Below are 144,179 nucleotides of genomic sequence, written 5' to 3'. Positions count from 1 at the left end.
ATCTACCTGTGCTGCCACTTTCAATAAATTATGGACCTGTATTCCCAGACCTCTTGTTCTACCATACTCCTCAGTGCCTTGCCACTGACTCTGTAAGACCTACCTTGGTTCCTTGGTTGGTCCTACTGAAGTGCAGCGTGTTGCACTTGTCTGCATGAAATTCTCCTGCCATTTTTCAGCCCATTTTCCCAACTGGGCCAGATTCTTCTGCAAGCTTTGATAGTCTGCCTCACTGTTTACTACAGCCCCAATCTTGTTGACATCCTCTAATCTGCTGATTCCATTAACCCACATTATGATCCAGATTATTGATATGAGTAACAAACAACAACAGACCCAGCACTGATTCCTGTGGTACTCCACTAGTCACAGGTCTCCATTCAGAGAGACATCCTTCTCTCTGGCTTCTCCCACAAAGCTGATGTTTAATCCAATTTACTACCTCATCTTGAACACAGAGCAAATGAACCTTCTTTACCAATCTCCCATGTGGGACATGTCAACTGCCTTGCTAAAGTCCATGTAGACCACATCCGCTGCCTTGTCTTCATCAACTTTCCTGGTAACTTCCTTGAAAAACTCAATAAGATTGGTTAGGCATGACTTACCATGCACAAGGTCAGGCTCACTATCCCTTATCAGTCCATGTCTATCCAAATATTCATATATCTGGTCCCTTGGAATACCTTCCAATAAATTTCTCACTACTGATGTCAGGCTTAACAGCCTATAATTTCCTGGTTTATTATTAGAGCTTTTCTTAATCGACGGAATGTTAGCTATCCTCCAAACTTCCAGTGCCTCACCTGTCGCTAAGCATGATTTAAATATCTCTGTTAGGGTCCCTGCAATTTCTGTATTTGCCTCCCACAGGGTCAGAGTGAACGTCTTATCAGTTCCTGGGGATTTATCCACTCTAATTTTCCTCAGGACCTCCTCTTCGGTAATCGGTACAGGGATTATGACATTGCTGTGGCTTTGCCTCACTTTATAGACGCTGTGTCCATCTCCTGAGTAAATACAGGTGCAAGGATACCATTTAAGATCCCTCCCATCTCTTTTGGCTCCACGAATGGACTACCATTCTCATCTTTCAGAAGAACAATTTTGTCCCTTGCAATCTTTTTGCTCTTAACATATCTGTAGAATCCCTTAGGATTCTCCTTTAACTTGTTTGCTAGGGCAGCCTTATGCCTTTTTAGAACTGATTTCTTTCTTAAGTGTTCTCTTTCATTTCTTACACTCCTTAAGTATCATATTTGTTCCTACCTGCCTATACCTGCTATGCATCTTTTTTTCTTAACCAGGACCTCAATATCTCCTGGAAACCAAGGTTCCCTACACTTGTTATCTTTATCTTTTATTCTGACAGGTAGATACAAGCTTTGTCATCATCATCATCAGGTGCCGTGTCCAGTTTGAGCTTTGACTGCCATGGCCCACACACTCCTGTTTCGGGTCAAGTGGATCAATTCATTGGTATTCATTTCCAGTTCTCTGGCTGCTGTCTCCATCATCATTTGTCTTTACCTTCCTTTTGCTTTCTTCCCTTCAATCTTTCCCATAATTACCGTGCATTCTAACTCCTCTTTCCTAATCACATGTCCAATGCAGTTACGTTGCCTTTTCATGATCTCGTACATTATTTCTCTTTTTGTGTTTGTTCTGTTCATGACATCCTCGTTAGATATTCGTTTCATCCATGATATTCTTTGCATCCTCCTCAAAAAGCACATTTTTGCTGCTACAATTCATTTCCTTATGTTACTAGATATTGTCCAACATTCTGAGCCATATAACATAACTAGATAAACATAACATTTCAGTACTCTGAGGCGGGTTGCCATGCCTAGTTTAGTATTGGTCAGTATACTCTTCATTCTCGTAAAGGTGTCTTTTGCCTTCCCTATTCTTCTTGTGATGTCCAAGTCACACCTGCCATCTGATGTCACCCAGCTTCCTAAGTAGCAAAAGTTCTGTACTTGTTTTATGTCTTCCCCGTTTATTTTCAGCCTGCAGATAGGATTCTCCTTCTTTTTGGATATCACCATACATTGTCTTTTTGCAATTGATAGCTAGACCCATTTTTGCACTTTCTTCAACAATTATATCAATTAAGTTTTGTAGTTCTTCCTCCATACTTGTAATTAACACAGTGTCATCTGCATGTCTGAAATTATTAATGTTTTCACGGCCAACTTTGATTCCCAAGATGCCTCTTATTTTTTGTAATATTATTTCACTGTACACATTAAATAAATCAGGGGAGAAAACACACCCTTTTCTAACGCCTCTCTTGATTTTCGTAAACTGACTCACTTCTCCATCTATTCTTACAGCGACAGTTTGTTCCCAGTATAGATTTCTGATTAGGCGGAGGTCTTTCGAATCTAGATCTAGAGTTTTCTGTAATATTTCAAATAACTAATTGTGCCTCACTTCATCAAATGCTTTTGTGTAGTCGATAAAACAAACAAACGAATCTTTTGCACTTGAATAGCTCGTTCTGATAGTATCCTTAACATCAATATTGTGTTTCTTGTACCTTTGTCTTTCACAAAACCACATTGTTCTTTCCCTATTTCAGCTTGAATCTCACTTTTAGTTCCTGTCATCAAAATTCTTAGAAGTATCTTGGTGATATGACTCATTAAACTTATGGTCCTATGTAATTCACAATCTATTGCTCCAGCTTTCTTAGGAAGAGTGGTACATACTGATTTTTTCACCTCTTCTGGTATTATTCCAGTCTCATAAATGTCATTGATTAAATCAGTAAGTTTTTCAATTCCATAATCTTCAAGGGCGATAATTTGTTCTATTACTAATTCATCAGGACCTGCTGCCTTTCCTTTCTTCATCTTATTTATCGCATTACGAGCTTCAGATTTTAAAATACTTGGACCTTCAATGTTTTTCTTAATTTCTGGTATTTCGCCTCAATCATCTTCAAACAATTCCTGAATATACTCAGTCCATCTGTTCATAATCTCATCTTTTTTCATGATAATGGTACCGCCCTTTGCTTTCAAACATCCATCTGAAGAACAGAGGAGCTTTTTACCAGTGATATTCTTGATCTGTTGATATAAACTTTTTGGATCAGTAATAGGGATTCTTTCTATTTGTTCACATTCCTGGTTTAACCATTATTCTTTGGCTTTTTGACATAAGCTTTTAACTTTTTTATCTAAGGACTTATATTCTATTGGATTTGCTTTCTTCCATTAGATTTTTGATTTCATCTGTCATCCATTCATTCCTTGTGCTTTTTTCTTTTTTAGGAATCACTGACTTTGCTGATTCTACCAAGGCATCCTTTAGAGATTTAAATTTCATTTCTACATGATTGCTATCATCTTCAACAGACTTTATTTCTAGACTTTGAAATCTATTCCTTACTTCAATTGTAATTTTTTGTCTTAAGTTTTCTTCTTTAATTAATTGCAAGTATTCAAGGGATTGTTCAGGTATTTGCTTCTTTTTTTTTATGTCTTAATTTTACATGACATACTACTGGGTTATGGTCACCATTACAGTCTGCACTTGGATATGTTTTGCATTGAGTCACTGAGTTTCTAAATCTTTGGTTTATAGTAATAAAGTCAATTTGATTTCTAGTTTATCACCTGGACTTTTCCAGGTCCACAAGTGTCTTGGATGGTTTTTAAAGTAGGTATTCATAATGACCTGATTATTCATCTTGCACCATTCTACCCATTTCTCACCTCTTTCATTTCTTTTCCCTAGTCCAAATTTTCCTATGGTATTTCCATCAGCACCTTGTCCTACTTCAGCATTTAGATCTCCCATGACAATAACAATATCTTGACATTTGCATCCATTCTTTGCTTGTTCAAGCTCTTCATAGAATTTATCTATATTTTCATTTGTTCCATCTGTTGTTGGTGCATATACCCGTATAATTGTTAAATTAAATGGTTGTCCTTTGAATCTAACAAGGAGCATTCTTTCTGATATTGCCCAATGTCCTAAAACATTTTTTGCCATGTTTTCATCGAAAAGAATTCCTACTTCATTAGTATGGGATGTTCCACAAGAATAAACTAGTGTTTTATTTCTAATCTAACATGTTCCAGCACCTATCCAACAAACTTCGCTAATTCCCGTGATGTTAATCTTTAGTCTTTCCATTTCATTTATCACATTGTCCAATTTTCCTGCTTGATATAGTGTTCTTACATTCCAAGTGGCAATAATTTTCTTTTACGTTACTTTAATTTTATGAGCAGTAGCTTGATGATGGTTGGGGATCCCCTGCAGGCCAGAATCAACCCTACCGAGGGAAACATCTTCAGAGTTGTCTTGAAGATCCTCTTTGACGCTGTTGTTGTGTGATACATTTTGTGAGTTTGACCATGGTCTTCTGAGCAAATTGCAATGGTGGTTTGCTATTGCCTACCGTTGGGCAAACTAAAGAAGTCGCCATTTCCCTTCCCAAATGTTCATCCGCCTCTACTATAGCGTTGACAATTGAGGTCGTAGCTCATCCGCCTTCTCCATCATAAATTCAGTTACTGAACCTGCCAGATCTGCTGTTGGCCTTCGCTCGTATCCTGAGCAGGAACCCTTGCAGGTACTACTGTTCCGGGTCAGAGCGGCCCTGGGAGCAATGAATGACTAATGGGTAACGCCACTTTCCCCAATGCTCTGAAAATCCCCAATCAGAGCCTCATCACCAGTTGCAGTTTAGAGTCATACCCAGGACTTTGTACCCTCAAGATTTTGAAGGCCTCCCACTTACCAAGTACACCTTTGCCAAAAAACAGCCTGTAATACTCCACAGTTGTCAGATCCTTTCTGATACCATCAAAATTGACCTTTCTCCAATTTATACTCTCAACTCGCAGACCAGACCTAGTTCTTTGTATGCTGATTTTGAAGCTAATGACATTATGATAGCTAGAAGCAATGTGTTCCTCTACACAAATTTCTGTCACCTGCCCTGTTTCCTTCCCTAAGAGGATATCCAGTATCTCGTTGGAACTTTTACATACTGATGAAGGAAACTTTCTTGAACACATTTGACGAACTCTATCCCATCTAGTCCTTTTAAAGTATGGGAGTTCCAATCAATTTATAACAACCTTATGTTTCTTGCTGCAGTCTGCGATCTCTCTACAAATTTGTTTCTCTAAGTCCCGCAGATGGTTGGGTGGTCTGTAATATAGACTCACTAATATGGCTATACATTTCTTATTCCTCAGCTCCACCCATAACGCCTCAATAGACAATTCTCCAGTCTGTCCCGACTGAGCACTGCTGTGATATTTTCCCTGTAACGCCATCCCTTCTCCTTTGATCCTTCATGCTCTAATACAACAGAACCCCAGAAAACTGAGCTGCCAGTCCTGTTCCTCCCACAGCCAAGTCTCACTAATGGCCACAATTCCATGTGCGGATCCGTGCACTGAACTTATCTGCCTTTCCTACGATACTTCTGGCATTGAAATATACACAGCTCAAGACATTAGTTGCACCACGCTCAACCTTTTGATTCCTGATTTTGTCTGAGGTCTCCACAACCCTTCCACTAACGGTTCTGGCACTCTGGTCCCCTTCCCCCTGCAACTCTAGTTTAAACCAACCACCCGATAGGATATTAGTCCCACTCCAGATCAGGGACAAACTGTCTCTTCTGCACAGGTCCCAACTTTGCTGGAAGAGAGACCTATGATCGAAAAATCTGAAGCCCTCCTTCCTACACTAATTCTTTAGCCACATGTTAAACTGTCTGATCTTCTTACTAGCAGATGGCATGGGTAGTGATTCTGAGATCACAACCCTGGAGGTCCTGCCTTTAACTTAGCACCTAACTCCCTGAAACAACACACACAAAATATTGGAGGAACTCCGCCGGCCAGGCAGCATCTAGGAAGAGAGTACACTCGACGTTTCGGGCTGAAAAACTGCCAAGGGTCTCTGCCCGAAACGTTGATTGTACTCTTTTCCTAAATGCTGCCTGATCTGCCGAGTTCTTCCAGAATTTTCTGTGTGTTGCTTGGATTTCCAGCATCTTCAGATTTTCTCTTGTTTGTGATCGGGTTACCTAACTCCCTGAACTCACTTTGCAGCACCTTATCACTCTTCCTATCTACGTCATGAACCATGACCTCTGGATGCTCACCCTCCACCTAAAGAATGCAGAGGATTTGATCCAAGATGGCCCAAACCCTGCCATCCAGGAGGCAACATGCCGTCCGGGAACCTCATTCTCCTCCACAGAACCTCCTGTCTGTTCCCATAACTAACGAATCTCCTATCTCTACAGCACGGCTGTCCTCTCCCTTTCCCTTCTGAGTCACAGAGCCAGACTCCGTGCCAGAGGCCTGACTTTCTTCTGCTAGGTCATCCTCCCAACAGTATCCAGGTACTCTCCAATGGCAGCCTAACCCCTTTCCCCTGACTGTCACCCAGTGTCCTGCACCTTGGCTGTAACTACCTCTCCACACATCCTATCTATCAGCATTTCAGCCTCCTGCACCACCCGGAATTCATCCAACACCTTGCACTCAATTATCCTGAAATAGCACGACCTACATGGGATTCCATTCCTGACCGGCACAAGGTAACCAGATTCTGAACTGAGCTAGCACACCAGATTGCTGTAAGAGAACACCACAAATGAAGTACTTTATTGGGAAGATCCACTGTCACCCAGAATTACATAGAATGCTGGGTATTTGTCCACAAAGGCCACTTGGCCCATCATGTCAATGCCAGTGGAAAAGCCGGAATTTGCGTACTTCTAACTTCCTTGACTATTAACCTAGGCCTTCTTCAATAATTGGGCTATTCAAGTGATCACAGCAAACTCATGTGGTCAGAGAAAGTACATGCAAACTCCACACACACAGCACCGGAGGTCAGGATTGAACTAGATCAGCGGTCCCCAACCACCGGGCCACAAAGCATATGCTACCAGGCCATGAGGAAACAATATGAGTCAGTTGCACCTTTCCTCATTCCCTGTCACACACTGTTGGACTTGGATATAGGGTTGCCAACTGTCCCTATTTGCCGGGACATCCCGTATATTGGGCTAAATTCGTTTGTCCCGTACTTCCCCCGCTAAGGTTGAGCATTCCTATGAAACCTTTCGTGCCAAAATGGCGTGAAGTGAAGAAGCAATTGCCATTAATTTATATGTGAAAAATTTGTGAGCATTCTCAGACCCAAAAAATAACCAAACAAATCATACCAAATAACATTTAAAACCGAAAATAAATAACACTAACCTATAGTAAAAGCAGGAATGATATGATAAATACACAGTCTATATAAAGTAGAAATAAAGTATGTACAGTATAGTCAGGAAGATGAAGGCAAAACCGATTTGTGGGGGGAAAAGAAATTGGCATGTACGCGCACACGCACACAAGTGCCCGCGCAAGGCTTCATGATCCTGGTAGTCTTTCCTGGGGTAAAGTGTCCTAGGATTTGACTGCCACTTTTGTCCCTTATTTGGGAGTGAGAAAATTAGCAACCCTCACTGTAAAAGACATGTTGAGGTGAGTTTAACCCTACTTGAACACTGCCCCCACCCCCGGGTCGGCCGGTCCGCAAGGATATTGTCAATATTAAACCGGTCCGCAGAGCAAAAAAGGTTGGGGACCCCTGACCTAGATCACCAAGGCTTTTTCTACCAGCTGTGCCACAGGATTGCTGCACTAAAAGTATAATAAATTTCTGTTCTCCATGAAAGAATTAGGGTACTTTCCTCTCTGTTAGATGCCTGTTGTTGGTAATTTCAGTGAAAGACTAATGAGAGACATATAAGACTATAAGAAATAGGAGCAGAATGAAGCCATTCAGCCCATCATCTGCTCCTCCATTCCATCATGGTTAATCCTGGATCCCACTCAATACACCTGCCTTCTCGCCATATCCTTTGATGCCCTGACCGATCAGGTCAACCAATTTCCACCTTAAATATACCTACCGACTTGGCCTTCACCGCAATCTGTGGCAGAGCATTCCACAGATTTAATACTCTCTGGCTACCTAAGTTCCTCATTACCTCTTTTCTAAAGGGTTGCCCCTCAGTCTTGAGGTTGTGCTCACTAGTTCTCGATACCCCCACCATAGGAAACATCCTCTCCACATCCATCCTATCTAGTCCTTTCAACATTCGGTAGGTTTCAATGAAATCCCACCACATTCTTCTAAATTCCAGTGAGTACAGGCCCAAAGCTGCCAAACGGTCCTCATATGTTAACCCCTTCATTCCCGGAATCATACTTGTGAACCTCCTCTGAACTCTCTCTGATGACAACACATTCTTTCTGAGATATGAGGTCGAAAACTGTTGACAATACTCCAAGTGTGGCTTCATGAGTGTCTTTTAAAGACTCAGCATTACCTCCATGCTTTTATATTCTATTCCCCTTGAAACAGATGGCAACATTGCATTTGCCTTCTTTGCCACAGACTCAACCTGTAAATTAAACTGCTGGGAGTCTTGCACAGGGACTCCTAAGTCTCTCTACATTATGTATTGCATTCTACATTCTATATTATGTATTGCATTGAACTGCTGCTGCTAAGTTAAGGAATTCCACGACACATGCCGGTGATAATAAACCTGATTCTGATTCTGATTCTCTGCAAACCAGGATGTTTGAACCTTCTTCCCATTTAGATAATAGTCGCACTATTGCTCCTTTTACCAAAATGCATTATCACATTTCCCAACACTGTATTCCATCTGCCACTTTTTTGCCCATTCTTCTAATTTGTCTAAATCCTGCTGCAATTGCATTACTTCCTCAGCACTACCTACCCCTCCACCTACCTTCTATCATCCACAAAGCCATCAGTTCCAGTATCTAAATCATTGACAACAACGTGAAAAGCAGCGGTCCCAATACGGACCCCTGAGGAACACCATTAGTCACTGGCAGCCAACCAGAAAAGGCCCCTTTATTCCCACTCGCTGCCACCTGCCTGTCAGCCATTCCTCTATACATGCCAGTACCTTTGCTGTAACGCCATAGGATTTTATCTTGATAAGCAGTCTCATGTGTGACACCTTATCAAATGCCTTCTGAAAATCCAAGTAAATGACATCCACTGCCTCTCTTTTGTCTATCCTGCTTGTTACTTCCTCAAAGAACTCTAACAGATTTGTCAGGCAAGATTCCCCTTTACAGAAACCATGCTGATTTTTCCTTATTTTATCATTAATCTTCAAGTACCTCGAAACTTTATCCTTAATAATAGACTTGAACACTTTCCCAACCACTGAGGTTAGACTTACTGGCCTATATTTTCCCCTTTTGCCTTCCTCCCTTCTTAAAGAGTGGAGTGACATTTTCAATTTTCCAGTCCTCCAGGACCATGCCAGAATCAAGTGATTCTTGAAAGACCATAACCAATGCATCCATTATCTTTTCAGTAACCTCTCTCAGGACTCTGGATGTAGTCCATCTGATCCAGGAGACTTACCACGGCAAGACCTTTGAGTTTGCCTAGCACTTTTTCCCCTTGTAATAGCAATGCCACTCATTCCTGCTCCCTGACACTCACGGACCTCTGGCACACTGCTAGTGTCTTCCACAGTGAAGACAGATGAAAAGTACCCAATAAGTTCATCTCCCATTTCTTTGTCCCCCATTACAATCTCACCAGCATAATTTCCATTGGTCCAATATCAGCTCTCACCTCCCTTTTACTCTTTAGATAACTAAAAAAACTTCTGGTATCTTGCTGTATTGGCTAGTCAGCCCTCATATTTTATCTTCTCCCTTCTTATCGCTTTTTTAGTTGCCTTTTGTTGGATTTTAAAAGCTTCTCAATTATCCAACTTCCCACTCACTTTTGCTACCTGATATGCTCTTGCTCTTATGCAGTCCTTAACTTCCTTTGTCAGCCACAGTTGCCAACCCCTGCCGTTTGGGAACTCCTTCCTCTGTGGGACATATCTACCCTGCGCCTTGTGAACTATTCCCAGAAACTTCAGCCACCTCTGCTCCAGTTTGATTGAAGGGATTTTCTCAGACATTATTAACTGACTTTAAGTAGTGAAAATAATGAATCTTACTTCACATGGACTTCATAGGGCTTATTTCTCAGGTGTTATGATGAGGCATGGTGTAACAATGGTACACGCCACAACTTATACAGTGATCCAGAATGAAGTACGCAGTAGGTTTGTCTTGACAGCCCGTCCCTGGGTAACACATGGGTTCCATTTTACAGATGGCTGCAAGTCAGAATACACACAAAATCACTTGAAACTATTTTTAAAGATTAGTTTTATTTCTCACATGTACAGTGGCATGCAAAATTTGGGTACCCTGGTCAAAATTTCTGTTACTGTGAATAGCTAAGTGAGTAAAAGATGACCTGATTTCCAAAAGGCATAAAGTTAAAGATGACACATTTCTTTAATATTTTAAGCAAGATTACCTTTTTATTTCTATCTTTTACAGTTTCAAATTAACAAAAAAGGAAAAGGGCCCAAAGCAAAAGTTTGGGCACCCTGCATGGTCAGTACTTAGTAACACCCCCTTTGGCAAGTATCACAGCTTGTAAACGCTTTCTGTAGCTGGCTAAGAGTCTTTCAATTCTTGTTTGTGGGATTTTCGCCCATTCTTCCTTGCAAAAGGCTTCTAGTTCTGTGAATTCTTGGGCCGTCTTGCATGCACTGCTCTTTTGAGGTTTATCCACAGATTCTCGATGATGTTTAGGTCAGGGGACTGTGAGGGCCATGGCAAAAACTTCAGCTTGCGCCTCTTGAGGTAGTCCATTCTGGATTTTGAGGTGTGTTTAGGATCATTATCCTGTAGTAGAAGCCATCCTCTTTTCATCTTCAGCTTTTTTACAGACGGTGTGATGTTTGCTTCCAGAATTTGCTGGTATTTAATTGAATTCATTCTTCCCTCCACCAGTGAAATGTTCCCCGTGCCACTGACTGCAACAGAAGCCCAAAGCATGATCGATCCACCCCCGTGCTTAACAGTTGGAGAGGTGTTCTTTTCATGAAATTCTGCACCCTTTTTTTTTCCAAACATACCTTTGCTCATTGCAGCCAAAAAGTTCTATTTTAACTTCATCAGTCCTCAGGATTTGTTTCCAAAGTGCATCAGGCTTGTTTAGATATTTCTTTGCAAACTTCTGATGCTGAATTTTGTGGTGAGGATGCAGGAAAGGTTTTCTTCTGATGACTCTTCCATGAAGGTCATATTTGTGCAGGTGTCGCTGCACAGTAGAACAGTGCACCACCACTCCAGAGTCTGCTAAATCTTCCTGAAGTTCTTTTGCAGTCAAACGGGGGTTTTGATTTGCCTTTCTAGCAATCCTACAGGCATTTCTCTCAGAAAGTTTTCTTGGTCTTTCAGACCTCAACTTGACCTCCACCATTCTTGTTAATTGCCATTTCTTAATTACATTATGAACTGAGAAAATGGCTACCTGAAAATACTTTGCTATCTTCTTACAGCCTTCTCCTGCTTTTTGGGCATCATTTATTTTAATTTTCAGAGTGCTAGGCAGCTGCTTAGAGGAGCCCATGGCTGCTGATTGCTGGGACAAGGTTTGAGGAGTCAGGGTATTTATAAAGCTTTGAAATTTGCATCACCTGGCCTTTCCTAACGTTGACTGTGAACAAGCCATAGCCCTCACAAGCTAATTAAGGCCTGAGACTTTGGTAAAAGTTATCTGAGAGCTCAAATCTCTTGAGGTGTCCAAACTTTTGCATGGCGCTCCTTTACGTTTTTTCACTCTAAAATTGTACAAAACAAAAATAACACACTAATCTTGCTTAAAATGTTGAAAAGAACGTTTCATCTTTAACTTTATGACTTTTGGAGATCAGTTCATCTTCTACTCACTTAACTATTCACAGTAACAGATATTTTAACCAGGGGTGCCCAGACTTTTGCATGCCACTGTACATGGGAACATCGAAACAGACAGTGAAATGTGTCTTTTTGCATCAAATCAAATCAGTAAAAAGTAGTAATCATGCTTCTACAATATTGCATTGCATAGCACCAAAAGAACATCAAAACAATAAGAACAATTAATATAAGTGGAGAGAGAAGGGAAATTATTTCTGCCATCCAAGGTGCTCTGGACTCCAGAGGCGTATTTCGTCTTGTATGAACACTATTTCCTGTACGAAAGCTGGTTTTTTATGTCAATTCCTTTTGAATTTCAATCTGAAGCATATGCTGGAAAGACATCTATCTCCATCCCCTCTTAAACATTTGGTAGATATATTTTGAAGGAAGTATTCTGCTTATGACCTAGCATTATTAAGATATTATTGCACCTGCCACAAGTTTTCTCTGCTTACATGGTATAGTTATGGAGTATCGCATGTGTGTATTACCTTGGTTAACAATGATTGTGAGAATAATTGGCAGTATTAGTATAGTCAGGCATGAAACGATTCTGTATAATTTAATATGTATTTTACTTTCTGCAGTTTTACAAGTAAGATCTCATTAAAAACCCTGAAGGAAGCTTCTGTCTTGGGTGTTATTTTGAGAAGGTGTTTAATTCTCTGCATAGCTTTGTATATTTATTTATTTAGTGAAGAGTAAGAAGTCTTCTTCTTCTGAGTTTTAATGGCGGTTGGTAGTCCAACTTAAAGGCACATCACCGCCACCAACTGGACTGGAGTGTGGTGTAGAGAGTTGGGAAAGAAAACCCCTACTAGTTCTTTATCAAATGAAAGCTAAATTACCCCAACAGCTCTATAGATTGTAAATAATGAAAGACAATATTATGAATTAAATTAAAGTCACTTCCATAAATGAAAACAATCATCCCTCAAAGATAGTAGTGCAGCCTGCATTCGCTTTCTTTCAACCTTGTATGCTTCACATTGTGAAAGGATATGTTCAACTGTTTCATAATGACAGCAACACCCACAGTCATGTTTTCCAACAAGATTCAAGAAATAATTAAGCATACTATGCCGAATTCTAAGTCAATATAATTCCTTCCTTTCTTGTCTTATCCCCTTTTCCCATTAATCCAGCAGTTTTGTGTATTCTGTGAAGTGTCTCATCTTATGCCTATTATCCCACAAATCTTGCCATAATCCCCTAAATTCTTAGCCCCATTAGATTCTGATTTGCTAAGTGGAACGTCCACATCCACAGTTGAACTTTTAACAGCTTCTCTGGCCAAACAATCAACCCGCTCGTTCCCCTCAACACCCTCTATGTGCAGGGACCCACAAGGAGAGGACAGATAAACCAATGCTTTGAATATGAAATAGAAGAAGTCGCTCAGATTCTTTGCTGCCTGGTTTCACCCTCTACCACAATGTGTTCCTCACTACAAAGCCTACTCTCTGGGCTCGGCAGGGCCCTTCCCTTGGCAGATAAATGGTGGTAGTCTTTCCCCTTCAGCGTACCTGAGTCAGCCAGATGCATCCCCTAAGTCCACGTGAAGTATTTTCAGCTCCTTGTAGATTACAGCTGATACCATTGGTGTCTTGGAGGGTATCAGAAAGGCCACTCATCATTGTCTGAACATTTCAACATCCCTGCTTTAGAGCTGGTCTCTCTTGTTGTGATGGCTTGCCTGCTGTGGTGTTTTCAGTCTGCAGCAACCTGCCATTGTGCCTTTTTTGCATATTGGTTGTTTATCAGTCATAGGAGCAGAATTAGGCCATTCGGCCCATCGAGTCTGCTCTGCCATTCCGTCACGGCTGATTTATTACCTTCTCAACCCCATTCTCCTGTCTGCTCCCTGTAACCTTTCAAGAACCTGTCAATCTCTGCCTTAAATACACCAAGTGATTTGACCTCCACAATTGCTTGTGGCAACAAATTCCACGGATTCATTACCCTCTGGCTAAAGAAATTCCTCATCTCTGTTCTAAATGGATGTCCCTCTAGTCTGAGGCTGTGCCCTCTGGTCCAAGACTCCCCCACCATAGGAAACATCCTCTTCAAATCCACTCTATTGAGGCCTTTTAACAGTAGAGACAGTTCTGCCGGGCTTAGTAGCTAAGCCAGACGTGAAGGTCAGGAGCTGGACTTGGCTGTCAGAGGCTATTGGAGACGCACGCCATAGTGATCATTTAATAGGCAGAGGGAGCTTACCCACTACTCTACCACCTCCCCCTGCCCCCGCCACTCCCAGCTATGACAATCTTAAAGAACTGAAGATTCAGTTAATCTTGCCAGTGTGTATGCTCCCACACTGTGCTCCACATCTGAGGCAAACGATGAGTTTACAAGAACCTTCCTGCGACTATCAGGAATACTCCCAGCAAGTTTCATCTGGGTGACTTCAGAGCCAGAGCGGGTGCAGATCACGAGTTGAATGAGAGCAGACAGAGATTGCTGGGGTTCTGCACCTGTCATAATCTATGTAACACCAACTCATGCTTCCAGAGCAAGTTTCAACACCAGGTTTCCTGGAGACACCCTCACTCCAGACACTGGCGTCCGTTGGACTTGATCCTGGTCAAGAGCTCCTTCCTCGGCAATGTTCTTTCCTCACGTCTGTACCATTCTGTGATACAGGTCCTTCCACCCTTCAAGTCACACCGCCCCAGCAACTCCCAACAGCCAAAATCAACCCTAACCTAATTACGGGGCAACTTACAATGACTAATTAACCTACCCAGTACACTCTTGGACTGTGGAAACTGGAGCACCCAGAGGAAGCCTGCGCATTCCATTGGGGAACGTATGGAGACTCCTTAGAGATGGTGCCAATGTTCCTCCTGATCTCAAGCCGGCTGATCATGCCAGAAGGGGACTCCAAGCTAATCAGCTTACCCACTCCTCACGGACAACCGGCCCAGCATTTCTTGCTAATCTCCACCAGGAATGTCCAGGCTGGTATTGTCGATGTGAAGACAGTTAAAGACTCTGTCCTTAGACTGTTTTCAAGACCAGATTCTTAGACTATTCTTCATTTACCAAAGACCTAATGAGAAGATCATTTGACTTTTGTTTCAGTAGTTAAGGTTGCTTTCCTCTGGATGCCAGGTGGGGAGTGTTCTGGCCCCTATAGGTGCAGTTTATTTTGTATGAACATCAAGTCCTGCATGTAAACTCTGTTTTATATCATTTCCTGCACAGGTTCATTTGGATTTCAACTTGAAGCACGCGATGGAAAGGCATCTCTCTCCATTCCCTCTTTACTTACCCTTGAAACATCAATATCTGCGAGCCTCAAGTTTTATATTGGTAAACACCTAGTAGAAATATTTTGAAAGAAATATTATGTTTATCATTTACCGTTATTAAGATATCATTGCACCATGAGTTGGCTCTTGCTTACACAGCATTCTTATGGAGTGTTGCATGTGTGTGCTACTTTGTTTAATACCAACTGTGAGAATAATCAACAGTATTAACATGTTCAGGCATGCAATGATTCTGTGCTGAATTTACTATGTATTTTTCTTAACTTTCCACAGTTTCATAAGTAAGATCTTATTAACAACCTGGAGGAAGCTTCTGACGGGTGAATTTTGAGAAGGTGTTTAACTCACTGCTTGGCTTTTGTATATCCGCACTGTGAGGGCAGTAAATATAGGTATAATTGTATGTACATCACATTTTTTAGTATAGTAATATTACAGGAATGATTGCATGTTGGGGTGTCCATAAATAATTCTTACAGTTTTTACTCTTCCTTCATTCACCCTCATGACAGACAAAGAAAGACACACACACAGACAGTCAGACACACACACACACACACACACACACACACACACACACACACTCACACACACACACAACCAGTACCATGGAGTTCCTGCTCTGGTTTCCGTCTGATCCACGCCAAAGACTCATGCATCTTACTAGTGCCATCAACTGGGCATTTGATGTACTGCATCCCTTTCATCCAGAACCTTTTCAACACTATAAATAATAACTTAGTTAGAATCAGGTTTATAATCGCTATCTAACTTTACATTTATTTTATTGTATTGTAGCAGCAATACAGTGCAAACACATAAAATTAATTACAAATAAGTTGCAAATCAGGACTAATGACATGGTGGTCATGGGTTCATGAACCATTCAGAGATCTAATGGCAGAAGGGAAGAAGTTGTTTCTAAATTATGACTATGGGTCTTCCAACTCCTGTACCTCCCTCCCAGTATTTTCATGAGAAGATAATTATTACATTGAGATCAAAAAGAAAAAAAACAGTTCTAAAAAATATCAGTGGTCTAAGACAATTTCATAAATATGCAATGTAGAATAAACCTTTTATTTTTGCATTCCGTTGCAGTAAAATTTGAACTGTTCACATTAGAAATAATTAGAATGCAAGGTTTTTTCCCTACCTAGTGTTAGTATTAAGCACAGACATAATCATCTTGTTTCCATTAGCCTGGTTAAGTAAATCAATCTAAATGTCGCAGACACAGGCTAACTGTTGCTGTGCAACACAATGTGGAAAAAAGGAAACGCAGTGTGCTCCTTTTGTAGATGAAAACCCTGACACTAGCCTCAGGAACCTACAGCAAAAATTATCGCTTATGAATGAGAAAATGTATCAGAACTCTAAGTGTTATATATTTTAAGAACATAGAAAGCCAATAAAATTGGAGAATTAAAGCAATGTGGGACTTTTATATAATAGCAAGTTAAGAGCAGTTTATTAAATCAAATTGGGCTTCAGCTGTGAAATGGTGAAAAGTAGCTTGTATTTTGAACAACATAAGCAACGTAAGATATTAAAATGATTTTGATTTGAAATTCAGTTGCAAGTATTGCTCAGTGCAGAAATAGAATGAATAACATAAATTTTGTATTTGAAAAGGATCAATAAATGTAATATCACCAATATCAGTGTCACTGCAATCTTATATTCACATATTCACACAATAATATTAAATTATCTGTTATTTTCAGCCCTCTGTCTCTGTTCCTATGATTTCCTGAAACCAATGAGCAACTCTGAGGATATAGTTCTTTAGGGCCCAAACACCTTCTGAATATCTTGATCTTCTCTGGTCCAAGTTCACGGAACTTTGAATGGATTTAATCATAAATAACGCTGTAAGTTTGGGATTTCGGAGAGCTTGGATGGAGGCCTGCGCAGCCAAACAGAGTGCACCTCATAGATGGTGCACTCTGCTGCTAAGGTGTGTCAGTGGTGAAGGGGGTGAATGAATGAATGAATGGGTAATGTTTGCCTTGAAGGACGTTCAGCTTCTTGAGTGTTGCTAGCACGGCACTCACCCAGGCAAACAGACACCATTATTTTCCTGATTTGCCGATGGTGGTTTAATGCTCAAAGGAATGAATGCACTTTGATAAAATTTGTCTGTTGCTTCAGATCTTGCCTGATTTTGATTCCAAAATTAGAATATTTTCAAATTTTATTTTAAACTTTCAGATTTTCACAGTCATAGTCATAGTCATAGTCATACTTTACTGATCCCAGGGGAAATTGATTTTCACCACAGTTGCACCATAAATAATTAAATAGTAATAAAACAATAAATAATTAAATAGTAATATGTAAATTATGCCAGGAAATAAGTCCAGGACCAGCCTATTGGCTCAGGGTGTCTGACCCTCCAAGGCAGGAGTTGTAAAGTTTGATGGCCACAGACAGGAATGACTTCCTATGACGCTCTGTGTTGCATCTCGGTGGAATGAGTCTCTGGCTGAATGTACTCCTGTGCCCAACCAGTACGTTATGTAGTGGATGGGAGACATTGTCCAAGATGGCATGCAACTTGGACAGCATCTTCTTTTCAGACACTACTGTGAGAGGGTCCAGTTCCATCCCACAACATCACTGGCCTTACGAATGAGTTTGTTGATTCTGTTGGTGTCTGCTACCCTCAGCCTGCTGCCCCAGCACACAACAGCAAACATGATAGCACTGGCCACCACAGACTCGTAGAACATCCTCAGCATTGTCCGGCAGATGTTAAAAGACCTTAGTCTCCTCAGGAAATAGAGACGACTCTGACCCTTCTTGTAGACAGCCTCAGTGTTCTTTGACCAGTCCAGTTTATTGTCAATTCGTATCCCCAGGTATTTAAACTTACTTTTATTCTCATTTCTAATGATTCGTCTGACACTTCCACTTCATCTGTTATTCCCTATCTTCTTCCCGATTTAATTAACATTTTTCAACTGTTAATTTTAAAGGGGAAAACCATGTAGGACCAATGGTCTATCTGCACTGCTGATAAATCTTCATTTTCTAATTCTTCGATTCCTTTTCAAGATCCACCACTTGTGGTGCAATTTATAGGAGACTAGCTCAGTATTAAGCTATCCATGGTTCAGCTGGATCATTTTTGATTTCCATTTTTGCTGTACCTACCCACCCCTGATTCTTAACCAAATTAACCACCGGTGAAGTGCCAGAGGATTGGAGGATAACTAGTGTTGTTCCATTGTTTAAGAAAGATTCGAAGAATAAGCCAGGAAATTATAGACCAGTGAGCCAAACATCAATAGGGAATAAGGTATTGGAAGATATTCTAAGGGACCGGATATATAAGTATTTGGATAGACAGGGACTGATTAGGGATACCCAATATGGTTATGTGTGTGGTAGGTTGTTTCAAACCAATCTTATAGAGTTTTTCAAGCAAGTTACCAGGAAGGCTGATAAAGCAAGGCAGAGGACGTTCCCTACATGCACGTTGACAAGGTCCTGCATGGGAGGTTGGTCAAGAAGGTTCAGTTGCTTGGCATTCAAAATGAGGTAGTAAACTGGATTAGACGTTGGCTTCGTGGGAGAAGCCAGAGAGTGGTTATTCTTTGACTTGAGGCATTTGACTATTGGTGTATCACAGGGATTGGTGCTGTGTCCTTTGTTGCTTGTCGTCTACATCAGCAGTCTGGATGATAAGGTGGTAAACTGGATCAGCAAATTTTGGGATGACACCAAAACTGGGGGTGTATTGGACAGCGAGGAAGACTATTAAAGCTTGTAGTGGGATCTGGACCAGCTGGAAAAATGGCAGATGAAGCTTAATGCAGACAAGTGTGAGGTATTACACTTTAGTAGGACTCACATAGTAAACAGCAGTGCACTGAGGAGTGCGGTAGAACAGAGGGATCTGGGAATACAGATCCATAATTCCTTGAAAGTGGGTCAGAGGTAGATAGGGTCATAAATCAAAGTATTTAGTACAGGACTCAGAATGTTGTGCTGAAGTTGTATAAGATGTTGGTGACACCTAATTTGGAGTATTGTGTACAGTTTTGGTCACCTACCTACAGGAAAGATATCAATAAGATTGAAAGAGTGCAGAGAAAATTTACAAGGATGTTGAGGATCCGAGTTAAAGGGAAAGTTTGAATAGGTTAAGATGTTATCCCTAGAGCGTAAAAGAATGAGGAGAAATTTGATAGAGGTATACAAAATTATGAGAGGTATGGATAGGGTCATAACAAATAGGCTTTTTCCACTGAGACTAGGTGAAACTAGAGCTAGAGACCATGAGTTAAGGGTGAAAGGTGAAATGTTTAAGGGGAACATTAGGGGGAATTTCTTCGCTCAAAAAATGGTGTAAGTGTGGAATGAGTTGCCAGCAGAAGTGCTGGATGTGGAATCAACTTCAGCATTTAAGAGGAATTCAGGTTGGTACATAGATGGGGGGAGGTGGTATGGTCAGATATGGTCAGGGTGCAGATATGGTCAGGTGAAGATCGATGGGTCTAGGCAGTTATGGTCAGGGTGAAAGTCAATGGGTCTAGGCAGATATGGTCAGGGTGAGGGTCTATGGGTCGAGGCAGATATGGTCAGGGTGATGGTCCATGGGTCTAGGCAGATATGGTCAGGGTGAAGGTCGATGGGTCTAGGTAGTTATGGTCAGGGTGAAAGTCAATGGGTCTAGGCAGATATGGTCAGGGTGCAGGTTGATGGGTCTAGGTGGATACGGTCAAGGTGAAGGTCGATGGGTCTAGGCAGATATGGTCAGCGTGAAGGTCAATGGGTCAGGGTGCAGAACAATGGTTCCAGGCAGATATAGTCAGGGTGCAGGTTGATGGGACAAGGCAGAAGATCAGGTTGGCGGCATGGAATCTGTGTTAGATAAAATTAATCTGATTCTGAGTATCTGTGGGAGGAAAAGAATTGTCAACATTTTATCAGTCCTGCATCAGGACCAATGGACAGTTTTTAGTGAAAGTCAAGGGGTGTCAATAGAGAGCAGTAACTTGACTTACTTTACCACAAAATGCCCATTGAAGTACAAAGAGGTCTTGGGGTGCCTATACTAAGGTACTAATTAGGATTGTGCAGGTTGTTTTAAGAACAGAATGGCTGAAGGAATACAACAGTTCTTGAAACAGGTTGTGTGGGAATTCAGGCTGGCACCGTCAGGAGATGGAATGGCCTTATAGTGGGCTCTTTGATGACATTGCAACATTAAGGCAGCACCTCATGCAGATACTTTCAATGACGGGAGAGATGTGCTCGGGATGTGTTGGGCTGTGATCCGATCCAGGGTGTTGGAGGACATGTGATATTGCAGAACAACCAGCAATATGTGAAGTATAGGGATTGAATTCCATTCTCCAAGACGGTTATTACGAATGAGTGCTGCCCGCTACACACAGATCACCTGGTACATGGGAGACATCTCTCTCACACAAACATCTTCAGGACATGCAATAATCTTCATTCATTCTATCAAACAAATCAATGCTTTCACTTTCAAAATAATGGTTTTTCATCCACTTTGAAATGATTGATTGGTTGTTTCACAGAGCTTAGTCCCTTCGTATCGGGTCTTTGTATGGCCCTGGACTGTAGTCAGTCCCATGCAACCTCTTCTACTGAAGTTGTACTGAGCATTAGTGCATTCCTTGACATGTTCTCCAAAAGCCTGGAAGGCAGACATCTCCTCACTTCTCAAACATAAATATGGAGAGCTATGGAGAGATGTGGACCCAGGTCCATACAGAATGAATCAGACCATAAGATATAGGAGCAGAATCAGTTCATTCGGCCCATTGAGTCTGCTCCGCCATTTCATCATGGCTGATCCATTTCCCATTCCGCTGCCTTCCCCCTGTATCCCTTCACACCCTGACTAATTAAGAACCTATCAACCTCCGCCTTAAATAGGCCCAATCACCTGGCCTCCACAGCTGCCTGTGGCAACGAATTTCACAAATTCACCACCCCCGCCCCCTCCCCGGCTAAAGAAATGCCTCCTCATCTCTGTTCTAAAAGGATGTCCGTTTATTCTGAGGGTGTTCCCTCTGGTCCTAGACTCTCCCACCACAGGAAACATCCTCTTCACATCCACCCTATCTAGACCTTTCAATATTTCATAGGTTTCAATGAGTTCTCTCTCCTCCTAATCTTCTAATATCCAGTGAGTAAAAGCCCAGAGCCATCAGCTGCTCCTCATATAGGCCTTTTAGTCCTGCATTAAGTATCATGAACATCCTCTGAAACCTCCCCAATGTCTGCACATCCTTTCCTAAATTAGGTGCCGTTAATTTGATACAATATTTTGGGCTGAAGAGCCTGTTCCTGTGCTGTTTGATCGAAGTATGTGTTTCACTAAGTTGATAGCAGCAGTTGATATGTGTTTCACTGTGGTGGAGATGGTGGGGGGGGGGGTCGGGTTTAGTGGAAGCAAGGGAATAGAATTCAAGGGGGTATGTGTTAGAGGGTGCAGTGATGTGTGACAGGGCTCACCCCACTATAAATGCACGAGCCACATTCACCAGGGCCAAAGGTGGCAGAATCTAGTTGCTGAGACACTGATCTTCATCAAGAAGTAGCCATCCGCCAAAGGGCTGCACGTGTAAGCGAGCACAAGGAGGGTAATAATGATTACAATAAAGTGCCATTGCCCTTAATTAACATTCAGCTGCTGATCTGATATTTGCCACTGATTTAACGGCGAAGAAGCTGTTGATACAATTTCTGACAGTAATTCCAAAATGCGCAATGATAATGTCACAAGGGGGATTGACACCAAGCATTAGAGTGAATTGTGATGGAAAGAGTCTAGTTCAACTTCTTGGTGGGCAGACACTGCCAGAAACAGATGCAAATATTTCAAATGCCGTGTATGAAAAATAGTTTGCAGAAGTTGTATATTAGCAAAAATCTGATGTAAATGCTTGTTTTTGCCTGATTCATTTTCTTGGTTTGAGATTCTAGAACATGTAAATACGTTTCCTATATTCCCCTCCGGAGATCTGAAACAGAATCCTGAAGGAAGGAGACTACCAGAACTCTCAAAAACACTGAAATCAAAAAAATCCTTTAATATTGTAAATACAAATGTAATGGACACTCTTATTTCATCCTCAGCCAATTAACCTGCAAAGTTCAAAAACCATTCCAGTGGTGAGAGAACTTTTAAGGAAAATCTGATAAATGTGAGTGACAGGAAGGTTTTTCTACATTCCATTCCTCAGATTAGGAACACAAGGTTCTAAATTTTACTCCAGCAATCTTTTCTGACAGCATTTTTACATCATTCATTTATTCATTATGTGCCATGTTGTATGATATGGGTGATCATGGTCTTTCCATGACCATGATTGTTCTTGTTAATTTTTTTCTACAGAAATGGTTTGCCATTGCCTTCTTCTGAGCAGTATCTTTACATGCTCGGATGACCCCAGCCATTATCAATACCCTTCAGAGACTCTCTGCTTGGCATCACTGGTTGCATAACCAGAACTCGTGATCCGCACCAACTACTCACATGACCATCCACCACCTGCTCCCATGGCATCACATGACCCTAATCGGGGGTCTAAGCAGGTGCTACACCTTGCCCAAGGGTGACATACAGGCTAGCAAAGAAGAAGTGCCTTACACCTCCACTCCGCCATCATATATTTTTATATGATTTACATTTAATTTTCAAAGCAACCAGTTCCACCATCTTGATAAGTTAAAAATTAATAAATGAATTGGTGTGTTAGTCTACACGAGTCAAAACGACAAGAGCTGAAAGAATGATTACAATTACCAGTTTTTAAAAATTTATCTAATTAAAATCATATCAATAAGTGCTCAAAACTCCTAGATATTAATTTTTTTATAACAGTGAATACACCATCAGCCACAATTTCATAGTTCCATTCACTCTTTATAAACAGTTTTGAGTTTTAGCGCATTAAACTTTCGGCTCATGGTTATATGACCAAAATCTGAAATCAAATACTTGGATTTGGTTAATTAGAATAGCAGACACAGTCAATATATTAACTAATTAAAGCAAAATACTTAATCCTTGGTTATTTTGAAAATAAGGCTTCTTGTTTACAATGTTAACCATGGTTAATAGAAAGAACATCTATCAGTATGTAAAAGAGTCTGATTACAAGTTCCCAAATAACATGACTTCTTCCCTTAGTAGAAGTTCTCAAACTTTTCATTTTGACGTGAGTCAGGTTCATTACAAATAAATGTTATGCAGTGCAGTTATATTTATCAGAAAACTGCAACAGTGATTCATTCAATTGAATCAGAATCAGAATCAGGTTTATTATCACCGGCATGTGACGTGAAATATGTTAACTTAACAACAGCAGTTCAATGCAAAACATAATCTAGTAGAAAGAAGAAAAATAAAAAATTATAAGTAAACAAGTAAATCAATTATGTATATTGAATAGATTTTTAAAAAGGTGCAAAAACAGAAATACTGTATATTCAAAAAAGTGAGGTAGTGTCCAAAGATTCAATGTCCATTTAGGAATCAGATGGCAGAGGGGAAGAAGCTGTTCCTGAATCGCTGAGTGTGTGCCTTCAGGCTTCTGTACCTCCTACCTGATGGTAACAGTGAGAAAAGGGCATGTCCTGGGTGATGGAGGTCTTTAAATAGATGTTGCCTTTCTGAGACACCGCCCCCTAAAGAGGTTCTGGGTACTTTGTAGGCTAGTACCCAAGATGGAGCTGACTAGATTTACAACCTTCTGCAGCTTCTTTTGGTCCTAATGTTGAACAAGGATCTCCATGAAAGACCAGGAATAAGCATAATCTAGAAAATGTTACAGCTACAAGCCTGGCTGTGGTTGTTTCGTAGGTAACGCCCTGGTTAAGCTTTTATTGCTAATGTTGTAGGGTATTTCATTTTATAGTTTCCTGTAGAAGCAGTGTGTTCTTCTGATAGTGCTTGGGTTACCATTAAAGATAAGGGATTGTGATGTTCACTTAGGAATGTTGGGGCAGCCAGTCAGTATGGTAGAATTGGGAGAAGGTTCTAGAGAAAGCTGGGCGGTGAGGTTTTGTGATGGATACCAAAGGGGTCGAGGTCCTTTTCGGCAGGACATGGAGAGAGAAGACGATAAAGAGAACCAGCGGTAGGATTTGATGGAGTCCAAGGTGGAAGTTCTATCAGTGATCGGTGAATAGGTGTTGATGCCATGACGACAAGGCCACCTCCAGCTTTTGGAAAATTTGAGCTCCAACTTTGTGACTGTTTTAATTATAATGGGCCCTGTTATTTATTTTTTTATTTTTTTCTTCTTTATGAACTGTTTGATTAACTTGATATTCATAAATACACCTTTCTTATAATTGTATGCAGTGTACAATCTGTTATTTCTTGCTGACGGGTAGTTGTAAGTGGGCAACATTTACACAGAATTCGCTCAGATTTCAGTGCTGCTGATCAAAATACCCTGGCTCTCTCTGTCTGGTGGGACCCAAGGCATATTGACCCGAGACATACAGAGTTCAAGAAAGGTGGTTTTCGCACTGCTGAGTCCATTTAGCTGGCTAGCGAGGGGTTAACCCACCGTGTTTCTAGAGATGCCCTGTAAAAAGTGATTTCATATACAGTGGCATGCAAAAGTTTGGGCACCCCTGGTCAAAATTTCTGTTACTATGAATAGCTAAGCGAGTAAAGATTAACTTTATGCTTTTTGGAAATCAGTTCAAGATAACATATTTCTTTAATATTTTAAGCAAGAAAACTTTTTTTATTTCCATCTTCTACAGTTTCAAAATAACAAAAAAGGAAAAGAGCCTGAAGCAAAAGTTTGGGCATCCTGCATGGCAATACTTAGTAACACCTCCTTTGGCAAGTATCACAGCTTGTAAACGCTTTCTGTAGCCAGCTAAGAGTCTTTCAATTCTTGTTTGGGGGATTTTCGCCCATTCTTCCTTGCAAAAGGCTTCTAGTTCTGTGAGATTCTTGGGCCACCTTGCATGCACTGCTCTTTTGAGGTCTATCCACAGATTCTCGATGATGTTCAGGTCAGGGGACTGTGAGGGCCATGGCAAAACCTTCAGCTTGCGCCTCTTGAGGTAGTCCATTGTGGATTTTGAGGTGTGTTTAGGATCATTATCCTGTTGTAGAAGCCATCCTCTTTTCATCTTCGGCTTTTTTTAAAAAAAACAGATGGTGTGATATTTGCTTCCAGAATCTGCTGTCATTTAATTGAATTCATTCTTCCCTTTACCAGAGAACGTTCCCTGTGCCACTGGCTGCAAAAAGTTCTATTTTAACTTCATCAGTCCACAGGTCTTCTTTCCAAAAATGCATCATTCTTGTTTAGATGTTACTTTGAACCTTTTGATTAGAACTTTTTGGCTGCAATGAGCAGAGGTATATTTGGAGAAAAAAGGGTGCAGAATTTCATGAAAAGAACCCCTCTCCAACTGTTAAGCACGGGGGTGGATCGATCATGCTTTGGGTTTGTGTTGCAGCCAGTGGCACGGGGAACATTTCACTGGTGGAGGGAAGAATGAATTCAATTGAATACCAGCAAATTCTGGAAGCAAACATCACACCGTCTGTAAGAAAGGCAAAGATGAAAAGAGGATGGCTTCTACAACAGGATAATGATGCCAAACACACCTCAAAATCCACAATGGACTACCTCAAGAGGCGCAAACTGAAGGTTTTGCCATGGCCCTCACAGTCCCCTGCCATGCACGGTGCCCAAACTTTTGCTTCGGGCCCTTATCCTTTTTTGTTATTCTGAAACTGTAAAAGATGGAAATAAGTTTTCTTGCTTAAAATATTAAAGAAACACGTCATCTTTAACTTTATGCCTTTTGGAAATCAGTTCATCTTTTACTCACTTAGCTATTCACAGTACCAGAAATTTTGACTGGGGTGCCCAAACTTTTGCATACCACTGTATATACATTCACAAAGAGTTCAAGTTTTAACATCTTTTAGGACACACAGCCAATCCAATGTTTCTAATTTTAACACATTTCACAAAATAAAATGTAATGCAAGCCAGATAAATATAATGTAAAATTCTGTCCACGTAAACCATACATGAGGGGCACTTTAGAGGAAGTGTTATAGTCAAATGATTCATTGCACTTTCTGATTTTACATCAGAGACACAAACTTTGCTTTAATAAACATCTTTATTAAATGATGGAATGTTACAAATCTGCAAAGTTGGGTGGGTGCGGGGGTGGGGGGTGTAGATTGATCACTTTAGCCAGGGCAAGAAAGGTCATGATGTCTATGCCGGAAGAACTTGCCAATTAGCCCCAACGGCAGTATGCAGAGAGAATAAATGTTTGCCAGGTAAGTGTGAACAAGCATCAGATTCCGGTGTTAGGAAGCACAGCCTGGGCTTGACATCCCATTAAATTGCACTTACCACATTATACCAGTAAAAAAAACTGCCAGGAACTTGGATGTTAATGCATCCCCCTGCCTGATTTTTTTTTGGCACATCACCTATAAACTTTTTAATTGTCTCCATGGTTCTCCAAAATTAGACCTTTGTGTTTGTCCCTTAATTCAGAGCCCCCTTGTTGGGATTAATGATAAATTCTTAAACCTTAGGCTGACATTCTTTGCAAACACAATTATTTGTCAGGAGAAATTCCATGAACAATGATTGAACTTTTGTTCCTCTTTAGGCCCATTAAGCTGAAAACTTCTTTTTCGTTCAACCACCCCTCATTACTGATCACCATCAATCTTTGTTAATATTCATGTGTTTTTGGTCATCACTAATTAAACCAGCATTTATTAGCCAACCTTAATAGTGATTGAACTGAGTGACTTGCTAATGTACTTAAGGGGGTTATTTGTATCTGGTATCACATGCAAGCTGGCCCAGAGAATGATGGTGGATTTCCTTCCTCAAAGGGCACAAGTGAACCAGATGACTTCTTAATGATAGAGGCAGATGGAAGTTCACCGGGACAGCTGCAAGGTTAAATTAAGACAGGATTTTCACAGTAAATGGCAGGTCCTGGAGACTGTTGTCGAATGGTGTGCCCTTAAGGGTTCTGTGGTGTTACAAGTCAACAAGAGGGTGAGGATGGCATTTGGCGTGCCTGCTTTCATTGATCAAGGGACTGATGCAAGTGTTGAGGTATTAAGTTGCAATTGTATAATGTGAGACCATACTTGGGAGTATTGGGTTCAGTACTGGTCATCCAAGGATGTCATTAAACTCACAAGGGTGCAGAAGAACTTCAAAAGGATGTTACCCAGATGAAGGGGTTTGAGTTTCAAGGAAAGGCTGAGGGGGCAGATGAAAAAAAAATCATTGAGAGTGATGGTCACAGTCTTTTGTTCCAAGGGAGGAGAGTCCAAAACTTGAAAGTATAGGTTTAAGGTGAGAGGCGACAGAGGACAACTTTTTCCTCACAGGTATATGGAATGAGCTTCTGGACATAGTGGTCCAATGACTTTATACTTATACTTTATACTTTACCGTCGCCAAACAGTTGATACTAGAATGTACAATCATCACAGCGATATTTCATTCTGTGCTTCCCGCTCCCTGGATTCCAAATCGATAGTAAATATTAAAAATTTAAATTATAAATCATAAATAGAAAATCGAAAAATGGAAAGTATGGTAGTGCAAAAAAACCGAGAGGCAGGTCTGGATATTTGGAGGGTACGGCCCAGATCCGGGTCAGGATCTTTCAGCAGTCTTATCACAGTTGGAAAGAAGCTATTCCCAAATCTGGCCGTACGAGTCTTCAAGCTCCTGAGCCTTCTCCCGGAGGGAAGAGGGACAGAAAGTGTGTTGGCTGGGTGGGTCATGTCCTTGATTATCCTGGCAACACTGTTCCGACAGCGTGTGGTGTAAAGTGAGTCCAAGGACGGAAGATTGGTTTGTGTGATGTACAACATTTGAATAATATTTACTAGAGACATGGACGTGGACCAAATGCAGAGAAATGGATCTAATTCAGAAAGGCAATTTGGATTCCATAAATGAGTTGTCTGCTGGGCCTCTTTGTGTATTCTATAACCCTACGACTCTCCCACTTTGTGACTCTAACCCAACAGTAGTCCCACGGTCACAATTTCCATTGTCAGCTTTATGCTCCAGGTTTGTTTAAGTGAACATGATGGGTACTGAACCCCCCAGATCCCTGTACAAGATGGATAGGTCACACCTGAATTGGAGGTGTGAAATCATTACAGTATACTGGTTGGGAGATTTGTTAATGCCACTCGGAAGAGTTTAAATTAGTTATGCAGGGTGCTGGGAACTGGAACACCAGGTCAGTAAGGGAAGGTTTGAACCAGAGGTAGATGTCAGGGAAAGTACTGAAAGGCAAATCAAAATCAAAATAACGAGTATGATGGGTCAGATAGTTTGAAGTATGTATATTTTAATGCTCAGAGTATTATGGGTAAGGGTGATAAACTTAAGAGCATAGATCAGTACATGGGAATATGAATTTGTGGCCATTACTGAAACTTGGTTGAGAGAGGGGCAGAAATAGATGATCAATGTGCAAGGTTTTTGAAGTTTTAGAAAAGATAGAGGAGGAGGTAAAATGGGAGCAGGAGAGTTGCACTAATCAGGGATAATATCACAGCTGCACTCAGGGGTGACATAATAAGACCATAAGATAAGGGAGCAGAATTAGGCCATTCGGCCCATTGAATCTGCTCTGCCATTCAATCATGGGCTGATTCAATTCTTCCAGTCATCCCCACTCCCCTGCCTTCTCCCCATACCCTTTGATGCCTTGGCTAATCAAGAACCTATCTATCTCTGCCTTAGATGCACCCAATGAACTTGGCCTCCACAGCTGCTTGTAACAACAAATCCCACAGATTTACCACCCTCTGACTAAAGTAATTTCTTCACATCTCTGTTCTAAATGGACGTCCTTCAATCCTGAAGTTGCCCTCTTGTCCTAGATTCCCCTACCATGGGAAATAACTTTGCCATATCTAATCTGTTCAGGCCTTTTAACATTTGGAATGTTTCTTTGAGATTACCCCCTCATTCTCCTGAACTCCAGGGAATACAGTCCAAGAGCTGCCAGACATTCCTCATACGGTAACCCTTTCATTCCTGGAATCATTCTCAAATAATGGAGTCAGATACTGAGTCCATTTGGGTAGAACTCAGCAATAGGAAGGGTGCAATCACACTGATGGGATTGTACTACAGAACACTTCCCCGCCCCCCAATAGCCACTGGGACATCAAGGAATAGATTATGGTAATGTGTAAAAAAGAATAATAGGGTTGTTGTCATGGGGATTTCAACTTCCCTAATATAAACTGGGATCTTCTTAGTGCAAGGGGTTTAGAAGGGGCAGAATTTGTTAAATGCATCCAGGAAAATTTTTTAATTTAATATGTAAAGGAGGAGGAAGCGTTGGGGCTCCTAATGAGTATTAAGGTGGACATGTCCCCAGGGCTTGATGGGGTTGATCTCAGGTTATTAAAGAAGGGAAGAGACAAGATTGCTGGAGCCTTGAGCAGTATCTTCATGTCTTCTCTAGGCACAGGCAAGGTCCTGGAGGACTGGCGAGTGGCTAATGTTGTACCCCTATTTCAGAAGGGAACAAGGAAATATCCTGTGGAACTATAGATTGGTGAGTCTCATGTCAGTTGTAGGGAAATTGCTGGAGAAATTACTTGGGGATAGGAATCAGAATCAGAATTAGGTTTATTATCTCCGGCATGTGACGTGAAATTTGTTAATTTAGCAGCAGCAGTTCAATGCAATGCATAATCTAGCAGAGAAAAAAATAAAATAATAAATAAACAAGTAAATCAATTGCATTACATATATATTGAAAAGGTTTTTAAAACGTGCAAAAACAGAAAACTGTATATTCAAAAAAGTGAGGTAGTGTCCAAAGATTCAATGTCCATTTAGGAATCAGATGGCAGAGGGGAAGAAGCTGTTTCTGAATCGCTGAGTGTGTGCCTTCAGGCTTCTGTACCTCCTGCCTGATGATAACAGTGAGAAAAGGGCATACTCTGGGTGCTGGAGGTCCAGAATAATGGACGCTGCCTTTCTGAGACACCGCTCCCTGAAGATGTCCTGGGTACTTTGTAGGCTAGTACCCAAGATGGAGCTGATTAGATTTACAACCCTCTGCAGCTTCTTTCGGTCCTGTGCAGTAGCCCCGCCATACCAGACAGTGATGCAGCCTGTCAGAATGCTCTCCACGGTACATCTGTAGAAGTTTTTGAGTGTATTTGTTAACATGCCAAATCTCTTCAGACTCCAAATAAAGTACAGCTGCTGTCTTGCCTTCTTTATAACTACTTTGATATGTTGGAACCAGGTTAGATCTTCAGAGATCTTGACACCCAGGAACCCGAAACTGCTCACTCTCTAGTTGGCATTTCTCACTCCTGTACACCCTCTCGTCATCACCTAAGATTCTACAAACAATGGTTGTGCCACACATAAGGCTACTTAACAAGATAAGAGCCCATGGAATTACAGGAAAGTTACATACATGGATAGAGCTTTGGCTGATTGGCAGGAAACAGAGAGTGGGAATAAAGGGATCCTATTCTGGTTGGCTGCCGGTTACCAGTGGTGTTCCATAGGGGTCCGTGTTGGGGCCGCTTCTTTTTACATTGTACATCAACGATTTGGATTATGGAATAGATGGCTTTGTGGCTAAGTTTGCTGACGATACGAAGATAGGTGGAGGGGCTGGTAGTGCTGAGGAAACGGAGAGTCTGCAGAGAGACTTGGATAGATTGGAAGAATGGGCAAAGAAGTGGCAAATGAAATATAATCTTGGAAAGTGTATGGTTATGCACTTTGACAGAAGAAATAAACGGGCAGACTATTATTTAAATGGGGAAAGAATTCAAAGTTTTGAGATGCAACGGGACTTGGGAGTCCTCGTACAGGATACCCTTAAGGTTAACCTCCAGGTTGAGTCGGTGGTGAAGAAGGCGAATGCAATGTTGGCATTCATTTCTAGAGGAATAGAGTATAGGAGCAGGGATGTGATGTTGAGGCTCTATAAGGCGCTGGTGAGACCTCACTTGGAGTACTGTGGGCAGTTTTGGTCTCCCTATTTAAGAAAGGATGTGCTGACGTTGGAGAGGGTACAGAGAAGATTCACTAGAATGATTCCGGGAATGAGAGGGTTAACATGTGAGGAACGTTTGTCCGCTCTTGGACTGTATTCCTTGGAGTTTAGAAGAATGAGGGGAGACCTCATAGAAACGTTTTGAATGTTGAAAGGCATGAACAGAGTGGATGTGGCAAAGTTGTTTCCCATGATGGGGGAGTCTAGTACGAGAGGGCATGACTTAAGGATTGAAGGGCGCCCATTCAGAACAGAAATGCGAAGAAATTTTTTTAGCCAGAGGGTGGCGAATCCATGGAATCTGTTGCTATGGACAGCAGTGGAGGTCAAGTCATTGGGTGTATTTAAGGCAGAGATTGATAGGTATCTGAGTAGCCAGGGCATCAAAGGTTATGGTGAGAAGGCGGGGGAGTGGGACTAAATGGGAGAATGGATCAGTTCATGATAAAACGGCGGAGCAGACTCGATGGGCCAAATGGCCGACTTCTGCTCCTTTGTCTTATGGTCTTATGGTATTGTCAGCAATTTTATAGATGATATTTGAGCTATGCCTAGCCACACAGTCACGCGTATATAGAGAGTAGAGCTGTGGGCTAAGCACACACCCCTGAGGTGTAACAATGTTGATCGACAGCGGGAGGATATGTTATCACCAATACACACACAGACTGTGGTCTTTTGCTGAGGAAGTCAAGGATTCAATTGCAGAAGGAGGTACAGAGGCCCAGGTTCTGCAACTTCTCAATCAGGATTGTGGGAATGATGGTATTAAATGCTGAGCTATAGTCAATGAACAGCATCCTGATGTAGGTGATTGTGTTGTCCAGGTGGTCTAAAGCTGTGTGGAGAGCCATTGAGATTGCATCTGCCATTGACCTATTGTGGTGAGAGGCAAATTGCAATGGATCCAGTCCTTGCTGAGGCAGGAGTTCAGTCTAGTCATGACCAACGTCAAAGCATTTCATCACTGTCAATGTGAATGCTACTGGACGATAGTCATTAAGGCAGCCCACATTATTCTTCTTAGGCACTGGTATAATTGTTGCTTTTTTGAAGCAATTAGGAACTTCCCCCCATAGCAGTGAGAGGTTGAAAATGTCCTTGAACACTCCTGCTAGTTGGTTGGCACAGGATTTCACAGGTACTCCATGGGGATCTTCTGCCTTGCGAGGGTTCACTCTCTTTAAAGACAGCCTAACATTGGCCTCTGAGACAGAGATCACAGAGTTATCAGGTGCAGCAGGGATCTTCACAGCTGTAGTTGTGTTCTCCCTTTCAAAGCGGACATAGAAGGTGTTGAGTTCATCTGGTAGTGAAGCATCGCTGCCATTCATACTACATATTGGGTTTTGCTTTATAGGAAGTAATGTCTTGCAGACCCTATCAGAGTTGCCGTGCGTCCGATGTTGCCTCCAACCTTGGTCGAAATTGTCTCTTCGCCCTTAAAATAGCCCTCCACAAATCATACCTGGTTTTTTGGTACAGGCCTGGGTCGCCAGACTTGAATGCCACAGATCTAGCCTTCAGCAGACGCTGTACCTCCTGGTTCATCCATGACATTTGGTTTGGGAATGTACAGTAAATCTTTGTGGGCACACACTCATCCACACAGCTTTTAATGAGCTCGGTAACAAATGCAGCATACTCATCCAGGTTCAAAGATGAATCCCTGAATCCAGTCCACGGATTCAAAGCAGTCCTGTAGGCGCTCCTGTGCTTCCCTTGTCCATACCTTCTTGGTCCTCACTGCTGGTGCTGCAGTCTTCAGTCTCTGCCGATACTCAGGGAGTAGAAGCACAGCCAAGTGATCAGACTTCCCGAAGTGAGGGCGTGGAATAGCACAGTAGGCATTCTTGATTGTGGTGTCGCAATGGTCCAATGTGTTGTCTCCTCTGGCATTGAAAGTGATCTGTTGATGGTAGTTGCTTAGTGATTTTTTTCAGACTATGTATGAGCATTTGAAAACCCATGACCTAATTGGAGAGAGCCAGCATGGGTTTTTGCGTGGCAGCTCATACCTTTCCAACTTGAATGAGTTTTTTGACAAGATGACAAGAGATATTAATGAAGGTAAGGCAGTGGCTGTTATCTACATGGATTTTAGTAAGGTGTTTGACAAAGTCCCTCACAGGAGGCTAATCCAGAAGATTATGATGCATGGGGGTCTGTGGTGAATTAGCTGTTTGGATTCCGAATTGGCTTGCACATAGAAGAGAGAGGGTAGTGGTTAAAGGGACTTATTCAAGCTGGACGTCTGTAATTAGTGGAGTTCTGCAGGGATTTGTGCTGGGACCTCTGCTGTTTGTGATGTATATACATAACCTGGATGAAAGTACATATGGATAGCTTAGTTAGTTTGTGAATGATATGAAGATTGGTGGAGTTGTGGATACTGTAGAAGACTGGCAGAGAACACAGCACAATATAGATCAATTACAGATATGGACTGAGAAATACCAGATGGAGTTTAACCCACATAAATGTGAGGTGTTTGCAGTTGTGGAAAGATAAGGATATTGTTAAGGATGCTTGGCACACTGGTTATTCCCTTCTCTCTCTGGGTCTGGTCATCTGAGCGTAAAGGCCCAGTGACCATAAGGCGTCTTTCCCATTCTTATCAGACCTTTGAACCAATTGACTTTCACAGTCCCTTCCTGGTGGTGCTATCATATCCCCACCTCTTCATTCTACCACTTTTGTTATTGTTGCTTTAGCACTTCTTTTAGCTCTACGTCAAAATACATTGCACTATTCTATTATAAGACCATAAAGGCTGATTTATACTTCTGCGTCAACTCGACGCCATAACCTATGCAAGTGACCTATGCGTGTTGTGAGCATTTATACTTGCACGTTGGTGTGTCTGCGTCGCTCAGCAATTCACGCACGTCACACATGCGCACGCACCTGCCCATACAAGGCTTCATGGTCATGTTAGTCTTTCTCGGGGTAAACAAGAATCGAGCATGTTTTTTCTTAAAAGCAGAATGTGTTCTTCATAATTTCGGAGGTCTGTAAAGCTTTATGGGAAGCATTGCAGCCAGAGTTGCTTCCCTGCCCTTCAGTCGCCCAAAGGCAAGCTATTGCAGCGTAGGAGGAAATGCGATGCTACCAAGCAGACCAATCACAGTTGTTGCGGTCTGCATTGCCACGATGTGTAGTTACATTTTGGGAGAGGTGCATGTCAGGCTATAGCATAGGGAACCGCGTAGGCACTGCATAGGGTTCGCGGCTACGCCATACCTACGGTGTTCAGTTGACAAAGAAGTACAAATCAGCCTTAAGACTATACTCATGACTGTGTCACCACCCACAGCTCTAATCTGCTAATTAAATTTCCCAATGACACTACATTGATTGGCCTAATCTCAAACAATAACGTGGTGGCCTACAGGGAAGAAGTCATCTCACTGACACAGTGCTGTCAAGAAAACAACCTCTCCTTTAATGTCGCAAAAACAAGGGAGGGGGAGGGAACTACCGGAAGTTGGAGAATTCTATGTTCATACCAAGGGGCTGGAGACTCCCCAGACGGTATATGAGGTGTTGCTCCTCCAGCCTGAGTTTAGCCTCATCATGGCAGCAGAGGAGGCCATGTATGGACATATCTGAATGGGAATGTGAAGCAGAGTTGAAGTAGGTAGCAACCAGGAGATCCTATCTGTTGTGGCGGACTAGCGGAAGTGCTCGACGAAGCCATCCCCCAGTCTGCATTCGGTTTCACCGATACAGAGGAGGCCGCACTGGGAGCACCGGTTGCAATAGATGACCCCAACAGACTCACAAGTGAAGTGTTGCCTCACCTGGAAGGACTGTTTGGGGCCCTGAATGGTGGCAAGAGAGGAGGTGTAGGGACAGGTGTAGCACTTGCGCTTACAGGGATAAGTGCCGGGTGGGAGATCCGTGGGGAGGGACGTGTGGATAAGGGAGTCCGTGGGGAGGGACGTGTGGATAAGGGAGTCACGGAGGGACCGATCCCTGCAGAAAGCAGAGAGGGGTGGAGAGGGAAATATGTGCTTAGTGGTGGGGTCCTGTTGAAGGTGGGGGAAGTTGCGGAGGATAATGTGCTGGATCCGGAGGCTGGTGGGGTGGTAGGTGAGGACAAGGAGAACTCTGTCCCTGTTGTGGTGGCCGGAGGATGGGGTGAGGGCCGAAGTGAGGGAAATAGAGGAGATGCGGGTGAGGGCATCATTGATGATGGCGGAAGGGAAACCACGATCCTTAAAGAAAGAGGACATTTGAGATGTCCTGGAACAGAAAGCCTCATCTTGAGAGCAGATGCGGAGGAGACGGAGGAACTGGGGATAGGGAATGGCATTTTTGCATGTGGCTGGGTGGGAAGAGGTATAGTTGAGGTAGTCATGAGAGTCAGTGGGTTTATAGAAGATGTCAGTGGACAGTCTGTCTCCAGAGATGGAGACTGAGAGATCGAGAAAGGGGAGGGGAGAGAAGTGTCCGAGATGGACCAAGTGAATTTGAGGGCTGGGTGGAAGTTAGAAGTAAAGTCGATGAAATTGACGAGCTCAGCTTAGGTGCAGGATGCAGCACAAATGTAGTTGTCAATGTAGCAAAGGAAAAGTTGTGGAGCAGTACCAGTAAAGGGTTGGAGTGTAGACAGTTCCACATAACCAACGAAGAGGCAGGCATAGCTGGGGCCCATGCGAGTGCCCATAGCTACACCCTTGGGCGGAAGAAAGTGGGAAAAGCCAAAAGAGAAGATATTAAGTGTGAGTACCAGTTCCGCCAACCGGAGGAGGGTGGTGGTGATGGGGAATAGGTGAGGTCTATTGTCCAGAAAGTAGCGGAGGGCTTTGAGGCCTTCCTGATGGGGAATGGAGGTGTATAAGGATTGGACATCCGTAGTGAAAATGAAGCGGTCGGGACCGGGGAACTGGAGTCATTGAAGAGGTGGAGGGCATGGGATGTATCCCGGATGTAGGGGGAGAGGGACTGAACTATGGGTAACAAAATGGAGTCCAGGTAGGCAGATACACGCTCGGTGGGACAGGAGCAGGCAAAAACTATGGGTCTACCGGGACAGTCAGACTTGTGGATCTTGAGGAGGAGGTAAAACCGAGCAGTGCGGGGTGTGGGAATTATGAGTTTTGTGTCTGAGGATGGAAGGTTTCCGGAGTTGATAAGGGCGGTGATGGTACGGGAGACAATGGTTTGATTTCCTTCTTCACCTTTCCTGCCTATCCCCTCTCTGCTTCCCCTCCCCCACCCCTTGATCTTACCCCTTACTGGTTTTTCACCTGGCACCAACCTGCCTTCTCCTTCCCATCCTCCCCCAACCTTCTTTATAGGGCCTCTGCCCCTTCCCTCTACAGTCCTGATGAAGGGTCTCGGCCCGAAACGTTGACTGTTCGTTTCCATGGATGCGGTCCGACCTGCTGAGTTCCTCCAGTGTGTTGTGCATGTTGCTTTGACCCCAGCATCTGCAGAGAACTCTCTGTTTACAATTCGCTACTCTGCTGCGAAGTCTCTTTGAGGTATGCCTACCCTGAAGAAGTTTAAATCTTCCCTTTGACGGGAGTTCAGTGAAACCCTATCTCACTGTTCCCCCTCTGTGATCTCCGCCTCTCTCCAACTCTTCGACCAGATCCTGACCCAGACCCTCCACCACAGCAAAGTCTCCTTCCTGGGAACGTGTCTCCGCCGCCATCTGTTACTGCAGGCATTCCAGCTCCAGTTCCAGGCCTCCCAATTCAGGCCCAGCGAGGGTCACAGGTACCTCCATTTTATTGACCGCTGCTCCCGCCGGATTCTCCGCGCCATGCTCACTGCTATGCAGAGTTACCTACGGGCCCTGTCCCTCTCTCTGCCACCACTCCAAGCCTCGCTTTCCACCATCTGCCATGGACTTCTCCTACACTTCATTCTCTGTCAGATTCACGCCTCCAACCGCCGTTTCTTCTCTTTCCTCGAGTCCAAGAAGTACCACAAGCTTGCCCGTCTGGAGCCCACGACGACGACCGGCTCCAGCCCGGACCCCGACCCCACGGACCTCGACTTCTCACGCCTTCGGCAGGCCGGAGACCCATCCGCCTCTGATTCTGACCCCGACTGGAACCACCGCCTCCCGGACATGGGCACCAGCCCTCAGAGAACCATGGACTCATGATTTCCCAACCCTTCTGCAGACTGAAGACCCATCCGCCTCTGACTCTGACCCTGACTGGAACCACAGCCTCCCGGACATGGGCACCAGCCCCCTGGCGGGCCACGGACTCACTCATTTCTGACTCCGACCTCAGTTCTGACACCCTGCAGGCCACAGGCTCCGCCAGCCCCAGCTCCAAATCCAGCTCGGACCAAGGTCCCGACCGTCTCCAGACCGGAACCGCTCTTACTGTCACTGGGTCCTACCGCTCATCTTATTCCTCCACCACCCTCTATCCTCCACGCAACTCCCAACCTTCCCTCTACCCCTCAACACCCCTCCATTCCTCTGATCCCTCATCCTCCCCTAACCCCACTTTCCCTGAACATCCCAACCCCCCTCTCCCTCCTGAGACCTCCCACTCCTTATCCTCCTCTGACCCCAGCCCCAACCCTTTCCGTGTCTTCACCATCCCCTCTGACCTTCCCCTCTGAGGCAGAACGTTCTGTCCTCACAAGGGCCTTAAATGCATCCAATGACTTGGCCTCCACAGCCACTCATGGCAACAAATTCCACAGACATATCACACTTTGACTAATGTGATTTCTCCACATCTCTGTTCCTTCAATTTTGAAGTCCTGCTCTCTTTTCCTAGACCCCCCTACCATGAGGAATAACTTTGCCATATCTAATCTGTTCAAGCCTTTTAACATTTGGAATATTTCAGTGAAATCCCCCTGTCATTCTCCTGAACTCCAGGGAACACAGCCCAGGAGCTGCCAGACGTTCCTCAAACGGTAACCCTTTCATTCCTGGAATCATTCTCGTGAATCTTCTCTGATCGATGGGAGAAGGCAGCTGAAATAGTTTCGCATGGACTTAATGGGCTGAAGGGCCTGTTTCTGTGCTGTACTTTGCTCAAACTCTGTGTCACTATCCGAGAACCTGCTATTTTTACATGTATATTCAATATTGATACTTTTTCACGTGAGATTACACCAGTGAGGAAATGCATTTATCCTGAAAGTTGAAGACAGATACAAAAGGTGAAAGTATCTTTGAAAAACAAAATTCCGCTGGAAAATATCATGGCTTGTGCAACGTAGCATCCTTCTTTGATGGTGGGACGACATAAAGGATTCATTACTCATTTAAAATGCAGTGCCTGATGTATTTTGCAAACAGGGTTTCATCCACCATCAGCATTGGTTGTAAAAACAAAATATTGCATTTTTGTTGCTGATTGGAAGAATATTATATCAATAAAGTATCTCATTCAGAGCTTTAAATTAGCTTTATTTTTCATGAACACCTGTAACATTAAGTTTAGCCTATTATACCTATAACATGTTGAAACCTAAAGATTGACTATCAAACTTATACAGTACTAAAAAAAATCAGTAACTAATGGAATCTAATGAGTCTGAGGGCCTGATGGAAATGCAGGTCACATAGGGGAAACAAGCAGCAAAAACTTCTAACACGGGGAGGTGCCTTTGACCTTCTGCATGGGGTAGGGGTGGACTTGGGGGCTGCTGTTGGAGACCTCTCTCCCTGGCGCTGTGCCGTGACACACTCCTAGATGGTTGCTGGACCAGCTGCTCTCTCTCGTTCCTGCCGCAGCCTCTCTGCTTTAATTTGGAGAGGCCATGGATCCAATGCCAGGCCTCGTTGGCGTCGGAGGTCACCAGATCCAAGTTCTTCCTCGTGCCCTTAAACACGATTGTGAAACAGCGGTCGGTGGGCAGTCCTGTGGCATACCGCTGTACTCCCTCTGTCTGGTGACCTGGTCTCAATTCCTCGATTTCGTCGATCGAGACTGCAAGGGGTCGGGTGGGGGGAGAGAGTAAAACAGCAGCAGAGATCAGAACAAGAGATTCAGTCACAGATTCACAAGCACAAGAGATTTTGCGGAAGCTGGGAATTCAGAGTAACACACACACAAAGTTACTTATTCACAGCACTTTACCTATTCAGAGATAATCTGTGGGACTGGCCCTTCTGCCCCACCTATTTAACAGCAGCCTAATCACAGGAGAATTTACAATGACCAATCAGCCTTCTTTGAACAGCAGAAGGAAACCCACATGGTCACAGGGAGAATATACAAACTCCTTACACACGGCACTGGTATTCAACTTTGAATTATTACCTGCCCACTCCCTGCCCCCCATCCCTGACAGAGCAGCAACAACATCACACTAACCACTCTGCTATTGTGGTGCCCTAAAATGCTGGAGGAACTCTGCAGGTCGGGCAGCATCTATGGAGAGGAATAAAGGGTCAACACTTCAGTCCAACCCGAATAGAAATTAGGGTTGGGAGGTGTGGGGCTTCAGGTTTCTGTAGCTCCTGCTTGATGGATATGACTCATGTCATGTTTATGGGAAACCTGGATGAACAGAGAAATGGAAATGGATCAGAAGGTTGGGGACAATGGAGCTTAGGAAGAGCATATTGCAACATATGGGTCATATTGTCTGAAAGTTCTTCCCCCTGTGGAATGCTGAAGGAATTGGACGGTTGTTATCCTGAGCAAAACACACATACACACACACACACACACACTCACACACACACACACACACAATCAATGCTGGAAGAACACAGCAGGGCCGGTGAATTGTCCTGTGATGTTGTTGGCGTTAAACAGGTGGACTGCTGGGTGGTGTGGCCTATTGGGCCAGAAGAATCTGTCTGCACTCCATCTCCAAATAAAACAGAATCAATAAAAGATAGAATCCGGGTCACTGGTGCAATGAAGCAGTAACTCTACTGGCCTCAGCATGGTGCCATACCAGGAATCAAGGACTAATCCCTGCACTTGTTGGTGGCCAAGACAATTTTTAATAAACTGTTAAAACATATGTTTACTGTCACATCATCCCTCCAAGACTTGTCAACACTCACACATTTGGCTCCTGGCTGACTTCAGGATCTTTTTGGAACTGAACCACACGGTCCAACGGTCTTCTTGTAGTTTGTAAAATCGGGAATTCATCCGTGAGCTGCCTGTGATCTTTTGCATGTGACTACCCTTGAGCAAGGCTTGTATATCGTCGTCCTTGATGAGGCCTTGGGAGGAACACAGAGGACACATCAGATGGAGAGATGGCAGAAGGGAAGTGAAGGGTGGGGTGAGTGGGTAGTGAAGGGGACGTGTAAGGGAGGGAAGGAGTGATGGAACAGACAAGCGGAGAGTGAGGATCTGGTGAGGCAGGGGTAAGTAGTCAGGAGTTAGGAAGGTAGGGGAGAGCAGTGGAGGACAGAGGAACGGTGTTAATGAGTAGGAGAAGGGAAGGTATTGTAATGAGTGGGATAGAACACCAGAGCACACTACAGGCCCTTCAGCCCACAGTATTGTGTCAAACTTTTAACCTGTTCTAAGATCAATATAACCCTTTCCCCAGATAAAGCACTCCCTTTTTCTATCATTCATGTGCTCTGTACAGGTATTTCTTAAACGTTCCCAATGTACCTGCCCCTACCACCACCACTGGGGTGGTTCCCCACACACACACCACTCTCTGTGTACACTCCCTGTTATTTGCCATTCCCACCCTGGGAAAATCTCTCTGGCTATCCACTCGATCTATGTTTGTTATGGCCTCGTACACCTCTCTCAAGTCCCCTCTCACCCTCCTTCACTCCAAAGAGAAAAGCCCTCGCGTGCTCATCCTATCCTCATAAGACTACATGAAGATGGGTTAAACTAGTCCAGGCAGCAGCCTGGTGAATCTCCTCTGCACAATTGATACGAGGAAGGCTGGGGATTGGAAGCTTTCAATTGAACTTGGAGGAAATCCATGGTGTCTTGGGGAGAATGTACAAACTCCTTACAGAGAGCAGCGGAACTGCACCCCGATCGGATATCGCTAGCCCTGTGGAGCGTCACACTAACTGCTTCTCCACTGTGCCGTACCAGTGGCAAGGGGAGTGAGATAATTAATGTGGGTGGGAGACTGCAGGTAAATAAAGGATCTGTGAAGTCATGATGTGTCATCAAGAGATCGGCACAGAAACAGGCCCTTCGACCCACCATTTCAATGATGTCATCTATACTAGCCCCAGAAATCAGCACTTGATCAGTAGCTTTCTACAACTTGAATATTCCAGTGCCCCAAAGTCTTTGGAACACAGCCCCCTTTATATAAAAAACGATACAGCAATTGTGTCTATACATTTACTTTTACCTTTATCGACTTCACAAGATTGTGGATTCCAGCTTTCTCTGTTTCCTCCAGCACCAAACGATTCCTCTTTCCATTTCCCTACTTTCATTGACCCATCTTCAGGCACCAGTTCCCTACCACTCTTGACCATTTGCACATTGGTGAAGTCACCCGACCGACCCCACAGCCTCTCTTTGTTGTTCTGCTCCTGATCTCTGATGGTTGCTTTGGCCTCGCATCCAGTTTCCTCCCTCTTATCCTCTCCATTCCAGTGTTCGTCCACTGGGCTTAGCTCCAGTTCAGTCGCCTCTGTCTGGATATGCCCAACAGCCAGTTCAGGATTTAGCCCTCGATCTACCAGAGCCGGCTCAGGACTTAGTATTCGATCTGACAGTCCCTGTGATGAGATCCCCTGCTCATTTCCTCCATCCCCTGATTCTATACTCGCCTCCTCCATATTCTGGCTTCTAACCTCCAGGTATACAGTGGTGATTCTCTTGGCTGGTTGTCTAGAGTGTGCAGCAAAGCCCCCTGGCTTCAATTCCTCAGAGCTGGTCTTCACTTTGAAATTTACTGGCTGGGCTGTGCTGATTACGTGCTTGGCCTTCACAGTGTGGGGGCGCTTCTTGGTGAACTTCTGGCAGGCCCACCAGCCGATGATGGTGACAGCACTGCCCATCGACAGGCCAAGGACCACCAGCCGGAATAGTTCGCTGAATTCCATTGACTTCGTTCCTGAAAATGTTGTGGCAGCAGCCTACCGCATCAAGGAGACTAGCCTCTCCTTGAGCTCTCAGATGAACTGCCCTCAGCCGGCAGTTTCTTGTGGTCAAGCTCTGGATCATAATGACTTCACAATCTACCTCATTATGATCAAGCATGTGACTGCAGGAAAATACAGGTTGTTATGGACACAGAAACCATCCCCTCCTCCTTGGACTCTCTACATTTCTCGCTGCCTCAGTAAAACAGCTGGCAGAATCAAAAACCCCTCCCATATTCTGTTTTATCCCCTCTCCCATCGGGCAGGAGATAGCAAAGCCCAAAAACACTTTCCAACAGGCTCGAGGATAGCTTCTATCCCGTCCGTCATTGAATTTAGGACAGACACAGTAGGAACAATTAAACTTTCAGATAGGCACATGGATGAGGGAGAGTTTGAGGGCCATGTAGGAGGGAGGGTTACATAGCTCTTAGATTAGGATCAAGTATCAGCAGAATATTGTGGGTTAACTGGCCTGTATTGTGCTGTAATGTTCTATGTTCTGTTGAATGGTTCTCTACTGTGATAAGATGGACTGTTGACCTCACAATGTCAATTGTTACAATCTTGCACCTTATTGTTTACCAGCACTGCACTTTCTCTGTTGCTGTTAGACTTTATTCTGCATTCTGTTATCGTTTTTCCTTGTTCTACCCCAATGCACCGTGTGATGATGTCATCAGCATGAACAGTTTGCAAGTCAGGCTTTTCACTGTATCTCAGTACATGAGACAATAATAAACCAATACCAAACAGTGAAAGTAAAGAATGAAGCCTCTAGTGACTGGTGTTTGTTGGGAGGGGGAGAGGAGGTGTCCATTTTCATTTCAACATGGTAATTTTGTGGCCATGCTTCCTGTGAGTGCCCCTCACTCTCCCTTGACCGTGACTCTGAGCCAAAGCTGATAATGGAATTCCTTGTTCTACTGGATATCACCATACATTCTGTCTTTTTGCATTTGATAGATAGATCCATTTTTGCACTTTCTTCAACAACTATATCAATTAAGTTTTGTAGTTCTTCCTCCGTACTTGCAATTAACATAGTGTTATCTGCATATCTGAAATTATTGATGTTTTCACCACCAACTTTGGTTCCCAGGATGTCTCTTATTTTTTGTAATATTGTTTCACTGTACACATTAAACAAATCAGGGGAGAAAACACACCCTTGTCTATCTATCAATTGCAAAAAGACAGAATGCATGGTGATATCCAAAAAGAAGGAGAATCCTATCTGAAGGCTGAGAATCAACGGGGAAGACATAAAACAAGTACAGAACTTTTGCTACTTAGGAAGCTGGGTGAAATCAGATGGCAGGTGCGACATGGACATCAAAAGAAGAATAGGGATGGCAAAAGACACCTTCACGAGAATGAAGAGTATACTGACCAACACTAAACTGGGCATGACACCCCGCCTCAGAGTACTGAAATGTTATGTTTATTCAGTTATGTTATATGGCTCAGAATGTTGGACAATATCTAGTAAAATGACGAAACGAATTGAAGCAGCAGAGATGTGGTTTTTGAGGAGGATGCAAAGAATATCATGGACAAAACGAATATCTAACGAGGATGTCATGAACAGAGCAAGCACAGAAAGAGAAATAATGTATGAGATCATGAAAAGGCAATGTAACTTCATTGGAAACACAAAATTCTCTGCAGATGCTGGGCTCAAAGCAACATGCACAACACGCTGGAGGAACTCAACAGGTCGGGCAGCATCCGCGGAAACGAACAGTCAACGTTTCGGGCCGAGACCCTTCATCAGGACTGTAGAGGGAGGGGGCAGGGGCCCTATAAAGAAGGTGGGGGCGGGTGGGAAGGAGAAGGCAGGTTGGTGCCAGGAGAAAAACCAGGAAGGGGTAAGATCAAGGGGTGGGGGAGGGGAAGCAGAGAGGGGATAGGCAGGAAAGGTGAAGAAGGAAATCAAACCATTGTCTCCCGCACCATCACCGCCCTTATCAACTCCGGAGACCTTCCATCCTCAGACACAAAACTCATAATTCTCACACCCCGCACTGCTCGGTTTTACCTCCTCCCCGAGATCCACAAGTCTGACTTGTAACTGCCTACCTGGACTCCATTTTGTCACCCACTGTTCAGTCCCTCCCCGTCTACATCCGGGATACATTCCATGCCCTCCACCTCTTCAATAACTTTCAGTTCCCCAGTCCCGACGGCATCATTTTCACTATGGATGTCCAAGACTTATGCACTTCCATTCCCCATCAAGAAGGCCTTAAGGCCCTCCGTTATTTTCTGGACAATAGACCTCACCGGTTCCCCACCACCACCACCCTCCTCCAGTTGGCGGAACTGGTACTCACACATACTAGCTTCTCTTTTGGCTCTTCCCACTTTCTTCAGACCAAGGGTGTGGCTATGGGCACTCGCATGGGCCCCAGCTATGCCTGCCTCATTGTTGGTTATGTGGAACAATCTATGCTCCAAACCTATACTGGTACTGCTCCCCAATTTTTCCTTCACTACGTTGACGACTACATTGGTGCTGCTTCCTGCAGCCATGCTGAGCTCATCAATTTCAAAAATGCTATTCCCTATTCCCAGTTCCTCCGTCTCCACCACATCTGTTTGCAGTTGTGGAAAGATAATGATATTGTTAAGAATGCTTGGCACACTGATTATTCCCTTCTCTCTCTGGGTCTGGTCATCTGGGCGTGAAGGCCCAATGACCATAAGGTGCCTTTCCCATTGTTATCAGACCGTTGAACCAATTGACTTTCATAGTCCCTTCTCGGTGGTGCTATCATGTCCCCCACCTCTTCATTCTACCACTTTTGTTATTGTTGCTTTAGCACTTCTTTTTGCTCTACGTCAAAATACATTGCACTATTCTATTATAAGACCATAAAGGCTGATTTATACTTCTGCGTCAACTCGACGCCGTAACCTACGCAAGTGACCTATGCGTGTTGTGAGCATTTATACTTGTGCGTTGGTGTTTCTGCGTCACTCAGCAATTCACGCTCGTCACGTATGCGCACACACCTGCCCGTGCAAGGCTTCATGGTCATGTTAGTCTTTCTCGGGGTAAACAAGAAGCAAGCGTCTTTTTTCGTAAAAGCAGAATGTGTTCTTCATAATTTCGGAGGTCTGTAAAGATTTATGGGAAGCATTGCAGCCAGAGTTGCTTCCCTGCCCTTCAGTCGCCCAAAGGCAAGCTATTGCAGCATAGGAGGAAATGTGATGCTACCAAGCAGACCAATCACAGTTGTTGCGGTCTGCATTGCCATGACGTGTAGTTACATTTTGGGAGAGGTGCATGTCAGGCTACAGCATAGGGAACCGCGTAGGCACTGCATAGGGTTCGCGGCTACGCCGTATCTACGGTGCTCAGTTGACAAAGAAGTATAAATCAGCCTTAAAACTATACTCATGACTGTGTCACCACCCACAGCTCTAATATGCTAATTAAATTTCCCAACGACACTACATTGATTGGCCTAATCTCAAACAATAACGTGGTGGCCTACAGGGAAGAAGTCATCCCTCTGACACAGTGCTGTCAAGAAAACAACCTCTCCCTCAATGTCGCAAAAACAAAGGAGTTGGATGAGGATTACAGGAGGAATGGAGACAGGCTAGCCCCTATTAACATCAATGGATCTGGGCTTGAGAGAGTAAAGAGCCTTTAAGTTCCTCAGCATCCACATCACCAAGGACCTCACATGGTCTGTACACACCAGCTGTGTGGTGAAAAGGGCATAACAGCGCCTTTTTCATCTCAGACGGTTGAGGAAGTTTGGTGCGGGTCCCCAGATCCTAAGAACTTTCTAAAGGGGCATAATTGAGAGCATCCTGACTGGCTGCATCACTGCCTGGTATGGGAACTGTACCTCCCTTAATCGCAGGACTCTGCAGAGATTGGTGCGGACAGCCCAGCACATGGAAGTTGTGAACTTCCCATGATTCAGGACATTAAGACAGGTGTGAAAAAAGGACCCAAAAGATCATTGGGGACCCGAGTCACCCCAACCACAGTCTATTCCAGCTGCTACCATCCATGAAACGATACCACAGCATAAAAAGCAGGACCAACAGGCTCCGGGACAGCTTCTTACACCAGGCCATCAGACTGATTAATTCATGCTGATTTGAGTGTTTTTCTATGTTACATTGACTGTTCTATTTATTTATTTCTCTTTTTTTTTGCACTATCTTACTTTCTATTTTTCTATTTTCTATTTATGATTTATAATTTAAATTTTTAATATTTACTATCGATTTGTAATCCAGGGAGTGGGAAGCGCAGAATCAAATATTGCTATGATGATTGTACGTTCTAGTATCAATTGTTTAGCAACAATAAAGTATAAAGTATAAATTAATATAAATTACTTTGATTTCACATTGAGATGGAGACGTAACGTAAAGATTTTTACTCCTCAAGTATGTGAAGGATGTAAGAAATATAGTCAATTCAATTCTAAGACCATATAATTTAGGAGCAGAATTAGGCTAATTTGGTCCATCGAGTCTGACCCACTGTTTCATTATGGCTGATCCATTTTTCTTCTTAGCCCCAATCTCCTGCCTTCTCCCCATTTTTCTTCATGCTCTTACCAATCAAGAATCTAGCAACCTCTGCCTTAAATATACATATAGACTTGGTCTCCACAGCTGCCTGTGGCCAAGAATTCCAGATTTACCGCTTTCTGGCTAAAGAAATTCCTCCTCACCTCTGTTCTAAAATAATGCCCCTCTAGTCTGAGGCTGTGTCCTCTGGTCTTAGTCCCTCCCACTATAGGAAACACCCTCTCCACATTCACTCTATCAAGGCCTTTCACCATTTGATAGGTTTCAATGTTGTCACCCCTCATTCTTCTGAATTCTAGTGAAAACAACTCCAGAGCCATCAAATGCTCTTCATATGACAGGCCATTCAATCCTGGAATCAGTTTCATGAACCTCCTTTGAATCCTCTCCAGTTTCAGCACATCCTTTCTAAAATAAGGGGCATTTGTAGACCTGTCTCTCACATAATCGTACTTTCGCCTACACAATACTCCATCTGCCACTTTGTTACCCATTCTCCTAACCTGTCTAATTCCTTCTGCTGACTCATGGCTTCCTGAACACTACCTGACCCTCCACCCATCTTCACAGCACTCACAAACTTAGCCACAAAACCATAAGTTTTTGCCCTCTCTTTTGCTTTTATGTTCTCTTTAGTTTCCCTTGTCAGCCATAGTTGCCTCATTCTCCCTTATAAAATATTTCCTCTTCTATCCTGTGCCTTCTGAGTTGCTTACAGATTCTCCAGCCATTGCTGTTCTGCCATCATCCCTGCTAGTGTTCCCTTTCAATTAAGTTTAGCCATATCTTCCCTCATGCCTCTATAGTTCTCTTTACTCTACTGTATTACTGATACATTGGACCGTAGCTTCCCCCTCCCAAACTGCAGGGTGAATTCTATCATATTATGATCCTGCTTCCTAAGGTTCCTTTACCTTAAGCTCCCTAATTAAATCTGGTTCATTACACAACACACATTTCAGACCTGCTCAATCACTAGCTGTTCTAATACACCATCTTGTGGGCATTCTACAAAATCTGTCTCTGGGGATCCAGCATTTTCACAAATTACCTGCATATTGAAATCCCCCATGACTATCATAACATTGCCCTTTGTATATGTCTTTTCTATCACCCATTGTAATTTGTATCCCCTATCCTGTCTACTGTTTGAAAGCCTGTATTTCACATCCCATCAGGGTTTTTGCACCTTTGCAGTTTCTTAACTCTACCTACAAGGGTTCTACATTTTCTGGATGGACACTCCACATAAACATCCAGCAGATTGATTATACAAGTGGTATTGTGCAAAAGGATGATCAATTTCCTCACTTGTAGACCCCAATCAGTTCAGATTGGCAACGTCTCCTCCACAATCTCCATCAGTAGAGATGCACAAGTCTGTGTGCTGAGCCCCCTGCTCTACTTGCATATACTTATGTCCGTGAGGCCGAGCATAGCTCCAATGCCATATTTAAGTCTGCTGACAACACCACCATCATTGTCATAATCAAAGATGGTGACGGATCAGCATATAGGACAGCGATTGAAAATCTGGCTGTGTGGTTCCTTAACAACAACTTCTCACTCAGTGCCAAGAAGATCAAGGAGCTGATTATTGACTTCAGGACAAAACCGGAGATCCATGAGCCAGTCCTCACTGGAGGATCAGAGGTAGAGAGGGTCAGCAACTTTAAATTCCTTGGTATTACTATTTCAGAGGACCTGTCCTGGGCCCAGCACTCAAGTGCAATTACGAATAAAGCACGAAGCAGTAAAGAAGCATCCATAACCAAGGTCCACCCCACTCCCCTCCCCCCCCCACTACACAGGTTAGGCCCTCCTCCCACTGCTACATCAGGAAGACTAACCCAGAACCATCAGGCTCTTGAACCAGTGGGATAACCTCACTTGTCTCATCACTGAACTGTTCCCACAACCTGTGGACTCACTTTCAAGGACTCTTCATCTCATGTTCTTGATATTCATTGCTTATTTATTTATTATTATTATTTCCTTTTTTCTCTTTTGTATTTGCAGTTTGTTGTCTTTTGCACATTGGCTGTTTGTCTGTCCTGTTGGGTGCAGTCTTTTATTAATTCTATTATGTTTCTTGGATTTATTGAGAATGCCTGCAAGAAAATGAATCTCAGGGTTGTATCTATGTATTTTGATAATAAATTTCATTTGAATTTTTAACTGCATTGATAGCTAGGAGGGCCATTTTGTTGCAGTGGAAGGATACATCAGCTCTCACTTTGTCACAATAGTTCCCTCAAGTGATGCTATGTCTAAGTTTGGAGAAGTTGAACCTTTGAACCTTTATTTGATTTTGAGAAAAGGTGGGGCTCATTTGCTCATTATCATCATTTGAGCTAATTGATAGATTTTTTCCACGATCTAATTGTAAATTTTTTGGTATATTTTCTTTTCTTGCTGGTGGTTTGGTGTTTATTTTTAGAAGCTTTTTGTATGACATATGGCTCCGGGATTGTACACCTAATGGGGTTCTCCTCCCCCCGCCCCCCACACCTTTTCTGCTTAGTAGGTTTTTCTTGTTATCACAAATTTTTTTTCCCAATCTTTAAGATGTCTTTTTTGAGACATTGTAAGTGTTGTTACTTCAATGTACTCGTGTTATTTCTTTTGTATAATATAACAATAAAAAGATTTGAAAAGAAAGAATTTTGAACTGCAGTCTCATTACTCAGAAAAAAAGTTATTTGCTGCACCATTTACTGTTTATCTGTGCTGCACACTACATACATTTTGAATTTATATTGAATTAACTTATTTATGATAATACAGTGGATTTCAGTTAATTGGGACACATCGGGACGAGTACATTTTGTCCCAATTAAGCAGCTGCCCCAGTTAGCGAAAGGTTTATGGAAGCAGTTAAAAAGTTACAAAAACGACAAAGTACCCTTTAACTGAGTAACAAATGATGTGTTTAAATGAATTCAGAACAAATTATAACGCTGCCAATAATACCATAGTACTATAAAATTGTGCATTAGATCGTAATATTTATTGATGGAGGAATTAATCCAGTATAGGCAATGAAAAAACATCAGCACAGACACCTAGAGTAGATAATGGACTGCCTTCAGATGATTGTATCCTCCAAATCGTCATATTCATTGTAACATTCAGATGATTGTCGATACAGTCACACACTTTGTAGCTCCTAACTTGAAGGAGTGAAATAGTTTCATTTTTACTCCCAGTTGTTTCTGGCATCTCCAAACTGCAGCAAGCAGAACAGTTCTGAATTGTCTAACTGCTTATTTCTTGCCAGCTATCAGTGACAAAAAAAAATCACTGCCTTTTGATCATGAATACATGCAACAGATGCTATTTAAGAATTGTTCACTCTAAGCATAGTGTAGCCTCCAACAGCCACACAAGTGCATGCAACTGACACTACTTAGAATCTATTCAGCAACAGTCTCCTGTCCCAATAAAGCAACATAGTGTCCCAAAAAAATGAAGGGATTCCTGGCAATTTTCTCAGTTAGTTTTTGGTTTTTAAGAGATGTCTCAAATAAGCAGCTGCCCCGATTAACCAATGGACCAATTAGCCAGAATGCACTGTGTTTTGGGTTTATGTGCTGTGTGTGATCTGTTTTGTGGGTATACCATGGTCCAGAGGAATATCTATTCATTTGGTTGTATCTACGTACAGGCAGATGTCAATAAACTTGAACATGTACTTCAAACTATTGAAGAAAAATTGAATTTGAAACAATGTTACATAATGTGTTTATTGTGGGGAAAGAGTGAAGTTCCAAAATTGCAAATAAATTAAATCACCAGTTCTCTTCCTTCGATTTTATATAAAATTTTAAAAAAACAAATTCAAGCATTTCAAAGAAATTCTATTAGGAATTTATCCTTTGATCTATAATACAATATGTCAGTCTATGTGCCTGGACTCTGCTTCAGGAATATGGTTTAATGGACTGTCGAGGTTGCAGTAATGTGACCCACCAACACCGTCATGGGCAATTAAGAATGGATAACAAATGCTGGTCTTCCACCGTCTGTAAATGGATCAGGAAAATGGCGGGCAGAGAACACTACTGTATCTACATTCCTCCCAAACGAGCACAAATTCCTACCCAACATCTTTAACTGTTACAGCCACTAACATTCATTTCAATTCACACAGAAATCTTTCATTGCTCACTGACCTTTACTGATGCAAGTATAATTCCACTACATTGTGCAATTTTAAGGCCTAATTGACTTTCCCTAATTTTCTCAGTTTTCTTTCCGCTACAGTAACCTTCAAACCATACCATCCAGTCAACTGACTTGGCATTAGTATAGAAGAGTCTGGATGCACTCAGTGTTCCCTCCCATTCTACTCCCTCGCACAAGTGTTGCTAAGGTTAGGGATGCTACCCTCTTAAATACTGTTTTATCATATTATCCTGATTCGTCAGTACAAAGACATTTGTACATTTTGTTGGTAAATGGCCATTTTTATTTTCTTAAAAGAATGCGACAGAATTATAAGAATACTTAAAAGAATACAAGCAATGTCACTCACTCCCTTTATTAAATCTTTAGTACTTGTCACACCTGTTGGAGGAAATGCAAATTCACGCACTTTTTCTTAAACACAACTAATAAAAGTTTTTTTTTATAGCCGCCTAGGGACCATGAATTTGGAATATTAAAATATTGTTCATAAAGCAATGGATAATATCCAACCCTGGGTAGAGTCTGAACAGAATTTGAATCCTAAACTCAAATGTTATGGTGAAACATAGAAACAAATTCCTTTCATAACCTCTAGGATTATGCGGGACCCTGCTGTATACAAATTACATTAAAAATTCACGACTTAGGGCTTGTTGTAACACTCAGTAAAGCATGCATCAAACAAAAGTAGTAATTTGCATGAGATTGAAGGGTTTCCATTGAGGCATTGTTTAAAACAGAACACAGAATAATAGAGCACAGTTCAAGCTCTTTGGCCCACAACGTTGTACCAACTTTTTAACCTACTCCAACGTCAATCCAATACTCCCTTCTCACATAGCCCTCAATTTCTCTTTTATCCACGTGCCTACCTATTGACCCTGATATATCTGTCTCTATTACTACCCATGGCAGCATACTGCTCACCTACTACTCCCTGGGTAAAAGGAAAACCCTACTTCTGGCATCCCCCCCCCCCAACACCTTAAAATTAAGTAGTCTCCATGCATTAGTCATTTCTTCCTGGTTTGGGGGGGAGGGGGGTGGTGGGAGTCTCTGACTGTCCTCTCAATCTATGCCTGTCATCATCTTGTACACCTCTTTCATCCTTCTCTCCAAAGAAAAAAGCTCTATCTTGCTCAACCTATCCTTATAAGACATGCTTTCTATTCCAAATATCATGCTGGTAAATCTCCTTTAAAGGTTTCGCATCCTTCTTATAATGAGGCAACCAGAACTGACCGTAATATTCCAAGTGTTAACCACAGTTTTAAAGAGCCACAACATTACTTTGTAAGTCTTGAATTTAATCCCTCCCTGACTAATGAAGTCCAACACATCATATGCCTCTTAAAGATCCCATTAAATTGTGCAACAACTTCGAGGGACCTATGGACGTTGACCCCAAGAGCCCTCCTTCCCTCTACATTGCCAAGAATCCTGCCATTAACCCCGTGCTCTATAGAGTATGACTCTCTTCACAACTGCATTGCCAAATAATTCAATGACAATGCTCCTCTTCAAATGCAGGGATTTGCTGAAATACTTTGGTTTCATTTCAACGCCAGCTGTAACTGAAAAAAGACGAGATATACACGGAATGAAATGGCAGTTGCACAACATGTTGTACCTCAGGCAGTATTACAACTGTCATGGAACTGCTGATGTAAAAATTACTGTGAGGTATGTCCAGTTCACAGAGAGCAGGACAAATCTAATTTGGCTAATGAGTGCATTCTCAATCAGCCAAGGGTGACGGGAGGTACGCCAAGCAGCATCAGTAACCTGCTCAATGATGCCCAGTTTCAATTTTGCCAAATTACTCAATGTCTAGACCATGTCAAAGCTTTGGCCCAAACCAGCTGGATTTGTGAGGTGAGAGTTACAGACCTTGACATCAAGTCTGCGTTTGACAGGGTGTGACATCTAGGTGCACTTGAAAAACAGAAGCCAACAAGTGTTTCAGAAATGTACATTATTTTATTAATAATGTAGCTTTTAGCAGTGCGTCAAAAAGGGTTGCAAGAACACAAGAAACCAGGAGCAGCAGCAGTGTGTCAGATCCATAGAAAACCATAGAAACCATAGAAACTACACCACAGAAACAGGTCCTTTGGCCCTTCTTGGCTGTGCCAAACCATTTTCTGCCTAGTCCCACTGACCTGCACATGGACCATATCCCTCCATACACCTCCCATCCATGTATCTGTCCAATTTATTCTTAAATGTTAAAAAAGAACCCGCATTTATCATCTCGTCTGGCAGCTCATTCCATACTCCCACCACTCTCTGTGTGAAGAAGCCCCCCCTAATGTTCCCTTTAAACTTTTCCCCCCTCACCCTTAACCCATGTCCTCTGGTTTTTTTCTCCCCTTGCTTCAGTGGAAAAAGCCTGCTTGCATTCACTCTATCTATACCCATCATAATTTTATATACCTCTATCAAATCTCCCCTCATTTTTCTACGCTCCAGGGAATAAAGTCCTAACCTATTCAACCTTTCTCTGTAACTGAGTTTCTCAAGTCCCGGCAACATCCTTGTAAACCTTCTCTGCACTCTTTCAACCTTATTTATATCCTTCCTGTAATTTGGTGACCAAAACTGAACACAATACTCCAGATTCGGCCTCACCAATGCCTTATACAACCTCATCATAACATTCCAGTTCTTATACTCAATACTTCGATTAATAAAGGCCAATGTACCAAAAGCTCTCTTTACGACCCTATCTCCCTGTGACGACACTTTTAGGGAATTTTGTATCTGTATTCCCAGATCCCTCTGTTCCACTGCACTCCTCAGTGCCTTACCATTAACCCTGTATGTTCTACTTTGGTTTGTCCTTCCAACGTGTAATACCTCACGCTTGTCAGTATTAAACTCCATCTGCCATTTTTCAGCCCATTTTTCCAGCTGGTCCAAGTCCCTCTGCAGGCTCTGAAAACCTTCCTCACTGTCTACTACACCTCCAATCTTTGTATCATCAGCAAACTTGCTGCTCCAATTTACCACATTATCATCCAGATCATTGATAAAGATGACAAATAACAATGGACCCAGCACTGATCCATGTGGCACGCCACTAGTCACAGGCCTCCACTCAGAGAAGCAATTCTCTACCACCACTCTCTGGCTTCTTCCATCGAGCCAATGTCTAATCCAATTTACCACCTCTCCATGTATACCTAACGACTGAATTTTCCTAACTAACCTCCCATGCGGGACCTTGCCAAAGGCCTTACTGAAGTCCATGTAGACAATATCCACTGCCTTCCCTTCATCCACTTTCCTGGTAACCTCTTCGAAAAACTCCAACAGATTGGTCAAACATGACCTACCACACACAAAGCCATGTTGACTTTCCCTAATAAGCCCCTGTCTATCCAAATGCTTGTAGATTCTGTCTCTTAGTACTCCCTCCAATAACTTACCTACTACTGACGTTAAACTCAACGGCCTATAATTTCCCGGATTACTTTTCGATCCTTTTTTAAACAACGGAACAACATGAGCCACTCTCCAATCCTCCGGCACTTCACCCGTAGACAGCGACATTTTAAATATTTCTGCCAGGGCCCCCACAATTTCAACACTAGTCTCCTTCAAGGTCCGAGGGAACACTCTGTCAGGTCCCGGGGATTTATCCACTTTAATTTTCCTCAAGACAGCAAGCACCTCCTCCTTTTCAATCTGTACATTTTCCACGGTCTCACTACTTGATTCCCTCAATTCCATAGATTTCATGCCAGCTTCCTTAGTAAATACAGACGCAAAAAACCTATTTAAGATCTCCCCCATTTCCTTTGGTTCCGCACAAAGCCGACCACTCTGATCTTCAAGAGGACCAATTTTATCCCTTACAATCCTTTTGCTCTTAATATACTTGTAAAAGCTCTTTGGATTCTCCTTCACTTTGACTGCCAAGGCAACCTCATGTCTTCTTTTAGCCATCCTGATTTCTTTCTTAAGTATTTTCTTGCACGTCTTATACTCCTCAAGCACCTGATTTACCCCCTGTTTCCTATACATTTCATACAACTCCCTCTTCTTCTTTATCAGAGTTGCAATATCCCTTGAGATCCTTCAAGCCAGGCCCACTAGTTAATGTAATCATGGTCGAACTGTGCTGACCTCAGCTCCTCATCTGTGACATCCCTCCAGTCCTTTGCCTTTCAGGTATCTATCCACCACCACTTTAACTACTTCTAATGATCCAGCTTCCACCACCTGCCCGGGCGAGAATTCCAGAGGTACAGCTTCCTCACCGAGGAGAGATTTCCAAGCTTATAATTGACTGCACCCTTATCTTGCAGCTATGCTCCCTTGTTTGAGACTTTCCCACTGGTGAAAACATCCCAACATTTATCCTTAGTAGTATTTGGCCTGTCTGTAAACATTTGAAGCAGTCACTGCCAGCAATAGCTTACACACTCACTGCCCAACCAGGGTGACCCCTGCATCCCACTGATGAATGGAAAATCCTACAAAAAGTAGTGCATCCGGCCCAGTCCAACACGGGTCAAGACCTCCCCACCATTGAGTGCATCTACACGAAACACTGTCGCAGGAAAGCAGCATCCATCATCTGGGATCCCCACCACCCAGAACATGCTCTCCTCTCACTGCTGCCTTCAGGAAGGTGGTACAGGAGCCTCAGGATGAATACGACCTGGTTCTGGAACAGTTGATATCCCTCAACCATCAGGCTCTTGAACCAGAGGGGATAACTTCACTCAACTTCACTTTATGAAATGAAATTTATTTATTATTTTTTTTTGTATTTGCAGTTCATTGTCTTTTGCATACTGTTTGAACGCACAGAATGCAAAAGACAACGCACAATCTTTCATTGATTCTATTACAGTTATTGTTCTATTATGGATTTATTGAGTATGTCTGCAAGAAAATGAATTTCATTGTTGTATATGGTGACATATAGGTACTTGTATGTGGGTGTTCTTTCCCTGTGAATAAGCTTCAATGAAAGCTAAAGTTGAGGGTGGTGGAGAACAGTATCCAAACAGCCAATAGAAAGAAATATGCCCTTTCACCTAACAGATCCATGCTAACCATCAGCTGCCCAGTCACGCTCATTTTGCATTAGACCTATTCTTATTCCCTGTATTCGCTTCATCTTCACCCAAATTCTACCTCTTGAGGTTCAGACTTTATTTCCTGGAGCGTAGAAGATTGGGGGGAGATTTAATAGAGATATATATGTAACGTGTTTTAATCCCACCCACTATTGTTACTCCAGAGAAGGTGGTAATACTTGAGCTTCTGTGATTAAACCAACTTCATATAACTGAGGGGCTGGTTAGGCCATGCTAAAAGGTGGTTAAATGTCATACATGTTAGTACTATTTCAGAATTACATTGGCCAAATGTGGCAAGAATGGTGACTCAGTCCTGTTGCACATTAGTGAGCTTGTCAGATCTATAATCAAAATCAGAGAGATGTGCTCCATTATTTCCAACTAGATTCAGTTTCTCAAACTGACACAGCAGTTGTTCGGCTTGTTATCATAGGTTCATACAGCACCTCATCTCCAGTCAGTCAGTGAGCTGTTATTAAAGTTATATATCCTTCTCAATGTTTCTCACTGAGCACGGGGGCCCCCCATGGCTGTGTGCTCAGTCCACTGCTGTTCACTCTGCTGCAACACACAGCTCGAACCACATCACCAAGTTCGCCGATGACACGACCGTGGTGGGTCTCATCAGCAAGAACGATGAGTCAGCATACAGAGAGGAGGTGCAGCGGCTAACGGACTGGTGCAGAGCCAACAACCTGTCTCTGAATGTGAACAAAAGAGATGGTTGTTGACTTCAGGAGGACACGGAACGACCACTCTCTGCTGAACATTGATGACTCCTCCATAGAGATCGTTAAGAGCATCAAATTTCTTGGTGTTCACCTGGCGGAGAATCTCACCTGGTCCCTCAACACCAGCTCCATAGCAAAGAAAGCCCAGCAGCATCTCCACTTTCTGCGAAGTCTGAGAAAAGTCCATCTCCCACACTCCATCCTCACCACATTCTACAGAGGTTTTATTGAGAGCATCCTGAGCAGCTGCATCACTGCCTGGTTCAGAAATTGCACCATCTCGGATTGGAAGACCGTGCAGCGGATAGTGAGGTCAGCCGAGAAGATCATCGGGGTCTCTCTTCTCACCAGTAGAGACATTTACACCACATGCTGCATCCGTAAAGCAAACAGCATTATGAAGGACCCCACACACTCCTCAAACAAACTCTTCTTCCTCCTGCCATCTGGCAAAAGGTACTGAAGTGTTCCGGCTCTCATGACCAGACAATGTAACAGTTTCTTCCCCCAAGCCATCAGACTCTTCAATACCCAGAGCCTGGACTGACACCAACCTACTGCCCTCTACTGTGCCTATTGTCTTGTTTATTATTTATTGTAATGCCTGCACTGTTTTGTGCACTTTATGTAGTCCTGGGTAGGTCTGTAGTCTAGTGTAGTTTTGTGTTGTTTTTTTACGTAGTTCAGTGTAGTTTTTGTATTGTTCATGTAGTACCATGGTCCTGAAAAAGGTTGTTTCGTTTTTACTGTGTACTGTATCAGCAGTTATGGTCGGAATGACAATAAGAGTGACTTGACTTGACTAATGTGTAATCTGAGGAAGAACCCAAGCAATGAATTGGACCAAAATCAGTAAATTTCTAGAGAGGGGGAACAACAGACTGTCAGCTACAAATACAGTGATTGGTAAAGGGTGAATGGAGGTACAAAAAGCTAATGACAACTCTAGGTCACAGGGACATGGACCCCTACTATTAACTGGGCAGTGCAAGCACTCGCCAGGAACTCAACGGGTGGAGAACCATTTGATTGGGGAAGCAAATTGCCAATATTTTGGGTGAAAACCCTGCACAGGAAGCAAAATGGAATCACACACACAATCTCACAATCACACGCGCACACACATCTCAGACTGCTGAGTTCCTCTAGCAGATAGTTCATTGCTCCAGATTCCAACATTTGCAGTCCCTTTTGTCTCAATTGTATTAGTGCTTGGTAACGGGGACTGTAAGATAAGGCCCAAAGGGCAGAGAATTATACAGAAGTGTAATCTGAGTAACTGCAATGTTATCTTTTCAGCAAAGAGTGAGCAGAAGTGTGACTGAGCTCTGAAATAGTTTAAGTGGAAAAAATGCTGCTGGGTTATTTCTAGTAGTTGACGATTGGAAAGATAAATTTAGAATAAGCACCAACAGGGTAGACATTAGTAGAAATAATGGAATATTTCTGCAAATGCATATTGAAACAGACATTGAAATGACACAAGGATTAAAAACATTATTGATGCCAGCATATAAATTAGAGAAATGCACACTGAGTAATTATGTTGGGCTCTGTCAATGGCGCAATCAATGGGCTGATTGATCCTCTCCTGTGCTCCTCACCAGATTGATTCCTGGGATGGCAGGTCTTTCATATGAAGAAAGACTGGATGAACTGGGCTTGTACTCGTTGGAATTTAGAAGATTGAGGGGGGATCTGATTGAAACGTATAAGATCCTAAAGGGATTGGACAGGCTAGATGCAGGAAGATTGTTCCCGATGTTGGGGAGGTCTAGAACGAGGGGTCACAGTTTGAGGATAGAGGGGAAGCCTTTTAGGACCGAGGTTAGGAAAAACTTCTTCACACAGAGAGTGGTGAATCTGTGGAATTCTCTGCCACAGCAAACTGTTGAGGCCAGTTCATTAGCTATGTTTAAAAGGAAGTTAGATATGGCCCTTGTGGCTACAGGGGTCAGGGGGTATGGAGGGAAGGCTGGGTTCTGAGTTGGATGATCAGCCATGATCATAATAAATGGCGGTGCAGGCTCGAAGGGCCGAATGGCCTACTCCTGCACCTATTTTCTATGTTTCTATGTTTCTATGAAATTTGTCACACTATGAAGTCGGAGAGCAAAGAAGCGAAAGAAAGGATAAGCATGAGAAATTCTGTAGATGCTGGAAATCCAGAGCAACACAAATTGCTGGAGGAAGTCAGCAGGTCAGGCAGCATCTATAGAAATGAAAAAACAATTGACATTTCAGGCTGAGACCCTTCTTCAGGACTGGAAAGGAAGGGGGAAGAGAACAGAATAAAAAGGTGGGGAGAGGTGAAGGAGGATAGCTAGAAGGTGATAGGTAAAGCCAGGTGGGTGGGAAAGGTGAAGGGCTGGAGAAAAAGGAATCCGATAGGAGAGTGGACCATAGGAGAAAGGGAAGGAGGAGGGGACCCAGGGGGAGGTGATAGGCAAGTGAGAGGAGGTAAGAGGCCAGTTTGCATAATAGAAGAGGGGAGAAGGGAGTGAATTTTCTTTAAACCGGAAGGAGAAATCAGTATTCTTGCCATCAGGTTGGAGGCTACCCAGATGGAATTTAAGGTATTGCTCCTCTACCCTGAGGGTGACCTCATCAAAAGGAGGCCACGGACCAACATGTCGGATCAGCATGGCCACCTTTTGGCAGACAGAGCAGAGGTGCTCGATGAAGCAGTCCAGCAATTAACAACGGGTCTCACCAACGTAGAGGAGGCCGCATCAGGAGGAAAGGACAAGAGCAGGAAACAGCGCCCCATACATTTAAATGTATAGCTCTGTTTCTTATCTGTGTTATTGGGAGTGGAATACAATGACAACCATTTCAGTTGGCATTATGTCATTCCAGAAATTCATCCTGCCATTTCCATTTCCCAGGTGCTTTTCCACAACTCGCACAATAGACATTGTTAACCAAATGAAGTCATTTCTCACGGCTGTTCTTCCCCCACCCTCCTGTTTAAGAATTTGGAGTCTTTCTTTCTATCAGTTCTGGTGTGAGAGATTAGTGGGGAAAGTAAAGGTGGCTAGGATTTAGCTGTGTGGTCACATGTAGCTAATGTTTACAACTCGGTTTTACACGAAGTAATTGAGATTACATGGAGGCATCTCTGTGTACCAGCAGACATTCAGATGGCTATGATGCGAGAGGCCATTCAGGTCATCAATTTTATTGCAACCCATAGGGCAGCATCATTCCGCCACTAATTTGGCCTAGAACCTTTTCTCTTCGCATTTCTTTAGATCTAACTACTTATCTTCCTATTGGGGGCAATTTACAGTGGCCAATTTGGAAGTAACTTAAGTATCTAGGGCAGGGGTCCCCAACCCTCACAACACGCTGGAGGAACTCAGCAGGTCGGGCAGCATCCGTGGAAACAATGAGTCGACGTTTCGGGCCGGAACCCAACCTTTTTTTTTAATGCCATGGACCCCTACTGTTAACCGAGGGGTCTGTGGACCCCAAGTTGGAAACCCCTGATCTGGGGGAAACGCGGTCATGGGAAGAACATGAAAATAACAGCGTGTGTCTGGATTAAGCCTAGGTCATTGGAAAAACGAGGCAGCAGTTCCGCTGTCTGTGCCAACCTGCAAATATTTTAATATCCATAAAACCCTGGTTCGAACACGCTTGGAATATTGTGTTCAGTTCTGGTCACCTGATTTTAGGGAGCACGTGGACACAGAGGAGTTTTACCAGGGTGCTGCCTGGCCTAGAGAGCATGTCTTACGAGCACAGGCTGCATGAGTTAGGACCTTCCTCTTTGGAGTGAAGGAGGATGGGAGATCACCTGAAGGGGTACGAGATGATAAGAGGCATAGATCAAATGGACAGCCAGACTTTTCCCCCAGGGCAGAAACAGCTGATATACAAGGCATAATTTTAAGATGACCAGAGGGAAGTATAGGAGGGGGATGTCAAAGGGAAAGTTTTTTTCTCCCCCCCATAAAAATGCAGTGATGGGTGCGTGGAACAACTTGCCAGGGATGGTGGCAGATACATTAGGAGTTTTTAAAAGAAACTCTTAGATAGGCACATGGATGATAGAACAATTGAGAGTATTGCAGGAGGGACAGATAGATTGATCTCAGAGTAGGTTAAAAGGTGGGACAAACAGTGTGGGCTGAAGGGCCTGTGCTGTGCTGTAATGTTCTGTCTGAAATAGACAACTGCAGATTGCTTAACCTTGGATTATTAAGTGGAAGTACTGTCTTCATCCTTCTCAGCTGAAGCAGCAAATGGTGCTAAGGTGGTAAAGAAGGATATATCCCTATGGTTAACGCAACGGCACGTACTGGTCCGAATTCTGTTTCATCTGGAACTCATCACTCCAGGTGTAAAATCAGACAAACCGTTCCGTAAGACCACAAGATATAGGAGCAGGATTAGGCCATTTGGCCCATCCAGTCTGCTCTGCCATTTCATCATGGCTGATCCATTTTCCTTCCCGTCCCCCAATCTGCTGCCTTCTCCCTGTATCTCTTCATGTCTTGACCAATCCAGAATCTATCAACCTCTGCCTCAAATATATCCGATGATGGCATCTACAGCCACCTGTGGTAATGAATTCTACAGATTCACCACCCTCTGGCTAAAGAAATTCCTCATCTCTGTTCTGAAAGGACGCCCTTCTATTCTGAGGCTGTGCCCTCTGGTCATAGACTCTCCCACCATAGGAAACACCCTCTCCACATCCACTCTATTAAGGCCTTTCAACATTTGATAGGTTTCAATGAGGTCACCCCTCATTCTTCTGAATCCTAGTGAATACAGGCCCAGAGCCATCAAACACTCTTCATGACAAATATTTCAGACCAGGATCATTTTTTGTGAACCTCCTTTGAACCCTCTCCAATGTCAGCATAACCTTTCTTAGATAAGGGGCACAAAGCTGTTTATACTCCTCCAAGTGAAGCCTCACCAGTGCTTTACAAAGCCTCAGCATTACATCCTTGCTTTTATAATCTAGTCCTCCCTCTAATTCTACCCAATTTCCCCCAGGATCAATGAAGTATGACTATGAGTCTGCAAACTCAACCTTCTACTAAAACTGGCACTCTGGGCCTTTGTACTTTTCAGAAACAAGTCCCAGCACACATCCTTGGAGTGCCACGGTAGCATGGTCGTTTTTGCGCCCCTATTAAAGCTTGGGGTATTGGAGTTTGTAGTTCAGTTCCAGCGTCCTCTATAAGAAAGTCTGTTCATTCTTCCTGGGTACTCCAGTTTCCTCTCACGGTGCAAAGACAGACTGGGGTCATTGTAAGTTGTCCTGTGATTAAGCTAGCGTTAAATCAGTGGGTTGCTGGGCAGTGTGGGCCGGTTCTATGTTGTATATCTAAATGTAATAAATACTATGTTCACAGAATACTTGGGCTACTGTCTTCCAGCTTCTTTTCTGTTTGCACTCCACTTCCCAACCTTTAGTTAGCTCCTGATCCAACGGATAACATTCATCTTTGATAGCCTTCAGTGGAACATTTCATTGCAAGTCTTTTGTAAGGGGAAACATGATGTCTTGTGGCTCCTACCTATTAAATTTGGATGGACCCTCCACAAAAACTTCCAGCAGACTGGTTATACAAGACCTATTATGCAACAGGATAATCAATTTCCTCACTTGCAGACCCCAGTCAGTTTGGCTTGGCAACAACATCTCCTCCACAATCACCATCAGCACAAGTCTGTGTGCTGAGCCCCCTGCTCTACTCGCCCTTTACTTATGTCTGTGAGTCTAAGCACAGTTCCAATGCCATATTTAAGTTTGCTGACAACACCACCATCATTGTCCTAATCAAAGGTGGTGATGAATCAGCATACACAAGGCGACTGAAAATCTGGCTGTGTGGTTCCATAACAACAACCTCTCACTCAGTGCCAGCAAGACCAAGGAGCTGATTATTGACTTCAGGAGGAAACTAGAGATCCAGGAGCCAGTCCTCACTGGAGGATCAGAGGTGGAGAGGTTCAGCAACTTTAAATTCCTTGGTGTTACTATTTTGGAGGACTTCTACTGGGCCCAGCACGCAAGTGCAGTTACAAAGAAAGTGTGAAGATTCAGCATGACATCTAAAACTTCGACAAACTTATACAGATTTGTGGTGGAGAGTACAATGACCAGCTGCATCGCAGCCTGGTATGGAATCATCAACGTCCTTGAACAGAAAATCCCACAAAAAGTGTGGATACAGCCCAGTCCATTACGGGTAAAGCCCTCCCCACCATTAAGCACATCTACACAAAGCGTGGTCACAGAAAAGCAGCATCCATCATCAGGGACCCCCTGGCACTCAGGACATTCTCTCTTCTCACTGCTCCCATCAGGAAGGTGGTACAGGAGCCTCAGGACTCATACCACCAGAGTCAGGAACAGTTCCTCCTCCTCAACCATCAGATTGTTGAACTAAAGAGGATAACTTCACTTGCCCCACAATCAAAATGTTCCCACAACCAATGAACTCATTTTCAAGGACTCTTCATCCCATTCTCACTATTTGTTTATTATTTCTTTCATTGTGTATTTGAACAGCTTGTTGTCTTTTGAACACCCAAGCTGGTGCGGTCTTTCATTGATTCTATTATGGTTATTAATCTATTATGGATTTATTGAGTATGCCCACAGGAAATGAATCTCAGGATTATACAGGGTCACGTACATGTACTTTGATAATAAATTTTCTTTGAACTTTATATCACCTAAAGGCACACTGACTGCCATTTATAAGGCTCTCTGAATGCAGGGGTTTTCAACTTTATTTTATTTATTCCACTGACGTTAGGGCTGTTGAGAATTGTTCATGGATCAGGTAAGGCCCTTTCACCCATATTTGAATGTTTGCCCATTTCTAATCTCCTGATGTGGCTCTTAAAATAACCAATGCTTCAACAATTTTCTCCCTTGCATTGGCAGGTATCTAAGGATACAGAAAGAGGTGACAGAGTTAGCAGGTGATATCCAGAGTATAAAGCTAAAGGCTGCTGAAGGCACAGCTGTCAAAGCTGCAGTATAGAAAATCAAGTTTCAAAGTGGACCACAAGCAGAAGGCAATGATAGCACATTGGTTAAGTTACTGGATTAATATCAAACTGCAAGAAATGCAAGCAGCTGTGGAACTGAATTCAAGTAATGATCCAAAATGGGATAATAGTCTATTATAATGTGGTCACCATGTTACTCATAATGCTCTTAAATACACATCTGGTCAGTACTGTCCTCCAGAGGGCGAAGTCAGCCATCATTACTGGGCCCGGGCTGGCTGTGAGCCACAGACTTAACTGCCCTAAAATGGCCTAATACATCATTCAGCTCAGGAACAACTGGGAACAGAAAATAAATGCTGATCCAGTTAGTGGTGCCCAGATGCCAAAACACACACACATAACAAATTAACATTTTCCTGTGAACTGAACCTTGCTTTCAAGATAAAGGGATCTTTGAACACAATTATTCATACCCTCCTTTCAAATAACCACTTTTTTATAATATAGAAGTGAAAAGGACTTTTTTTGTGCAGGCTTTGAAACTCAATGTTAGAGTGAAAATTGACAATGTTGGTATTTTCAGGTCATTTCTAGTCATCTTGGAATTTCGACCAGCAACCTCTGTAGCCCAACACAATGTTTGTGCTGGTCGTCAATAGGGTGACATCATTCCCCACGTAATCTTCATCCTTGCAGTTCTGTGAGTGATGGAAATTGAATCAAAATGTCTCAACCCTGAGGCTTTAGGAACCCTGATACCTTGACTCCAAATATTCTGGCCTAGTTCACAAATTTACAGGAACTGGGACAAGAATTTGAGGATTTCTACAGCCACCAGCAAATCTAAGGGAAAACTAAAGATTAAGATCTTAAAGATTAGCTTTATTTATCATATGTACATTGAAACAGAGTGAAACGTGTTGTTGACTACAAGGAGAGATTGAGTTGCCTGGGACTGTACTCGCTGGAATTCAGAAGAATGAGAGGAGATCTTATAGATCTCATAAAACTATCAACATAAAATTATGAAAGGGATAAATAAGATAGAGGCAGGAGAGTTCTTTCCACTGGTAGGTAAGACTAGAACTAGTGGACATAGCCTCAAGATTCAGGGGAATAACTTTAGGACGGAGATGAGGAGGAACTGCTTTTCCCAGAGAGTGGTGAATCTGTGGAATTCTCTGCCCAATGAAGCAGTGGAGGCTACCTCAGTAAATATATTTAAGGCAAGGTTGGATAGATTATTGCATAGTAGGGGAATTAAGCGTTATGGGGGAAAAGGCGGGTAGGTGGAGATGAGTCCATGGTCAGATCAGCCATGATCTTATTGAATGGCACAGCAGGCTCGACAGGCCAAATGGCCGACTCCTGCTCCTATTTCTTATGTTCTTATGTTTGCGTCAATGACCAACACATTCCAAGGCTGTGCTGAGGGCAGCCTGGAAGTGTCACCCCAGTTCTTTGTCAAAACAGCATGCTTACAAGTTACTCAACACTAAGCCTAAATCTGTAAATGTTTGGCCGTGGGAGGAAACCAGAGCACCCAGAGAAAACCCATGCGGTCACAGCAAAAACGTACATACTCCTTACAGACAGCAGTGTGGACTGAAACCCAAGCATTGATCACTGCTGCTGCTGTAAATCATTGCAATAACCGCTACACTTTGCAACTGCAAGGGCGAGTGAAAAAAATAAATTGCTACAAACTTACCATTATATAATATGAATCTTTTCTTATGCAGACAGCAAAGAGTTCTGTGACAACTAGCTCGTTTATAGGCCAAAACATCTTTAAGTGCACAAATGACTTTCAACTTGACTTTGGCATACAACAAAATCATAGAGGTGTGTGAGAGATTATTTTTACACCAAGAATAAACACCTCTCTCACTGACCCTGATCCATAATGAATCTGCCTTTAATGTTTTTTTGCCATTACAGATCTTGAATCAAAATGTGATTCACAGGGAAGGCATTAAATGAGATGGTGCTTCAATGAAATGTCTTAAGTGTTAATGAGTACTTGGTTGCCTGCAAAGGCTCAAGCAATATTATGTTCAAGTGCTTTATTTAACAATCAACAGTTAGGAAAGTGACAGACAGTGATGAGGCGATAAAGGAACAGATGCCAATTCCTCGATCTTTGTGTGCATTACAAGGTCCCTATAGCTGGCTGTATGTCAATGCTTTACTGCTTAAAGGCAAAGTAAAACTTGCTTGTAAGATGCTTGTACACTCAGATCAGGACCAGTTGGGAGCAGCATGGACAACTGGTGAAGGTGGATCAAAGACATCATCCTCAATACTCTCCTCAATGGGTCTCATTTTTCCTGAAGTCTTAGAATACGGGGACCTCTCTGTTGTGCATGGAAGAAACAGAAACAAAAATTTAAAAATTTCTGCAATCAAATACTGTCAACCAAACTAACAATAATACATGCAGACACGAGGAAATCTGCAGATGCTAGAATTTCAAGCAACACATGTAAAAGTTGCTGCCTGGCCTGCTGCGTTCACCAGCAACTTTTATGTGTTGCTAATAATACATGCAGATTATTTTTTTAATCTAGTTTTTTTTTTAAAATAAAAGATCTTACAGCCTTGCTCATTATACATGATCTTTAACTGGACAATGTTTCTGTACTTCAGAGGAAGATATAACTAATTGCAAAATTTTGCCAGTTATAATTCACTTACTGTCAATCACCCTATGAGACTGAAAAACAATTTTGTAAAAGTTAGCCTTATAGATTTTAGTTACTCTTCAAGGTTAAATAATACAAATGATCCTTTCTTTTAAATTGTTATGTCCCTTTTAGTTTCTCAATCAAAACATTTTTCTACCTCAACTGGGAGTGAATTCACTATTATAATTTACACTTTTTTCCTCACTTCACAGTCCTTCAGTTAAGAAGCTCATAGTCAATTGCTCTGCTCACTGAAGAAACCAATTATCCTGTGTACCTACTGTAGAGCTACTAATTCATTCACTCACCCATAAGAGCACGCAAAACCTGAACCGAGCAGAGATACAGCAGGACGCACATCACAGGAAGTCATGGAATACATTTCCATCTGACTTCACTCCGATTCAATTTTCAAATCTTAGCCAATAACTTGCACAAAATTGTTAATCAACAATTTGAATTTTGTGTATGCTATTTGTGGTTCCTATTCATTTTTAATTACATGTTGTTCTTGCCTTGGGAAAGTGGAAGCCACTCTGTGCAACTTCATGGAACTAATACAGAAAGGAAGGTACCCATTCTGCTCATCAGGTTCAAATCAGCAAATCTCATTCTCACTTTCAAACAATCTGCTCTTTTCCCATTCTCACAAATTATTCCTTATGATCGCACTGATTGAAGCTGCTCGTACTACTCTAAGCCAGTGATTTCTACATCTTTAAATAAGTGTTATCTTCACATTTTGTATCGTCTGTGTGGTTTTCCATCTGAGGTCTTTCAACAGTGAGTATTTAAACTATCTACAAGCTTGCACATCTCTATGAAGACTCCTGTGATTCGACATGTTATCTAAAATTTTGATAAACTTCCATTGGCTGACGTGAAACCTAAGGACTTTGCAGAGTGACATGTTTTTATCCAACCATTAATACCAATCGTCTGCTGTATAAATGGAGCTGGACATATTTGATAGTAAATTACTGCTTTAAGTTATACAATGAAACTGGTATTTTGCATTAGTAAATCTTCTACAATCATTACTATTCAAAGTGAAAGCAGTACATTCAATTTTAACATTTCATGAAGAGATACACTCCAAATGCAACATGCAGTCTTGTTATGAGCAAACTTTTAAAACAATCCAAACTCAAAATATAATTTGAGAAAGAAATTCACATGCTTTAAACAACTCTAAACATTGAGGTGGCAACTCACAATGTGACATGACCAAATTCAACAAAGATCTTCACTGCTTCAAGAAACAACTTTCTGTGTGTTCCATTTTGCTAAATAGCAATACTATCACAGCAGTTATATGCATATGCCAAATATCACTGTTGATTCACCATTAGATATAGCCAGTTTATTGCAGGAAAGAGCAGGTAGGTCTGGTCTTCAGTAGTAAAAATGTTGTTTTCACATGCAAATTTCAGTCATCAAATCCAAATTTTCAGAACAACACAACTGCTCATTACTAATCTCTCAACTGGAATCTCTGACCAGTAATTAAAACAGATGGACAAAGCCACACCAGGTTTTGATGCTCATGCCTGGGTAAGTTTCTGTTAACATACCTACATATAGCACCTATAAAAAGTATTCACACCTCACCTCTCCCAGGAAGTTTTCATGTTTTATTTTTTTTAAAACGTTGAATCACAGTGGATTTAATTAGGCTTTTTGGACACTGATCAACAGAAAATACTCTTTCTTGTCAAAGTGAAAACATTTCTATAAATTGGTCTAAACATATTACAATTATTAAACACAAAATAATTGATTGCGTAATTACTCACCCCCTTCAAGTCAGTATTTAGTCGACGCACCTTTGTCAGCAATTATAGCCTTGGGTCTGGGTGGATAGGTCTCTATCAGCTTTGCACATCTAGACACTGCAATCTTTCCCATTCTTCTTTACAAAACTGCTCAAGCTCTGTCAGATTGCATGGGGATCATGAGTGAACAGCCCTTTTAAAGCCCAGCCGCAAATTCCCAATTGGATTAAGGTCTGGACTCTGACTTGGCCACTCCAGGACATTACTGTTTTTAAGCTATTCCTGTGCAGCTTTGGCTTTATGCTTGGAACCATTGTCTTGCTGGAAAACAAATCTCTACCAAGTCACAGTTTTTTTTGCAAACTGCATCAGGTTTTCCTCCAGGATTTCCCTGTATTTTGCTGCATTCATTTTATCCTCTATCTTCACAAACCTTCCAGGGCCTGCTGCAGTGAAGCATCCCCACAGCATGATGCAACCACCACCATGCTTCATGGTAGGGATGGTGTGTTTTTGATGAAGTGCAGTGTTTGGCTTATGTCAAATATAGTGTTTAGTCTGATGGCCAAAAAGCTCAATTTTCTTTTCATCAAGCCATTAAACCTTCTTCAAGCTGACTTCAGAGTCTCTCACATGTCTTCTGGCAAACTCTAGCTGAGATTTCACGTGAGTTTTTTTTCCTGCAGAGGCTTCCTCTTTGCCACTGTCCCATAAAGTTGCGTCTGGTGAATCACCCGGGCAACAGTCGTTGTATGCATAGTCTCTCCTATCTCAGCCACTGAAGCTTGTAACTCCTCCAGAGTTGTCATAGGTCTCCTGGTGTCCCCCCTCACTAGTCCCCTTCTTACACGGTCACTCAGTTTCTGAGGACGGCCTGCTCAAGGCAGATTTACAGCTGTGCCATATTATTTCAATTTCTTGATGATTGAGTTAATTGGAAATTCTCTTGTATCCATCTCCTGACTTGTGCTTTTCAATAACCTTTTCACCGAGTTGTTTGGAGTGTTCTTTTGTCTTCATGCTGTAGTTTTTACCAGGATACTGACTCACCAGCAGTTGGACCTTCCAGATACAGATGTATTTTAATTACAATCAACTGAAACACCTTGTCTTCACACAGGTGATCTCCATTAACTAATTCTGTGACTTCTAAAACCAACTGGCTGCACCAGTGATGATTTAGTGTGTCATATTAAGGGGAGGGGGGGAAGCTGGGTGAATACTTATGCAATCAATTATTTTGTGTTTTATATTTGTAATTAATTTAGATCACTTTGTAGGGATTGGTTTTCACTTTGACATGAAAGAGTTGATCTGTTGATCAGTGTCAAAAAAAAAGCCAAATTAAATTCACTGTGATTCAATGTTGTAAAATAATAAAAGATGAAAACTTCCAAGCAGGGGGGTGACTACTTTATATATGCACTGTATATATTTTACTGGCATTGTAATTCGGCGAAAGTTTCAATCTGCCCAGATGAAAACTATAACACTTGTATTGAAATCCCACAGGCCAAGGACCAAGCTCTATGGAATAGAAGCTTATCCCACAGACCATTATGATTGCAGAAATGGCTTTACTTTGCAACAAGTGATTTTGAAATGTAAGGTATTTCTACAAAAACATTTGAGGGCAGCAAAAAGGAGGCTTGCTGCAAGTTCTCCAAATACAATCATGAATGATGAAAAATTTCCTTCTTTTTTAATAGGTAAAGCATAGCTCAGTCTAGTCAAGGGGGATAAAAACACATACAGATCTAAATGATAAGCAACCACTCAAATCTGGTCAAAATTCCACTATTACAAATGTAATCTGACTTTATGCATGCGAAAGATTATAACCAGGAAATGTTTTCATTGAGAAAAATGTAACATAATCATTCAAATATGCTTCAGTTTGGGGTTACAAATTAGGCAAAATAAACAATCCTTGCTTCATTATCTTTGCAATCAGATTTACGATAAGTGGAAGGAATTTCATAAACTGCACTGTTTCCAAGGGCCAATAAGAGCCTACTGGATGTCGCTGGAACCATGGCTCGAAATTCTTCAGCAAAGAGGGGGCATAGTTTACTATTTAGTGTGAACAAAACAATATTCCCTCCCTCTTCTTCTATTAGTGTCCTGTGCAACTGCATCAGTTTTGCTCTAAAACGCTACACTAGGACATGAGCCTGTGACGGGAACGAGTATGATAGAGCTGAGGATGAGCCAGCAGGTTTACAAGTAGATGATGAGAGTAACATGAATGTAAGGAAGCAGAACCCAATGACTGGGTACAAATGCAGACAGAGCAAAGAGTTATATTGTACCGCAGCAGCAAAATTCAAAAGGGTGAAGAATGCTGGGCTGAAGGTGCTGAATTTAAATGTGCGCAGCATTCGGAATAAGGAGGACAAACTCGTGGCGCAATTAGAAATTGGTCGATGTAACGTTGAGGGCATCACTGAGTTGTGACTGTAAGGCCATAGTTGGGAGCTTAACTTCAAAGGATATGCTTTGTATTGAAAGGACAGGCAGGAAGACATAGGTGGTGGTGTGGCTCTGTTGGTAAGAGATGGAATTACATCAGTAGAAAGAGGTGGACATAGGGTTGGAGAACGTCGAATCTTTGTGAGGAGAGTTAAGAAACTGCAAGGGTAGAAATAAACATTATGGGAATCATATATAGGCCTCCAAATAGTAGCCAAGATTTGGGGTTGAGATTGCAAAGGGAGCTGGAAAAGACATGTAATAAGGGTAATGTCACAATTGTAATGGGGGATTTCAATATGCAAGGGGATTGGAAAAATCAGGTTGGTGTTGGATCGCAAAAGAGGGAATTTGTTGAATGCCTACAAGATGGCTTTTTAGAGCAGCTTGTGCTTGAGCCTACTCAGGGAAAGGTGATCTTCGACTGGGTGTTGTGTGATAACCCAGATCTTATTAGGGAGCTTAAAGTAAAGGAACTCTTAGGAGGCAGTGATCATAATATGATTGAATTCATACTGCAATTTGAGAGGGAGAAGCATAAATCACATGTATTAGTATCACAATGGAATAAAGGGAATTACAGAGTTATGAGAGAAGAGCTTGCCCAGGTGGATTGGAGGAGGATACTGGCAGGGATGCCGGCACAGTAGAGGTGGCTGGAGTTTCTGGCAATAGGTCACAAGGCGCAGGATAGATATGTCCCACAGAAGAAGTTGTTCTTAAATGGCAGGGGTAGGCAACCGTGGCTGACAAGGGAAGTTAAGTTGCCTAAAAGCCAAGGAAAGGGCAAAAAGGGTAGCAAAATTGAATGGGAAGTTGGGTGACTGGGAAGATATTAAAATCTAACAAAAAGCAACTAAAAAAGCTATAAGCAGGGAAAAGATGAAATATGAGGGGAAACCAGCCAATAATATAAAGCAGGATACTAAAAGTTTTTTTCCGGTTATATAAAGAGTAAAAGGGAGAGGAGAGTTGATATTGGATCACTGGAAAATGGTGCTGGTGAGGTAGTAATTGGGGACAAAGAAATGGCAGATGAACTTAATGAGTACTTTGCATCAGTCTTCACTGTGGAAGACACTAGCAATGTACCAGAGATCTGCGAGTGTCAGGGAACAGGAGTGAGCGCTATTGCTATTATAAAGGAAACAGTGCTAAGCAAACTGAAAGGTCTTACGATGGGTAAGTCACCTGGACCACATGGACTACTTCCCAGAGTCCTGAGAGAGGATGCTGAAGATAATGGATGCATTGGTCATGATCTTTCAAGAATCACTTGACTCTGGCATGGTCCTGGAGGACTGGAAAATTGCAAATATCACTCCACTTTTTAAGAAGGGAGGATGGCAAAAGAAAAGAATTATAGGCCAGTTAGCCTAACCTCAGCGGTTGGGGAAGTGTTGAAGTCTATTATTAAGCATGAGGTTCCATTGTTCTTGGAGACTAATGATAAAATAACTCAAAGTCGGCATGGTTTTTCTACATGGAAATCCTGCCTGACAAATCTGTGAAGAGTTCTTCGAGGAGGTAAGAAGCAGGGTGGACAAAGGAAAGGCAGTGGATATTATTTACTTTGATTTTCAGAAGGCATTTGATAAGGTGCCACACATGAAGCTGCTTAACAAAATAAAATCCCATGGCATTACAGGAAAGATACTGGCTGACAGGCAAGAGACAGCAAGTGGGAATAAAATTGGAATAAAAGGGGCCTTTTCTGGTTGGCTGCCAGTGACAAATGGTGTTCCTCAGGGGTCAGTATTGGGACCGCTGCTTTTCACATCGTTTGTTAATGATTTATATAATGGAATTGATGGCTTTCTGGCAAAGTTTGCAGATGATACGATGATAGGTGGAGGAGTAGGTAGTGTTGAGGAAGCAATGCGATTACAGCAGGACTTAGGCAGATTTGAAGAATGGGCAAAAAAATGGCAGATGGAATACAGTGTTGGGAAATATGTGATAATGCATTTTGGTAAAAGGAACAATAGCACAGACTATTATCTAAATGGAGAGAAAATTCAAACATCAGAGGTGCAAAGGGACTCATGCAAGACTCCCAGAAGGTTAATTTAAAGGTCGAGTCTGTGGTAAAGAAGGCAAATGCAATGTTGGCATTTATTTCAAGGGGAATAAAATATTGCAAAGAAATAATGCTGGGCCTTTACAAGACACTAGTCAGGCAGCACTTGGTGTGTTGTCAACAGTTTTGGGCCCCATATCTCAGAAAGGATGTGTTGTCATTGGAGGGAGTCCAGAGAAGCTTCATGAAGAAGATTCCAGGAATGAAGGGGTTAACATGGGAGGAGCGTATGGCAGCTTTGGGCCTGTACTCACTGGAATGTGAGGGGATCTCATTGAAACCTTCCGAATGATGGAAGGACTAGATAAGGTGGATGTGGAGAAGATGTTTCCTACGGTGGGGGTATCCAGAACTAGAGGGCACAGCCTCAAAACTGAGGGGTGACCTTTTAGAACAGAAGTAAGGATGAATTATTTTAGCCAGAGAACAGTGAACCTGTGGAATGCTCTGCCACAGACTGCAATGGATGCCAAGTCTGTGGGTACATTTTCCTGACCGGTCAGGGCATCAAAGAATAAGGCGAGAAGGCAGGTCTATGGGGATGAGTCAGATACGGAATCAGCCATGATGGAATGGTGGAGCAGGCTTGATGGGCTGAATGGCCTAATTCTGCTCCTATATCTTACGGACCTTGAGTAGTGGCTCACCCTGTCCTATTGATTACAAATCATTCCAAGGGCCCTTTGGTTAACGGATTGATCTTAAAAGTAATGATAAAAGACATTTTCCTCCTAAGACTTGGGATTTAATCAAAGCTTCACTTTTATTAAAACAACATAAATTGTGCATTGTATTGACTCAAAAACCTTTCACCTTCATGAAGCGGGACCATGTAGTTAGCTGCAAGTGTGCCGAGGATGAAGGAGCAGTTGTTTCCAATCAGGAAAATAAGAGTGGTCTTGTAGGTTAGTGCCTTTTTTAGAAAATGGGAACAGTAGAAAGTGTTAACTTCAGACACAAGAATTTCACAGGCACACACAAGGGAGCAGACAGTTACCATTATGACCTCGAATACGTACAGACTTGTACAGAATTAGGTCAGAAGACAGAAGCAGCTCAGCTTCATTCAGTTGGGCTAAATGAAAAAGGATGAATCTGCTTTGTAATTCTGAAATCAGATTTCAAGTTACAAGTTTGTAACTGTATGACAGGATGCAACAAATGCAGTTTATTTTTTGTTTTACTCAATTTTACAATGAAAAAGTAGGTAGAACCCTTCCTCTGAAAATTTAGTGAGGAATTCAGTCATTTCAGACACCACTGTGGAACCCTTCCTCGGGATCTAAGATCTTTAAATATAATCTATGAAAGGACTTTAACATAAACTATTGTCCTTAAAGTAATTAAGGACATCCAGTGTAGATGTGGAAAGGATGTTTCCCATGATAGGAGATTTTAGGACAAGAGGGCACAGCCTCAGGATAGAGGGACGCCTTTTCAAAACAGAGAGGCGGAGAAATTTCTTATGCCAAAGGGTGGTGAATTTGTGGAATTTGTTGCCACATGCAGCTGTGGAGGCCAAGTCGCTGGGAGTATTTAAGGCAGAGCTTGATAGGTTCTTGATTGGACATGGCATCAAAGGTTACGGGGAGAAGGCTGGGAACTGGAGTTGAGGAGGAGATTTTAAAAAAAAGAGAATCAGCCATGATTGAATAACAGAGCAGACTCAATAGGCCAGATGGCCTAATTCTGCTCCTATGTCTTATGGTCTATCTGAAATCATTTTAACAGAATGCTTTTTGAAACTCTTACAAAAGCGTATTATCTGAATGTCTGGCCGCTTGGGAACTGTGGTCAGTTGTGGCTATGAGCATAAAACGTAACTGGAATTAGAATGGAATAAATATTTAGAAAGCACTCAGTATCTGATACATCAGACTGGAAGTGAGTGGGTTCCTGAGTAGGAACTGGAGCAGCTATCATTAGTAGTTATGGTCAGCTTTAAGGACAATAACTTATGTTAAAGTCCTTTCAAAGATTTTAGATACCAGAGGAAGGGTTCTAAAATTTCTGCTTCATTATAATGGGAATGGTTTGGGCCAAAATAAGCAACCCTCTTTAAGCCGATACATACTTTGGTCATTAGTTAGTTTGACTGTGTGTGAGTTCATATCTTCAAAAAAAACAGAATTTTTTTTATAACGTGCTAGAAGAGTGAAGGAAAATGCCATTTATTTGGGGCTCACGGATTGACGATGCAGTAGAACCACCATGTAGGAAATTAGATAGTCCATCGTCGGTGTCACTCGTACTGGCCATACTGTTCCTCACTCTCATCATTGAAAGCTGCGAACATAGGCTCGGTTGTCTCTCTATCTTTTTGGCAGTCTGTAATGGAAAGGATACTGTTTTTCTAGATGCAAGGTTAACAGAACAACCCAACGCTGCTTCTCAGTGCAGGGCCATGCTCTTTCCTCACTGCTACCATCAGGAAAGAGGTACATGAGGCTTAGATCCAACAGCAGAAAGCTCAGGAACAGTTATTAACCTTCAACCATCAGGCTCCTGAGCCAGTGTGCACATCTTCACTCACCACAACACTGAACTGATCGATGAGCACAACCCAAGGACTTACTTTCAAGGATCCTGCAACTCATGTTCTCAGATTGATAGATTGATTTAGACTTGTTTCTTTTTGTATTTGCATAATTTGTCAGTCTTTGTGTGCAGTTTTTCATTGATTCTATTGTACTTCTACTTTGTACAGTGAATGTCGGCAAAATTAATTAATTTTATAGCAATTGGTGACAAATTCGGACTTAGATAATAAAACTTACTTTGATTTCACTCAATGAACAGCTGGTGAACTTTTTACCCAATCGCAAACAAGAGAAAATCCCACGTCTCCACTGTCTTCCTCCTTGTTTTATTGTCTGGAAGGAGAACCTGAAGATGGGACGAAAAGATCTGCAGATGCTGGAAATCCAGGCAACACACACAAAATGCTGGAGGAACTCAGGAGGTCAGGCAGCATCTATGGAAAAGAGTACAGTTGACATCAAGTCCCATCAAAGGGTCTTGGCCCGAAACATTGACTGTACTCTTTTCCATAGATGCTACCTGGCCTGCTGAGTTCCTCCAGCATTTTGTGTGTTGGTGAACTTGTTACCACACCTTACCCACCAATTAGTAAGAGGATACTCTTACTATTATGGAATTTGATCCATGCATCTGAAATACAGGTGGATTCAGAATTGGCTTGCCTGCAGAAGGCAGAGGGTGGTGGTGGAGGGAGTACATTCGGATTGGAGGGTTGTGACTAGTGGTGTCCCACAAGGATCGGTTCTGGGACCTCTACTTTTAGTGATTTTTATTAACGACCTGGATGTGAGGGTAGAAGGGTAGGTTGGCAAGTTTGCAGACAACACAAAGATTGGTGGTGTTGTAGATAGTGTAGAGGATTGTCGAAGATTGCAGAGAGACATTGATAGGATGCAGAAGTGGGCTGAGAAGTGGCAGATGGAGTTCAACCCGGAGAAATGTGAGGTGGTACACTTTGGAAGGACAAACTCCAAGGCAGAGTACAAAGTAAATGGCAGGATACTTGGTAGTGTGGAGGAGCAGAGGGATCTAGGGGTACATGTCCACAGATCCCTGAAAGTTGCCTCACAGGTAGATAGGGTAGTTACGAAAGCTTATGGTGTGTTAGCTTTCATAAGTCGAGGGATAGAGTTTAAGAGTCGCGAGGTAATGATGCAGCTCTATAAAACTCCAGTTAGGCCACACCTGGAGTACTGGGTCCAGTTCTGGTCACCTCACTATAGGAAGGATGTGGAAGCACTGGAAAGGGTACAGAGGAGATTTACCAGGATGCTGCCTGGTTTAGAGAGTATGGATTATGATCAGAGATTAAGGGAGCTAGGGCTTTACTCTTTGGAGAGAAGGAGGATGAGAGGAGATATGATAGAGGTGTACAAGATATTAAGAGGAATAGATAGAGTGGACGGCCAGTGCCTCTTCCCCAGGGCACCACTGCTCAATACAAGAGGACATGGCTTCAAGGTAAGGGGTGGGAAGTTCAAGGGGGAAATTAGAGGAAGGTTTTTTACTCAGAGAGTGGTTGGTGCGTGGAATACACTGCCTGAGTCAGTGGTGGAGACAGATACACTAGTGAAGTTTAAGAGACTACTAGACAGGTATATGGAGGAATTTAAGGTGGGGGGTTATATGGGAGGCAGGGTTTGAGGGTCGGCACAACATTGTGGGCCAAAGGGCCTGTACTGTGCTGTACTATTCTATGTTCTATGTAAATAGGAGGGAGACAGATTTCCAACAGCCACATGACAATAAATCAGATTTTTTATTTAATACAGAGCTACAGCACAGAATAGGCCTTCCACCCCACGCGGCCCACCGATTTAACCCCAGCCTGATCACAGGACAACTTACAATGACCAATTAACCTACTTAGCCAGTGCGTCTTTGGGCTGTGGAAGGAAATCGGAGAAAACAGCTGAAAGAACCCATGTGCACAGAGGAAGCAACGTACAGACTTGTTTACAGAGGATGCCAGAATTGAACTCTGAACTCTGACACACCGAGCTGCAGTGACACCTCGCTAGACGCTACGCTACTGTGGCGTCCCATGACTTTGAACGAGAAGAGTTCAGCATACAGCTCCATTTTAATGGACAATGAGGGGACAACTATTTACCCTTCATAGTAACCTTCAAAAGAACCCACTCCACCCAGTTTCTCCTTCTTCCACCAATAACACTAGGCAGTGCAACCTTAAGACTTCTGGGGTAAAGTGCTGACCGAGTTTACAGATAGTGTCAGGGATACAAATTTCAAATGTGTTTCATTAGGAGGTGCTGCAATATGTAGCTGGATTTTATCAGGCATACTTCACAATAAGAGAATTAACCTAGAGGCTATTGCGAACTCATCAGAAAGCCCAATCTCAAAATGTTGATTGAAGTATCACTGTAAAGAACATACTAATAGAAGCAGATATAAGTCACTTTCCTGTTACACCTGCTTCACCATTCAATAAAGCCATGGCTGATCACAACCTCAACAGAACTTTCCTGCGCCAACCTCATACCTCTTGATTCCCATAAGTCACAAAAAAATCTTTTGATCTCTGTCTCCAACACATTTGCACCGATGATGAGGCATTTTGCAAAGGTTCCTTCCTTCTTTCTGAACCATGGCTCCCCCTCTACCACAGTGGACGAAGACCTTGACCATATATCGTCAACTGCCTGCACATCTGGGCTCACTCCCTCTCTCCTCTATCAGAGCAAAAACCAAATCCCCCCCCTTAACTTTACCTTCCACCCCACCAATTGGTTGCAAAACTTTCTGGTTCTGATTAAAGGTCACTAAGCTGCAAGGTAACGTTATTTCACTACGAACACTGGCTAGCCTGCTAAGTATTCCCAGCCTTGTTTTATTTCAGATCTCCAGTGTCTCATATCTCAATGTCATGCTCTGGTTGGGAAAGGGGTAGAGCAGAAGTGGACTTGGCAGCTCTGTCAACAATGTGGACAAGCAACCAACGTTCAAGTAAAAGACTCCATGAAAACACCAACGAAAAATATATCAGCTTTAGGTGGAGAAAACGGAAAAACTGAGTCCTTACAGGGCGCTGGGGATGGTGTAGTCAAGGAAGCTGTGATAATCTATGGTCTTATAAACACTAATTACTGAACAGGAAACTAATTACTAAAAGAAGGATAACATTTAAAAATTAACTTTCTAATTGAAGAATTGCTTATTCAAATGATAAATGCAAAAACATTTGGGCAGCAAGAAATAATAAACTGCATGTGATATACAACCATCTTCACTGTTGTCAGCCAAACGCATCACAACAAAATAGTAACCTGTCAGTCCCACAATCTCCATTCATTACATAGATCCAAACTTAAGGTACATATAGAACATGGAAAAACACAGCACAGTACAGGCCTTGCCAACAACGTAGTACCGACTTTGGAACCTACTCCAATAGCAATCCAACACTTCCCTCCCACGTAACCCTCCATTTTTATTTCATCCAAGTGCTTATCTAAGAGTCTCTTAATCATCCCTGATGTATCTGCATCTACCACCACCTCCGGCAGCACGTTCCACACACCCACCATTGTAAAAAAAAGCTACCTATGACAGACCCTCTATACTTCCCTCCAATCACCTTAAAGATTTGCCCACTTGTATTAGCCATTTCCATCTTGGAAAAAAAGTCGCGGGCTATCCACTGTGCAACTGGTCGCTGGGCTTCCTAACCAACAGACCTCAGATAGTCAGGATGTACAACCGCTCCTCCCTCTCCGTCATGCTCAACACAGGCACGGCCTCAGGGCTGTGCACTGAGCCTATTGCTGTACACTCTGCTCACACACGACTGCACGGCCAAGCACACAAGTAATCACATTGCCAAGTTCGCCGATGGCTCAGCAGCAGTGGGGCTCATCACCAACCACCATGAGATGGCCTACAGAGAGTTGGAAGAGCTCAAGGCCTGGTGCCGGGCAAATGACCCCGTCCTCAATGGCAACACGATAAAGAAGATGGCTACCAACTTCAGGAGAAGCTACACCATTCACACCACTCTTTACATCAGCAGGAACCGTGAGCAGTTTCAAACACCTGGGAGTGCACATCTTGCACAATCTTTCATGGTCCCAGTACACATTTTTTGGTGTGTGCGTGTGTACGCATCCATGCGTGTGCGATGTTGATGGGACGATGTCTTTTTCATGCCTTTACAAGGCGTGGAGCGAGAGAGAGACTGAGTGGCGTGCCACTCTTCACACAGACAGACATTTTGCTATATTTTTCCCTTTATTTTACGAGGTCGAGTTGCGATCTCGACACTTAACCTAGCACGGATGGAAAGCGTACTCCGGAGCAGACCTGACTGGGTTCGAACCCGGGAACCTCCGTTCCAGAGTCTGGCGCTGATGTCATTGCGCCACCAGCCGGCCTCCCTGTACACATTCTAAACAAATTAGGAAAGCTCACCAATGCCTCTACTTTCTGAAGAGGATGGAAACTGCTGGAATATGCACATCTATACTAAAGACCTGCAGATGTGTAGTAGAGAGCAAACAAACATGCTTCATCACTGCATGGTATAGCAACTACTTTGTTATGGACAGGAAGACTCTACAATGGATATCTAGAACTGCCCAATGCATCACCAGTACCAGCCTACCCATCAGAGTCATATATACAGAAACGTGCTGGATAAAGGCCAGTAACATCATGAAGGAACCCACACATCCTGTTTGTCTCACTACCATCCGGGGGAAGGCTACTTATCTTCCACTCCAGGAACCCCCAGACACAAAAACAGTTACTTTTCCCAAGCAGTGAGACTGATCAACACCTCCGCCCACAAACCCACTCCTCCACATCCCCGAACAACCACTACTTTATCATTTCCTGTCAGAGTCACCTTATGTACAGACACTCCTGTGCCCAGTATCACTTATGGACATATAATCAATCTATGGATATAAACTAGTCTCCTTTACACTTGTGTACTGAAAATGCCATTAAACAATTTTGAATCTATCCACTCTGTCTATTCCTCTTACCATCTTGAATTCAATTGACTTTATTTCTTACATCCTTCACATACATAAGGAGTAAAAGTCTTTATGTTATGTCTCTGTCTAAACGTGAAATATGCAATCATAGTAATTTATAATAAACAGAACAGTCAATGTAGCATAGAAATACACTCAAATCAGCGTGAGCTCATCAGTCTGATGGCCTGGTGGAAGAAGCTGTCCCGGAGTCCGTTGGTCCTGGCTTCTAGGCTGTGTACCATTTCCCGGATAGTAGCAGCTGGAACAGTTTGTGGTTGGGGTGACTCGGGTCCCTAATGATCCTTCGGGACCTTTTTTCACACCTGTCTTTGTAAATGTCCTGAATCATGGGAAGTTCACAATTACAGATACGCTGGGCTGTCCACACCATTCTCTGCAGAGTCCTGCGATTGAGGGAGGTACAGTTCCCATACCAAGCAGTGATGCAGCCAGTCAGGATGCTCTCAATTGTGCCCCTGTAGAAAATTCTTAGGATCTGGGGGCCCATATCAAACTTCCTCAACCGTCTGAGGTGAAAGAGGCGCTGTTGTGCCTTTTTCACCACACAGCTGGTGTGTATAGACCATGTGAGGTCCTCAGTGATGTGGATGCCAAGGAACTTAAAGCTGTTTACCCTCTCAACCCCAGATCCATTGATGTCAATAGCAGTTAGACCGTCTCCATTCTTACTGTAGTCCACAACCAACTCCTTTGTTTTAGTGACATTGAGGGAGAGGTTGTTTTCTTGACGCCGCTGTGTCAGAGAGATGACTTCTTCCCTGTAGGCCACATCGTTATTGCTTGAGATAAGGCCAATCAATCTAATGTCATCGACAAATTTAATTAGCAGATTAGAGTTGTGGGTGGCGGCACAGTCATGGGTATACAGGGAGTAAAGGAGGGGACTTAGTACACAGCCCTGAGGGGATTCTGTGTTGAGAGTCAGAAAGGTGGAGGTGAGGGAGCCCACCCTTACCACCTGCTAGTGATCTGACAGGAAGTCCAGGATCCAGCTACACAAGGCAGGGTCAAGGCTGAGGTCTCTGAGCTTCCTGTTGAGCCTGTATGGAACTATGGTGTTGAATGCTGAACTGTGGTCCAAGAAGAGCATTTTCACATAAGCATCCTTCTTCTCCAGATGTGTAAGTATGGTATGTAGAGCAGTGGCTATTGCGTCGTCTGTCGACCGGTTGTGTTGGCAGGTGAGCTGTAGGGGGTCCAGCCTGGGTGTAGCACGCTGCAGATGTAGTCCTTGACCAGCCTCTCAAAGCACTTGTTTATTATTGAGGTGAGTGCGACAGGATACCAGTCATTCAGGCATGTTACCTTGATCTTTTTAGGTACAGGGACAATGGTGGATAATCTGAAGCAGGAGGGCACTCTACACCGGGAGAGGGAGAGATTAAAAATGTCAGTAAACACAGCTGCCAGTTGTGCTGTGCACATCCTGAGTACCTGCCCTGGGATGCCTTCCGGTCCCACAGCCTTGCGACTGTACACTCGTTGGAAATATCTGCGTACCTCCGCCTCAGAGATGACCAGGTTGCAGGTTGTAGCGGTGGCTTTCCTCAGAGGCTCAGAGTCAGCGACATTGAGCTCATCTGCGACAGAGGCCGCGATGTTGGCGGCACCACTACATTTAGCTTTGAAACCTGTGAAGGTATGCAGCCCTCGCCACAAGCCACGTGTGCTATTCGTTGGGAATCTTGACTCAGTCTTGTCCCTGTACTGTTGTTTCGCAGCCTTGATAACTTTGCACAGATTGTAGCTGCATTTCTTCAGCTCCTGCTGATTGCCGGCAATGTAAGCTCTATATCGCGCATTAAGTGCTGCTCGCATGGAACTATAGATCTATGGTTTCTGGCTCAGGAAGACCCTGACTGACTAATGGGGGACCACATTGTCCATGCACTTCTGCATGAAGCACATGACTCCATCTGTGAACTTGGAGACATCCTCATCACGGAAGACATTCCACTCGACATCATCGAAGCAGTCCTGCAGCATGGAGACCGACTGGTAGGACCAACAATGGACGGTTTTAACTACGGCCACCTCTTGTTTCAGCTTCTGCCTGTACGTCATCAAAAGCTGATCGAAAACTGTCACCTCAAGTCACCTCTCATCCTCCTTCACTTCAAAGAGAGTAGTCCTATCTCACTCAACCTCTCCTATAAGTCACGATCTCTAACCCAGCCATCATCCTGGTAAATCTCCTCTGCACCCTCTCTGAAACTTCCATGTCCTTCCGATAATGAGGAACTGACCACAATACTTCAAGTGGTTCTAACTAGATTAGCTTGCAACTTTACCTTGCAGCAGTTGAACTCAATCCCCCAACAATGAAGGCCTCTCATCTACCCCATCAACTTTTGCGGCAACTTTGAGGGATCTGTAGACTCAGTGACCCCAAGAGCCTCCCTTCCCCCACACTGCTAAGAATCCTGCCATCAACACTGTACTCTGTGAAGGCCTAGTCTCTTCACAAACTGCACTGTCAACTAATTAAATGACAATGCTCCTGTTCAAATACCAGGTTTTCATCCAGGGGGTCAGTGTGGACATGGTGGAGGATTACAAATACCTGGGGATACGAATTGACAATAAACTGGACTGGTCAAAGAACACTGAGGTTGTCTACAAGAAGGGTCAGAGCCGTCTCTATTTCCTGAGGAGACTGAGGTCCTTTAACATCTACCGGACGATGCTGAGGATGTTCTACGAGTCTGTGGTGGCCAGTGCTATCATGTTTGCTGTTGTGTGCTGGGGCAGCAGGCTGAGGGTAGCAGACACCAACAGAATCAACAAATTCATTCGTAAGGCCAGTGATGTTGTGGGGATGGAACTGGACTCTCTGACGGTGGTGTCTGAAAAGAGGATGCTGTCTAAGTTGCATGCCATCTTGGTCAATGGCTCCCATCCACTACATAATGTACTGGTTGGGCACAGGAGTACATTCAGCCAGAGACTCATTCCTCCGAGATGCAGCACTGAGCGTCATAGGAAGTCATTCCTGCCTGTGGCCACCAAACTTTACAACTCCTCCCTTGGAGGGTCAGACACCCTGAGCCAATAGGCTGGTCCTGGACTTATTTCATAAGTTACTGGCATAATTTACATATTACTATTTAACTATTTATGGTTCTATTACTATTTATTATTTATGGAGCAACTGTAACGAGAACCAATTTCCCACGGGATTAATAAAGTATGACTATGACTATTTGCTGATTATTCTGCAATATCTTGATTTCATTTCAATGCCAGCCGTAACTGAAAAGAAAGACAAGATTTTTATTGAGGGACAGCGCAGAATCAGCTCTTCAAGTCATGCTGCCCAGTAACCCCCCACCCCCCCACATTAAATCCTGGCCTAACCACGGGACAATTTACAATGACCAATTAACCTACCAACTAGTTTCAGTCATCTTCAGCTGCTACACTAATAAACTGCCTCCCATTACAAGGTCAGAAAAAAGAGCTGTTTGCCTCCGTCGCAAACGAAGCAGTCCTTGGCTTCATGTATCGAAACCAGGGCAACAGGTGTGTGCCTCGAATGTGTCAGGCAACATTCATTTCTAACAAGAAACGGCCTGTCTTTGATATTTAATGGTGCTTCCATTGTCCGTTTCCCCACCAATATCCTGGCGGTCACCAACAACCAGAAAATCAAGAGGACCTGCCACATAAAAATAGGACAAGCTCAAGAACAAGACGGTATATTCTGCCCTGAGTGAGATACCTGTTGTCATTTACAGGTCAGAAGCATGATATGATGTTCTATACAGATGACTGTAGCTCCAGCTCCACTCAGGAAGGCGTCACAGTAATGTAGCGGCTAATGTGATGCCATTACAGCTCGGGGCATCTCCGTAAGGAGTTTGTACGTCCTCCCCGTGAGATGTGTGGGTTTTCTCTGGGTGCTGCAGCTTCTTCCCACAGTCCAAAGGCATACTGGGTAGTAGGTTAATTAGTCATTGTAAATTATCCTGCCATTAGGCTAGTATTTAAATCAGGGGTTGCTGGATTGCGCGGCTCAAACGGGCAGAAGCGCCGACTGCGCGCTGTACCTCCAAACAATAATAAGTAAAATAGAAGAAGTTTAATGATCCCTAAGAGGCCTCCTTGATCAGCACCTCATCCACACACGCACACACAAAATGTACTCACAGCACGTCAGCACCTCCTAAAGCTGCAAACTGGACAGCTAAGAAGGATAAGGGTCCCAATGCACTGGGAAACAACCACCTGTACCGCACTTCCTGGCTGAAAATGTATCACCGGTCCTTCATTGACACAGGGTCTGAATCCTGGGTCTTCTTACCTAAAACCTCTGTGGGAATGCCCTCATTACCTTCATGGCAGTTCAGGAAGGCCACTCATCACCGTCTTCTCAAGTAGGAGGGGGCAATTAGCACTGGCCTTGCCAACAATCTTCTTATTCTGAACACTTTTAAAACTCTCAACTTTCACCTAATATCCTTAACCTTTCTTAAGGCCTATTTGCTCTCTGAATCCATTAAAGAGCCACCTCACTGTTGACAAGATTTCGCTCATGTAAACATTCTGCACCAGTGAAATTCTTGCTGCACCCAGCATTTTGTCCCCAAATATTCACCAGGCTAGAAAATAAGACAACAAATACTGCAACTCAACAGGAACTAAATACTGCGGCTAATTAATAATGATGTACCATTCATCAGCAAATTGAGATTTTGCAATCAATGATTCATTTTCTTTGAAGGATTATTACTCTGTAAAATGTCCAATCAGCCTGGCTAATTAATATTCATATTTTTAAAGTAGTGTTGCAACAACTTTCTCCCCGTTAGAAAATGATCACAACGCCTGTGTGTCTATTCCTTTAGGTTGTAGGACATACTCTGATCAGGACAGCAAGTAAAACTTTTATGACTAGATCTGTCTGCACAGAAATTCAGCAACAGCATTGTATCCTGGCGTTGTAAATTGCCACTGGCATTTAATGTGGCAGGTTTGGAAACATTCAATTTGGAAATAATTTGTTTTTCTACAGGCACGCTCCAGGTTTCAGCATCATTCCGTTCGGATGCCCAAAAGTCTGCAAGTCGGGAATGCGGCCATGAACCAAGTTGCCAGATGGCAGAATGTGCCTTCAGCCCTACAAACCCATTCCACTGCTCTCTCAAATGCTTACTCACAGGTACAGGCAACACAGAAGCCAGCTATAGAATCTCATGTACATCCACATGAAATGCATTACAGATCCTCATGGTGTTAAATCCATTGCAAACCAGGTATAATGAAGCACCCACCCACTGTGGCAATGGTTCACAAAGCTGATAGAACTTAAGCTCGCAAACACGAGGAAATCTGCAGATGCTGGAAATTCAAGCAACACACATAAAAAATGCTGGTGAACGCAGCAGGCCAGGCAGCATCTATAGGAAGAGGTACAGTCGACGTTTCGGGCCGAGACCCTTCGTCAGGACTAACTGAAAGAAGAGATAGTAAGAGATTTGAAAGTGGGAGGGGGAGTGGGAGATCTAGAATGATAGGAGAGTCTTCAGTTAGTCCTGACGAAGGGTCTTGGCCCGAAACGTTGACTGTACCTCTTCCTATAGATGCTGCCTGGCCTGCTGCGTTCACCAGCGTTTTTTATGGAATTTAAGCTGTACTTTGATGGAGAAACATTTTGAATATTACTATAACCCATGTTATTATAAAATAATTATTATTAGAAAAACAAAACTCAGTGTTGGTTCTTTTATCCATAGCTATCCTAACTCATGGCTGCATGGTAAACATTGAGTGAGATCTGAAACTTGCCTAACGCATTAGAAACTGTTATCACTTCATACTTAAAACTTGCGCATGATTACCAGACAAGATTCCTCAAAGCAGGGGTCCCCAACCTTTTTTGCACCGCGGACTGGTTTAATATTGATAATATTCTTGTGGACCAGCTGACCAGGGGGGTTTGTTCAAGTAGGGTTAAACTCACCTCAACATGTCTTTTACAGTTAGGGTTGCCAACTTTCTCACTCCCAAATAAAGGACAAAAGTAGCAGTCAAATACGGGACACTTGTGAAAGACTACCATGACCATGAAGCCTTGCGCTATGTGCCCATGCGCGTACATGCCGATTTTCTTCCCCACAAATCGGTTTTGGCTTAATCTTCCTGACTACACTGTACATACGTTATTTCTATTTTATATAGGCCGTGTATTTATCATATCATTCCTGCTTTTACTATATGTTAGTGTTATTTTAGGTTTTATGTGTTATTTGGTATGATTTGGTAGGTTATTTTTTGGGTCTGAGAACGCTCAAAAATTTTTCCCATATAAGTTACTGGTAATTGCTTCTTCACTTTACGCCATTTCCGCACGAAAGGTTTCATAGGAACGCTCTACCTTAGCGGGGGAAATACGGGACAAGGGTGGTCCCGTATGGGACAAACCAATTTAGCCCAATATACGGGATGTCTGGGCAAATACGGGACAGTTGGTAACCCTATGTTCAAGTTCAACAGTGCGTGACAGAGAATGAGGAAAGGTGCAGCTGACTCATATCGTTTCCTCACGGCCCGGTAGCACATGCTTAGTAGCCCGGTGGTTGGGGACCGCTGCCTCAAAGGATGTGACACACAACGGAACCTTATTACTTCATAAACTGAAATTAATAAACCTGTTATAAAGATGTTCCTTGTCAGAGAAGCCTGAGGTTTAGGAATGTTTTAGAATTCAAAGTATGGCCAAAAACTAATAACATTAGAGAACAATAAAGAGAATGTTAAATATGAAACCAAACTATTGAAGGACATAGAGTCACAGAGCACTAAATTGCAGAAACAGGCCATTCAGTCCATCTAATATGTGCCAAACTTTTATTCCCCTAGTCCTATCAACCTGCATCAGGACTATAACTCTCAATACCCCTCCCATTCATGTACTTACCTGAAATGCTCTTAAAATTTTGTCCGATTCAAATTCTGTTGAAACCAAACCCCTATCCATCATTTTCACTGGCATCATCCAGAGTGAAGTTCCGTCTCTTGTTCCCCTTAAACATTTCATTTTTCACCCTTAACGCAAGGTATCGACTTCCAGTCTCATCTAATCTTAGTGGAAAAAGCCTGTTTGTATTTACCCTCTTTATACCCCTCATAATTTTGTATACCTCTGTCAAATCTCCCCTCCCCAGGGAGTAAAGTCCTAACCTGTTCAACCTTTCCCTATAACCCCAGTACTCAAGTCCTGGCAACATTCTTGTAAATTTTCTCTGCACTCTTTCAATCTTATTGACATCTTTCCTGTTGGTGGATGACAAAAACGCCACTAAATACTCCAAGTTAGGCCTCACCAACATCCCAACTCCTGTACTCAATACTTTTGGTTACAAAGGCCAATTATACAACCGTCATTTTTAAGGAATTACGGATCCGTATTCCCTGATCACTCTTTTCTACTACACTGATCAGTGCCCTACTGTTCACTGTGAAAGTTCTACCTTGGTTGGTCCTCTCAAAGTGAAACACCTCACACTGGTCTGCATTAATTCTATCTGCCATTTCTCAGACCATTTTTCCAGCTGGTTCAAAGCCCACTGCAAACTTTGACAGTCTTCCTTGCTGTCCACTACACCTCCCCCTGCCAATCGTGGTGTCATCTGCAAATCTGCTGAATCCAGTTGACCGCATTATTATCCAGATCACTGATGTAGATGATGAACTGCAGTGGACCCATCACCAATCCCTGCGGCACTGAACTTAGTCACAGGCTTCCAGTCAGAGAGGCAACATCGAATGCAGAATGTGGTATTCTGTCAGCGATTGGCTGAAGCCGGATCATTGAGTATTTAAGATGTGACTGAATGGACGCTTAAATTGTCTAAGAGATCGAAGGCTGTAAAATGGGATTAATATAGAAAGTACCCACTGGTTAGCATGGACAGGTTGGGCTGAATGGCCTTATTTCCATGTTCTGTGATTCTATGCCTCTGTAGAAACAGAAATAACACTGAAACCTGGATTAATGAAGAGATTAAAAAGTAATTTAATAAAGTTACATAATTCATACCTTATTATCATATAATAAGCTTTAAAATGACAAAATGTGCATCATCGTTGGTGATCAATTGGCATATATTGTGATGTATTAAATATTCTGAAAAATATTTCAGAATATTTAATGTTCAATTTCAGAATAATGTTAATTTCAGAATATTTACTGTTCAATGCCTTCAGTTTCACGGCTACTTTACAGAACATTCAAGCACACACGACCAATACCTACTTTGTCACTTATTGTTGGATCATTCAGGGAATACAGCTTGTTTGTGATATCTTTGCCTATTAGGTACTTAAATACTTCCTGCAGAAAGGATTCGGTCTCCAGGAAGAAAGTCAGCCTCTCTCTGGACCAGCAAAGGAATTTGCAGTTATCTTCAGCCACGATAGTTACCTGTAGAGAAAGGACATCGACGGGAAACATCATTATGGCCCTGTATTGTCTCACATTATTCTGCTAAACATACATTAGTTTAGTCCCAGTGGTCAGTAAGGATTGAATCCACCAACTACGATGCATTGCTAATAATAATTTAAAGCTCAAGCATTTGATGCTAATCCATTAGGAAGCCCCAGGACATAACTGTTTAGAGACGGGATAACCATGAAACCTGATACAGTACTGTGAATGCTGGACTGCGGAGAGTCTGCACACTATTTACCCATTCTCTGCATGTAACTTCCAATACTGACCATGAACTATGGGATGTGAATATCGAGATCAGATTCACTCACACAGGAATTAAAGTGAAGCTTCAAGTCACCAAAGCCTCCTCCCCTCTGTGCCCAATATTAATTTCACAACAGTGGTGCCCTGGGATCATGTTGTTTGACCCTCTGAATCAGGGGTTCCCAACCTTTTTTATGCCATGGACCCCTACTATTAACCGAGGGGTCCATGAACCCTAGGTTGGGAAGCCCTGAATGAAACATACGAAGACATCGCAGAAGGTTTGCAATTCATTATTTGGGGATGCATGCAACATTTTCACTGGCCTTCAAAAGCAGAGTTGTAATTTTGTGGTAACATACTGATACTAAACCACATGGCCAATTCACCTTATTTTGTAACCATAAGGCAATGGATTAAGCATATGGATTACTTGTGTCACCTCAAGAACATGAGGAAAACAACAAAAGTTAACCCTTCAAATTGGTTGCATGTTGCACTGCATAAAAGAGCAATTGAGTCATAAGGAGGGACAAAGAGGCAGCATTATAAACCTGCACCTTTTAAATCGGGAGGCAATGTTGTTAATCCCTGGAAAGTGTGACAATAAAGTACAGTGAAACTGATTGAAAGACAAATTTGTATTTGATTTACACAGTAGGGCACTGCAGAGTGCACCAGAACAGAGGGATCTGCGAATACAGACCCATAGCTCCATGAAAGTGGAGTCACAGGTTGATATGGTCATAAAGAGAGCTTTTGGCACACTGGCCTTTGTAAATCAAAGTATTGAGTACAGGAGCCGGGATGTTATGTGGAAACTTGTAAAAGACGTTGGTGAGACCTAATTTGGGATACTGTGGTGCGGTTCTGGTCACCAACCTACAGGAAAGATAACAATAAGATTGAAAGAGTGCAGAGAACATTTACAAGGACGCTGCCAGGACTTGAGGACCTGAGTTACAGTGAAAGAGTGAATAGGCAAATGCAAGTAGGGTTGTTCCACTGAGGGTGGATGAGACTCAGACATGCACTAAGGGTGAAAGGTGAAATGTTTAAGGGGGAACATTTTCACTCAAAGGGCAGTGAGAATGTGGAACAAGCTGTCAGTGGGTTTGATCTCAACATTTAAAAAATATTTGGATGAGTTGAGCCTCAGGTCACTGCAGCACAGAAAGAGACCCTTTGCCCATCTAGTCCATTCCAAACTCTTAATTTGCCTAGTCCCACCCAAACCATAGCCGTCCATACCCCTCCCATCCATGTACCATTCCAAATTTCAAAACCATATCTGCCACTTCCGCTAGCAAACCATTCCGCACTCTTGAAACTCTGGGAAGAAATTCACCCTCATGTTCCCCACAAGGCAAAACCTAACATCGTGAATGGCTATGATGCTTCACTCCCAGATGTGTGCCACGGTTCCTGAAGAGGCAATGCATTGCATAGAGGGAGAAAGAGTTGAAAAGAATATGTGGTTATATATTCAATCCATTTATTCCAGATTTGATAAAAATTTTTCTTTTTGAATTCTCAGGGAGTAAGTCAACTTTTCCATTTTAAATATTTCCAAGATAATTTTGTGCCAATCTTCTAATGTAGGTGGTATTGGATTTAGCCACTTTCTAGTGATTGATTTCTTACTTGCCGCTAAGAGGGCCTGCAGCAACTTTATATCTTCCTTCTGTTCAAGAAACAATACATGCCCCAAATAGAGCGTCTCAAAGTTCAGAGGTATCTGGGACCTAAGTACCTTAACTAATGTTCTATGAATACCTTCCCAATATAGACTTACTTTAGGGCAATCCCAGAAAATATGAAAATGATTTACCTCCTTGGAGCCGCACCTTCTCCAACACATCACATTTGTATCTTTATATTTTTCCTGATATGGGGTCTTGAAGTATCTTATAATGTTTTTCCAACAATGTTCTCTCCAAGTCAAAGAATTAGTCGAGGACCATTGAAAGCTGCAGATTTTCCCCCAAGCCTCCTCTGAAAGTACCAACCCCGCTTCTTTCTCCCACTTCTCTTTAATATACAGTGTATTTACATTTTTAGCATGGGAGAGTGCATTATATAATCGAGAAACTGATTTACTAGGTATTGAACTGCAAGCCGAATTCAGAATCTTGAAAAATTCTAATTCTACTGTTGATAGGATTGACTATATAACCCCAATGCAAGCAGACTTTAGATGACTCTCCTAATGATTTATACTGCTCTTCTCAACACAGTAATATTGCTAACGTAAGCACCCCTAGACTAAATGTCTTTTTTTTTTTGGTTTTTTTTGGAAAATAGAGAATTAACACAAGTAAAGGGAAAGATTTGGGAAAGGAATAACGAAATGAAAAAATTAAGTAAGTAAGTACGTAGGGATTGGATAATTGTGTTTGCGGGCAGGAGCAAACATGAACAAATTAGGATATAAGCACCTACAATGGTTGTTACATAGGCTTATATACAACATTTTGGACCAGTGGAAATGGTCCAGAAGAGTTATATGGAAACTATTATTACCATTTTTCTTAACAACTAATACCATTACTTAGCCTAATAGATCAGAATTACCACAGTACATCATTATCTATTTAAGTGTCTAATTTCCTTTTATATCATCTCAATGTGTACTTAAAAATGTATAAATAATTATAGTTTTATACATATTAAAAAATGGAAAAGGTTATATGTGTGAAAAAAGTACATGATATTAGTGAATTCCTTATCCAAATAAAAATAAAATTTAAAAAAAAAGAAAAGAATATGTGGAAAGTTAAAATCACCTACTATGCACACATGCAGAGCTCGTGAATTTCATTAACTTTGCCTTCAATTTCCACCCTGCCCTTAAATTCACTTGGTCCGTAACTGACAACTTCCTCCCCTTTCTCAGTCCCTGCCTTGAACTCTGGAAACAAGTGTCTACCAACATCTTTTATAAACCTACTGATTCTCACGACTATCTTGACTCTACTTCTTTCCACCTTGTCTTCTATAAAAATGCTATCCCATTTTACCAGTTCCTTCATCTCTGCAGCTTCAGTTCCCAGTGTAAGGCTTTCCTTCCCAGGGCATCACAGATGTCCTCCTTCTTCAAAGAATATGGCTTCCCTTCCTCCACCACTGATGCCGAACTCATCTGCATCTCCTCCATTTCCCAACATCTGCATTCAGCCCATTTTCCCACCAGCTTAACAAGGATAAAGTTCCTTTTGTCCTTATCCACCCCCCCATGAGCCGCTGGACCCAACACATCATCCTCCACAACTTGCGCCATATCCAGTGGGATCCTACCACCAAATACACCTTTACCTGACCCCCCCCCCCAACTCTCCGCTGTGATTCCCTTGTCCATTCATCCCTCCCCACTTATCTCCCTCCTGGCACTCATCCCTGCCAACGGCCACAGTGTGACACCTGCCCACTCACCTCCTCCCTTGTGGCCCCAAACAGTCTTTCCAGGTGAGGCAACACTTCACCTGTCAATCTGTTAGGGTTGTCTACTGTATCTGATGCTCCCAGTGTGGCCTCTTGTACATTGGTAAGACATGTTCCACCTAGTTAGCCTCCAACCTGATGGCATAAATATCAATTTTTCCATCTGGTCATTTTCCCCTGCCCTTTCCTTCTTCTATTCCTACACTCTGGCCTTTAATTTGTCTCCTCACCTGCCTACCAGCTCCCCCTGGTGCCCCTCCTTCTTCCCTTTCTCCTGTGGTCCACTCTCCTCTCCTACCAAATTCCTTCCCCTCCAGCCCTTTATCTTTCCCACCCACCTGGCTTCACCCATCACCTTCTAGTTATCCTCCTTCCCCTCCCCTCACCTTTTTATTTTGACATCTTCCCCCTGCCTTTCCAGTCCTGATGAAGGGTCTCAGCCCCAAACGTCGACTGCTCATTCATTTCCAAGGATGCTGCCTGACTTGCTGAGTTCCTCCAGCACTTTGTGTGTGTTGCTATGACAAATTTATGTTTCTTGCAACAATCTGCAATCTCTGTACAAGTTTGCTACTCTAAATCCTGCCGGCTGTAATATAATCCCATTAACACCACCATCCCTTTCTTATTCTGCAATTCCACCCACATAGCCTTAGTAGACAAACTCTTCAGTCTGTCCTGACTGAGCACGGCTGTGACAATTTTCCCTGACTAGTAACACCACCCCTCCTGCTCTATCATGGAACCCCTCTATCATGGAGCCCTGCAACCAAGTCTCACTAATAGCTACAATATCATAATTCCAGGTGTGATCCACGCCCCAAGCTCATCTGCCTTTCCTACAGTACTCCTTGCATTGAAATACGCACAACACAGAATATTAGTCTCACCACGCTCAGCCTTTCAATTCCTGACCGTATGTAGGCTTAACAACATCTTTCCCCACAACCACTCCACTATCTTCTCTGGTACTCTGGTTCCAATCCCCCCGCAACTCTAGTCCACTGCCCCACCCCGTGCAGCACTAACAAACCTTCCCACAACAATAACAGTCCCCCTCTGGTTCAAGTGCAAACTGTCCCATCTGTACAGGTTCCACCTTCCCAAGAAGAGAGCCCAATGAACCTAACATCTGACACCCTCTTCCCCTCACTGCAACATCTCCTCAGCCACGTATTAGACTGTATGATCTTCCTAGCACGTGACATGGGTAGCAACCCTGGACGGAGTACATAGATGGGAGGCATATAGAGGGCTAAGATCCAGAGGCGTATTGATGGGACTAGGCAGAATAATTATTCAGCATGGTCTAGATGGGCCAAACGGTCTGTTTCTTTGCTGCAACGCTCTATGACTCTATGTCATGCCAGACGCTATCTATATTAAACAGCAGTTTGAAAATCTTTCCATTCTGGCTGGAAGAGTGGATTCAAAAATGACTCAAAACAGCTCAGCCGGGCTGTCAGGACTGAGCTGGAGATTATGGCTCTGTGCAGGAAGGAGAACAGACTGCATCTGCACAGACACTGCTTCGCAAGGGAGTTGGTCTACAGAAGTTTGAGAAAACACACCTGCTCTTTTGTGTAAGAATTAGGTGCATAGGAAAAGGGAGTTATTAAAATACAAATTTTAAGAAGGAATTTCTGGATGTGGTGGTTGTTTTACTGTTTTCTGGATGTGTTTGGTGTAGTCATAGTCATAGTCATAGCCATACTTTATTGATCTCGAGGGAAATTGGTTTTCGTTACAGTTGCACCATAAATAATTAAATAGTAATAAACCATAAATAATTAAATAGTAATATGTAAATTATGCCAGGAAATAAGTCCAGGACCAGCCTATTGGCTCAGGGTGTCTGACCCTCCAGGGGAGGAGTTGTAAAGTTTGATGGCCACAGGCAGGAATGACTTCCTATGACGCTCAGTGCTGCATCTCGGTGGAATGAGTCTCTGGCTGAATGTACTCCTATGCCCAACCAGTACATTATGTAGTGGATGGGAGACATTGACCAAGATGGCATGCAACTTGGACAGCATCCTCTTTTCAGACACCACCGTCAGAGAGTCCAGTTCCATCCCCAAAACATCACTGGCCTTATGAATGAGTTTGTTGATTCTGTTGGTGTCTGTTACTGTTTTCTGGATGCGGTTGTTGTTTATTGTATGTGGCTGACAATGAATATTTCCATACATTCTAACAATCTAGAGCTTAATCCCAGGAAACTAACAAAGAGTGCCTAAGAAGCATAATTCAAGAAAATCCTGGAAAACTCCGTAGGATAAGCAAAAAGAGATGGGAAAATTCTGATCTTCTTTACCGCAATCTTTTTCTTGGCTCCACAGATACAGTTCGACATTTTGTGTGTTAACAGTGTTTTCTGCTTTTGTTTCACACACATCCGTATCAAAGAAATATTTCCACATGCAGCACACAACCTGCTGAAGGAACTCAGCAGGTCAAGCAGCATCTGTGAGTGGGGAAGGAATTGTTAATGTTTCTGGTCAAAACCCAACATCAGGAACCAAAACTCCAACATTTCCTTCCATCGTGCTCCCTCCCCCTCACAGAAGCTGCTCAACCCGTTAAATTCCTCATGAAGATTGTTCATTGCTCCAAATTCCAGCATCTGCAGTCTCGTGTCTCCATATATTTCCAGACCATGCAAGCACAATCCCTTGAGATCATACAACAAAGTGTTTTACAATCTTAAGCACTTCGATATCTCCAGCCATCAGCAACGACTTCTTCACTCTCAGTCACTCCAAGTACGTTAACCATGCCGACCCTGAAATGGTGAAAACTTCCGCTTTACCTGGAATTTTTCTCCTTTGTTCAATTGAGTTGATCGGAATTCCGGTGAGTCGATGAAAGCAGTGGGGTAAATATTGTGCAGGAAGTGACCACGATAAGAAACTTTCATCCTGTCAAGTTAAAGAGTTGCTTTAAGTACGTCTTATCAACTGGGGAAGAGCAATCATATAACAGTTCAGATGAAATAATCTCAGTTCTGAAATGTTAGTTCCAGGGTCATAGTCAGAGGGTGCTACAGTGCAGACACGGGCTCTTCGCCCATCTAGTCTGTGTCAAACTATTCTGCCTAATCTGGTCAACCTGCACTTGGACCATAGACCTTCATACCCTTCCCGTCCATGCACTTACCCAAACTTCTCTTAAATGTTGAAGTTGAACATGCATTCACCACTTCCACTGACAGATCCTCCCACACTCAGCACACTCTGAGTGAAGAAGACCCCCCCTCACATTCCTCTTAAACATTTCACCTTTCACCCTTAATTCATGACCTCTAGTTCTCGTCTCACCCAATCTCAGTAGAAAAAGCCTGCATTTATCCTATTTATACCTCATAATCTATCAATTTACATATCAGGAAATTTAAATTGTTCAAATGGTCCTCTGGCCTATTTGTCGCACTTAATGAACTACTGTAAGAATTAAAAACTGGAAACACTCAGCAGAACAAGCACCATTTGTTGGAAGAGAAGTATAGTTAATACTCCAGGTCATGGCTCTTCATCAGAATGGTAAAACTGGGATTTTACCATCTCTGTTGGTGGCATCACCATCACCAAGTCCACCGTCACTAACATCCAGAGGTAATGATACCACAAAAAGTTAACTGGAGCAGCCTCACCAAAGCAGCAGTCACAAGAACAGGTTGGAGACTGGGTAACCTCTGTTGACTGATACCTCAGAGCTTTTGCACAATGTGTTAAAGCACATCAGGAGCTTGACAGAATGCTCTACACCAGCCAGAATGATTGAAGGTTCACACGCATTGTGCCCAACGACAGGCAGTACAAAGTACTATGGAATTGTTATGGTGCAGAAGGAAACCACGTGGTCTCCTGGGCCAGGAATGCACTCTGATTGGAGCAGTGCCTTTCAATGCAGGGTGACTTGGACAGGCTGGGTGAGTGGGCAGATGCAGTTTAATGTGGATAAATGTGAGGTTATCCACTTTGGTAGCAAGAACAGGAAGGCAGATTATTATCTAAATGGAGTCAAGTTAGGAAAAGGGAAAGCACAATGAGATCTAGGTGTTCTTGTACATCAGTCACTGAAAGCAAGCATGCAAGTACAGCAGGCAGTGAAGAAAGCTAATGGCATGCTGCCCTTCATAACAAGGGGAATTGAGTATAAGAGCAAAGAGGTCCTTCTGCAGCTGTACAGGGCCCTAGTGAGACCACACCTGGAGTACTGCGTGCAGTTTTGGTCTCCAAATTTGAGGAAGGACATTCTTGCTATTGAGGGAGTGCAGCGTAGGTTCACAAGGTTAATTCCCGGGATGGCGGGACTGTCATATGTCGAAATATTGGAGCGACTGGGCTTGTATACTCTGGAATTTAGAAGGCTGAGAGGGGATCTTATTGAAACATATAAGATTATTAAGGGATTGGACACGCTGGAGGCAGGAAGCATGTTCCCGCTGATGGGTGAGTCCAGAACCAGAGGCCACAGTTTAAGAATAAGGGGTAGGCCATTTAGAACGGAGTTGAGGAAGAACTTTTTCACCCAGAGTGTGGTGGATATATGGAATGCTCTGCCCAGAAGGCTGTGGAGCCCAAGTCGCTGGATTCTTTCAAGAAAGAGATGGATAGAGCTCTTAAAGATAGCGGAATCAAAGGTTATGGGGATAAGGCAGGAACTGGATACTGATTGTGGATGATCAGCCATGATCACAGTGAATGGTGGTGCTGGCTCGAAGGGCCGAATGGCCTACTCCTGCACCTATTGTCTATTGTCAAACCAATTGTAACCAAATAGTTCACTCAAACAAAACAATAATAATCTATAGCTAACCATAAAACTGGTGGAAATGCAATCATGCCAGTTTGATTAAATCTGAGAAGGTCCTGAAAGAACATAACACATTATGTTACACACTAGTTTGGGTGAGTTAAGAGAAACCAGTCAAGACATACCCAGACAGCAGAGTCGCACTTCTCAGCTCCTCACACGTCTATAGTCATAGTCATAGTCATACTTTATTGATCCCGGGGGAAATTGGTTTTCATTACAGTTGCACCATAAATAATAAATAGTAATAAAACCATAAATAGTTAAATAGTAATATGTAAATTATGCCAGTAAATAAGTCCAGGACCAGCCTATTGGCTCAGGGTGTCTGGCCCTCCAAGGGAGGAGTTGTAAAGTTTGATGGCCACAGGCAGGAATGACTTCCTATGACGCTCTGCGTTGCATCTCGGTGGAATGAGTCTCTGGCTGAATGTACTCCTGTGCCCACCCAGTACATTATGTAGTGGATGGGAGACATTGTCCAAGATGGCATGCAACTTAGACAGCATCCTCTTTTCAGACACCACCGTGAAAGAGTCCAGTTCCATCCCCACAACATCACTGGCCTTACGAATGAGTTTGTTGATTCTGTTGGTGTCTGCTACCCTCAGCCTGCTGCCCCAGCACACAACAGCAAACATGGTAGCACTGGCCACCACAGACTCATAGAACATCCTCAGCATCGTCTGGCAGATGTTAAAGGACCTCAGTCTCCTCAGGAAATAGAGACAGCTCTGACCCTTCTTGTAGACAGCCTCAGTGTTCTTTGACCAGTCCAGTTTATTGTCAATTCGTATCCCCAGGTATTTGTAATCCTCCACCATGTCCACACTGACCCCCTGGATAGAAACAGGGGTCACCAGTACCTTAGCTCTCCTCAGGTCTACCACCAGCTCCTTAGTCTTTTTCACATTGAGCTGCAGATAATTCTGCTCACACCATGTGACAAAGTTTCCTACCGTAGCCCTGTACTCAGCCTCATCCCCCTTGCTGATGCATCCAACTATGGCAGAGTCATCCGAAAACTTCTGAAGATGACAAGACTCTGTGCAGTAGTTGAAGTCCGAGGTGTAAATGGTGAAGAGAAAGGGAGACAAGACAGTCCCCTGTGGAGCCCCAGTGCTGCTGATCACTCTGTCGGACACACAGTGCTGCAAGCACACGTACTGTGGTCTGCCAGTCAGGTAATCAAGAATCCATGATACCAGGGAAGCATCCACCTGCATCGCTGTCAGCTTCTCCCCCAGCAGAGCAGGGCGGATGGTGTTGAACACACTGGAGAAGTCAAAAAACATGACCTTCACAGTGCTCTCTGGCTTGTCCAGGTGGGTGTAGACACGGTTCAGCAGGTAGACAATGGCATCCTCAACTCCTAGTCGGGGCTGGTAGGCAAACTGGAGGGGATCTAAGTGTGGTCTGACCATCTCTATCACACACTCACCTCAGACTCTAATCAGTCCCTGTGTTCCCCAATCTTTCTCTCCTCTGGAGCATCCATGCCCAGCTGGCATCTCTCTCTTGCACCTCCCCAAGTTTCACTGGTCTCTCCTTCCTGTATTCTTGCTCGCTCTTCCATTTCTCCTAATCTCCTTGGTCTTCTCTCTCCTTGTGCTCCTAAACCATCCCAGGAATTATTTTTTTTAATATTTTCTACATCTTCTCTGAGACTGCCACATCCTTAAGTGTGGCTATTAGAAATGGAAGCAATATTCCAGCTATGGCATTTGTACAATTCCAATGTAAAATCCCTATTTTTGTACTCCACACCTCTGCTTAAAATTCACGGGCTTCACTAACCACTCTCTCCTACCTTTGACCGTTTATGAACATATACGCCTGGGTCCATCAGTTCTTGCACTGGCCTTAGACCTGTGGCATTCAGTTCTGATCTTTCTTTGTGGCCAAGCGTGTAATTACACAGTTCAATGTTGCTCATACGCATGTTCAACCTGCCCACTGGCAGTCCACTGCCATCCTCCTTAACGTTAACTTCAGTTCCAATCTTTGACTCAGCACACCCTGGCTGCAGCAATGTGTACCATCTGTGCAATGCAATGCAACACTTTGATACGGCTTCTTTGCCGGTCCCTGAACCAGAATAAGGGCAGCAGGATCATGGAAATACCAGCAGTCGCACGTTCCGTTCCCAGTCACACATTAGCCTGACTTGGATATACATCTCTATTTCTTCCTTAATGCTTGACCTAACCCAATCCAACGTCACTGTATGGGTACATTCAACCTGCAGTCATACAAGAGAGTGGATCACCACCCCCTTTTTGGGGGTAACTAGTCAAGTATTTAATGCTGGAATAAAATTAGGTGAGAGGCTTTTCCGTAACTCAGATAGGCCATCACTGGCTGCAGCGATCCCCTTTTGAAATATTTTTATTGCTCCGTCCTTGTGAGAAAGTTTTGCCAATGTGCACTACTCCATGGTTAAAATCTCTTCACAATCCTCCTCCTAAAAAGCTCTAATTTTAAATTTACTCTGCAGTGCGAATTGGAAAGGGTGGGTATGGGCCGAATCGGGATGGTAGGCTTCGGGCCCAGGAGCCTATCAAAGCGGCAGTGCCCCGGTCCAAAAGCGAGGAACAACCCGAGGTTTGGGCAATTTAAGTGCCGGGCCAAATTGAGAAATAAAATCAAGGTGTCGAGGCTGGAGGTGAGGGACGGGCCAGTTCAGCTCACTGCTCCTCGAGGTTTACTCATCTCTGCACCGAACTGAAGCTGTGGGCTGCAACTAACGGGCTCTTGAATCAGTTGAATCGTGAGCTTCATTTCTGAGTGCTATTTGCTCACTTTTATTGTTTGCACGATTTGATTTTTTTAATCCCCTTGCACATTGGGTGTTCTTTTGTTTTAAAGGGTTCTACTAGGTTTCTTTGTTCTGTGGCTCCCTGTAAAGAGGCGAATTTCAAGGCTGCATTAAGTATACATACTTTGATAATAAATGTAATTTGAACAATCCCATAACAGAGAAAATAGTTTCTCTACATGGAACCACCTCCATATTCCTTCATCAAGGGATCTCAATGGGATTATGCTACAAACAGACAGTACTAAATACTTGAAAGCAGTTAGGTAAATTAATTAATATACAGGATCAAGGGAGATGGGGAGAAGGCAGGAACCAAGTCGTGAAGTGGATGAATAGTCATGATCATATTCAATGGTACAGCAGACCCAAGGAAGGAATGGCCAGGTTTCTACACCTCAGTATTTCTATAAACCAAACTGATGCAACTCAATCTCTGAATTGAAACCTTTCACCTCTGGTATCAAATCTGTTCTGTTGTTCCACGAAGTCCTGTACATCCTTCTCAAGTTTGGACCTCTGTAATCCCAATGTTTTGCAACTCAGGTCTGCACAGCCAACAATCAGCAGCCACCAAAGGACAGATCATCCTTCCTTCATGGCTCCCTGCATTACACAAATCACGTCCTGCATTCTTACGTGCATTTTCTGGATTTCCTTCTCAACTGGTCTGCCCTTTGCTTTCCGCCCAAGCTGGAAAGCAGAGAACTGGAATTAAGCCAAAAAGATTATAAATAACTCTGCAAAGGACCTTTCAGTCGTCTATTGACAAATGCTGCACTGCACTACTTGAAATATCCCACTACTCTGTACTAAATAACTGAGGTATCACGTTCTCACTTCTGTATTCTAAATTCCCCAGATTGAAACAAAATCTGCAGTGATTTAACTAAGCTCTCCGTAGTCTGTGTAGATCATTGAAGAAACTCACTTGCCCCTTCCGCTCATTTAGAAACTAAACTGAATCTTTTCACCTTCCCATTTACCCACCCGTTCCCTCTCAGAATGATATGGTATGACTTCACAAGAGAGGGTGAGTGGCTGGGCAGATTGGTCATGGGTTTGAACTCAGACAGATGCAGTGTCAGGGTCAGGGAACTGGGCTCGAATTGCAGGGGTGGCGATTTTGTGTGGAGTGGTGGTTCAGCGCAGTGTGTGTCCTGGTCCCATGCTGCCGCAGTGAAACTAGGAATACACTAGGATTGGTTCTGTGTTCTCTTTCCTATGTAGTTGGCCTTGTTGTTCACCTTGCAGAATTTCCTCTAGAAATACCGAGCAGGGAAGGTGTAAAATTTCAGACTTTCAATTATAAGCCAGCCCTCTGAAATTTTGTGGATTTATCACTTCACATTTTATCCCCACTCCTCAATTGACAAGCATTTGGGATCTAACTTTCTGTATTTCTGGTACTTTATAAATGAACCACATATAGTCCCAGAGTGCTGGAGAATAGAAGGGGAAATTAACAACTAACTTGCAAAAGGTCCCATTCCGATCCAATGACTAAAATTGCTTCACTTCAAACCATCTTCATTTTCAAGGGAGCCATCACTGAATGCTGCTAATTGTGAAGTTTGATAAAAAAAAATAAGACTCAAGACTACATCTATAACTGGGGTTCCCAATCTTTTTTATGCCATGGACCAATACGATTAAGCAAGGGGTCCATAGATCACAGGGTGGAATCTCCTGATCTATAACATGTTTTCCCTAAAGCACTCTTGGGAACTTTTCAAAATACAAGTAATTAATGACAAGTTACTGCCTTTATCCCAAGAACATATTTCATCCAATCATCACAAAACTCTCCATAATCTGCACATTTTATTTATTGTGGGTCAAATCAAAGGTGGTAATGAATCAGCATATAGGAGGGAGATTGAAAATCTGGCTCAGCGGTGTCATAACAACAACCTCTTACTCAATGTCAGCAAGACGAAGGAAATGATTATAAAATTCAGGAGAGAGAAACCAGAGGTCCACGAGTCAGTCCTCATCAGAGGTAGAGAGGGACAGCAACTTTAAATTCCTAGATGTTACTATTTCAGAGGATCTGTTCTGGACCCAGCATGTAAGTGCAATTGTAAACAAAGCACAGCACTGCCTCTACTTCCTTAAGAGTATGCGGAAATTTGGCATGACATCTAAAGCTCTGAGAAATTTCTATAGGTGTGTAGTGGAGAGTACATTGACTAGCTGCATCACATCCTGGCGGGGAAACACCAATGCCTTCGCATGGAAAATCCTACAAGTAGTGGATTCAGCCCAGGACATCGCGGGGAAAGCCCTTCCCACCATTGAACATATCTACATGAAACATTGTCATAGCATCATCCATCATCAGGGACCCCCACCACCCAGGTCATGCTCTCTTCTTGTTGTTGTCATCAGGTAGAAGATACAAGAGCCCCAGGACTCACATCACCAGGTTCAAGAACAGTTACTACCCCTCAGCCATCAGGCTCTTGAACGAAAGAGGATAACTACATTCAACTTCACTTATCCCATCATTGAAATGTTCCCACAGTCAATGAACTTATTTTCAAGTATTCTTCATCTCACGTTCTCATTATTTGTTGCTGTTTATTTGTTGCACAGTTTGCTCTCTTCTGCATTCTGGTTGAGCTTTCATTGATCCTGTTATAGTTATCATTATATAGATTTGTTGAGTATACCCACTAGAAAATGAGTCTCAGGGTTGTATGTGGTGACATATATATACTTTGATAATAAAATTTACTCTGAACTTTGAACCTGAGACACATGCAGGAATTTACATATGTTGGCTTTTGTAAGCACATCTTTAATGATGGTGGGGAAGGAATAGTTAGACTATGCAAGAGTCCATGCTGGAATAGTTGTATACGATTAATGGCTATTGGGGTGAGGCGCCTGCCTCATCTTCCCCCTCCCTCTGATTGCGCATGATCTTGGTCTGAATAGCTTTCAATTTATATCATTAATTGAATAAACTGGATCTAACAATATTTGATGAAAACCACCTTGTAAGTCTAAAAAATTAAAACCTTACATTGCCTTAGGTAACATTTTTACCCATCAGAGATTTCAAGCTCTATTCATGATCAGAAACCATAATCTAAGAGCAGGGGTTCCCAGTCTTTTTTATGCCATGGACCAATACCAATAAGCAAAAAGTCCATGGATCCCAGGCTGGGAACCCCTGATCACACGGGTTTTTTTGCACATTACCGAGAGCATGCTATCTTCCAAATAAAATGCCCAAGTGCCTTGCCATTCCAGGTGGATGTGAAAGCTCTCATACAACAGCAGGATGCTAATCTTATCTCCAGACTAATTTTTCTCCCTCAGTCTTCTGCTGCTGAGGGACCTTGCCGTTCAAATTTGCTTCAAAAATTATTTCTATAGACACATCATTAAGAAATTCTGAAGAAAAGACAACTGAGGTGATTGATTAAAAAAGAAACAGGAGAACTTGCTCTGGACTTACTTTCCCTTAAGCAGGATACTAAGTCGGTCATCAACAGATGTTTTATCTTCCGCTGCGTAGGTCTGGTGCTTTTTAAGAGTCATAATACTGCAGAACTGTCCAGTGAGTCTTTGGAACAAATCAGGAGGAACATGAAGTGGCTCAAACATTCTTCTGTAAAGTACCTTGAGCTCTTTATCAAGCTTTATCTGTAATGAGATAGTTTGACTGGGTAAAGTGTAATTTAGTGAATTCAGTACAGCAGAAATCTGTAAATTCAAATATTTTATCAATGACCACTGTTTTGAATTATTGCTTAGATATAATTGGCCAACTATAATGTCTTGAAGATTATGGTCAGGAAGAAACACGGTGCAAAGCAAACATACAAGAGAATGTTTTATGAAGAGTCCTGATGAAGAGTCTGGGCCTGAAACACCAACTGTTTCCGTTTTTCTATAGGTATTGTCTGGCCTGCTGAGTTCCTCCAGCATTTTGTGTGTATTCCACAATTTCCTTGCTGATATCAACTTCACAGAAGGGGGCCCAATGTAACAGTCACTATTTAATTATGTATTCATCACAAACAGTGTAAGACAATTTCTGCCCTATTTTCTATTTGACTCTAGCTGATCCAATGATAAGCATTTTCTTTGGATTTCTTTGTCATATATCACAAAGATTCAAAGAGTGGCCAAAATGGGGGCACCGAGTACTTATAGAAGGATAGAAACAATTTCCACCTCCACCCTTAAAATCCAGTGCATGATCTGACAGCACTTGATTGTGTTACTGAGTTCTTGAAGTGGAAAACATTCTATCACCCAGCATAAACTTCTCGATATCATGAGTGTACAATGCTAGACCCCAATATAGGCTCCAGTTATATTTAAGAAATGACAGATATGTAAGTGAACTGCTCCAGAATATAAATATAGAAATGCATTGCACAAGTACCATGATAAGTAGTGGGATGAATATTTTAAAGTGACAATTGATAATAACTTTCAACAGTCCAGAAAGTACTAATTCAAGCAAAAAGTTTTATTCAGAGGAAAAAGAAGGACAATATTCAAAGTAGGTGAAAATAATCAGGAATCTTTTTATCATAATGGAAATAGATTTATAGAAACTGCAAATGCTTTGCCTTAAGAGGCTTCATATGGATCAAGTTCCATGTAATAGGCAGAATATTTTTAACAGCCCACGGGAAAGGTATGAATGAAGCACAGAAAATAAACGGAATTGAAAGCTCAGTTATCTATACTTACAGGCCTCTTTTTGTACAACAGATAGATTAAATGCATCATGTTGAGAATAAGAAACACTGAGTTCCAGATGACAATGTCTAAAGCACATCGGTAAAATACTGCCCAGGCAATGAAGAGTGCACAGCCTGTGAACATGAAAACAAAGTTCAGTCAACTCAAAATCCCTGTGAGAGTGACACAGATTTGTACCAGTGCAAAGTGCCACAAAATAACTGGTGATAATATAACCAAGGAGGATGCAAAGCTACCAATAACTTCAGATGAACCAATCATACAAATTCTTAATGTACTCATTCTCTCCAATCTATGGCAATTGAATATAAATAATAAGATTGCAAATAGTTATCTCCAAGCAATGTGGAAGAGCAGGCAGTGAATTCCACTCCTATCAGATTCTTTCTTCTTCAGCCCTTTACCTTTTCCACCTATCACCTCCCAGCTTCTTTCTTCATCCCCCTCAGACGCCCACCCACCTTCCTCCTCATCTGGATTTCCTTATCACCTGTCAGATTGTAGTCCTTGCCATCCCAACACCCTGTCCTTCATATTCTTTCTTCTTCCCCTTTCCTTTCCAGTCCTGATGAAAGCACTTGGTCAAAAATCTTGACTGTTTATTCCCCTCTATAGATGCTGCCTCAGCTGCTGAGTTCCTCCAGCATTTTGTGTGTGACTTTAGAAGAGAACAACCGTGCACTGTTGTCACTTTTTGTACGTTAATTCATTATCTGAACTAGTGTTTTAATCATTACTTGAAACAAATTACTATACATAGAACATAGAACAGTACAACACAGTGCAGGCTCTTTAGCCCTTAATACTATACCAGCCCTTTCATCTACTCCAAGATCAATCCAACCCTTCCCTCCCACATAGTCCTCCATTTTTCTTTCATCCATGTGCCTATCTAAGAGTCTCTTAAATGTCCCTAATGTATCTGCCTTTACCCCCACCGCCATCACTGTGTGTAAAAATCTTAAGCCCGACATCTCCACTATACTTTCCTCCAATCACCTTAAAATTATGTCCCCATGTATATCGGGATTTATCTTCGAATCTGGATGAGTATGGCACAGTTGTTACCAACTTCATCAAAACCTGTGTGGGTGAGTGTGTGCCTAGAAAGACTATTGTACATTCCCAAACCAAAAGCCGTGGATGAACCAGGAGTTACGTCGTCTGCTGAAGGCTAGGTCTGTGGCATTTAAGGCTGGTGACAAGAAAACCAGGTATGACTTGCAGAGGCTATTTCAAGGGCGAAGAGACAGTTCCGAGTGAGGTTGGAGGCAACACTGGATGCACAAAACTCCGACAGGGTTTGGAATACATTACACAACATCGTGAATGGCAGCGATGCTTCACTACCAGATGAGCTCAACACCTTCCATGCTTGCCTTGAAATTCATTATAACTGCAGCTATAAAGATCCCCACTGCACCTGGCGACCTTGTGACCTCTGTCTCAGAGGCAGATGTCAGGCTGTCTTTAAGGAGGGTGAACCCTCGCAAGGTGGCAGTCCCCAGTGGAGTACCTGGTAAGGCTCTGAAAACTTGTGCCAACTGGCAGGAGTATTCAAGAACATTTTCTACCTCTCAGTGCTACCTTCGGAAGTTCCCAACTGCTTCAAAAAACATCAAATATACTAGTGCCTAAGAAGAGTAGTGTGAGCTGCCTTAATGACTATCAGCCCGTAGCACTCACATCTACAGTAATGAAATGCTTTGAGAGGTTGGTCATGGCTAGAAGGAACTCCTGCCTCAGCAAGGACCTGGACCCACTGCAGTTTGCCTATCACCACAATAGGTCAACGGCTGATGCAATCTCAATGGCTCTTCATGAGGCCTTAGATCACCTAGACAATACAAATACCTATGTCAGGATGCTGTTCATTGATTCTACCTCAGTGTTTAACACCATCATTCCCACAGTCCTGATCGATATGTTACAGAACCTGGGCCTCTGTACTTCCCTCTGTAATTGGATCCTTGACTTCCTAACCAGAAGACCACAATCTGTGCAGACTGGTGATAATATCTCCTCCTCGCTGACAATCAACACTGGCACACGTCAGGGGTCTGTGCTTAGCACACTGCCCTACTCTCTCTATGCCTATGACTGTGTGGATATGTATAGCTCAAATACCATCTGTAAATTTGCTAATGGTACAACCATTGTTGGTAGAATCTCAGATGGAGATGACAATATGTACAGAAGCAAGATATATCAGCTAGTTGAGTGGTATCGCAGCAACAATCTGGCACTCAATGTCAGTAAGACGAAAGAGCTGATTGTGGACTTCAGGAAGGGTAAGATGAGGGAACACAAGCCAATCCTCATAAGAGGGATCAGAAGTGGAGAGTGTGAGCAATTTCAAATTACTGGATGTCAAGATGTCTGAGGATCTAACCTGGTCCCAACATATTGATGCAACTAGAAAGAAAGCAAGACAGTGGCTATATCTCATTAGGAGTTTGAAAAGATTTGGTTTGTCAATTAAAACACTCAAAAAGTGTTTTTGTGCACGGCATTCTGAAAGGCTGAATCACTGTCAGGTATGAGTTGGGCTACTGCACAGGATTGAAAGAAGCTACAGAAAGTTGTAAAATTGATCAGCTCCTTCTTGGGTACTGTCCTCCGCAGTACCCAAAAATCTTCAGGAATGGTGCCTCCGACAGGCAATGTCCATCATTGAGGACCCCCATCACCAAGGACGTGCCCTCTTCTCATTGATACCATCAAGTAGGAGGTACGGAAGCCTGAAGGCACACACTTAGCGATTCAGGAACAGCTTCTTCCCCTCTGCCACATAATTCCTAAAACTTACTGTAATTTATTTATTTATCTTTTTTTTCCTCTTTCTAAATGATCACATATTGTATTGTACTGCTGCTGCTAAGTTAACAAATTTTACGACACTTGCTAGTGATAATAAACCTGATTCTGATTCTGATGTATTAGCCATTTCTGTCTTGGGAGAAGGTCGCTGGCTGTCCACTCTGTCTATGTCCCTTATCACCTTATTGAAGAGAAAAGGCCTAGCGCATCGTAAGACTTGCTCTCTAATCCAGGTAGCTGCATGGTAAATCTCGGCATCCTCGCGAAAGATTTCACATCCTTCCTATAAGAAGGCAGCCACAATAGATCATAATACTCCAAGAGTGGTCTAACCAGAGAACTATATTAGCTTATGGCTCTGGAATTCAATCCCCAGATTAATGAAGGCCAACATTCCCTATGCTTTCTTAACCACCCCGTCAACTCGCATGGCATCTTTAAGTATGGGCTTGGATCCCAGATCCCTCTGATACTCCACACCGCTAAGAATCCTGCCATTAACATTGAACTCTGGCATCGAGTTCAACCTTCCAAAGTGAATCACTTCACACTTTTTTGGACTGAACTATGCCACTTCTCAGCCCAGCTCTGTGTCCTGTCAACATCCCCTTGTAACCTAGGACAACCTTCTATGCTATCAACAGCACCACCAAGGTTTGTTCATCTGCAAACTTACCAGCCCACCTCATCTAAGACATTTATAAAAATCATGAAGAAAAACAGTCTCAGAATAGATTACTGCAGAGCACCACTAGTCACGGATCTCCAGGCTGAATATGCTCCACCCACTAGCACCCTCTGCCTTCTGTGGGCAAGCCGATTCCAAATCCAAGCTGCCAGGTTTCCCCGGATCCCATGCTTCCTGACTTTGGGAACAATTACTAAAATCCATACACACTACATCCATCACTCTACCTTCAATTTGTTTTGACACTTCCTTGAAAAAGTGAACCAGGCTCATGAGGCAAGACCTGGCCCTCATAAAACCACTCTTACTAGCCCTGGTCACCATGGTTTTGTTTCTCCAAATGCTCAAATGCTGTCTCTAAGAATCCTCTCCAGTAGTTTGCCCACTTGCATGTCTATCATTTCTGGGATAATCTCTATTACTATTCTTGAACAATTATCCCAATTAACAATTCCTTGAACAATTGTTGTTTTAACATATGATTTTCAATCTTACTTCAAAAGTTAACAAACAAGTCAGCATTCTATTGATCTTTATCACACATCAACTGGAATGATTCACATTGCATTGAGTCATAGTAGCTGATACCTGAGTAATGATGGAGGTTACTGACTTGTAATGTTGTGGGTAGTTGGCAATTCATCAAAAGGAAATCATGATTTGGGATGAATACTTGTTTTAACAACCTGCTCATTGGCTTTGTGATGCTTGCTCGTATCACTGGGCCTGGACTTCTAAGGTTATAAGACCATAAAATATAGAGCAGAATTGAGCCATTTGGCCCATCGAGTCTGCTCTACCATTTCATTGTGGCTGATCCATTTTCCTTTCAGCTCCAGTCTCCTGCCTTCTCCCTGTAGTCCTTGATGCAATGATGAACGAAGAATCTTTCAACCTCTGCCATAAATATACCCAATCACCTGGCCTCCAAAGCCACCTGTAGCAATGAATTCCACAGATTTACCATCGAGAAAAAGAAACTGTCGCAGTGCAATGGTTTTTCCACTTTTAAAACCCTCCCGCACAGGTTTTCTGTCATTGTTGGACACGACGGACAACCACCATTGACTCCAATGAAGATTAAAAATGGGTGGGTTATAAGGTCAGTGTTGTACCTGTCTAATATCATCTCCAGAAGCATTATTAAAAGAAAACACCTCATTTTCTACAGAACCTCAGGTTAACTTGGAGGAAGGAATGAGATCTCAGATAAATATAAGCTGTCAATAGCTGTAGGATCAATTGAGATGGTCTGCTCCATCTGGCTAAAGCAAATTTGAACAAATCTGTGAATTTTGAGTCATGCAATAGAATGAACAAAATCCATACCAGGTAATCGGCAATGAAAATAGCCAACTACATCTGAACCACAAAGTCAGAGCAGTACTGCTGAAGGCAGGAACAATTTGTGTGTTGTTGATATTTTTCACTTCCAACTGGTTTAAACCACAGGCTTTGTTAGATTGCACCATGTTAATTTCTGCAAGCTACATCTGCCTTTCTTCACTCTGCATCTTCCTCCTGTTTTCTACTCCTATAGTCTGGTTGCTCTCATGTGCTTCTAATCTGTCAACGAAGGTCCTCTGGCCCTCCCAAACGCAAACTTCAAATTCTAAGCATGCCAGCATTTGGAATATGAACTTCACCTCTGCCCCCACTGACTCTACACACAATCATAGTAACCTGCTAGTGAAGGTCCTCCACCTCATGTCATCTGAGAAAGTTTTGGGACTACCTTTGTAACCCTGAAGTTGATGATTTCAAGAATTTGCCCATAACAACCCTTAATTGAGAAGATTTTGCAGCAATGGGATTACTTATGATTTGTCATGCCAGAATCAGCGGAGCCCCTTCCACCGTGCCGTGCGACCTCCGGTGATAGTGACCCGGTTTCCAGTTGCTGTCCCTCCAACACCGCACCTACCTATGCTTATCATGCCGCGGAGTAGAATCATGTGGATCTTAACGGTGGTGGGAATCAGCAGCCCGATGGCGAAGCAGATGTTACCGAGGTGAAAGGTCAAATGGTGTATTTCTTTCCAGTTGTCGCAGCTCGCCATCTGACCGGGAAGCAGCCCCGTCGCATTGCCGAAATCATAGGTCGGAGTTACCGATGTGGTGTTCACCATGAAGCTGAGGATCCGGGGATAGTCCGGGGTAACGTTCATATCGGCAAACCTGAAAACATCGAGCAGAGATGTACCAGCTTGTGGTGGCAGAGCTGGTGAACTCACCCAGAACCGACCAATTGAACCCTAGCCCCGGAGTCGGAAGAGGCGCTGACCATCGGCAGCAAATCTCCGACACATTTTAACAGGAATTCACAAAAAGGCCTTCGTTCTAAAAGCCACTGCAGTACAGCGGCTAGCAAAATATTGACGCATTTTCCAGTGGATGTGCATGCAACTTTGTTATAAATAAGTGAGCCTTTTCAAATAGTGATTTCCACACTACAAGTCTGGTTCCGTTCCCCGGTTGCGGTGCTAGCTCGCAGCGTGTTAGTTATCTCCCATTCGCACTCCCTCGTAGGAATGGCAGGCGATGACGGTCCACGGCTCCCGCATCTGTCCTTCCTCAACACCGCCTCATCCAAAACATGCACCTCTGAATACCGATTGCAGTCTAATTAGTACAACCCTGACTCCCACTAAACACTTTCCCACAAAAAAGAAACCCATACTGTCCCAATTGCTGTCCTTTGTGCGAACTGCCTTCTTAACTTTCCTTCTAAATTTATCCACTGGGTCTATGCTGCAAACACACACTTAGGTTGGGGGAGGGGGCGGTGAAGAAACTTCATTAAAATCAAACAAACTTTACCTTCTAAAAGCCGTCAGCTAGCCCAGAATAGATGCAGAAAGTTTCAGGTGGGTGAGATCTGTTCTCCAAACAAAAAGGCTCGATACCAAATAACGTAGGAGACGGGAGAGAGGAATTTTTTGAAAACCCTACGCGCAATGCTGAGCATGAACTAAAATGGACATGAGAGCTGTACGGCAGGAGGCAGACCTCAGCGCGTACGAGGCGAACACTGATTGACAGATCGCGCTGGGACTACGCTCGGCCCGTTTGAAAGCTGGGCGCGGAACCCCGACGCTCACTGACCGGGATCCCTGCCGCCCACCATCGATAGGTGGGCGCGGGACCGTTGCGAGCTCAAACTAACAGGTGTGCCTAAGGTCATATAGAGGATGGACCGGGTTAGTAGAGATATAAAAACGTGAAACTCAATTCCAGGCAATATATTTTTAAAAATTACACTGGCCAACAACTTCTTTTTCGAAAGTGTTGCTCCTGAGTATTTTCTTCCTATGGTAAATCGCTTGGAGCTGAACACGAATCTGATTTTAAGAGACTACTAGACAGGTATGTGGAGGAATTTAGCCATATAACCCATATAACCATATAACAATTACAGCACGGAAACAGACCATCGCGGCCCTTCCAGTCCGTGCCGAACTCTTACTCTCACCTAGTCCCACCGACCTGCACTCAGCCCATAACCCTCCATTCCTTTCCTGTCCATATATCGATCCAATTTAACTTTAAATGACAACATCGAACCTGCCTCAAAATTTAAGATGGGGGGTTATATGGGAGGCAGGGTTAAAGGGTCTGCACAACATTGTGGGCTGAAGGGCCTGTACTGTGCTGTACTATTCTATGTTCAGACCACTTGTATCACATAGAAATTTGGAGAAATAAGAAATTGACTATCATTGAATATAATGCATTTAATTGCATAGCAATGCAGACGCTGTGCAATAGTTCAAATAAGCTAAAACAGTTTTGTTGATGGTTTTCGTTTGTACTTGGTGTCTGAGGCTTCTTGCTTAAGTGTCCAACAATAATCAGCCAGCATTGATGGATTCCAGTTGCCCTGATACTGCTTCTCCATGACCGCAATGTCCTGGTGAAACCTGTCACCATGCTTGTCTCTGACAGTGCCAAGATTTGCAGGGAAGGAGACTAAATACGAATGCAGAAAATGAATCTTTGGCGACATGATGCACTTCATGGTGTTGTACGCTTGAAGCATGTTCTCAACCAACCGCTCGTAGTTTGGTGCTATATATTTGTCAAGAGAATTTTTATTAACGTCCTTAATTGCCTTCCATGCGATTTTCTCCAGTTCCACTAGAAGTTCTTTGAATTGTCCGTCATTGATGGCCTGTTTGATTTGTGGGCCAACAAAAATGCCTTCAGTAATCTTGGCATCAGTTATTCTGGGAAACATCTGTCTCAAATATCCAAATCCATGACAGAAATTTATAGCCTTTCTAAATCCTGCCCTGCCATGCAGCATCTGCCCTGCCTAAGCATGCCCAGGCCTGCCTGGGCAATATATAAAACTTCACAGCTTACTTTGTGGGCACTCTTTTAATTGAATTATTTGAAATAACAAATACAGGCAATTTCAAAGCACAAGTATGTGATAGGGATATTTCTTAGTGATTTTCATGATTAGCAGCACAAAATCCAAAAGATACTCCCAAAAGTATTCAGGAAGCAATATCTTAGTTGTCCAGGGTTTCCTGGTTATGCATCAGAGAAGAGGGACAAACATTTTTTTCCCAAGTGATTTTTCTTCTATATGCAAAAGTGGGAGAAATCTTGCAGAGAAGATCCAAGAATCCAAGCACTTTTTCATCAAATTATGAAAGTCAAAGTCAAAATAAACATATTATCAAAGTCGGTATATGTCACCCTAGAGTACCTTGAGATTCATTTTCTTGCAGGTGTTTACAGGAATTTTTTTAAAGTACAGTAGAATTTATGTAAAACTATATATAAAGACTTAAATTAAATTAAAATTATGGACATGACCCAAACCATGCTGTGAGAAGAAACTCCAAATTCCAGTCTTTAACACAGACAAGCATCAGTTATTCAATGTTTTTTAAACAGGCCCTTATATTTTTAACAATAGAGTTCTAGCTAAGTGGTGCCACAATGATCTCTCATTCTGTGTAAAGAAGACCAAGGAAGTGATTATCAACTACAGGAGAAGGAAACTGGACCGACGGGGCAAGTGAAGTTGAGTGAAGTCATCCCCTCTGGTTCAAGAGCCTGATGGTTAAGGGGTATCACTGTACCTGAATCTCATCATGTGGGTCCTGAGGTACAGAGCCTTCTTCCTGATGGTGACATTGAGAAGAGAGATGATGGATGCTGCTTTCCTGTGACAGCGTTCCATGTAGAGATACTCAATGGTGGGGAGGGCTTTGCCTGTGATGGTCTGGGCCGCATCCACTACTTTTTGGAGGCTTTTCCAATCATGGGCATTGGTGTTCATGCCAGGCTGTGATGCAAGCAGTCAATATACTCTCCATCACACATCTGTAGAAGTTTGTCATAGCTGTAGATGACATGCTGAATCTGTGCAAACTTAAATTTAAAGTTGCTGACCCTCTCTACCTCTGATCCCTGACAAGAACTGGCTCATGGACCCTCCGATTTCATCCTCCTGAATTCAATAATCATCTCCTTGGTCCTGGTGATGTTGAGTAAGATGTTGTTTTTATGGCATTACTCAGCCAGATTTTCAATCTCCCTCCTAAATGCTGATTCATCACCACTTAGATTCGGCCAATGACTGTGGTGTCATCAGCTAACTTAAATATGATATTGGAGCTGTGCCTAGCCTCACCGTCATAATTATAAAGTGAGTAGAGCACACAGCCTTGTGGTGCGCCTGTCTTGATTGTGGAGGAGATGTTGTTGCCAATCTGAACTAACTGGGATCTGCATGTGAGGAAATTGAAAATCCAGTTACACAAGGAGATATTGAGGCCATGGTCTTGAAGTTTATCGATTAGATTTGAGGGGATGATGGCATTGAATGCTGAGCTGTAGTCAATGAAGAGCATCCTGATGTATGCATCTTCACTATCCAGATGTCTGAGGTTGAGTGAAGAGCCAAAGAAAGCATCTACTTTGACCTGTTGTGATGGCAGGCAATTTCAAGCCGCTTCTCAGACAGATGTGACCTTCTAATTGCTAGCTTTCAGTAAGTGTTCTGCACTTGATTTGTGATTCTGGGATTTTTAATGGTGTTTTGAGAACTAAATTTCACAACCCATTTACAGAGGGAAAATTATGAACATATCCGATTGATCCATCCCTGTAGCAATGCATTGCATCTTTAGTTGTACTATTTCTAAAGCTAAGACTAAGAACTAGTATGGTTCAATGGACCAGATGGTTTCCTTACAATCAGTCAAGTGGGGTTACAGAGGAGATTAATTGCACTGGAAGCAGAGTGGATGGTTTGTGGAACAAAGTGGGTACTGAAAAATAGAGTATGTATGTTTTTGGTTGAGACCCTTCTTCTGCTTAACTGAATTGAAATCAGGTATGACAATTGAGAAGAAAAGAATTTACCTGTTAAAGCTAAATGCGACTTCTATAGTGCAATGAAAGCAGCAACTGATTTATTATAGATTTATTGACTACAGCTCCAACTTCAATACCATAATTCCAAGCAAACTTATCGCCAAGCCCCTAGGCCTTGGAGACAAAACCTCCCTCTGTCACTGCAACCCATAGGCCGCAATCAGTAAGAACAGGCAGCAACACCTCCACCATAATTATTCACTACACTAATGCCCCACAAGTTTCCATTTTCAACACCCCATGCAAACTGAATGGCAAGTTTGCAGATGATATCACTATAGTGGGCCGTATCTCAAATAATGATGAGTCCAGTTTATGAAGGAGATAGAGAGCCTAGTGGTGTCATAGCAGCAACATTTCACTCAGCAAAGAAAAAGAGCTGATTATTGATTACAGGCAATGGGCACTGCACATGCTCCTGTTTATATCGATGGCGTTAAGGCTGAGAAGGATGAGAGGTTCAGCTTCCTAGGAGTGAACATGATGAATAACCTGTCCTGGTTCAATCAAATAGATGCCATGGTCAAGAAAGTGCACCAATGCCCATACTTCCTCAGGGAGCTAAAGAAATTTGGCGTATTCCCTTTGACACTCACCAAATTTCATTCATGCACCATAAAAAGCACCCTATGCAGATGCATCGCGGCTTGATATGGAAAGTGTTTGCCAAGATCACAAGAAACTGCAGAGAGTTGTGGACACAGCTCAGTACATTATGGAAAACAACCTTCCCTCCACGGACTCGGTCTTCAGTTCTTGATGCCTTGCTGAAGCAGCCAACGTAATCAAAGGCCTGGATATTCTCTCCTCTCTCTCCACCACACACCACCATTGCACTCCTCGCCCCTCACCCCCACCCCCCACCCCACACCATCGGGCAGAAGATACAAGAACCTGGAAGCAAGCACCTCCAGACCAAGTACAGCTTCTATCCTACTGTTGTGAGATGATTGACCATCTAGTACAATAAGGGTGGAATTTTGCCCTTGCAATCTACCTCATTACACTCTCTATAACAGTAACTCTTTATTCTGCATCCTGTTATTTATTTTGTTTGTACAACTTTGATGTCCTGACATGAGGAAATGATTTGTGTGGACGACATGCAAAACAATGATTTTCACTGTACCTGTGACAATAGTAAATCAATTTTCCAATATTGTAATGAGTATTCAACATCTTTCAATTTACAAAGCAGTATTTTAATAATAACCCTCAGATGATATTTTTCAGAATGATTTTGCCTTTTGTTTTCAAGCTCTTTGTTAGGTTATATTGTAAAGCCTTTGAGAAGAAACTACTCACTACTATGAAAGTGCATACACTGTTCATGCACAGTCTATTAACTCATACTTCAGCTAAAAGTTGTAACTACAGATAAAAATATTAATTCCAAGCTCAGGATTTTGGAAATCGTTGAGATTTTCAAGTAAAAATTAACTAATAATATCAAAAGAAAATGTTAATCTATTAATTAAATTATTTTTATGACTTCATTTTGGACGTTTAAAATCCAGTAACTGCTAAAAAGGGGAACAAACAGATTTCCACACTAACAAATTGAGGATGCAGAATAAAGTATTAGTGATACAGAGAGCGTAAAGAGGGCCATAATGAGTTTAATTACAAGGGTAAAAGTCCAGCCTTATTGTACCAAAGGCTCTATAATCTCACAATAACAAAAGATTAAAATAAGGTTAAAAGAATGCAGAGAAAATTTACATAGATGTTGCTGGGTCTTGAGGACCTGAGTTATAGGGAAAGGTTGGATAGGATAGGACCTTTATTCCCTAGAAATGTAGAAGACTGAGGGAGATTTGATAGAGGTATACAAAATTCTGAGGCTATAGATAGAGTTTGGGCAGATAAGGTTCATCATCCGTGGTTGGCCGATCATCTAGGAGAAGGGGAACACTGACCTCAAACCTCCACTGCCTTGTGGCAACACCCACTCATGGTGAAGGCTTCGGGAGCAAACCCCGAGGAAAAATTCAGAACTAGAGTTGCTAAGGCAGTTCTATGTCGAGTTCAACCCTGACTGGCAACACCTTTGTCGCTGCTGGTGCCGAACTGTATCAGCTTCTGCCGTTACTTTTTCCAGCTGCGTGGAGCAGGGGAGCCTGCTCTCCACACAGAACTGGCCTGGCTTATGTATCATGCAGACAACTGGGACGCAACATCCTTGTCCACCCCAACCAGTGGAGGGCCGCATAGATAGGGTAAATCCAAGCAGGCTTTTTCCACTGAAGTTATGTGAGACTGTAACTAAAGCCATGGGTTAAGGGGGAAAGGTGAAATGTTTAAGGGGAACATGAGGGGGAGCTTCTTCACTCAGAGGGTGGTGAAGGCATGGAACAAGCTGCCAGTGCAAGTGGTGGATATGGATTTGATTGAATCATTTTAGAGAAATTTGGATAGGTAGATGGAATGGAGGGGCATGCAGGGCTATGGTCTGGGTGCAGGCTGATGGGACCAGGTAGATTAATGGCTCAGCACAGACTAGATGGGCTGAAGGGCCATTTCTGTGCTATAGTAATGTCCTATGACTTTAAATGGTTCATGGAAAGAAAATACCCAGTTACCAATAATATCTACCAACAATTGCAAAACAGAATGTTCAGGTTCCTTTCTAAGCTCTACATTACATTATTTTGATGACGAAATATAATTCTAAGGACCTTCTAAATCCCGGAACTCCCTTCCCAAGAGGAAAATGGAGCACCCCTGGCAGCAGAGGTGCCACCATCTTCCCAATGGCAGGCAGGCACGAGCAATGAATGCTGATCCTGCATCTCAAAAAATGAGCACATTTGATTAAAAAAAATCATGGCAATGAGTTTCCATGGGAAAATGTCAAATGTGAACTTAAGAACATACAATGGGTAATATTTAAAAAGAAAGGGACAGCAGGAAATCAAGTTACTCAAATACCAAGTGTTTTGATGTATATTACATAAAATATTTATTAAATTATTGAGTGGTAAGGACCACATTGATCTCCTAATGGACAATGGTGGACAGATGGGCATGCAACCTGGAGGAACGAGTTACCAATAAAATTAATAATATTTGTTGATCCATTCCAAGCTTGCTTAAACCATTCCTGGAAGGATGTGGATGGAAGATGTGAAGGTTAATAATTCATACAGAGGAAGTAATATCAGAGAATTAACATCTATAGAAAATTCGGCACCAAATGCAGTATAGCACAGACTAACGGAAATGTATGTTTTACAAGTTGCAGGGTGAATTAATATTGCCATCAAGTTGGAGTTAAAAACTGGAATGAACAAGTACTGAATGCGGAAAGTCTGAATTGGGAGTTGAATTAGTCTGGCATCTGTTGTTCACAAAATTCTGAAGGTTGCCACTAAACATATCTTTACCGTCCCCTGCACCCCCCCCCCCCAACTCTGCTTTCTGCAGGGATCACTCCCTCAGTAATTTCCTTCTCTATTCATCCCTCCTCTCTAAGCTTCCTCCCAGCACTTATCCCTGCAAGTGGCTAAGTGCTACACCTGCCCATTCACCTCCTCCCTCACCTCCATTCAGGGCCACAAACAGTCCTTGCAGGTGAGGCAACACTTCACCTGCGAATTTGCTGGGACCGTCTATTGTGTCCAGTACACTCTACGTGGCCTCCTTTACATTGGTGAGATCCGTTGTAAATTGGGGAACCACTTCGTCGAGCACCTCCACACCATCCTCCGCAAGCGGGATTTCTCGGTGGCCAAACTTTTTACTTCCCATTCCCATTCCCTTTCCGCCATGTCAGTCTATGGACTCCCCTTGATGAGGTCAATCTCAGGGTGCAGGAGCAATACCTTATATTCCTTCCGGGCACCCTCCAACCTGGTGGCCTGAATATTGATTTTTCTATCTGGTGAACGAATGTTACCCCCACCCCCCATTACCTCTTCTCACCTGCCTATTACGTCCCCCTGGGTCCTTTCCTCCTTTCACCTATGGTCCAATATCCTCTCCTATCAGATTCTTTCTTCTCTACCCCTCCAGCACTTTGTGTGTGTGTGTGTTGCATTGGATTTCCAGCATCTGCCAAAATTCTTGTGTTTATGGTTTTGTACTTTACAAGATCCCTCCAAGATGTCCATAACATTCTCGTGGTTTGGAGGCTTTCGCGCCTCAATGACCAGGAGAGCTACTTTAGCTGGAGCCAGAGCTTTTGCTCTTGGTAGGGTCACCCGTGCCAGACAGGTCAAAGCGTAGAGGTCAGACTAAGAGTGGTCTGCTGGTCCTCCAGCTTCAGGGGTTCAGCTCAGGGCCAACAACCCTGACTGTAAAACAAAATAGTTACAGAAACAGCAATGCAGAATCCTTCTGTATCTAAGTATGATGGGATTTGCATGACTGACAATAGTGAAAACAGAGAGGAGGCTCCTGACATGAGGAAGGAAGCCGTGAGCACCGCCAGAGATGGAGGACCTTCATTGTTGCCTTAAACATCAGCGGTGTAATGGGCAATAACATACACAGTGTACAAGGTTCCTTCAATATCTTGATAAATGAGTGTTGATGTCATGAAGAGAACACTTCACAGTTACACTTGCAGAAATTTCTGCTCGTTATCTACTGGAATTCCTTCTGACCCTGTCACAGAGAATAAGAGACATCTTGTAGTATAGGATGTTTGAACTTTCAGAAGGAATTTGTTGTGGTTCCATTTGACTAAAAATAGTACACAGAGGAATGTCTTATCAAATCGTTACGCATTTGCAATCAATCTTCACTAAAAACAGAAACTACATACGAGTATTTTTAAACCATATTTGAACCATATGATTTACTAAGTTTAAACTGGCTTCTTTTAATGTATTACCTAATATATTATAGATTCCAGGCAGAGAGAAGTTATAAGACAGAATTGTCTTCTTGTTGTTTGGGCCATCAATAACCAGGGACTTTGATCGTAAAACTTAGTTAGGATGCACAACCGTCCCTCCCATCCCACCATCCTCGATATGTATGACCTGCAGGGCTGTGTGCTGAGCCCATTGTACACTCTGCTCACACATGACTGCATGGCCGAACACCAGAGTAATCACATTGTCAACTTCTCTGATGACGCAGCAGTGACGCATCACCCAACAACCACAGCACAACCCACGGAGATGAGGTGGAAGAGCTTGAGGCCTGGTGCCAGGCAAATAACCTCTTCCTCAATGTCAGCAAGACAAAGGAGATGGTTATTGACTTCAGGAGAACTCACACCACTCGTATTCCTATTTACACTGGCAGCACCGCAGAGGAAATTGTGAGCAGTTTCAAACTCCCGGGAGTGCACATCTTGCACAACTTCCCACGGTCCTGGAAACATATTCTACAGGAAAGCTCACCAATGCCTCTAGTTTCTAAGGAGGCTAATAGATGTGCCGGACTTTGCACATCTATACTCACCTCATTCTACTGATGTGCAGTAGAGAGCATCCCAACATGCTGCATCACTGCATGGTACAGAAACTGCACCGTGGCAGACAGAAAGGCTCTACAATGGGTAATCAAAATTACCCCATGCATCACAGGCATCAGCCTACCTGCCATCCTATACAGAAGGATGCTATCAGCCTACCTGCCATCCTATACAGAAGGATGCTATCAGCCTACCTGCCATCCTATACAGAAGGATGTGGAAAAAAGGCCAGCAACATCATAAAGTATCCCAAAAACCCTGCTAATAGACTGTTTGTCCCTCTCCTATCAGGGACAAGGCTATACAGAATCCACACCAGGACCACCAGACTCAAAAACAGTTAGGTTCCCCAAGCAGTAAGGCTGATCAACACCACCACCAGCTTAACCCACCCCACCACATTCCCACTACCATTACTTTATCATTTCTTGTCAGAGTCACCTTATGTAGGCACACCTGTCTAGTGTCACTTTATAGATATGCAATCTATATATGTACAGTATATAAGTGATCTTATGTATTTATATTTGTTGTATTTTTTATTATTGTGCTCTTTATCTTATAATGCTTTTTTGAACTGCATTGCTGTGTACATACATCTATTGATGCTTCTGGACACATCTTCAGTGATGTTCCTGGAATCATCGGGTGTTTCGGGTCTTTCAACATCATACAACCTCCTCCAGGTGACCCAGCCGGGGCTGATCAGACCCCAGCTTGTGTCCAGATGGCTAGCTACTTATGACTCCATGGCTCCCCTCTTTTGAGCCACAGCCATCTTGAGGCCCTCTCTGCCGCATCAGTGATCAATTATTTTGTTCTCCTTTTCACTGGAAATAACATTAAACAATCTTGAGACACAGAAAGACTCTTCCTTGTCTAATTGGATTATGTCCTTTCAAAGGGATCAGGTAAATGTGAAATAAAATTGAAAACGCAGGAAAGAGAAAGCAAGTCAGCCAACATCTGTGGAGAATGAAATAGAGTTAATGCTTTACATCAATTGTCTTTCATCAGAACTTATCTGAAGTCAATAAAGATGTATAATCATCCATAATGTGTTGTGATGCACAAAGACAGAGAGCTGCAGTATCAGTGAAGCATCTTCCCTGCAATGGTTGTCCTGCCAAACATCTCCGGGAGGTTGTTAAAGGTCCCTGGACACTATTCTGAAGATGTGCAGTGGAGGAAACTGCTGTGGCTTAGCTGATGTTTGTCCTTTGATCAATGTTGCAAAACTGGTCATATGGTCATTGTGACACTGCTGTTGGTAGAGGGCACGTTGTCTCCAAACTAGCCCCTCCAAAGCCTCTTATATCCCAACGTGATCACACTTCAAGTACCTCATTGGCATTAAAGCACTCTGAGATAATAGACAATAGACAATAGACAATAAGTGCAGAAGTAGACCATTCGGCCCTTTGAGTCTGCACCGCCATTCTGAGATCATGGCTGATTATCTACTATCAATACCCGGTTCCTGCCTTGTCCCCATAACCCTTGATTCCCCTATCCATAAGATACCTATCTAGCTCCTTCTTGAAAGCATCCAGAGAATTGACCTCCACTGCCTTCTGAGGCAGCGTGTTCCACACCTCCACAACTCTCTGGGAGAAGAAGTTCCTCCTCAACTCTGTCCTAAATGACCTACCCCTTATTCTTAAACCATGCCCTCTGGTACTGGACTCTCCCAGCATCTGGAACATATTCCCTGCCTCTATCTTGTCCAATCCCTTAATAATCTTATACGTCTCTATCAGATCCCCCCTCAATCTCCTTAATTCCAGCATGTACAAGCTCAGTCTCTCTAACCTCTCTGCGTAAGACAGTCCAGACATCCCAGGAATTAACCTAGTGAACCTACGCTGCACCTCCTCCACAGCCAGGATGTCCTTCCTTAACCCTGGAGATCAAAACTGCACACAATACTCCAGGTGTGGTCTCACCAGGGCCCTGTACAAATGCAAAAGGATTTCCTTGCTCTTGTACTCCATTCCCTTTGTAATAAAGGCCAACATTCCATTAGCCTTCTTCACTGCCTGCTGCACTTGTTCATTCACCTTCAGAGACTGATAAACAAGTACTCCTAGATCTCTTTGTATTTCTCCCTAACCTAACTCCACACCATTCAGATAATAATCTGCCTTCCTGTTCTTGCTCCCAAAGTGAATAACCTCACACTTATTCACATTAAATGCCATCTGCCAAGTTTCTGCCCACTCACCCAGCCTATCCAAGTCACCTTGAATTCTCCTAACATCCTCATCACATGTCACACTGCCACCCAGCTTAGTATCATCAGCAAACTTGCTGATGTTATTCACAATGCCTTCCTCTAAATCATTGACGTAAATCGTAAACAGCTGTGGTCCCAATACTGAGCCCTGTGGCACCCCACTAGTCACCACCTGCCATTCCGAGAAACACCCATTCACTGCTACCCTTTGCTTTCTATCTGCCAACCAGTTTTCTATCCATGTCAATATCCTCCCCCCAATGCCATGAGCTCTGATTTTACCCACCAATCTCCTATGTGGTACCTTATCAAATGCCTTCTGAAAGTCAAGGTACACACATCCACTGGATCTCCCGCGTCTATCTTCCTGGTTACATCCTCGAAAAACTCCAGTAGATTAGTCAAGCATGATTTGCCCTTGGTAAATCCATGCTGGCTCGGCCCAATCTTATCACTGCTATCAAGATATGCCGCTATTTCATCTTTAATAATGGACTCTAGCATCTTCCCCACTACTGATGTTAGGTTAACAGGGCGATAGTTCTCTGTTTTCTCCCTCCCTCCTTTCTTAAAAAGTGGGATAATATTAGCCATTCGCCAATCCTCAGGAACTGACCCTGAATCTAAGGAACATTGGAAAATGATCACTAATGCATCCGCAATTTCCAGAGTCACCTCCTTTAGTATCCTAGGATGCAGACCATTTGACCTGGGGATTTGTTAGCCTTCAGTCCCATCAGTCTACTCATCACCATTTCCTTCCTAACGTCAATCTGTTACAGTTCCTCTGTTACCCTATGTCCTTGGCCCATCCATACATCTGGGAGATTGCTTGTGTCTTCCCTAGTGAAGACAGATCCAAAGTACTTATTAAATTCGTCTGCCATTTCTCTGTTACCCATAACAATTTCTCCCAATTCATTCTTCAAGGGCCCAACATTGTTCTTAACTATCTTCCTTCTCTTCACATACCTAAAAAAACTTTTGCTATCCTCCTTTATATTCCTAGCTAGCTTGCGTTCATACCTCACTTTTTCTCCCTGTATTGCCTTTTTAGTTAAATTCTGTTGCTCCTTAAAAATTTCCCAATCATCCGTCTTCCCACTCACCTTATCTCTGTTATACTTCTTTTTTAATGCTATGCTATCTCTGACTTCCTTTGTCAACCACTGTGGCCACTTTCTCTTCCTTCTCCAGGGGATGAACTGATTTTGCACATTGTGCATTATTCTCAAGGATACCTGCCATTGCTGTTCCACTGTCTTTTCTGCTAGGATATCTGACCAGTCAACTTTGGCCAGCTCCTCCCTCCTTTGTTCAACTGCAATATTGACACTTCTGATCTCCCCTTATCCCTCTCAACTTGCAGATAAAAACTTATCATATTATGGTCACCACTTCCTAATGGCTCCTTTACTTCAAGATCACTTATCAAATCCCCTTCATTGCACAACACTAAATCCAGAATAGCCTTATCCCTGGTTGGCTCTTGTACAAGCTGCTCCAAAAATGCATCCCGTAGGCACTCTACAAACTCCCTATCCTAGGATCCAGTACCAACCTGATTTTCCCAGTTCACCTGCATGTTGAAATCCCCCATAACTACTGCAACATTTCCTTTGCCACATGCCATTGTTAACTCCCTATTCAACTTGCACCCAATATCCATGCTACTGTTTGAGGGCCTGTAGATAACACCTATTAGGGTCTTTTTGCCCTTACTGTTCCTCAGTTCTATCCACACTGATTCTACTTCTCCTGATTCTATGTTCCCCCTTGCAAGGGACTGAATCTCATTCCTCACCAACAGGGCCACCCCACCCCCTCTGCCCACCTTTCTGTCCCTTCGATAGCACGTATACCCTTGTATATTCAATTCCCAGGTCTGAACAGCTGCAGCCATGTCTCCGTTATCCCAACAACATCATAGTTACCCATTCGCACCTGAGCTTCAAGCTCATCCGCCTTACTTCTGACACTTGGTGCATTCAGATATAGAATTTTTAACCCATTTCCCCTCTCTCTGTTTAAATCGCTGCCTATTGTGCATAACCCAGCTTCCCGAACTCTCAACGGGCTATATGCCCCTTGAATTTTGTTGTCCTTCTTAAATTTACTTACTCTTTCTGCATATTTAACTCCATGCTCCATCAGACCATCCCTCTGTACATATATCCTCCTTATCACTCGTTCCGCCTCACCTTTCTCTACTTCATACTTAATATTCCGGAACCATGTAGTCCCCACCTGTCCTTTATACTTCATCTCGCTATCCTCTCTCACATTCTGGATCCCTGCCCCCTGCAAATTTAGTTTAAACCCCCCCCCCCAAGCAGCACTAGCAAACTTTCCTGCAAGAATGTTAGTACCCCTCCAGTTCAGGTGTAAACCGTCCCATCGGAACAGATCCCACCTTCCCTGGAACAATGCCCAATTATCTAAAAACCTGAAGCTCTCCCTCCTGCACCATTCTCTCAGCCACGTATTGATCTGTATAATCCTTCTGTTCCTTGCCTCACTCGCACGTGGCACAGGTAGCAATCCTGAGATTGTTACCCTTGAGGTCCTGCCCCTCAGCTTCACACCTAACTTCCTGAACTCACTACGCAGGACCCCCTCACTCTTCCTACCCACGTCATTGGTCCCTACATGGACCACAACATCTGGATTCTTGCCCCCCCTCGCGAGAATAACCTGCACCCGATTTGAGATGTCCCGGACCCCGGCAGCAGGGAGGCAACATACCATCCGAGACTCCCGTTCTCCCCCACAAAATCTCCTATCTGCTCCCCTGACTATAGAATCCCCTATCACTACCGCCGTCCTCTCTTCCCTCCTCCCCTTCTGAGTCGAGGGTCCAACCTCAGTGCCAGAGACAGGACCACTGCAACTTGTTCCTGGTCGGTCACCCCCACCAGCAGTATCCAAAACAGTATACTTATTGTTGATGGGAAGGCCACAGGGGTGCTCTGCTCTCTCTGCCTGCTCCCCCTCCATCTCCTGACAGTCACCCAGTTGCCTACCTCCCGTCTTTTCGGTGTGACTACCTCCCGATAACTCTTATCTATCTCTGTCTCTGCCTCCCGAATGATCCGTAGTTCATCCAGCTCCAGCTCCAATTCCCTAACTCACTCTGATAGGAGCTGCAGCTGGATGCACCTTCTGCAGGTGTGGTCATCAGGGACAACTGCGTTGACCCTGACCTCCCACATACTGCATACGGAGCACACCACTGCTCTAACTATCTCCCCCATTACCTGATCCCAGATTAATCAGAACAAATGAAAAAGTACCTACCGACCTTCCCTTTTTTCCTCAGCAAGCACGTACTCAGGCTCACTGATTACCTCTCACCGAAGACCCCCTTACGCCGAAGCCCACTGAGCCAAAGCCCAGCACTCTGCTCCCGCGCACTCCGCTGCCCGCACCTGAAAGTAGGCCTCCTTTTAAACGCCACGCTCGCCACTGATTTCACCCGCGTCTGCACAGTTTTACCTTCCTCCTCAGGTAATGCCTAGGTAGTCCCGATCTTCCTCGGCCTACCTACAACGGCTGATCCTCCGATCCTCCGATCTCCAGTCGTCCATCAACCTCGAGCACTCCTTGCTCCCGCAATTGAGATTACCCGAGGCTCAATGAAAAAACAACTGTTTATTGTTCTTTATTTGCGAGATATAGCCCAAAGGCGAAAGAGTAAAAAGTTTGTTCACTGCATTCAAGAAGTTTCACCCTGCTGGGAAACTTAACTGTCTATCAAGCACATCAGAGCTTAGGATGTTTGTCAAATTGCTACAGCTGAGTGGTGTGGGAATCTCAACTTTTTCAAGGTTCTGTGCCAATGACCACAGCGATGGTAGTTTCTAGATACTGAAGGAGTTCAGTAACCACAAAAAACTATTATGTATTTTATACATTACAACAAGATTAGATCATACTGATAATATTTTATCTTAAGTAAATAACTAAATTTACTTCATTATTTCTGGTTTCCCTTGAATATTTGTGCTACACTGTCCATGAATGAGCTCATCCATCTGGTGTTTAATGGTTTGTCTCTAATGTTCAACTATAACATAATACATATAAATAACATAAATTGCACTTAATACTTGTGTGATTCGTCATCCAGTTATAAATACAAGGTGGTCTACAGATATTGGAAATCCAAAGCAACATACACAAAATGTCAGAGGAACTCAGCAGGTCAGGCAGGATCTATAGAAAAATAGAAATAACATTTCGGGCTGAGACCCTTCATCAGGACTGAGAAGGAAGGGGGAAGATGCCAGAATAAATAAAAAGTGGGGTTAGGGGAAAGCAGCTGGTTTTTAATATGCTGTATGTACATTATTGAAATGTCTCATAATTCTGAAATAAATTGGCTTGTGTTGTGGATAATAAAATGGGTGCTTGCTGGTTGGCACAAACTCAGTGAGCCAAAAGGCCTGATTATTTGCTGCATTTCTCCAGTCTAGGCAAATAGCATGTATGTACATCTCCCTGTTTGGTTCAAGGCTCCAAAATAAAATATGGTTGGGAAATCTCAAACCAATTTCCCAATGGACACGCACTGACAACACTAAGCGGTAAAAGGTCATTGCAGGAATTGGAAAGATGACATCACTGATCTTGACTCTATGACCCAGTTTTCAGAAACTGTGAAAAGGCATGTTTGACTCTCCAGTTTACCATATTATAGTGATCCAGAAAGACTTTTGCTTTCCCCGATGTCTTAAAATGGGAAAAAAAATTCAATTCTCCTACAGAAACCATTTGCACCTTGAGGAACATGGACACGAATCACAATGAAATGTATATCTTCAACCTTAAACTCCAGTGTTATGAATCTTGAGTAACACGGTGAGCTGGCCTTAAAGGAGGCACAGAACCCGTTCAATGAACTAACTGAGATATTTCACATTTTACTGATTTCCAAAGTTATGAGGCAGCTCTGGACTGGTGATAAGGATAGCTCAGTGCATCACGGGGACCCAACCACTGTTCTTGGAGACAATCTGCAACTCTCGATGCCTATGGTGCATTCGTAACGTCATTAAAGACCCATCCCATCCTGGACACTGTCTGTTTAATCTGCTGCCACCTAGTAGGAGATACGGAAACATCTTCACCCAGGCAGTGAGGCTGAAAACCCACTTCTTCCCGAGGCCTGTTGTGCAGCTGAATAATGCTACACCCGGCTCGCCAATGACCTTTATGGACTATCAAAGTCACTTGTTGCATGTAAATATGGGAATTTATAAAAATTAAGTCGTACTGCATGCATTGCAAATATCTGTTTTGCACAGACAGGAGTAGAACTGCAGTCTCATTGTCTTGAGTGATGACAATCAAGTCCCATACTATTCATTTTTAGGATCCAGCCTTTCTTTATTTGCCCTTAAAGAGATGGTGATGAGCCACACTTATGACCTGCTGTAGTTCTCCTAGTGAAGCATCTTTGGTACTATTGTGTAGGGTGTTCCAAGATTTAGACCCTGTTATGCTGAAGGACTGATGATCTATTTTGAAATGAGGATGGTGCATGGCATGGAAGGGAACCTGAAGGTGCTGTTGTCCTATGGACTTCCTGCTCTTGTACTTTTGAGTGGGTGGGGTGGGGTACTGGTGGCGGACCCAAATGCAAGACACAGACACTGAAGTACTAGGAACTGGACTAGGCGTTGCAAGGAAGCAAGGGAAGAGGGGAAGGAATGACGCTGGACATTGACACAGGCCCTGGACAAGACAAGGATTCAGGGCCTGGGCTAGGACTTGACTAGGATAGCGGAACCAGAACATGGAACTTGGAACTTGGAACTAGGAGTCTGGACAAGGACTCTGAGCCAGAGACTGGACAAGGACTCGAAACCTGGGTCTTGGCTTGGGTTCAGACCCTGGATCTAGGTGAAGACATGACGAGGCTCGAGTTCCTCGAGGCGAAGACATGATGAGGCTTGGGTTCCTCGAGGTGCGAGGGTACTTTAAGGCTTGGATATGGACTCCGAGTCAAAGACTGGGCAAGGACCCAGAACCTGGGACTTGACTCGGACTCGGACTCCAGAACTAGGCGAAGACATGATGGTGGTCTTGGGAGACAGGACTGGATGAGGCACATGGACAGGATGAGAACACAAAGCCTTGGCTTGGACGGGACAAGGTTCTTGGACGTGGCTACGACTGGACCCTGAAGCCTTGACTTGGTCGAGGGGGAGACAGGAACGCAGAGCCTAGGTCAAGGGGGAGACAGGAACATGGAGCCTAGGTTGAGGGGGAGACAGGAATGCAGAGCCGGGACCCCTCCTTGGAAACAAGACGTAGGGCCAGGACTCATACACAGAATGCAGAATACGACAAGATGGTTCCCAACACAAGGTAGCAGCAGATGGTCCTTATCTTATCTTGCTCCGGCAATGGAACTTGACAGTGGTGCAGGCTGGGCTGGGTGCAAGGTGCTGGGAGAAAGGCGAAGGGAAGGGATTCAGACAGGGGGTCTGGACAGGAACAATCCAGCAGCCAGAGGCTGAATCCTGAAGCTATTTATAAAGCCAGCACAAACGAGAATCAGCTGCCTCAACAGAAACTGGGGAAAACCGGAAAACCTGGAATAAGGAACATGGACCAGACTGTGAACCGGAATGCGGATTTCATGGACCGGACCATAGCAATGCTTTCCTGACTTATGTCTTACAACTGATGTTGGAGCATTCAAACCAAAGAGTGGTAGTAGGGACAAGCTCCCACTACCTAAAAGTGCTCCTCATGGCATGCACCTCAAATAGCCTCTGACAACCAAGTCCAACTCCTGGCCTTCTCATGTAGCTTAGCCTCTAAGCCCAGTGGAACTATTTCTACTGACAGGAGAAGGGGCGAAGGCGGGTACTGGCGCCTTAAAACTAGTGTTTTTGGTAGATGAGCTCGTCAGCCTGGGAAGGCAGTCCATCTAAGAGAGGGAAATCTCTGATTTCAAACCTCCGCTGCCTTGCGGCCATACACACTCATGGGAAAGGCTTCGGGAGTAAACCCTGAGGATAAATCCGGAGCTGGAGTCCCTAAGGCAGTCCGACATTGCTTTCAGTCTCGTTCTGGCAACTCCTGCAACATCACTGGTGCCAAGCTGTATTGGCCCTTGCCCTTCCCTTGGACAACATCGGTGGCATAGGGAGTGGAGACTTGCTGCTTGGGAAACTGCCAGTCTTTCATACAACCTTGCCCAGGCCTGCACCCTGGAGAGACTGAAGCAAGACTTTCCAGGCGCAGATCCACGGTCTCACAAGACTAACGGATGCCATCCATAAAGCATTGGGAGTGTCATTCACAGCAGAATATCCAAATTGTTCTTGTAGCTAATGTTCTCTCTAATTTGTAAAGACCAGTGTACGCAAAAATCTTGTGCTGTGCAGTTTTTTGCCCAGTGACAACAGGTGCACACAGAATAATTTCTTCAATAAAAACAGTATAATTAAGCCAGTTCTAAAATCTGCTGACAAGTCATCACAAACTCCATGTTGTCAAAGTCATCTGCATCAGAAAGCGGAAAAGGAAATATGATGTGTACAATCATGAAATATACTTTACAAGCCAATGAGGTCGGGGGGACAACCTTCCGTGCACAGTTTGTGTCCTAGTAGCAAAAAACGTGTGTGTATGTGTGTGTGTACACCTTAGAGGGAACATTGCTTGTAGCTATAGTATTTATGTGGCAGATACAGTTGACCTTCAACTCAGTGATGGTCTTCAGGATATTAATGGTGGGGGAATTGCTACTGGTAATACTATTGAATGTCATGGGCAGGGTTAGACTTTCTCTTGCTGGAGATGGTCATCATTTGGTATAGAAACATAGAAACATAGAAAATAGGTGCAGGAGTAGGCCATTCGGCCCTTCAAGCCTGCACCGCCATTTATTATGATCATGGCTGATCATCCAACTCAGAACCCCGCCCCAGCCTTCCCTCCATACCCCCTGACCCCCGTAGCCACAAGGGCCATATCTAACTCCCTCTTAAATATAGCCAATGAACTGGCCTCAACTGTTTCCTGTGGCAGAGAATTCCACAGATTCACCACTCTCTGTGTGAAGAAGTTTTTCCTAATCTCGGTCCTAAAAGGCTTCCCCTCTATCCTCAAACTGTGGCCCCTCGTTCTGGACTTCCCCAACATCGGGAACAATCTTCCTGCATCTAGCCTGTCCAATCCCTTTAGGATCTTATACGTTTCAATCAGATCCCCGCTCAATCTTCTAAATTCCAACGAGTACAAGCCCAGTTCATCCAGTCTTTCTTCATATGAAAGTCCTGCCATCCCAGGAATCAATCTGGTGAACCTTCTTTGTACTCCCACTATAGCAAGGATGTCTTGCCTCAGATTAGGGGACCAAAACTGCACACAATACTCCAGGTGTGGTCTCACCAAGGCCTTGTACAACTGCAGTAGTACCTCCCTGCTCCTGTACTCGAATCCTCTCGCTATAAATGCCAGCATACCATTCGCCTTTTTCACCGCCTGCTGTACCTGCATGCCCACTTTCAATGACTGGTGTATAATGACACCCAGGTCTCGTTGCACCTCCCCTTTTCCTAATCGGCCGGCCACTATTCAGATAATAACCTGTTTTCCTATTTTTGCCACCAAAGTGGATAACTTCACATTTATCCACATTAAATTGCATCTGCCATGAATTTGCCCACTCACCCAACCTATCCAAGTCACGCTGCATCCTCTTAGCATCCTCCTCACAGTTAACACTGCCACCCAGCTTCGTGTCATCCGCAAACTTGGAGATGCTGCATTTAATTCCCTCATCCAAGTCATTAATATATATTGTAAACAACTGGGGTCCCAGCACTGAGCCTTGCAGTACCCCACTAGTCACCGCCTGCCATTCTGAAAAGGTCCCGTTTATTCCCACTCTTTGCTTCCTGTCTGCCAACCAATTCTCCACCCACACCAATACCTTACCCCCAATACCGTGTGCTTTAAGTTTGCACACTAATCTCCTGTGTGGGACTTTGTCAAAAGCCTTTTGAAAATCCAAATATACCACATCCACTGGTTCTCCCCTATCCACTCTACTAGTTACATCCTCAAAAAATTCTATGAGATTCGTCAGACATGATTTTCCTTTCACAAATCCATGCTGACTTTGTCCGATCATTTCGCCGCTTTCCAAATGTGCTGTTATCACATCCTTGATAACTGACTCCAGCAGTTTCCCCACCACCGACGTTAGGCTAACCTTTGTGTCTTTGTATCTTGAACATTGCTTGCCACTTATTGATGTGGGTGCACTAGATCCTGCGTGCACTAATGGACTACATCAAGTGCGAAGGAATTTGAATGGAATTTCATATTGTGGAATTATTTGTGAAACCTGAAGAATTTCTGCAGTAATGTCCCTGAGCTGGATTAATTAACCATCAACAGTCATAACATTGATTTGTGCAAGTTAGGTCTCCAAATACTGTTGTTTTCTCCTTGTTGCTCAATATCTTCAGTTTTACAAGGACTCCTTGGTGGGACAATAGAGATTGCAGATTTCAGGAGCTAAAAAGAAACTTCTGGAAGAACTCATAAGACATTGCATAATCAGTAAGGACAGGAAGCAATTCCTCCGTCACAATTATTCTAAACTCTGGTACGTCTCAAGGTTGTGTCCTATCACGTGACCGGCATCAATGAATATAGAAACAAGTTAGGTTTTATAAAAAACAAACAAACATTTATTAAACTCTGCTCAAAAAAAAAGCGAAATGTATTTAAGCGACTGACTTAACCGGAGGTTAATTGCTATACGGCAACTCTGGAACAGTTCTTAAAAGGGTAAATGCGAAAACAGTTCTTAAAGTGGTAAATTCGAACACAGTTCTTAGAATAGTAAATTCGAAAGTCCAAGAGATTTATACAGTCAATTAGGAGAGTCTTTCCTGAAATAAAGAATTCCTCAAAGACGTAACGTTACTGCTGATCCCAGCCAGAACCTGCCTTGTCTGCAGGATTCACAATGACGGAAATAAAACGGTTTAAAGGATCTGACCTTTTCCTCTGGAGAATAGACACTGCACTATCCTTCTTACTTTAGCAGGGGATAGCTCAGTTGCAGGTCACTTTTTCTTGAACGAAGATCCAATAAAGGTCAATCCTCTCCAAAACCGTCAAACGATATCAGCTTTACTCGACTCGGCAAATTCCTGTACTTTGGTAAGGTCTTCACTCTCCAATACTACTTACAATAGAAAGTAGAACTCCACTTTAAAACAAAACGGCATCATAAACCGAATACGCAGCAAAATGGAGTATCTAACACAAAACTAAATTGAAAACCTAACTGCATCACCAGGGGTCTCCCTTTTATACCCGTGGTGAACATGTCATCACGTGACCGTACATTGGCGGGAAAATTACATCATGTGACCTCCACAAGACCATTACATCATGCTCATCAGCTACTCAATTACATCATGGTCATAAGACAATCACAAGACATCCATGAAGTACCTAACAGTCCTCAGTCCCCTACTCAACCACATGTGCATGCATGACTGCATGGCTAGAATCTGTACCAACTGTGTCTAAAATTTAACAGGTGATACGATCTGTGGTGGGCCGCATCCGACATAACCATAAGTTAGTGTGTGGGAAGGAGATAGAGAGCTTAGCAACATGGTGTCGTGACAACAACCTTTCTCTCAATGTTAACAAAAGAGCTGGTCATTGACTTCAGAAAGCGGGGATGGTGCACATGCTCCTGTCTACATCAATGTGTTGAGGCTGAGAGAAGTTGAGAGCTTCAAGTTTCTAGGAGTGAACATCACCAATAGTTTGTCCTGGTCCAACCATATTGATGTCATGGCCAAGAAACCTCACCAACAATGCTACTTCCTCAGAAGGGGAAAGAAATTTGGCATGTCTCCTACAAGTCTTATGAATTGTTATTGATGCACCATAGAAAGCATTCTGTCCAGATACGTAATGGCTTGGTACGGCACTGCTCTACATGTCACTGCAAGAAACTGCAGAGAGTTCTGGGCAAAGCTCAGCACATCACAGGAATCAGCCTCCCCTCTGTAGACTCTGTCTAGACTTCTTGCTGCCTCAGTAAAACAGTCAGCATAATCAAAGACCCCACCCACTCTAAACATGTTCTTTTCTCCCTTCTCCCATCAGGCAGAAGATACAAAACCCCAAAATCACATCCCACCAGGCTCAAGGCCAGCTTCTGCCCCACTGTTATCACACTCTTGTGCAATAAGATGGACTCTTAGCCTCATAATGATATTGAACTTTGTCATTTACTTGCACACTTTTTGGTAGCTTTTACACTTTATTCTGCATTGTGATTGTTTTATCTTATTCCAGGTCAATGAACTGTGTAATGATTTGTCCTGTATGAACAATATGCATGATAAGCTTCTCCCCGAATCTTGGAACATGTGACAATAATAAAGCAATACCAGTACCAATTCAGATGCAGTATCTGATGCAAAGACCTGACGTAGGATCCTGCCCTTTGCCTTCATAAATGCTGCTTGACCCACTGTGTAATTCCAGCCATTTGCCTTTTGCTCAATCAAATGCTACCTTCGTGTGAAAAGCAGTTAGTCTCACCTCACCCCTGGAATTCAGCTCTTTGGTCCAAGGCTATGAGATCTGGAGCCAAGTGATCTTGGCTAAGCTTAAACTGGGCATCGGTAAGTAAGTTATTGGTGAGTAAGTGCTGCCTGATATACTATCAACTGCATCTTTTCCATAGCTTGTTGATAACTGAGAGTAAATCAATTGGCTATAATTAGCCGTATTGGATATGTTTTCCTCTTGTTGAAAGGACCTACCTGGGCAATTTTCCATGCTGCTGCACCTTGCAATTTATCTTCCATCACCATCTACTCATCTATGCTGATTGCTTCTTTCAAGATTGTCCCAGCCTATCACCAGAATCACTAAGCGGCCCAAGGACTAGTTTAGGACACACCTTATTCCTGTTTGTTCCAGAATGTCATTGTATTATGTCTCTGGAATTGTGGCACCATTCTGTTATCCCATTGAGCCTTTCTCACCCACTAACAGAACTGATGAAATGGATTAAACAATCACTCTGAAATCAACCCAGGATCTCCATTGCTAATTATCAAAATTCCCAGATAAAGTAAATTTGCCGAAGGGTCAGAAATTAAGTGCATAGATTTCAACTGTAGAAGGATTACAGAGGTCACAGGGGAGGGGATGGAATTCTACACAGATGGATGATAAAAATGAAAAAGGCAGAATTTTTTCAGGTTAGGAGTCTAGTGCAGGAAGGAAGGATTTGCTTGAGTAACATTTTATTTTGACTAGCATAGGCACATTGGATCAACCAGTCTTCCGCGTTGTGAATTATCCATGAAACTAACATTCTGTGGATTTGCTCTTGTTTCTGAAAATTTTGTGTGAGGTCCAGAACTTCCCAAGATGTTCAAGCCAACATGAGAGCATCCTTCAGGATGGTGAACCCACAGAAAGCATCCGGCCAAGTTCTGAAGACCTGTGCTTATTTCTCTGGTAACAGGAAAATTATTATTATTGGCAAGCCCTTGCTCACTCTAGCTTTAATTCTCTCCTGACTGCAACGTTTTTTTAAAGAATCTGAAAGAGGAGCAGGAGATGGCCAGTGAGCTGTTCAGTCCTGCTCTGCCGTTGTGTAAGAGCATAACTCAGTGTCACTTGCTTGCACTAACCACACATCCTTTCACTTTTTTTTTAGTAACTACGAGTCTATCAATCTCTGTCTTGACTGTACACAATGACTGACACTATGGTCACCTTAAGTGGACAATTTGAAGATTCACTACCCTCTTGTAGTGAATGTTAGACCATAGAAAAAGTCATTATCTTTGAAATGCTCCTCCGCCAAAATATCTGACACCTGACCTGGTCCATTGCCTAGCACAAGATCCAGGATGGCCTCAACTCTAGTCATCCTGTCTTTATATTATGTCCAGAATCCTTTCTGGGCACACCTAACAAATTCTGCCCCATCTTAATACTTTAGTCCTGAGGAGGTGCCAATCATAGGGAAGTTTAAGTCAGCCATAACAACCCTGTTATTATTGCATATTTCCAAAATCTGCCCCCCCAATCTTTCCACAGTACTTCTGTTGCTACTGGGGGAGGGGTCAATAGAACACTCCTAAAAGAGTGATTATTCCCTTCCAGTTTCTGACTTTCACCCACATCGACTCTGATAGACAATCTCTCCTTGAAGCTGTCCCTTTCTGCAACTGTGATAAGCAATGCAACCCCTCCCCACCTCTTTAACTCCCTCCCCCTGTCATTTTTGAAACATCTAAATCCTGGAGCATCCAGCAGCCATTCTTGCCCTGGGGACAGCCAAGTCTCTGTAAATGGCAATGACATTGCAGTTCCATGTACTGACCCATGCTCTAAATCATTACCCTTGTTCTTCATACTTCTTGCATTAAAATAGACAGAGTACACTTCAACCCATCCCACTGAGTGCAACTTTGTGCTATTGACTGTATATCCTTCCTCATTCTACAAGCTACATCTACCCATGCATGAACTGTCACATTCTCTGACCTATCTCTCTGATTCTCTTCCCTCAGCCAAACTAGTTTCAACCCTTCCTAACAGTTCTACCAAATCTGTTCACCAAGACATTTGTCCCTCTCGGGTTCAGGCGTAACTATCGTTTTTGTACTGGTCATACCTTCCCCAGAAGAGAGCCCAATGATCCACAGAAGATCTCAGTCCTGATTGACCAATCCGTTATTCAGAGACTATAACTGTTGGTTCTAGGCATCTAACCAGGGGAAATACCTACTCTGTGAGGCTTTATCACAGTTTTGCATGTTTCAATGAGATCATTTCTCATTCTTCTGCACTTTTAACAGTGTAAGCCTGGTCTGTCTTATTCCAATCTTCTATACCAGGAATTAATCAAGAGAACTTTAACTGCACTTCCTCTGTCACAATTAAACTCCTTCTTGGGTGGGGGCATTAGAAATGTACACAGTGGTCCAGGTGCAGTATCTCGAATACTCTCTAAAATTGGAGCAAGCCAGCTCCATTCTAACAACCATGTCCTCTTGTCATCCTACTTGCTTGGTGAGTACTCACCTTAGAGGGTTTCTCCTGTGGTTAAATCTGGAGGGGTGCAACATCGTCATCGCCATTACCTTCATCGCACTGAGACCATGCTGACCCATTTACTCTAATCCTACATTAATCCTATTAAAAAATTCGCTCCACATTCTCCCACACTCTTCAAATTCTTCCACTCACCTAGGCACCAAGAGCAATTTACGGTAGCCAATTAACATAAAGACCCAAACGCCTTTGGGATCTGGGAGAACGTGCAATCTGCATCTACAGCGCCCTAGGTCAGGGTTGATTCTACAAAATGGTGGCTCAATGAACTACACCGCTGTGCTACCATAAACATTTCACGCACTTTCACCTCATCATTGTATTGTACCCAATTCTTACGATATATTCACTAATATGACTCCCCCCCCCCCAACATCTACCATTCAATGGTTGTACTACAGTGGGCCTCTCCCTTTTGCTGGATCTGGGTGTTTTAAAAACGTGATTCCAAGATAGATATTTCCTGGCCCATGATACCCTCCTGTCTTCCCATCACAACCTCTTTAATTTTGATTTCACTGTATTTGGGTAAATGCAGCTTCTGGTCAAAATGATTCCCATCCGGAAGAATGCACTAGTCCTGTAACTAAACCCCAGAACTTTGTCTTACAATGACTGTTAAGTCCATGGAGCCACCCCATTCCCGCTCTCCATGTTTCCCGAAACTCTCGCTATTTCCTCTCACACGTACACGCATCCACTTCCTTGTGGCGATAACCTGCACTAGTGAGTAAATCACAGCATCTAATTAAAATCCCAGCACATCTTTAGGACGTGGGAGTCACTGCGACACTGGGAGGATGCACGAACAGATTTGAACCCGCGCTGCAAGGCACGTGACACCCCATCAAAGTTTTGGGAAAACAACGTATGAAGGACCTTTAACTTGTTTTTAGACAAGCAGGTCTTGAGCTTACGTCGATGACTTTCCGTCACCGGGAGCAAATTATTTATCGTTATTTAACACTGTTTACTGACATTGACAGCCAACAGACAGAGATTTATAACCTGTGCTGAAAGATGCAACATAGAAACCCAACACCTCTTTATTCATCAAAGATTAGCTGGAAACTCAAATTACACAGATTACTTTAGATTTCCGACAATGAATATATTGTATTACAATGACACTAGACACACTTTCTTTATAATTCTGAGTTATTGATTGCAACTGAACAAGCGCGTCATCTCGTTAACTTCTGCTCGTTACCTATTGTAACTCTCTAATACATTCATTGCAAATGGGTTTTTAACCATTTGACTTTCTAAGGAAGTAGATCACGAGGAAGATGGAGTCAAGTAGCGGGTTCACTTTTTCCAAAATTAAAAAAAATGCACTCTCAGGAAGAATGGGGCGGACACATTAGGACCGTGAACACACAAAGTGCGATGTACCTGACACCGGCTGCCAAGGGAGGAAGCAGAGATGAATGTGGCGTTTGAGAGGTTCCTAGATAGACATGGGACATATTCAGGGAATGGAGGGATGTGGATCGTGTGCAGGCATGATTGAGTTTAAGTTGCCATCGTGGTCGAGCACAGACATTGTGGTCCGAAGGGCCTTATCCCGCGCTGTACTGCCTCCGTGTGGTAGCATCGCAATGCGAAAGCCCTGAACTTCCACCTTTCACCATACTGGTCCTGCCAGGGATCGTGGGCTTTACTTGAGTGCCCAGTAACTGCGCATCCTCGCCTCGCCTTCCAGAGGCCGTATTCGCCGTAGAAGGCAGAGCGGAAAGCTACCGGTGCGGGGGAGAACCGGTCAGCGGCGCTTCCTGCCTTCATACCTTGCAGTGTCTCCTGCAACATTCGGGGTAAATGGGTGCCTCCTCTACAAGAGATTGCGGGAGCTGGGGACCGTTCAACTTTACCCCTTGCATTTCCTTTCGAAAACAAAAGTGTTTTGTAGAAATTAGCGGTAACACCTTTTTCCCCCATCCCGAGTAATAGTAAATCATTGCAGGATTGGCAGTGTGCACCGAATCACCGCTCCTGATTTGGGATATTTCTGATCTCCTGCAGTCTTATCTTATAAATTACCACCTCTCCCCTTCCCCCCATCCCGCCACCTCTCTCCCTCGCTACCGCCACAAACCATCTCCCCCGTACATATTGCGAAAAAAAAGTCAGCAGGGAAACGATAGGCGACGCCAAACGCAAACACTCTAAGCAGCTCGGAACCACCGCTGACTGGGTTCCGCTCCCAGTTCCACCGGGAGCAGAGGGTTCGGGGCTCGCCTTGCCTTCTCGCTGCTCGCACTGATGTAGGAGTTCCCGGGCTGGGTCCCGCCAACCATCCACTCGGGGAACGAAGCTCATAACTTCGGGCGCCTCGAGTTCCTCTGGGACAGACGGCTCATAGGCGCTGCCAAGTGATAGAAGCTGGGCAACCTGATGTCGTAGCGGAATCCGCTGCTGACACAGACTTTGTCGTTGAGTGAGTGCAGTTTGTCCGCAATATCTTTTCCAATTAAGACAGAAAACAGTCTGGAAATGCGGCGGTGATGGGCGAATAACAGGTAGAGTTTCTTTCTCCTCCAGGCGGCGAAGCGACAGTCAGTCTCGGCTGTAAGCGTCACCTGGAGAAGGGGGCAAATACAGATATGCTCTATCAACGACGCGAGTGATTCAACTGACCCGCGCTCCAAAGCCACTGTCACCCGCACCCAGACCATCAACATCACCAAATACCGGAGATCTGAAATACAAAGTTGCTGAAAACACTCAGCGCCGGCGGAGAGGGCAACAGCTGACCTTTCAGGCGAAGTCCCTTAAACAAACCTGTTGAAACTCTTGCATTTGCTTTCACTCAACTCTAGCAAATGGCCGTGCTTGCTGCGATACCAGCAAGAACCTATTACAGAATATGGTTGACAGGGGGGAACATTTAATTGTTAAAATATTTTTTAAAATGTGAACAACGGCACCTCCAGCTTAATTCAGAGGGGTGGGGGGGGGGGCTAAATTCGATCGTTTGGGACTGCGCGGCTGAGGTACTGGGAGAGAGCAAGCGTGCTCTTTCGGTCTAAGGAAATAATAAAATTGTTGGTAAATAATGATTTCGTAACTTTTAATGGATATCTCTTCTGAAACACTTACTGCGGTCCTAAGCAGAGGGGCGGAAAACACGCGCTTCGAGCCAATACCAATTGAATATACTCTCAAAGTACCATCTGTATAGGTTGGTGCAATTTATATTCCTAATCTATTGCTCTGAAAAGAGTCATTCCCGTGACAATAAGAAATCCCCACCTCCCAATGGTTGTACCAGGAAAAGGAGGACGAAGCGAACAGAAGAATGAATAAAATGGGGGTTAACTAACACTCCCATAGATTCTGTGGACGTATTATGTTGTATATGGTGGCCGGGCACCCTAAAGATGATTTTTGCTCGCTGAATCTAAGATTCTCATTTTACCTGGAATATCCCATTCTCCGATGGCCTGAGTGAATCCCATTCCGGGGAATCCAGAAACTGATATGGAAAAATGTAATGCAAAAACTCTCCGTCCACCGTCACCCGAATCCTGCCGAAGAAAAAAATGAATGAAGCGAGATGATTATTTAGTGGCAGGGATCGATGCAGAAGCAAACAACGGAGGATGCTCGACATCTGAAATCGATGCGTAATTGCTAAACTGCTCGGCAAGTCAGATAGATGCCCTGCATGGCAAACGAGTGTCAAGTAAATCACTCAAAATCTCTTAACCCCTGAGAAAAGCACATACTGCAGCTAGAGCACTGGAAAATGAGATTTGTGCAAATCGGTACCCGACGGGAGGCAGGGACTGCTTTAGTGCCCTTATCTCTAGAGTCTACACCCTCTTGTCTGCTAGATACTTTATGACATACTGAGGAGCTGCCGATCTACATTGTTTCTTTCGGAGACACCAGCCCAGCGCAGGCTCTTGGTATATAACTCGAACGAGGGCTGCGATGCGATTAAACAAAGAATATCGGGAACAAAGTTGCAGCGGATGCCTATTTAATCAGACTGCCCGTGACCTAATATTTTGGGAGGTGTCTTCCAGAGTTTAACGGTCATTTATTCGCAATGCATACATTGTTAAGTGGAAAGTAACCAATATTCGCCACGAATTCACACCTAGCCTAATCGAATCGCGGTTTTGCTTCACCCTGTCGGAAGAAGTACCAGCAAGCAACAGCTTTAAAACTCTCCGTCAAGGACTCGCGGAATAACTCGGTCACCTACTTACCTTCCCGACAAGAGGAGAGACAGCCTTTCGATTGGAGTTTTGCCTTCCATGGCGTAGCAGTGATCCTTTTCCAAAGAGACCACATTACAACAGGTAACCAACTTCTTGTAGACAGTCAAAGGGATCCCGAGCGGTTGGAAAATAGCGCAGTACAGGTTCTGTAAATCTTCCTGGAACGAGACGCTGCGGAGCTGATAGGCGACGTGGATGATCTGTATAGCGGAGATGACCACCAGGGCGAAATTCCAGGAAAAGATATCAGCGGCGCACACGTCCGTCCACGCCCAGATGGAAGTGCAGAGGAAAGCAGAGCACAAGAAAAGATTGATATAGAGAAGGCCAACGAGGCCGCTGCCGCCCATGTAACCTAAAGCAAAGAAGATGTTGGCTAGGTGGTAGATAGAGCCTTCCACGCTGGGCTTCCAGCCGCCGCAGGAGTGGGGAGCGTACATCAGCGTTTCCCACAAAGTTGAGTTTTCGCCGTCCATCCTGGTACGATCGCGCACTCGGATTCGGGAGAGTGGTAAGGAGGTTGGAGACAGTCAGAAATAGCAGATCCGGGGAACGGGCACGTCAGGCGAGAGTTGCTCTGTTTAATGGGGAAAATACCCCCCCCCCCCGAATTTCCCGCTTACGGGCCAGGTTCTCTTTCGTCCCTTCATATATTAAAAAAAAACTACGGCATAGAATCAAACTACAGATCTGACGGCAACGAAAGCCAAGTCCGAGGGTGCGTCCGGTTAGAGCTGTGTGTCGAGGAAGTAACTTGTGCCAGAATCAGTGGCTGCAGCAGGTTCTTAGCGGGTCCTAGTGACCATCGAACTGCCACGTCGTATTTCATCCCGCTACCTTGCTCGCCAGTCCTTTTTTCTCTTTCATACTTTCGTCGGCAAAGATAATGGAAGAGGAAATCAGTGATGGGATGACCAACCTTTAGAGATTTTGCTGGAGTAATTCTACTCTTCAATGATGTCACTGATTGTTACCACTTTAAAGCGACCATCACACCAGAGGAAGGGGGCCGAGGTTTTGTTTAAGGAGAGGCTGTACTTGGAGTAAATACAGAGAGACTGAAAGCCTTAAAAGTGTAGAGGAAAGTGAATAGGGATAGGGAAGGAACCGGTGATGGGTTTAAGACGAAAGCTCTTTCTGACATTCCAGTCAGTCGGTACCCTTCTGCGCTGAGGTAAACCCTCCGATGCCATTAAAGCGCACCCCCCCCCCCCACCCCGACAGAGAGAGCATCTGTTTATTATGCCGAGTGGTTTATTTTATTTCACTTAGTACTAAAATCTCCATAACGTTTCACAGGCTGGCTGAAATGTGATTCTCTAGTATGAGAGCGCTGGTAACAATGGGGAATCTCTGAAGATTGAGCGGGAATTCCCAGATGATTTTTTTCCCCCGTATACTTCCTGACCGGTTTCAGCAGTAACTGACTGGCCTTGCAGGCACCCGGTTATCAAATCTGCCTTTCAAAGTATTTGAAGGCAAGAAATTCAGCCATGAACCCTCACTCTGATTCTCCAGATATACACCTGCAGAGAGTTGTACCATCCCCTGGACCCCTGTCAACAAGGTAGTTAGCACCACAGCTACACAAAATCGGACATGCAAACAAGAAGCCAGAAGCGAAGAAACAATGTCATATTTTTTCCATATATCATATTGTCTCCATATGTCATTGCTATACTGAAAACATCCTCCAGGTGATTTGCTGGAATTGTTTGAAACATTTTTTCCAGTTATAGTGCTGCACAATTTGCTTTTAAATTGTCACTTTTACTTTGAGTACATGTAATTTTGCCTGATAAATCTATGGACTCCTAGGGGTTAAAAATCACCCCAGCCAAATTTAGCAGCATCATCAATCAGTTTATATATGGAAGGATACGTGAGCCATGTTGCTACAATATTAAAAATAGTTACACATTAGAATCTCGGATTACCGCTCAGTTGTAGACAGCAGGCAAAAGTGTAATTGATAGTCATCGGCTCTAAACTCCGTGATCACAAGTTGAAGGATTGAGAGCACCTTCCATCAACCTGTGCGGCATTTCACAGCCAGCCCGTCGGGCCGGAGTTACCAGTAGAGCGTTCCCACGATAAAGGTTGGGTTGGGGGGGGGGGGGGGTGAGGCTTGTTGTGGGCCGGGGTGAGGCTTGTTGTGGACCAGGTCACGAGGTCCTCCACTGTGTAAAGTTAGATCCTGGTAGCAATGCCAACTGAGAGGGTCACACTGTCTCCTTCAAACCCGAGAGATTAAATTAGGTGAACTGAGGGGGTGAGAGGTGAAATAAAGTTTAATACACAACCCGACTACTTGATAGCTACCATTTGAAATACTCATAGCAAATCGCCAGACAATTCAGACACAAAAATGCTTTAAGTATTTACCGACTGACATCAAACACTTTAATGTCAGTCAGTAAATATTCCTCACTCTAAATCAGGAAGTTGAATACCTTTCCTTCTTGTCCGCACTAGCACTCTCATCCTTCAAGTACGCGTGCTTCTGCCTATTAAGAGGGAAGAAGGCCGATGCAGCTTTGAAATTCCGTTTAATGCCAATACGTAAAGAAAACGGAGAAGGAAAAGTAGAACTGTCCTACAATCGCTAGACAAGGATACTTTCAAGCGTAGGTTTTCTGTAGTACATCTGGGATATTGTCTGGTTCCATAACCTTTGTTGTATCCAGTGCCGTCAGCCATTTTTGACAGTGAGTCAAATTGGCTGAACACAAGTTTTTTTTGTGATGGACAGTGGACGTTTTAGATTGAGACCATTAATTGGGAATCATCAGCTCAGATGATTAACCTGCAACATCCATAAGACCATAAGGCATAGGAGAAGAATTAAGCCATTTGTCCCATCGAGTCTGCTCTGCAATTTCATCATCGTCCATTTCTGCCTTCTCCCCATAACCTTTCACACCCTGACTAAACAAGATCCTGTCAACCTCTGCCTTAAATGCATCCAATGACTTGGCCTCCACAGCCACCTGTAGTAATGAATTCTGCTGTTTACCACCTCTTAGCTAAAGACATTCCTCCCAATTCTGTTCTAAATGGACGTCCCTCTATTTTGAGGCTGTGTGCTCTGGTCTTAGAATCCCCCACCAAAGGAAACATCTTCTTCATGCCCATTCTATCTTGACCTTCAACATTCGATAGGTTTCAGTGAGACACCTCCTCCCAATTCTTCTAAATTCCATTGGGTACAGGTCCAGAGCCTTCAATCACTGCTCAAATGATAACCCTTTTTTATTGCTGTGAATCTCTTCTGAAACCTCTCCAATGTTAGCACATCTGTTTTTTAGGTAA

General features: G+C 43.2%; 1 protein-coding gene across 3 annotated transcripts; it reads right to left on the bottom strand.

Annotated features, from left to right (window-relative positions):
- Window positions 1-64,716: 64,716 nt before the first annotated feature.
- bves (blood vessel epicardial substance) lies at window positions 64,717-141,513 on the bottom strand. Of its 3 annotated transcripts, XM_063040831.1 has the most exons (12): window positions 140,856-141,513; window positions 140,057-140,165; window positions 139,059-139,217; window positions 118,231-118,245; window positions 111,070-111,077; window positions 110,361-110,569; window positions 104,917-105,041; window positions 103,667-103,854; window positions 95,374-95,482; window positions 88,677-88,844; window positions 75,041-75,182; window positions 64,717-66,197 (listed from the first exon to the last, which is right to left on the bottom strand). In XM_063040831.1, the coding sequence occupies exons 1-12, from the start codon at window positions 141,341-141,343 to the stop codon at window positions 66,082-66,084; spliced, it is 1,836 nt and encodes a 611-aa protein (XP_062896901.1). In that variant the 5' UTR covers window positions 141,344-141,513; the 3' UTR covers window positions 64,717-66,081. The 3 variants fall into 3 exon arrangements, with proteins under 3 accessions (XP_062896901.1, XP_062896900.1, XP_062896898.1); XM_063040830.1 differs by lacking the exons at window positions 111,070-111,077; window positions 118,231-118,245; window positions 139,059-139,217; window positions 140,057-140,165; window positions 140,856-141,513 and adding exons at window positions 73,668-73,767; window positions 111,257-111,454 and having other exon boundaries at window positions 65,581-66,197; window positions 110,361-110,614; XM_063040828.1 differs by lacking the exons at window positions 111,070-111,077; window positions 118,231-118,245; window positions 139,059-139,217; window positions 140,057-140,165; window positions 140,856-141,513 and adding an exon at window positions 111,257-111,447 and having other exon boundaries at window positions 65,601-66,197; window positions 110,361-110,614.
- Between the last annotated feature and the right edge of the window lie 2,666 nt (window positions 141,514-144,179).

This window comes from Mobula hypostoma, chromosome 2 (assembly GCF_963921235.1).
Source record: "Mobula hypostoma chromosome 2, sMobHyp1.1, whole genome shotgun sequence".
Lineage (NCBI taxonomy): Eukaryota > Metazoa > Chordata > Chondrichthyes > Myliobatiformes > Myliobatidae > Mobula > Mobula hypostoma.
Note: the sequence above shows the minus strand (reverse complement) of the source record. Positions and strands in the feature narration are given on the sequence as shown.

Excerpts from the sequence above, each read along its gene's own strand:
- bves (XM_063040831.1), bottom strand. The coding sequence starts at position 141,343 with ATGGACGGCGAAAACTCAACTTTGTGGGAAACGCTGATGTACGCTCCC. Across the intron at positions 139,218-140,056 it reads CGGAGAATGGGATATTCCAG|GTGACGCTTACAGCCGAGAC; the intron begins GTAAAATGAGAA and ends CCCCTTCTCCAG. Across the intron at positions 105,042-110,360 it reads CCGCGGCATGATAAGCATAG|GCTGTGCACTCTTCATTGCC; the intron begins GTAGGTGCGGTG and ends TCATGTTCACAG.